Genomic DNA, 144,179 nt, shown 5'->3' on the forward strand with positions numbered 1-144,179 from the left:
CACAAAAACAATTGCTACCAACAAGTGTTGGCAACCACTCAAAGGCAAAATAAAGTGTTCCAACCAATAACCGAAGAGATGCGCGTTTAGGAGAGTTTCAATTGCACGGGAGGGAGGGGAAGGGAGTAGCAAGCTATAGCTGTCTGTTTTGTTTGAACATCAACAGATGTGACGTTTAGCCGTAATCGCTGATACAGCCTTTAAGCACCATCTGAAGTAAACATAGGCTACCATTTTGCATGGTCTGCGTAGAACTTGGTAATCGCATCAATGATGTTTTATGCAGGGCATCCTGAAAGCTGAATGATTCCAGAAAAAAACTGTCTTGTAACTGAAATCAGTTTGCTTCCGAAACGTAATGTAAAGCACAAGCATCGTGCCATATCGTGTATCCTGAACTGATAACATGGACATGTTGGTGTTAATTGCTACCATCACATTGTCGATTAATAATTTTATTTGTTCAGGGTCGGATCGTGCTCTCTGAATTCGTCTCTCTCGGGATTTATTCGTTTCGGGGAGAATTTGATCGATAGAGTTCCCATGTCTAAGTCTTAATGTTTTCAATGCGTCTACATGGACTTTCTATGTGTCAGATAACGCTTTAGGTAATCAAGCTTCCACTCAGACCAAGTTTTCCCACGAGCGAACTCTCCTTTCGCTTTTGCCTCCGAGCAGAATTTGCAGATCACGCCACTCCTTTCGTAAATATGTCAACGTAATATATGACAACGTAAAATAAGTTTTTTCCTACCTGGACCATCTTTTGTGTCAGATTGGAGTATTTCATCTAGCCACTCATGGTGTTTAAACGTTAGGCAGACCTTTTCTGGGGCATCTGCTCTGCCTTTCTTTTCGCCATGGTAGCCTACTACATAACTGGAGCAGGGCCCGCCTAGAGTAGCCTAAAGGATACTGTAATGATCTGAGCCTAGCTGTTATGACTGTGCTCCCATGATGCTGTGCAGTGTGTGTAATGTTCATGTTCTAAACTGTCTAAACCATGTGGGTTGACAACGTTGTATGTCCTGTCTGTTGTGTTTATGTTTGCAGCTGGTTACAGTGTTCATAACTATGGTTGAGTGGTGTGTGTTTTAGATACAGCCTCATATAGATGTTTAGTGCTGGAGCATAAGGGCCAGGTCTGGCCCGGAATTATAGTGTTCGTGTGTTTTGGTGCGTAACCAATAAAAGCCATTCTGAGACAACTTTGCAAGATTGTTACATTGGTGTCAGAAGTGGGATGTCGACCCCTACTGGACAGGAGGAGAAAGCTGCAACCGATATCCCGGCGATGATGAGTTTCCTGCCAAGGCGACTCTTCGACAGCGCGCTCACCCATGGCCACCTACTGGGCCCAGCAGATGGAGCCAGCCTGCAGCGTGACCGTAACGAAGAAACCTGCCCCAGGCCACAGGAGGAGACGAACCGGGCTGATGGCAGCATCCCGCCACTGGAACCCGCTCCACACGGGAGCGAGGGAAATCAGCCGGTCCCCGGTGCGACGGCGGCAGAAGGGCGCTCCAACGCCAAGTTGCCCCGCTACAATGGTGAGAGGCCGCTGGCGACATACCTGGTGCAGGTCCGTCTGGCAGCCGAGCTGAATGGCTGGTCGGCGGGGAGAACGGGCGTACAGGTGGCGTTGGCTCTGGAGGGGGAAGCGCTACAAGTATTAGAAGACCTGCCACCGGCAGAGCAAGCAAGCTGGACCGTAATCGAAGCCGCTCTGCAACGACGATTCGGCCAGAGAATCTTCACCAGCGATGCTCGAGAACAACTCGCTTCCAGACGGCGACACAAGGGTGAGATACTGGGCAAGTTCGCGGCTGACCTGCAGCTGTATGCCCGGTGGGGCTACCCAACGTACAGCCAGAGTCTACATGAAGAGATGGCACTGGAACCGTTTGTGCGAGGCATCCACCCGGAGGCCTGCGAGGCGGAGGACGAAAGGGTGGAAAACATCTTCCACACAACGGAGTCGAGGCATTGCGTACACCAGACATCAACGCCGCCCACGCGAATGGAAGAGGCCGGCCAGCGGAGACGGATGCTACCGGTGTGGCGAGCCGGGGCACATTGCGAGGTACTGTCCCGCCCCAGCACCCCTCACGCGCGCACCCCAGTCAAACTAGAGGGAGGTGGCACGGCGGGAGGGATGCCACCTTCAAGTTTCACTACCTCCTTGGCTATGGACTGCATATGGCTGGGCCGGCTCGCCAAACAAGAGGACTCTATGTGGACTGTACGCTAGACGGGACTCGGAGCCTTGATCGATACTGGCTCCACCATCTCGCTGGTGGCTTTGGTTGGCTAGCATTCAGGATGATTGCATTCTCGGCCTGGACGTGCTAGAGAAATGGGGGGCTGTGGTGGACATTTCCCGGTTCACACTACACTTAGGGACGAGCAGCGTAGTGTTGCACACGGCGGGGAAGACAGAGCACAAAGTGCGGAGAGCTGGCGTGACGAAGAACCCTCCAACTCGCTCCACACAAGCCCGCAGAAAGCAAACTCGCAAAGAGTGCTCGCCATCCAAGACTCCGCCCCTCCCTACACAAGCCTGCGAAACTCAAGCCCGCGAAAACAACAGGTCTCATCCAGGTCCGCTTGCTGAGTCTCCGCCCCTCCCCACACAAGCCCGCGAAACTCAAGCCCGCGAAAACAACAGGTCTCATCCAGGTCCGCTTGCTGAGTCCGCCACTGCTCAGCTCACGCCCACTAGAGAGGATCCAGGAGTGCGGGTTGAGCAATCACCTCTCTCCCCACTCTCACTCGGCCCTCTGTAGAGACAAAGCAAGCCGTAAATGAACTCTGCACTCGTAGCTGTGAGGGGCTGAGTGAAGCACAGGGTAGCCAGGTGCGGAGGCTACTAGCAGCATACACCGACATCTTCGCCGCAAGAGATGAGGACTGCACCCGAACAAGCCTGGTCCAACACGATATCGAACACGAGTACTAACCCACTCTACATCTCTCTTTTTTTCCCCTTACTGTACCTCACTTGTGAGGTATATCATCACCAGTCATCAACCATCCATGTGTTGGCCCTCCTCTCACCCATCTCACCTGAAGTCCCATCCTCGACTACCCTATTACTGTCCCCATTCCTGGCCCGTACAGCCTAGCGACCCATCACCTGCCTATGACAATTCTGCCCGGATTCCTGGCCTGTCTGCCGACCCACCACATGCCCCATGACAACTCCTTTCCCCTGGACAAATCCAATGCTGGACTATTTGAACTTTGTCACTAAATCAGGATTAATGAATTATCAAACCAGATACGTAATCACCCCACCTCTTGTAACTTTCTGCTCAAGTGCTTTGTAACACCATGTCTTATTCTCTACACCTGACTATCATATGCATTTGTCATGTATACAGACCTTACTGTCCTGTATTGACCCTAGGCAGATGGGTCAGGCCCTTGAGTCGTGGATCTGCTCGAGGTTTCTTCCTATATGTATCTCCAATTCTAGGGAGTTTTTCCTCGCCCCTGTTACCCATGGGCCTCTCTCTTTCTTTTCTTTTCTTCCTTTCTTTCCTTTTTCTCTGACTGCCTACATTCTGTAAAGCGCCATGATACATGTGTAATGTTTTGGCGCTCTATAAGCACAATAAATTGAAATTGAATCGAAATTGAAATTGATATCGACACCGGAAATGCCTGGCCCATCCGACTTCAACCTCATCGCTTACTGTTTGCCAAACGACAAGCGGCTGAAGAAAAGATCAAGGAAATGGCCGCGGCAGGAGTAATAGAACCAAACAGTAGTCCCTGGGCTGCGCCAGCTGTACTCGTCCAGAAGAAGGACGGCTCGTGGTGGTTCTGTGTTGACTACAGGCGCCTCAACCAGGTAACCCGGAAAGACTCCTACCCGCTCCCCCGCATTGACGATGCGCTGGACAGCATTGCCGGCTCCTGCTGGTTTAGCTCGCTGGACTTGCGCAGTGGCTACTGGCAGATTGAGCTAGCCCCGGAAGCTCGGCCGAAGACAGTGTTCACCATCGGGCAAGGGCTGTGGCAGTTCCGGGTACTTCCGCTCGGCCTATGCAACGGGTCAGCGAACTTCGAGCGGCTGATGGAGTGTGTCCTGGCGGGCATTCCACGAACATGCTGCGTGGTTTACCTGGACAACATCCTGTGTCATGCAACGGACTTCACCGGTGCCATAGGACATCTGGAGAAGATGGTCGACGCCATACGAGGTGCTGGGCTCAAACTGCACCCGAAAAAGTGCCACCTGTTCCGGAGGCAAACCGGGTTCCTGGGCCATGTCGTGGGGGCTGCCGGAGTGGCCACCGACCCAGCTAGGGTGGAGACGGTGAGACGTTGGCCTGTTCCACGCGACGGTGCTGAGCTGCGGAGCTTCCTGGGCCTGGCGTCATATTACCGGCGCTTCATTCGGGACTTTGCTACAGTCGCCAGCCCACTGCATCGATTGACGCACAAAGGCCAGCTCTTCGAGTGGACACGGGAGTGCGACGCGGCATTCCGGCGGCTGCGGAGGGCGCTATGTGAGGCCCCAGTGCTCGCTTTCCCTGACCCTCGACTGCCGTTTATCCTGGACACCGACGCCAGCGACGTGGGCGTCGGCGCCATCCTCTCACAAGCAGGCGAGCAGGGCGAGCAAGTGGTCGCATACTTCAGCCGCTCACTGGACCGAGCGGAGAAGAATTACTGCGTGACCCGCAGAGAACTGTTGGCTGTGGTGGTGGCAGTGCGCCATTTCCGAACCTACCTCTACGGCAAACGGTTCCTGCTGAGAACGGACCACGCGTCGCTCACCTGGCTGCTGAACTTCAAAGAACCAGAGGGCCAGCTGGCTTGCTGGTTGGAGGCGCTCCAGGACTACGACATGGAGATGCGACACCGGGCGGGTTGCCTTCACGGCAACGCGGACGCCCTGTCCAGGCGTCCGTGTGCAGCAGACCAGTGCCAACGCTGCCACCGGAGGGAGGAGAGGAGCCTGGCCGCGGCTCAACCGGAGCCCGCTCGTCGGCTACAGGCTGCATCACCGCTGGCAGAGAGAGAGAGAGTGGCTGTGTTCAACGCTCGCCAGCGCCACGGCAACGAGAGGGTCAATGCTCGCCAACAGCACGCCAGTGAGGGAGCCAACGCTCGTCAGCAGCACGCCAACGAGAGACTCAACGCTCGCCAGCGCCGCGCCATCAAGAGAGCCACTGCTCGCCAGCTTCACGCCAGCGAGAGAGTCAACGCTCGCCAGCAGCACCCCGAGGTCGTCTCGCCGCCTTCCGCTACCAGCTACAGTGATCGTGAGACCGGAGACAGCGCACCGCAGCCCAACGCCACAGCGCATCACTGCAGAGCGGCAGCTGGGGCCATGGACGCGCAGTCGCCGGTGGACGTGATGTCAAGGGAGGAGATCCGGAAGGCGCAATTGGAGGATGCCACGCTCGGCCGAGTGTGGTCATGGATCGAAGCCGGTCAGCGACCGCCATGGACTGACGTATCAGCACTCGATCCAGAGACCAAAGCGATTTATTCACAGTGGCCAGGATTAGTAGCACGTCAAGGACTGTTGTATAGACACTGGCGAGCTCCCGATAGACAATCTGACATTTTCCAGTTGCTGGTTCCTGCTGGATTACGAGCCTGTGTACTGGAACATGTGCATGGGGCAGTGGGGGCGGCTCATTTCGGCATTGCAAAGACTCTTCGTCGGCTGAGAGGCCACTTCTATTGGCCGGGTTGCAGGCTGGACGTTGAACTGCATGTTCACTGCTGTGATGCCTGCACAGCGAAGAAGGGCCCCATGCGACGCTCGCACGCTCTGCTGCAGCAATACGCAGTCGGGGCTCCCATGGAGCAGGTAGTCGTCGATGTCATGGGCCCACTGCCAGTCACAGAGCGGGGAAATCGCTACATGCTCGTGGCCATGGACTATTTCACTAAGTGGCCGGAGGCCCATGCAGTGCCAGATCAGAGCGCCCAGACGACAGCGGACAGACTGGTCACTGAGAAAACCCAGGCTAGGGGAACTCACAGACAGAGATAGACTTGGCCACAGGCAACACAGAAGACTCAGACACAGGCAACTCTCTCTTCAACCTGGCGGTGGTGTTTCTAGGCCTTCTGTGTGCTTTCCTCCTTGTTGTCATCACAGGACTCAGCATCATGATCACTGAAGGGGCCAACAGTTACAGGACTGTTGATATGGTCAGTTGATATGATCAGTGTTAGCTATACTAGTTGATGGAATAGGATATATTTTTGATAAATGTGGAAGTTGTGTGTAGTTAGAGTGCTCTAAACTCAAGCAAAGAGCCTGCATCTATTTGTGTGTCCGTGGGATACAGAGAGTGAAACAGTTCCCGTAGCTGCTGAGTGTGGTTAGAGCTAGCTAACCACAACACCACAGGTTGCTGTGAGACATAGTCTCAAAAGAATTTACAAGTTGTTGATCAGAAAAGAAGAATGTTGAGGGTACACAGTAAAAACAATCCATTCATTCTGTATAGGGATACCTCAAAGGCCGTAATCCATCTTATATCACACAGACATGGATGTATAGCACACAAAGGAAAACATGTGGTTCAGTTTCATAAGAAGCCAATATGTTCAGTTTGTTGTATTACTTTCTTTAGTATGACCAAAGATAACGATGGGTAGTGTGACACTAAAGCTGCGACCAAAGCATCACATTTATGTTTTACGAATGACCAGACCAACAGTATAAAGAGGTCATCATACTGTACACGCCTACTACCTTCCCCTTGCTCTCTGGGGCTGAAGCACATGGGTGGATAGGACCCAAGCGCAAGACTCCACCAGGAAGAATTACGGACAAACACACTTTATTATTACCTACAAAACTTAACATTTACAGACGTACTTACATAAAGGACTGAATAGACAAAACAGAGAGACGCTCCGACAAAAGACAGAGAAACAGGGGGGGTAGAAATACACAGACCAATTAACAGAAAGACAGAGGACTGGACGAAACGAGACAATAACAGGGAACAGGTGGAAGCAGAAATGGAGGGAAAACTAACAAGACAGGAATCACAGACCAAATAAGGGAAAAGGGGTGGAGACAGTCACATGACAGCAGACAGGTAAACACAGAGGACATGACAGAAAACAATACACAGAATGGCCACCACGGTGGCACAAAGTCAACAGTCCAGGTCAGATCCTTACAGATGAGGAATATCTCAGTACATTAATTTTTTTTTAAGACCAAAATTAACCTTTGTCATGTTCCTGTCGATGTTAAAAAGTGATTTCTGCCTCATTGCACCCTGTGATGTGTCGATTAATATTGGAATAACTGCATGTTTTCATGCGTGGCATGGTGGCTTTAGTGTGCACTGTGGTTTGCATGTCATAAAAAATAGAGCCCATAGTTTTAATTCACATTTAAGACATATGTAGCAAAGTGCTTGGTTGCCATATATAAACTACCAGAGCAGGCTATTCAAGTAAATGAACATAGAGGCTGTCTCAGTCAATAAATAGTTTATTTGTTTGTAGTCCTTGTCTTATCATTTTCTTAGAAAGTTTCTTGGTTTTTTTCTTTAAAAAGAGAGAGAGTACAGAATACACATAACAATAACAAAGGAAAATACACACAGCCAACATAAAGACAAAAATACCATAAACAGACACAAATGCCCCCAACTCTTAAGTAATATGGGCCCACACCCACCCACTACATCTCAGGTCAGACCGCAACCTCTATAGAATCAAGCTGGGAAGTGATGGACTAAGCTATAAGTCACACAAGGTTACTTCGAACTACACACCCTTCTATCTAAGGAAGTAATTTCATCACACGAGGATACACAGCAATTGTCAACCCACACTAACAGGTGCTCACACAAAGCAGGCTACTACACAGGTTTGGCTGATTAGATGAAGTTCAGTAGGCCGCAGGCCGTAGATGGACAAAGAGAGAAGCACGGGGCAAAATATATAAGACATTAAGAAAACCCAAAACAAACCAAAAAAGAACAGACAAAGCGCCTGCCCGTACGAAGACGCACGCGCACACACCCACACACAGACACGATATCAACAACCCCAAACTAAAAGAAAAACATGACTGGCTACGATACTAGAACTCAAACAAAACACGGAGAAAACAGTGGTCAGAACCCCTTGCCCACAATTCGAAGGCCTGTAGGGGGAAAACGTTTAGTTTAAAAGGCTTCAATAAACCATCACGCTATAATAAGTCACCGTGACACTTGCACATCACGGACAACATATATACATAGGCCTACCTTAAAAAGTCAATGACCGGTCATCACAAGAGGTGAGCCGAGGTAGGAGGGGGGACAGGCTTTCGGCATACTCTAGTGAAACAAACTAATGTTAACAAACAGTCAGGATCTTTACTATGTCGGAGCTCGCTACAGCATTAAGTTATTATAAACAAGGGAGACACCATTACCTTGCACAGCTGGCGATGAATGCTAACGCTACTGGCTGCCACCCAGAGTTTGTCTGAAGCGATTCACTAAAAAAAACAACAAGCACGCATGACTTAAGAACACTAGCCGAGGGCAACATGGTTCCTTCGTAGTTGATAACCACATGCAGCATAACAAAAGCCTTTACATACCGCTCAACGACCGATGTACCGCTAGCAATTCCAGCCTTCCGACGCCGGCAACACGTTACAAACAAATGACGCCGGAAGACCGTGTTTTAAACAGGAAGACATTTGTTGCTCATTGTCAGTCCCACCCCCAGATGCACACAATCCGCCTGGCAGCTGTGAAAAGTTCACCCGACTACACATATAGCAGAAGATGTGACAGAGGATTCTGTAGGCCACATTACATTTTCAGAAAATCATTTCAGAATGAAAGCAATGTCAGGGCAGCCGTGGCCTACTGGTTAGCACTTCGGACCTGTAACTGGAGGGTTGCCGTATGCTGTATGTTATCTAAAATTAAATTTGCCAAATCAAACATTGTTTTTACTCATCATGAGACATGGTGTAAAAAGGCTGCACAGTTATTTTAGCTTTTCCTTTACTGTACACCACACTTGTGACTTCCTCTTTAGATATTTGACATGCACTGTAGCACAGTTAAACACTCACTCTTTACTGGTCCAGACCAGCAGGTTCACACTCCACACACTGACCAGATAGCAGAGAGAACCAAACATGTCTGATGACATTTATGAAGATCCAGATTTGTCCAATATTAATACAAGACCCAGTGACAATACAGAAAATATATATATGAATGCATTTCCGAAAAGGTCTCAACAAAGACTGAAGCACAGCGAGATCCAGGATCGTTCTGCGTGTCGTAATCATGGTAATTATACATTACATTATTCTGCAAGTCCCTTTACTGTATATTCTATTGTTCTACGCAAAGTATTCTCATATGTGATGTTCTCCTCAGGTCCCTACAAGCTGGCTGTGGTGTTTCTTGGGCTGCTGTGTGTTCTCCTTTTGGCTGTCATCATCATAGGGCTGTTCATCAAAACTGAGGAGACAAGACAGCTACAGCTTAGGTACAACAACCTGACTGAAGAGAAGGAACAGTTACAGCTTAGGTACAACAACCTGACTGAAGAGAAAGACCAGTTAGATATCCTTAATAACCTGAATAGAGAAAATGAACAGCTACAACTTAGGTACAACAACCTGGCTGAAGAGAAATACCAGTTAGAGACCCTTAATAACAACTTGATTAGAGAGAAGGAACAGTCACAGTCAAGAAACACCATGTTGAACACTGAGAAATCTCTGCTAGAAACCAACATCAGTGCCATTGTTGGTGAGCGAGACGAACTACAGTCACGTCTTTGCAAACTCGGTAAGTGCAATTTCCATGTTAAAGCTTAAAGCCAGCCAAGCGGACCGTCGTCTGACCCCAAGCCACACACTGCATGCATGAAAACATACACTGACATGGGACTTGGGCATCACAATAGGTGAGGGTACCCATAAATAAATCTACTTTGATAACAGAGAATATTTTTTGCAAGGTTTTCTCCGACAGAAATTCATTTTGTGTGGATTATCCAGAAATGACAGCCTTTTGTAGAGACAACTTTCTAAGCTCAGCCCATTGTTTTTCATTCCATCATCAGTGCATATGGCTCTGATAGAGACTAGCTAGCCAGTGGAGCTCAAGCTAATGTACTGGGTCTGCTTTGTGGTAGGGTTAGTGAGTGGTGGCACTTTCACGTCCTGTCTCATCTGCTCACTAGTTGCCATTGAGTCAATGTTGACTAAAATGCTGCAAATTCCCAAGATGAACGCACTAGTGTTTCTCAAACTGTGGTCCGCAAGCTATCCCAAGTGGTCCGCCAGCAGACGTGGTAAAATATAATACAGATGAGATGGTTGCAATATTGAACCAATTTGTAAGTAAATTTAAACAGTTCTGCAACACTGCAGATGTAAGCTACGCCAGTTTAAATCACATGAATCCTCTGACACAATAAGCAAGGTGCAAAGACAATAACAACAAGTTTGTTCAGTGAGATCTATTGTGTAATATACTGTTGAAGTAGGTCTACTGTTGTTTTCTTTTTAACTAGGTGGTCCGTTATTTTTTACTGGTTAAGTGGTCCTTGGTCTGAAAAAGTTTGAGAAACACTGCACTAGAGCGTAAGAACCTACAACTGTAACTGCGCTGCGCTGCACTTGGGCAACCGCCCTCAACCTACTTCCCTAAGGAGCATACTACACCCGACAATAAGGTTCAGAGGCCCACGATACAACTTTAACAGAATTTATTCAAGTTGAACGGTTAAAAGAGTCTCTAAAAACAAGGCCGTCGTCTTTGGCCACGGTCGTCTCTGAGCCTGGCTTAGTCGAAGTTCTCCCCACTCTCCCCTACTCAATGGATGCCACGACCTGGCCGGCAAGGTCCCCTCGACTGGTGAGCAGGTGATGGGATGTTCTAGGCTCGCTTCCCCATACTTCAGTTGGCCGCTCGGTCTGTCACAGCCCTGTCAACAGGGCCTGGGGATTCCACTGCAGACGTGGGGCACACAGAAAAAACAACACACAAAAGCACAAGTGAGGTCACACAGCGATCGTTACAAAAAGTGTTAGCAGGCAGTTGACTCAGCAGTAGCAGGCAGGCGCAGCAGGAGGGTGCGATGCCCGGTAGGGTGCACGCCAGGGGAAAGGCATGCTGGACGGTGGGGCTACACTGGTTTCAGACTGCAGTTCTAACATTTTCAGACTTTTCAATTCATCATGGTCCATTGTGTTGCTTCGTTCAATGGCTAATGTCATGTTGGTCAAAATGCACTAACTGGTTCCCTGCCCCATAAAACAAATTGCCTTTATTTCATTGCTTGTGTCATTACATGCAAATGTGTTGAACTAGCCGTCATAGATGTCTTGTCATAGTCTGTCTAACATATATGAATATGTGACCTGACAGACAGGAAAATCAGAATGTATAAAAAGATGTACAGTGGTGCACAGCTCTGACCGAGGGGTGTTTTACTATTTGTAATTTTTCATTTGCACAATGCTGTAAAAGCCTTTGTTTACTTTATACTGTCACAATGTCTTTTAAACATATCCACTATCTTGCAATCAACCCCCTCCACTCAATAATGTGTAACTGTAGTTTTGAAATAGAAAATAGTGCTGCCTTGCGCATTGTTCATTAAAAAATACTTACAGAGTAAACTGTCATATTGAGAAAACAGTTTGACTATCTTGACATAAACTATGGCATCATGACTTGTCATTTGGATTGTACTGACTATTTCAATGACATAAATATCTGCTTTTGAGCCATAAACTAAGCATTTTGAGCAAGATAAGCACTTTTGTGGTGCAGTTTGCACTAATTGTTTTGAGAAATGCACTAACTGTTGTGCAAATGTTCAGTTGAGTGGCACCCGAGATTGCAATCACCCGAGATTGCAATCACTAATCACTATTATTAAGGCCTGGCGAGTTCTTCACTCTTGTGGAGATTCATCTGCAGATTCCTGTCTCTCAGTGGAAGTGTCAGTCATATACAGCCAACAATCTATACGGAGACTGTGAAGTCTGCATATGGGAAGGCCAGGTTGTGTGACGTTAGAAGAAGCCATGTGAGTCCGTAGCAGGACCCAAGGATAAGACAGTTGAGAGCTTAACTGATTCCACTGTATTGGATGTCTAAGGACCGTCAAAATGTTGGCAACTATGGAAAACATCTGACGGGAAAGTGCAGAACTTTATGGGATAGTAAGATGCATTAGATTTATAAATATTGCAGAAAATACAAGTAATACAATATTATAAATATATATATATATAAATATTCATGACTCATACCAGAAGGTACAGTATATGAACGGTAAATGAAGGGACAGTACAGTATGTGAGATAAAACCAAAAGGTTTAAGTACGGTATACTGTAAGCAATAAATGAAAGAACCGAGAAGGGAAATGGGAAGGAGAGAGAGAGCCAAAGAGAGTGAAAGAATAGAGGAGCAGGAGACCCAAGGATCTCCATGCTCAGAAGAGCAGTAGCAGGAGAAGTAGAGACCAAACAGATCTTTGGTTTTATACCCTGGAACCCATTTCTGCATTTGCATCCCTTGAGGCCCTAAAATAACACTCCACCGCCATTAATCCAGCAGAGATTACATGGGACTAGTTGGGCTGTGCATGTATGGAATTTATTTCAGATTGTAATGAAACCATCAGACTGTTAACCCAAATGAGAATCAATTAAAGACCAAACATGAATATGTTACGTTAATACACAGTATAACTGCATAAACTAGAAATACCACTCATCTTGAATGTCTCTGTGACGCTGGTGAGGGGCTGAGCCAGATGATGAAAGGACGCAGGAGATGCAATTAGCAGCACTGTGACCAGGCCTTGGATGCCTGATATAATCAGTCCATAGAGGCAAACAGCTCAGGTTGGGAGGTTGTGGTGTGACTTGCCTTTTGGCCACTCAGGCAAATGATGACATTGTCCATTTATTTGGATGTCATAATTCTTAGAGTGAATGTTGCCTTACAGATGTAATTTATGATGCCACCCCTTCCAGACAGAAGCAGAGACAATAATTTGAAAACAAAGAGTCTACTGACATAGACTGTTGTCAGAAAATGTCCTTGACGTGATATGAAGAAAGAAAAAGAGGCTTTTAATTCAGAAAAAAAACACATAGCAAATAAGCAGAATAAGGAAAATGTAAATAAAGGATCACAGATGTTATGCTCAAAACAGGGTCAAGTTATGTATTGTACCGTTTTTGATTATATTGTAAAGACTTTTAGTTCAGTGAAGCTCTCCAGTGACAGTGTTTCAATATTGATGGACCCTGATTCTGTTTAGTCCTTTTCAATGTCATTGTTTTGGGTCAGTGCCAAATGTCCACTCCTTGGGCGTAATGGACATGGGGACTCAGGAACATGTCTCATTTCTGATTACTTAAATCTGTCCCCACCACTTTGTTGATATTAATTACGTATACATTTTAAATTGCGACCTGATCAAGGCACACATACTATAGATTCACAGCTTGTTTGCATTGCTCAGAGTTCTTCTGACACAGACATCATGTGACACGTGCACAACCCGCGCTATCCAACGGTGCTCGTTGCTGTGATTAACAGTTTGCAAAATCTAATGGACATATTTACATTCTGATTCTTTCCTCTTTGCCTTCGCGTGTGTGAAAGTGGAAGTGGATCACTGAAGTTAAAGCTCTGAATCAGTCTCCAATTTTTTGCAAGCTCTGTATTCCCTCATTTTTTTTATTAATGTGTTATCTGAAATATGTCTCTATTTTGAGAAGTTGCCAGTTTGAGCACTAGCTTCACACCTCCATGCCAGAGATACCAGTGGGTGTCTGTAGGGTTGAGAGACTCTGACAAAAGAATATGACAGCACAGGTCTGCTTTAAAACAGTTGTTGCCTACAACATGCGTTAACCAGGACTTGAGGCCACAACTAAAAAATAGCGACAGAAAAAGCCAACACGCAGACTCTCAGTATGTGTTACCATTTCAGGTCACAAAAGTGATGATTCCAGTTACTGATACAATATTGATACAGCCACACAATATATTACAGTAAACATAGAAAAGTAGCTCATATATAAAACATTTTAAGTATATGTATATATTAACACACTGCTACTGCATGTACTATAAAAGTGGACTGTCACGGCCTTGCCTGGCTCCTCCACCTGTGTCTGTATGCTGGGTCTGGGCGCAGGTGTATGAAGTCGCACTAATTACTTCCTGGTCTGGGCCTTTAAAAACTCTTCAGAGAAGACCGGGTTGTCGGCTGCCGCCGCTCCGTCTCTCCCGCACCATTTAGGTGTTTTGTTTTGCTTATTCACCGCAACGCATTATGATTGCCCAGATAGCAAAATCAGATTGGCAGATAGCGGACCGCTGGTGGTATGCCGCCGTTGGCGTGCCACTTGTGGTTCACCGTTGGACCACCATCTCTTTAAATTTAACTTGTCATGAATATTAAGAAAAGTTAATAAAATTATATATGGAGTGTAACTGAACAAATGAAAAAAGATTTTAGACCAATAGTGTAATGACCAATAGCAAAATATTGGGCAATTTGTCTGCAACCCACCAGCGGACCGCCAGAGAACCGATGAGCAAAATGCGCCAGCTATGCCCCCAATAGACCGACAGTGGTCCGCCAGCCTCTTGCTATCTGGGTGCTTACACTTTTATTTCTAAATCCATCTCCGCTACTGACTTTACTTAACCCATTCTGTTAAGTACGATTCATTTAATAAATCTAACACATATATCGTTACTCTGCGTGTGGCCTTCCCTACTCTACTTTGCTCTGAGCCAGGATTGTAACAGGACATAGGCTATACTGTAAACATGTACAGTGAATATTCAATTTACTTCAACAGACTTTTTCCAAATGGGCACACAAAAACAATTCTATTTAAAGGAGAAATCCAGCAGATTTTCACATAAAATTTCACATAAAATAAGGCACAGTGACCCAAAATTCAAAATTTAGATTTTGGTATCAATGGACAGAGGACACCATGAATAACATCCTGGTCAAAGTCATATTTTGAATTGTTGTTAAGATACGGCATTTTGAATTATGGCCTTCAGCCATCTTTTTCCAATTGAAGAGAAAATCGTATTGGAAGTTACAGGTTACAGGCAGGTACAGGTAGGATTTACCCACTTAATAATTTTTATTAATTTAAACATAATAAAACATAATAATTTTTCACACCCGGCAATATAGGCCTAGATTCTCCCACAAACCTCCCTGAAAACACTAACTGTGCCAAATAGTGTGAAAGGCTCCAGCTGCAAATGCAGATGCAACAGCCCTCCAGCCACTGGGTGTCCAGAAGGAAGAGGAGGGGCTCAAACATGTGGCCTGTGTGGCTGATGACATCTTTCTCTACGTTATCAGTTACAAGTGAACACTTTTTTAAAAAGTTACGTCTTTGGGTATTTTAGCCTTTATCAGATAAGACTGTGGAGAAAAAAATATTTTCAACAAAAGTAACTTTGACTTGTTGATTTCTGAATGTGTAAAAAGTCTTGCCAAAAACCACTTGCCAAAAGGCACATTGCTTTGCATTAAATAAAAAAAAAGCCTTTAATTTTGGGCTTACGTTATATGACAATGTGTCTTCTTCAAAGTGCAAAGTTAAACATTAGCTCACAGGTGCTATTAAGGTTGGCATTCTCTATCTAGCAACCAAAAGAACCAAATAATGGTTTGATATAAATAAAGGCTTTTTCAAATTTAAAGGAGAAATCCAGCGATTTTTCACATAGATCTCTGATTCTCAAAGTCACTGAGTTCTGTCCTCACCACTTTCTAAATCAAACCTATGCCCCTGGTCCACTGCACTTGAAAAACACTCTTTCAGCATCTTTTTATTTGCTTTGCACTTTGTCCTCTCTCTAATCCAACTATCTCAATCAAATACAAGATATGTCTTTGACTTCATGAATTTATTCTTATTTATTCACAGAATCACATGACATGAAGAGGATTAAAAGTCATGCAGGTATTTTTTTAAATCTCATTTTGTGTTGTTGACTCATGAAACATACTTTGTTCTCTTCTGTTAAGAAACTAAATATGTTGCATGTATTAGATTCTTCAAAATAGCCTCCATTTACCTACATGACTGCTTTGTGTACTATTGGCATCATCATAACCAGCTTCATGAAACAGTCACCTGGAATGCTTCTCGATTAACACGAGTGAACGAAAAGCAGTTAACAAGTACTCAACATGTATGGGAACTTCATCAGGACTGAGGGAAAACCAATCCCAGTGTCTAACTAAGGTGGTTGAGAGAATGCCAAGAGTGTGCAATGCCGTCATCATAAGGTTGGCTGCTTTGAAGAGCCTAAAATATAAAAGATGTTGTTTTGTTTCCTCTTTTTTGTTTAATACATAACTCCACACGTGCCAATTCATAGTTTCAGTTTTGTTCTACAATGTTAAAATAATCAGAAAAAGAAAGACCCATAAAAGTGTAGGTGTTTACAAACTTTTGACAGGTAGTGTACCGGTATATGCTGTGGGTGAATTGTCCTTGTGATTGGGCTATTTTCTATGAGCAGAGTCCACCTGTGCTATCACTCTGTTCTGAACAGAAGACACAGACAGACACATCCGTCTTTGTGAATGACAGATAACTTGTCTTGGCACTAGAGATCACTGAAGGTATTAAACCATCAGGTACCAAACTAACTGTGTCTACCTAGTGACCTTGGGTTTATCAAACTAAGAGGCTCACAGCAACAGAATGTGTCTTTAATAGCACACATCAGGACTGATTATGGTAATGAGGAACCTGTAAAGGCTACAGGATTAGTCACCATATTACACCTGTCACAGACATTTTCTATAAAACATTTCTCATAGCATATATCATTGTGTTTCAGACAAAATACATTTCTTCAGCTGTCATATCTTTTTTCTGTTTTAGTGGATGTGACTCTGGATACTGACACAGCACATGCCTCTCTCATCCTGTCTGCTGATAGGAAACAAGTGGCAAATGGCGACACTCAACAATCTGTCCCTGACAGCCACAAAAGGTTCGGTCCTGTTATATGTGTCTTGGGAAAACAGGGCTTTTCCTCTGGTAAATTCTACTATGAGGTTCAGGTCGAGGGGAAGCCTGATTGGACGTTAGGAGTGGCCAGAGAGTCCATTACCAGGAAGGGAAATATAACTCTGAGCCCTGAGAATGGATACTGGACAATATGGCTGCGTAATGGGACTGAGTATGAGGCACTAGCTGATCCCTCTGTTCCCCTCTCCCTGAAAGAGAAGCCCCAGAGGGTGGGGGTGTTTGTGGATTATGAGGCAGGTCTGGTCTCCTTTTATGATGCAGACTGTTGGTACCATCTCTACTCTTATGCTAATGTTAAGTTCACTGAGAAACTTTACCCATTCTTCTATCCTGGTCTTAATGATGGAGGTAAGAACTCCTCTCCTCTTATCATCTCCTCAGTTTCTATTTGCCCCATCAGTTAATGTATAATGATGGTGGATGCTTTATTAAAGTCAGACTCCATATTTTTTTTACATGCCTAAAACTCTTCACTGCTTGTATTTGCTTATTTACATGATTGTACAATGATTATTTGACACAACTCATTCCCAGTGACCTGGGTACTAAGGGTTGTACAGAGTAGCCTACTCAAGTGCTTGGGTATTCGAGTATCAACATCAGTGCTTGAGATCTTGTTAACCACACAATGTTAGACAATTATAGAGTGTGTGTCTGTGTTTTCTTTTAGACCATGATTGATAATCAGTAGTCTTTTTACAGTAATATATAGACTGCAACAGTTTTGCTTGCTTGTATACTCAAATCATAGACTGTATAAATATAAATGATTCTTGATCTTTTAGCACAACCTCTGCATTTTGTGCAATGTTATTTCCAAATTATGTTCAACATACAGGTGTGTGATACAATGAAAGTCTTTCTTTTTAAGTTTCCCACTTCAGAAAATGCAGCAATTTATGAAGTGTCCAGCACCAAGGCCATTTATGTGAGTTTAAAATGAACCTCAGAGTGTTGTTTGACACTAAAGCCATGACCCAAAGCATCAGATTCAGACAGTCCTTAAGTTTTATGAATAGCCACACCAACCGTGCAAAGAATACATTGTAATAGTTCACTTGTTAAGTGGTTGGGTGGCACGATCTGCGTTTGTGTCTTGTGCATTGACAGCATTTCGATCGTCTGCCAGTGAGGCATCCACGCTTGTTACAGCGCCCACTGCTCCATCATTCAGATCAAACATAACATACTGCTTGATTGAATTTCATATTGATGCACTCTTTAAAACGTCAATGAACTTTCAGATAAATTAGCAATTCCATTTTTTTTGTGGAAAAAGAGTTTTAAAGGTGCCATGTGTAAGAATTGAGGTAAAAATATCCAAAAAATGAGCTACACGCATCAAAAGAGTGAGAAGAAATAAGGGTGATGTCATTAAAAAAATGACAATGGTATAGTGCTGAAGAGATATCAAACTGAATTAGCATGCTAAATCACTAGCCACAGCCCGACAAGTGTCATAATACCAGTTTCAGCCATGGGAGGCAGTATGCGGGTAACATAACCGCCAGCCAAACTGCAATACACATGTCTCGGTTGTTACTCTAGGGTAGACCAACTCACTTTCTGAAAGTATACTGCCCCATCTTTTATGGAATGTGGAGAATGAATTGATTTTTTGGCAGACATTACACACGTCACCTTTAAATCAGAGAGAAATAACGTCAGAGACAGAGGATGTTACATTTTCAGAAAATAATTTAAAAATAAAAGCAACGTCATTACTGTACAGTCCCAGACAGTGGCGTAACAATCCAATGGTGAGCCCAGGCGCAAGTGCGCTCCGCGGGCCCCATATCTACATCCTTTAGCCCAGGATGAATTAGCTCTGATACATGCAATACACATTAAGGGTGACTTCAATTGTTTATGCAAAGGGCCTGAGGCACCGAAGTAGTTTAGTAGTTACAGATTACAATTCCAAATAAAAAAACACGACTACATAGGATCCATTACATGTGAAAACATTAAAAAATAATTTTATTAACAGCCTGCAGGCCAGGGTAATCTAATATTACTGCATTAACATCAACTCGCATGGAATTATGGGAACACTCAATGCGCCTTTTCAACCCTCTGCTGAAACTGCAAGCGTAGATTGCTTGCTTATAAACTCGCACTGCGCAGAAACAAAACTTAATGTAGCCTAACTTATTTAACCGTCCAGAAACCAAATAAAATCATTCATATGCATACAATCCTCAATATGCGTGAATTAGGCCATTAGAAAAAGGCCATCTTACGAGCCTATCGTTGTGCAAAATCGTCAACGATGTGAAAGATGAGAAAGAAAGATACTCTGGCGAAACAGTATGACGACAAGATGGTAATTTGATTTAGCCGTTTTTATTTGATAGTTTGATTCTTAATGGTGAAGTTCTAAAAAAAAAAAAAGGAGGCAGGGCGGGGGTAGCGACAGGCCCCGGGAGGTCACGGGCCCTGGTGCGACTGCACTTGCTGCACCTAGTTACGCCACTGGTCCCAGGGGCCGGTTCCCCGATAACGCTCACTCTTAGCGCGCTAAGAAGACTCAAAAGATATATTTTTCCAAAGTTGTTTATGTTCCTAAGTGTATTCCCCGATGTGTCCCTTAGGAACACGCTGCCTCTTACGTTCGACGTTACAAAGGCACTGTCCCAAGTGAAGGTGCTGAATTAGTTGGCATCGATTGCTCAGGAATCGATTTTCTACTTCACGCGAAGGTGCATGACGGCGTTAAGAAAGACAACACGTTCTATGCAAATAAAACATTCCTCAAATGATTCGAGTAACATTTATTTTAACATAGTTTAAGTTATCCGTAAAATATAAACTATTAACTAAATTATCAAATTGGCAGTAATATGTTGACACGATATGTTATGACGGGTAGACTAACCGGGTATCCCTCGGTAATCATCCACCCTCCTTATCCCGTTGTGCCACTTGTGCCGCTTCTTGATGGGTTTAACGACTTCTAAAAATTATGTAATACACTTTTATATTAATGGTAAGGTACCTTACAATTAGAATTGATTGGCAAGCAGCTGCAGTTAGGCCTACTTCTGTTTAATGCGGTATTGATTGCCATTGGTTAATGTTTTCAATAAAAAGCAACCTATCGACAATGAACAGAGAGAGAGTTAGATAGCCTACAGTAGGCTATGGTGGGGAAGCAACGTAAAAAAAGGGCACCAAGCTTCTCGTCAGAGGAACTTGACATTTTGCTGGACGTGGTGAGCTTGCACAAGGTGACACTGTTTTCCAGCTTTCGGAATAACTTGTGCAACAGCAACAAAAAAAGAGCTATGGAGCAACATGGACTACACGGCTCCGCGGCCGGCGCCGTTTTTGATTCAATACAAGGACACGTTGGATCGCTGCCATAGGCAGTGTTTATACCGGATCTGTGTTTGCATATTTAATACGTTTCCTACACGTGTCGTTGCTTTTACCTTACGCATGTTATGTATCCGCCAGCTGCCTGCCTGCAGTTTACTTCCAAAACTCCAAAGCTGCTTGCTGTCAGATTTGGTTCCGAGGGCACAAGTTCAGTGTATCAACAACACTCAATAACAGTTTATGTGATGTGTTAATCAATTAAATTCCCAACAATTTCACAACAGCTAGTTCTGGAGTAGGCCATTCAACTAGCCCGCTTGCTTACGACGAGACTCAGGCTGCGCAGTCGGCACCCGCTTCCTTATTTGGGTTTTGGGTTGCCAGGTTTTAGCCTATGACAAAATGGTTGAAATTGAAACTAAGTGATCGTGTATGTGTAGGGTGTATTTCATACACAATCTGGCAACCTGAATGGATCAATGATTTTAAAATGAAGTTTGATGGCCATGCAAATTACGGGAGTTTTCCGGGAGAAATAACAAAACGAGAGGGTGCTGGGAGATGACCTTGAAATACGGGAGAAACCCAGGAAAACCGGGAGTGTTGACAGGTATGTTCTAAAGACTGCTGCACAGTGGCAGCGACTAGCGCCTTGAGAGCTCAAACAACGCTAAGGGCTTCTACATACTCGACGCACCCGACCGGTAGCGCGCATGGACTGTATATATAGAACTGGACAGTGTGCCGTCTGTTAAGAGTGATGCGAGCGTTAGTCCAGAGCCCCCTGGTGGCTGGCTGCAGTACAATGTGTAACTCCGCCCATCCCCATGTATTTCAATGGCCAAGTAGCCAACTTTCCGTGTCACTTTTCTCATCTAAAACTATTTTTGTATCAACAACTTTTTATTCGATAATTTGTTATGTTATATTAACAAATCTAAAAAGGGCGTGTTTACACATATGATTGACAGCTGGCTGGCTGCAGACAAGACGCTTTGTCTATTATGTTTTACCGTCTAGGCTGCAGACACTACCACGTCATCGCTCACTTATTTTAACGACACCTGATTTCGACACATAATCTAACCTAAATAAGTGTTGCTGTTATTATCATCAGGCTATATCTTATCACAGTTTGACTAAATACATATTGATAGTCATACATTGTGTAGTTGTTTGTAAGAGACATCGTTGTTAGTTGTGACAGATTCTTTGTGAAAAAAGATATGCTGTTCTTTCGTAGATGCTAAGTATATTAGCTCATAGCATGCTACATCATGCTAGTATTAGCTAGTTGATAGGTAATGTAAAAGGGCTCTGCTATATTGATCCGAAGTGACATTAGCCATAGTCACCATCATTTACAGTCCTACTTGTTTCAAATGGTTTAACGTAACCAGTGATTTCCGCCATCATCGTTGCAACTTCATTTGAATACACTTTGTCACTGGAGAAGGCGATGTTAAGTTCCATTAACGTTAACTCTTGCTTAGTTTTGCGAATGGCAATAAACGCCACCTAGCCTGCTAGGTCGTCAACCTCGGTATGCCCATTTATGAATCAGCCCGACAAATAACGTTACTTGTGTTTTAGTGAACACATTATTGGACCATAGCTTAACGTGAGGAGGGATTCAAAGTTACAAATGGCCAATTTGCTTAGTATGCTCAGAACAGCGGTATCTGAAAATGCGTTAAGGTATCGTTGTTACCTGCGATTGCACTGCTGGAGAAGCATTTTGCATTGGTATGATTTGATCAGGTCTTGCCAGTGATGTGTAAATCCTCCCGTAGACGTACATCATTTCAAAATAATACGTCTAAATTGAAAACTGTGACAACTCATTGATAGGCTCTCTCAATATGTCTGTAATCGTATGCCTCTACCACAGGCTTGCTAGTCTTTCACCAGAGAGGGTGCTCCATTATAAATCAAAAATGTAATATTGCAGCCTTCATGTCAGCTGTAAAAATATGAGAACATGGACCTACTATCAGGATACTCTGTAAAATTTTTACACATAATCAGGAAGCTACTTTGCTGTTCAGTGTGTGATGTGTTTAAAGTGGTACTACGTTTAAAGAAACATTTTTATTCTTTGTTTCAAGTGCATAAGAAAATACCACATTATGATGATGATGGTTATGGTTACCCTTAACAAATACAAAACAATATAATACTTAAAACAGTCAATCAATAGCCTAATGAAATAAACAATGAAAATGAAGGGGGAAAGCAATAATAAATAATAATGCCCATTCAATCAATAATATAATAACAATAACATGGTAAGACTACATTAAGGAGAATATCAATAATAAACAATGTCAAATTAATCAACAGCCTATAATGAAAATAAAACAGTACTACTGCATACAAACCATAATGTATAAGAAGTTCTTAAAAGACCAAAAACTATCACAAGAACGAAGAGCACTGGGCAACTCATTCCACCAACATGGAACCACTGAGGAAAAGTCTTGAATTTGACCTAGCGTTTAAGACTGGTTGACACAACAGACACTCATCAGAAGACCGCAGTGGGCGGTTGGGGATGTATATCTTGATCATTGAATTAAAATAACAAGGAGCAGATCCAGTCAGTGTCCTATAGGCCAAAGTGAGAGATTTAAATTTAATTCTGGCTACTGTAGGGAGCCAATGGAGAGTAACTAGGAGAGGAGTTACGATGTGTCCTCTTTGGCTGATAGAAGACCAGTCATGTTGCAGCATTCTGAATGATATATCACACAAAAGAAATTAAAAAAAAAAACATTCAATATTGATTCAGTATCAACCAATAATTATTCTGATATTAATATTCTTGTAACGTCTACATCTTTGTGTAGGCTACAGTTAAATACTAAGCAATGGCCTCTGACTTAAATACCAAGGCAGTTAAATGACCGCGGTATGGTATAGTCTACGTGATACACAGGACTACACAGTAAACCCATTTAAAAAGCATCATTATCTCCCATTTAAAATAGGCAAGGATACGTATTTAATAACATTTGGGGTTGCCACTACAACTAACTAACTAGACTACACCACTGGTTAAATGGCGCATTGCAATTTACAATTTGTGTGAGTTCAGGGGCATACAGAAAGTTGAAGTTTGGGTGACATCAATAAAGAAAATAGAAAAAAAGGGATGTGTACAGCCTCAAGTATGAATGATGTCACATTAACAGAAGGTTCAGAGCAGCGGCAGACCTTTCTTGGTGCCATGCAAGTTATTGAAAGTCATGTGTTTTCAGAACGTAGTGGTGCTGTGCCATGTCCCATGTATAAGGGGCTTCAGGTTGATCCAGTGACGGTGGGTGATGATGTCAGGGAGATGGATGTCAGGACTTGGAGAAAGGGGGAGGACATGCCACCTCAGACCACCCCAGCCAAACCACTTCACGTAGGCATTCCCTTGCTTGCAGACTAATGTAGACCATCTTGCCGCCACCTCCAGTAAATTCAGCCATCACCCATATCTTACCTGCAAAAAGGAAAGTTACAATAAAGTTAGTCAGACAATTTTACAACATTACAAAGCATCTAATCAGGCACTCAACACCACTAGTAATACTAATTACATATGTGTGCAATAAACTTCACAGCCTACCTAATGTTAACTACACATTTAAATATGCGGTGTGAATGTTATTAACTTGCGTCAGCTTGAAAAATAACGTTATCAGTATGACTGATCATGGACGTTAGATGACAAACTAAGGTCTTTCTCAAATGTTCACCGATATCCCTGGGAAGTGACTGGTTCTTGGCGTAGTGTTTAATGCAGGCGTTTCATTTATCGATCATTCACTTATGCGGTCTACAACTACTGACCTACCGACCTATTTTTTACAGTCTATGCTACCGACCTACCATCACAGAAGTAGCTCTATGTCTGTCGTTAAAGGAGAATTCCGGTGTGATATTGACCTAAAGTGTATTGAAACATGATACCGAGTGTGAACGTATGTCTCATAGCCCATCTCGGCTTGTCCCCTGCACTCCAAAATTTGGCGCTAGTTAGCCGATGCTACCAACAGCTTTTTCAATAGTGGTGCTTCGGCATCGGGCTAGCCATGCAAATAAATCACTGTTTTACACCCATTTACGAGGCTCAATGTATCTCCACACTTCATTGGTAGACTTCCGAGGGCCCTGACATTTAAAACGAGACATTGAGAACTTTGAAAAAGCACTGGTAGTTTACTTACAAGACGATTTATACAGACAGTATCTTCACGAAGTTTAGCGTTTGCAGCCATCTTGAATTTAGTCACGATAAGTCAAGCAACGAGTAAGAATGAACAGGTATGATAAGGGATCAGATTCCAAAAATAATTCAGTGGAAATGCATGGATTCCAGTTGCTGCTACTGGAAGAAACTGGAATCCATGCATTTCCACTGAATTATTTAGCGAGCTGGGGTAGGTAGGGGCGGTGGTGGTGGGACAGGGTGTGTAGGCCCACAATGCTTCCAGTTACTAAGGGATAAGGGCTACTACCTTGGACAAGGCCAGGAATCAAGCGCCCAAGGGCACAACATTGACTGATCCCAGATAGCAAACATACACTGGGACGGAACTGGGCCACACCTACCACAACGTCCGGCACGGATCTAATGGACCTGATCCGGCGTCCAAGCGCACATCGGTCCAAAACTGGTCTGGATCCGTTTGACGGATCTGGTTCCAATAAGGGCTAAGACTGGCCCAGTTCCGTATGATAGTCTGTGTTACTGACGTGTTCCAGATCTGCTTATCATATGCAATACGGGTCGGCTTATTGTGTGTGGTACGGACCCGTTTATCAGATATCAGCTGGCTTTATTTGACATGTGAAATGTGATTGGTAATTAATTATCCTGAAAAAGACATTTGCTAACAGGTTCGTTATAGGTTCACCCAGGCTAAAGTTCGTAACGTTTTCCCAACAGCTCAACTAATAAACATAAGCTAGGCTACAAACACAATAGGGGGGTAAAAATTTTTTTTTACAAATAAGTGTCTTATTATTTTTTTTATTCAACAACCTGGCTGTAGTGCAATCCCAGACAAAGTTTAAGTCGTGTTAATTCCACTGTTCCCATCGATATTCAGTCTTCCTCAGTCATCTCCATGGTCAATCTAAAACAACACAAAATAAACATTAGCCATTTATTCCTTTTTGAAAATAGGCTAAGTCACTTTTTTTTTTTTTTATCATCAGTGATCCTGTTAGCGTTATCACTGTTTTTTCCAAAATAGGCTAGTTATTGTGATGGCTGTTTTGCTCAAGTTAAAGCCTGTGGTGCTGGGGTTTTTTTTGTCTTTCCTGGCAATTTTCTAGTTGGTAATAAACATTTAAACAATTATCCATTGTATTTGATGTTGTAAAGTATCACAAAAAAGAAATATAATAAGGAAAAGTAGGTGATATTTTAGCGGTTAGCAACAGGTTTGCGATCATTCTTATTTCTCCCACAATGCATTCCATGACGTCACATGAGGTACTCATTGTGGGACGAAAGAGGAAAGGCCGCCTTGATACCATTGAGAGAGACGACGATTAACTTAGTGAGAGTAGCAGCTAGTGAGAGAGTAACAGTGTCAGATATATAAGTAAATATAAAGATAGAGATAGCCTAGATAGATAGATAGATAGAGGTAGATAGAGATAGAGATAGATAGTGAGAGAGAGAGAGATAGCATAGATAGATAGTAGTGAGAGATAGCATAGCATCATAACATAGATAGCTGAGGGAGAGAGTAGATATATAAATAAATAGATAACATGGTTTACTACTGTGTTTGTGCCAGGTGCAAGAACTCCAGCAAAACTGGACTTAGGGTCCATTGCTTCCCCAAGGACAAAGGGATCTTCCGAAGCTAGGTGCAATTTGTCAAGGTTAGGTGGGCAGATTTTTCAGCTAGCTCTGTCACCGCCTTCTCGAGAATATGCAGCGCGCATTTCAAGGAGGAGGATTACCACTCAGGGGATGCCAAGATGGTCTCACTTGGTTTAAAGAGTGAGAGGATGGCGAAGTCAAGGATTAAAGTTCTCCGTCATAGGACGGATTTCCGTCATTTTGATTTTAGAAATGTCATATTTGAGATCGATGCAGATCCGATGAGAAAAAAAATAGGAGGGGGGGGGCTATCACCTTTGCTTTTCCAAAGAACACATATGGAGGACTATAACGGTCTAAAAGTTGGATTATAGTGACACATTAGAGACAGCTGATGAGGTTGGCCAATCCGTTTAACTTTTTTGGATATGATATTGTGAGCTCTATGTGCGAATTCGGAGAAGAAGCGTAGGCTGTGTTCTTTCCGTGCATCAATGTAGACAATTTCTTACTATCGCGAACTCTTGTCAGGGGAGGTCATTCATTTTGGGTGTCACCTATGACTTGAACAGATAGCCTTCTATGCCACCCGATGTAGGCTACTATTATTGTTACAGTTTTTAATCAATGCAACTAACATTATGTGTAAAGCGACGCAATATAAACCGTAGCCTATGCAATTTATTATCCCGTCTGTTATGACATGTACAACAATGTTTTTCACAATTTGCGACGGAAGGTTTTGACTGAGCGTGTTAGCATAAAAAAAATAATAATATCACTGTCATCATCACGAACTGTTGAGTAAGGGGGTCAGTCTGTTTGTGACGCACAGACAGCCTTGTAGCCTATTTTGCTTAGGCCTCACTTTTAACGACAGTAGGTTGTGAGTGTATGTTGACAAAAAATAACCATACAATTAAAATAATCAACTTAAAACTTTGCTATAAAATATTATTCATTTATAGCACAAAACCATAACCAGTAGGCCTACCAGAACCTCGCATATTAGCGTCATGATTTGTGTGCGTCTATTTGGCAAGGCCACTAGCTGTCATGGATGCGTTGTTGCTAAAGGAAGGCAGGTGTCAAAAGTTAAAAAATAAATGGAGATGGGCAGCTGTTGGAAACGGGGGAGAACTAACAAGCCATGGTGTAAAGAAATTAAAGCGCCGGGGGTTTGCTTTTGCGCGGTTCGCTGCAAGAAAATTGTTTATGGATGCAATATGAAAACGTTTTAGCATGCCACCAATCAGAAGACCGCCATAAGGTTAACGTTCGTGCACTTCAGGACATCTTCCCTACCTGGTGCAACTACTGTAGCCACCACGACAGAGGTAGGCTACGTCTATGGCTGACCGTTTTTACGTTTAGAAAGTAGGCTACGCATGTTCTTTCATAGCGCAACACGACCTGTCCCTCACCATATCGCAACCCTTTTGTCAACCTTATACAATCTGTTGCTGAAGACAAAAGCACCGTCTCCAGATTGTCGTTATCAAATGCGCAGACCTCCTGCATGAGCACACACAGTATTGCTGCTCATTGGAAAACTGAGTTGTCTGTAAAACTCAAAATTACCATGTTTTCATTAAATGCGGATGAGGCAACAAATGGAAATATGAACAATATCTAGAATGTTCTGATTCGTTACTTTGATGAGGAAATGGGAAGTCTTGCAAACTTGATTTTATAGATTTTACTTGGTGTAGAATTGCATATTAACAAGAAAAAAATCTCCCCTTTAAACACTTTTGGCCTGAAGTAATTAAATAAGAGTGTGTTAAAGCCTTTCTACAATATTGCTGCAGTAGAAAAGAACAGCAATGGCTAATCAGCAATGGCCAGCAATGGGATGGTACTAAAATATATTTTTGTTCATCAGGAAAACTCAATCTCAATCAAAAACACTCTCAATTCGCCTTATTCACATGGTGGCCATTGGCGGCTAAAACGAGGCTACAGGGTACACAAACCATAGGATTGTTATGTTCTATGCATTCACCTGTAGGTGGCATTAATTTTATAGTAAGTGTACCCTGTAGCCTCGTTTTGGTTTAAACAATGGCCGCCGTGTGAATAAGGCGAATACTCCCTTTACTTTGCTGTTTGCATCTTTTTGTACATTAAAAACCAATAGGTCGCGACCGCAAAAGGGGTGCTATCTCTATAGGTAGATAAGAACAACGTATGACTTATGGCCTGAAAAAAGTTCAGTCAAACGATTTTTTTTCACTTTAATCCCTGTGCATATGATAAGCAGATCTGGAACACGTCAGTAACACAGACTATCATACGGAACTGGGCCAGTCTTAGCCCTTATTGGAACCAGATCCGTCAAACGGATCCAGACCAGTTTTGGACCGATGTGCGTTTGGACGCCGGATCAGGTCCATTATGCAGATCCGTGCTGGACGTTGTGGTAGTTGTGGCCCAGTTCCGTCCCAGTGTATGTTTGCTATCTGGGCAGGCTGGCAAATCATGTCAAAAGATTGATAGTGCGCAAACCAAAGATCCTTGATTAACGTAGTTGCTTGGACTTCTGCATGCGTGGCAAGAATATGGGGTTGTCTCATAGCACTGTTTGATCTGACACAAACAACAATTGACTACTTTTACCACTGTTAGGTAATAATAAAAATAATGAAACGAGCATATGATCAATATTGAGCCAACTATATCTTCTTTTCCAGCCTTACTGTAGAAATGAAGTGGCCATGGGAACATAGTGCACCCCCATGGTTTCTAAGTTTGTGCCATTCCAAAATAGCCTACCTTTTTTTTTCTTTAGCAGGCAGTTGACAATGAAGTAGGGAAAGGACAGTCAATTTAGCAGAATCAGCACCTTAATTAATATCATTACCACCTGGGTCTGCTGTGAAAAAAATGGTCCTTCGGCTCATATCCGTATCACAGGTTTGGGCCAAATCAGTGTTTTGTATTTTAAACGTAAATTTCCTGACTTCCAGTTGAGTTGCCGAAATCGGACCTGGGACAAATCTGTAAACCGGTGATAAAACAGCATTACTAGCAGATCTTAGGAGCAGATCTGGCCCACAGCCAGATACCGTATGTCCGCTACAGGCGGATCTAAAGGCTTTTATGCGGATCCGGCCCAAAGGAAATTGCTATCTGGGTATGCACCTTACTCTACTAGTGCTACAGGGATAGATTTATATAGAATATCAAATGATGAATGATTCTCTCTCTCTCTCTCTCTCTCTGTCCAAGTGTGTTATTTTTCTGTAAAATAGGTTAGGTTATATAAAAAACTATCATAAATCATATACTCTATTATTTCTCTTTGTTTACTTTAGTTGTTCTTTAGCTTAGGACATCACATTATCACCATTCTTGTGTATTTTCAAATAAAATGATACATTTCAGCCCACTTGATGCTACCGGAACAGAAGTAGGGTGATGTGTGTTACCTTCAGAAACTCTTCTTGTTATAGACTCTCTGTACACTTTCAACGTTTGCAATACGTTGGTTTATCTGTAGGAACCCTAACACCAAAGTGTAAGGCTGAATAGCTGAAATCTTTGTTGTCACAAGACCAATTTATTTGCATAAGTTATCTAAGAGTTGTTGGTTACAGAATAAGTAAAACACTTTAGTTTAGTGTGAACAGTGTTTACAGGTTGTGTGGTCCCATCTGTCTATGCCCAGTTATCCAGTGATTACATGTTTGTCCATGAAGGCTGCCCCACTGCAAATTTTGACATGCTCGCTGACTTTCCAAATCCTTTCCGTGGGTCGACATTTATGGGACTTACGTTTATGGAATTTATGAGCAGGAATCAACCTAAACCACCCCCATATGACCCACAGTTGAAAAGCGACATATTCAACTTTTGCTTTAAACTGTGTGTTGTTTTCTTTAAGAAAAAAAAAAAGAATGTTTGTTTTGTCCACTTTTGGTCTTACACAAAATGGACCAATGAACTAATGCTCATACAAAGTCGGTATAGGGCTACTTATTAGCCTTCATATTACTATACAAAATATAGTTGCTGTTATATAGTCTCTGTTATATTTAGAATAATAAAAAATATAGATAATGTAGTTCAATATAGATAATTTCATCTGCGTTTGGATATATTTTGCCAAATTGGGGCGGTGGTAGTGCAGTGGCTAATGAGCTTGGCTAGCAAGCAGTAGCCTGAAAAGTTGTGGGTTCAGTACCTGGCTTCCACCGTTGTGCCCTTGAGCAAGGCACTGAGATGTTCTGGGAACAATGGCCCTTGTAATTTCAAATATACACAGGCTAGATGTTAAATTCATTGTGCTATAGGCAGAGACTTTCTAATGAGGAGACACAGCGCTCAAAAAATCCTCAATAGAAATGCATGGGGTTAGTTTGCAACGTTGTCTACACATATCCCACCCCTTCCTCGGCAAAACGTCGACATGTGAATACATTGAGCCAATCATGTGGTGTGATGTGAATACATTGAGCCAATCATATGTTGTGTTGTGAAGACATCTTCCCAATCATGTGTTGTGAACTCGTCGCTGGAGCAAGATTGGTGTAGTGAAGCCTTGCGCACGCGCATTTCTGCTGAATAGGATGCCCGATAAGCGTTGCTATATGGCCGCCGAGTGGAGGGACTTGCCTAAAAGGACTTTGGGTCCTATAGGGTAGGGGTATTTCACACAGCGGCCCATCTACAACCAAGCCTATTTACCGTCAAAACCAAAATCACTTACAAATCACAAAACCAAAAACACCTATAGAAAAGCCTTCAAGAGCATTTCTCTGGGGTTATCAAGCAGGCACCTTCCTTCATAGGCGATTCATTGAAATAGGCCCACGATACCTCCAGAAGGCTCAACAGTGGTATCTAGCGCCCCATCCTCTCCACACTCATGATGGGTCCTCTGCCAACAAATGGACTGACAACGAACCAAACCAGACAACACAAAATCACCAACGAGGCAGCCTCTGTGCGCAACAAATAGGCTTCACTAAAGTGTTTATGCCCCGTTGATGCGGGCTCTAAGGAAAGCTAGAAGCATAATAATCAAACCAGGAACAAACATCACCACCAGAACAGCCATCAAGAGCATTTCACTCAACTCATTCAACAAATACCGACCATGAACCATACCAGCTGACACACAATCACCAACAAAGCAGCCTCTGTGCTCAACAAGGCTTCACTAGCAAGTTCTTGTAATATAACTGACATAGGTAAGTCGCTTTGGATAAAAGCGTCTGATAAATGTAAAGGTAAATTAAATTCAGTACTAGTTACCAATTGTAATTCTATAAGCCTTAAATAGAATTGCACGTTGTTGTGTGCCCATTTGGAAAAAAGTCTGTAGAATCTATATTCACTGCATATGTTTATACTGTATGTCCACTTGTATAGCACATATGATAACAGCGTGTTAACTCCTTCTAAACTAAAAAAAAGTTTTATATACTGTATGAGCTACCTTTCTATGTTTACTTTAATATGTTGTGTGGCTGTATCAATCACTATTTTGTGACCTATAAAAGACATTTTATCCGTCTGCATTGCGTGTCACTATTTTCAGTTGTGGTGTCATGTCCTGGTTAATGCATGCTGTATGACTCTTCTAAAGCCGACCTGTGCTGTCATATCAGAGCCTCAACCCCACAGACCACCATGTCTGGCATGCATGGTGTGAATCTAGAACACAAATAGAGCAACCTCTCTAAATAGAGACATAACACATTTGAAAAACGGGGCAGTACGCAAACATAGTAGAGTAACTAACTCAGAGCAGTGGTCCATTCCTCACACACACACAAAGGCAAAGATGACGTATGACAAATGTGACATATGACAAATGTGATGTTATTTATCATGCAAACCATTTATCAACCAGCACCATTGGATAGTGCAGGTCCTGCAGTTTCATGTGATATGCACATGCTACAGTATCTTTGTGATGAGAATCAGTCCCATGACCCATATGGTATCCCCGGACGCGTACTCAGGGCCTGTGCTGTGCAGCTAACTGAGGTTTAGACTGACATATTAAATCTGTCACTAGCCCAGGCAGCTGTCCCCGTGTGCATTAAAACCACCTCCATTGTGCCGGTGCCAAAACACCACACTGCAACAAGCCTTAGTGACTTCCGTCCAGTTGCACTCACCCCCATCATCATGACGTGCTTCGAAAGGCTGCCATTTGAAGTGTAAGATCATTTTGACACCCTCTGAATGCATGCCACGTTTCGTGGAATTCAGTTCATGGGGAGCCATATGAGCTCACACACACGCACTCACACACACACACACAAATGCACAAACACGCACGGAAGCACACATGCACACACACAGACACACATACAGACAGACACACACACACACACACACAGAGTACACATGTATGCACAGGCATGCACGCACAAGCACACACACATGCACACACACGCACACACACACACACAAGCATACACACAAACATAGACACACAGAATACACATGCACTCACAGGCATGTACGCACATGCACACACACAGGCACACACACACTCACACGCATGCACACACACACAGACACATAAACACACACACACACACGCACACACTGTAAAACCACTACAGTGGATGTTCACTCAGGAGATCCAGAGTTCATGGAACACCCCTCTGCATGCACGCCAGTCCAGGTATAATCAGGCATTCTACCTTCCCCTTGCTCTACTGGGCTGAAGCACATGGGTTCACCACCATGCTGTGTGTGGAGCAGGGGCGCAGGAGATATTTTGAAAGTGAGGGGGACCAAATTGTGAACACAAACCCATAGTGAGATCAGATTTCCAGATATCGGATCGCCACCTCTGGCCCACTTTCGACCATAAACTTGCCAGAATATTAAGATAATACCATTGATTGTTTTCAAAATATTTTTTGATAAAAATGGTCAAAACTGTGAGATGAGCACAACGCCAGATCTGCCCTCAGACCAGCTTCTTGCTATGTGCAATTCTACTTTTATTTATTTATTTTAGATTTATTTCACACTATTTGGGCAAGTGGTAGAATACTCTAAAAGCAACATGGGATGTTGATATTTCATGAGGCCATGAATGAATCATCATGCCTATGATCCAAACATAGACTACATTATCAAATAGCCTAGTTAGGCCTATACTTAAATTGTCTGGTATAAACCAGATCAACTCTCCACTATGTGTTTGCAGTTAATATTTATGCAACGTTAGAACATGTTGGCTTAACAAGTTACCAGTCCAGACACAGAAAATTGCAACAGAAAGTTGACTTTATAATCAACTACTATAACTAAAACGTTGGGTATAGACTTGTATTTTATAGTTAGGCTAGTGAAAACGAGTTGATCAGTAGGCTAGTTGAGTTTGTTATCAATAAACATAACAGCTAACGTCACGTTGAGCAGGAGACTAGGCTAGGCCTACCATAAATCCTTAAATTATGCCCGGGATTGATTCTATTTATAGCCGGACAAATAATGGCAGGTTCCCATACAAGATGGGGTAACAATTGCCTATACCAACAATTGCCATCAGTCCACCAGTACTAGAAGACATTGTTTCAATTTAAGTCAATGAAATAACACCTCTTCTTAATATTTTATTATATTGTTGGTTGGATTAATAGCCTACAGTTGGCAAAGAAAAGTCGTTTTCCTGTCTCCAACACACGTTCTCAAGCTCACTCTCTTGCCGTCCCTTTCGAGGTAATTGCCAAGCTGAAGCCTAGGCTACTACATTTAAACACAATTGTTGCGCGCCTACGAATTTAATAAAGTAAGTACTAAATCATGCATAATTAAACAATAACTCAATTTAGGCTACTTGGCTACGCAAAAAGGTTTCTATTAGGCTACAGCACAACCCCTATTCAATGAATGTCTGCCTTGTCTCGCAATAAACAGCGGCACTTGTTTCACTTCAATGTTACAATCCTGACACTTTTTCAACTGCATGAAACATAACAGTGAACCATCAAATATCTCCCAGATTTCAGTGCCCATCAGTCTCAACATTCCGCAATATAATCAAACAGTCAAAAAGTAAATTAAATCCCAAACCAAACCGAAAATGTTATGCTTTTGATAGCCTACCGGTATGCCGCTCCAAACGAAACACATGTCAAAATGCAGGTTAGAAATGTAAAAAGCCTGCCTCGAATAGCCTACCAGCTTGCCTCAAATAAAGATGCTGTGCTTTGCAAAAGACCCCAGCAATAATTTGAGGATTTACGCTAAGCAAGTAGCCTGGATTATTTTATGATGGTTGTTAGTAGACAAACTGGCTTCAGATATCCAAGAGTGAATATGAGATTGTGCAGTCTTACACTGTAGATGGCTGTGGTTAGTGATGTGATGCTGTTAATGGGGAGTTTTACATAGTTAGCGCAAACCCTATAGGCCTAGGTTATTATTTATTTAGCGTAGGGCCTACCTATAAGGCTTTTTTTCCTTATCAAAAGTGAGGGGGACGACGGCCGTCTCTTCAGCACTGTGGGGGACATATCCCCCACGTCCCCCGTGCCTCCTGCGCCTTTGCTTACGCCACACAGGCAGTGTGGAGGAGCCCTTACGGCTGATTCAGACTGCCTGTGTGGCCTGAACGTGGCGCTTCTGTTGCATGTCAGTTGTGTGGTGGCTGCGTGGCGTTTTCTATGTCTTTGCACACCAGAAATGTGTCTGACGCTGTGGTGGCCCCTCTGCCTACAGTATTAAAACATCTCTTCACTTTTTCTTTTGAATGGAAACGCTCCCAACATGTTTGCGTGCCGCATGAAAAATAGGCATTGGTCCTATTTCTAAAGCGGCGCCTGAGACGTGTGTGTCACACAGGCAGTGTGCAAGCTCTAACCTGTTAACATGGGAGCCGAAATAAAAATGGACACGTCATGCAACTAACATGCTCACGCAATGCAGGCAGTCTGAATCAGCCCTTAGAGGGACCAGAGGTAGAAATAAGGTAGAAGCCTTAGCACTTTAGTGTTTTACAGCCGATGATGGAGACTCTGGAAACCAATTTACAGGTTCTCTTGATCCAGCTCCACCTGCTTCAAGGCACTCAACCTCGTTTTTGCACCCAACATCCTTCCCTCTGTAGATTCCAAGACCAGTACGCATGTGTTCCGTAGCAGCAGTGGCCAAAGATTTTAGAGCATAGCGCTTTAGAACCTTTTGGTAGTGGCCAAGTCCAAAGCCAAGAGTTGAAACTCAGATCTGTTTTAAAACATCAGATGGGAGACCACACTGAGGCAGGGGCGGTTCTAGGGGCGGGGCCACAGGGGCCCGGGCCCTATCTGAAATCTCATTGGCCCCTGACTGGACCCTGTACCATCAATCATCAATAAGTGTCAAACTTGTTGAGAACGACGATCAGAGATGTAATTCCATTCCCAAACAACTGGTGGCAGTAATGCACCTATGAAGCTTGAAAGCTAAAGCAAACAGTGAACTGTAAAAGAAACAATACATTTGGCTAACCAGAAATGTCTCTGCTAATGTGAAGAAACGATACATTTGGCTCACGGAAGTATCCGCTAACGTGAAGAACCGATACATTTGGCTAACGAAAGTATCAGCAGAGAATGTCTAATAAGGGGAGAACTGCCACTCTCGGAAAACTTCCGGTTTCTGAACTGGTTGCAGTTCCTGCTGTGGTTCCACATGAGGGCGCTCGTCCACGAGTGCAGAATACATGGAGGTCTATGGAGCTGTACCCCTCAAAATCCACTTTTCTCGGGATATAATTTTTCAAGTAATTTGAATATTGTATTCGAAAGGGAAGTCTAAATAATAATAACTGGTCTTACAGTTGCCAGACGACATGCTGAATTTTGTAAAACACGCATTTGTGTTTCACCTACAGACTGGGATGGCGCAGGAGCTGGTGACTTCAACCCACAGACTTCAGAACCACCAGTCACCAAGCATAGCTGCTCCTAATGGTATGATGCTATTTCCTATTGCCACTACAGTGAGCATATTTTGTCATTCATTTTAGAAACGCCAGGTTGACAGTGGGTTATGAAAGTTAATAACAATTAATTTACTCAAACTTGTTTCATTTTCTTCTCTCCAGACATTTCCCATTCTAGAGCAGATGGTTCTGTGCAACCTCTCCTAAACTGGTATTCCGCAAAATGCAGCACGGAAATAGGAAGAGGCCACTCAATGACTTCTGATACAAAGACTTCAAATGGTAGGAATATTCCATCTTTAGTGTTTTGCTATACCCCTTCCGTAATTTTCGCTTTCAAATGACCCATCGTCAGTCTTCAAATCAGAATCAGGCTTTTCTAACTGGAAGCAAGACGGTGGTTTCAAAGACCATTCCAAATAAGACCATTGTAAAAATAGTTGTTGAAAAAATTGTGTAAATATGATGTGTGTGTGTGTGTGTTTGTTTTAATGTATGCAAACTGGCAGTGAAAGTGGTTTCTCTTATCAACAAAAGGGGAAACAGTTATAGTAAAACTTTGAACGAAAAATGTGTGTATGATGATGTATGATTTCTGTTTAAAATAGCAATGTATTTCCACTGAAGTGTCTATTATATTTTAGTTTTATATTGTGTTTTCAATGCACATTATAAATAAATGGGAAAATTGTTAAGAATTGTACTGGCTTTTTTGTTTTTTAGCATTTAGCATTCAAGTATTTGAACAAGGTAAGACTGGTGAAATGTATGCACCTTACTGCTGTGGTGTAGTCTAGTTAGCTGTAGTGGGTATACTGTGATGAACCCCAAATAATAATACCTATCCTTGTCTGTTTTAAGTGGGTATACTGAGATGGTGATGCTTTTTAAGTGGGTATACCAGAGACTTTCTAATGAGGAGACACAGCACTCAAAAAATCCTCCATAGAAATGCATGGGGCTAGTTTGTAACGCCAATAAGGCCGTTGTCTACACATATCCCACCCCTTCCTCGGCAAAACGTCAACATGTGAATACATTGAGCCAATCATGTGGTGTGATGTGAATACATTGAGCCAATCATATGGTGTGTTGTGAAGACATCGTGCCAATCATGTGTTGTGAACTCGCCGCTGGAGCAAGATTGGTGTCGTGAAGCCTTGCGCATGCACATTTCTGCCGAATAGGAAGCCCGATGAGTGACCAAAAAGCGTTGCAATATGGCCGTCGAGTGGAGGGACTTGCCTAAAAGGACTTTGGGTATACCGCGTATAGTCCTGCATATCACGTAGACAACGTGCCTCTGCCTTACGGAACAAGGTATTTTCTGTGTATGGATGTTGACCGGTTCTTGGCCCCTCAGTGTATGATGTGGCCCCCTTATGGCCCCTGTCTCAGAAAAATCCTAGAACCGCCACTGCACTGAGATAATGAATCTTGGGTCTGACTCGAGAAATCATATATTTGACATGAGCGTCCCAGGACAAATCTGATTAAAACTGAACTCCAAGAAGTTTCAAGGTATGGTCTCTTTGTCCAGCAATCAAAGGTAAGGGAGGACAGGGGATGTTAGCGGCTCTTCCTGCCCTAATAACCATGTCTTGGGTCTTAGCTCCATTTACGTATAGCCAGTGCAAACTCCTGCCCCCAGTCTGCCAAGTCCAAAGCCTTCTGTGTCAGGCCAGGCAAGGATCCCATGTTGTTATTGTTGAGAAAATGGTAGGCCTATTAATGGTATAAAGTATTCTAACACTATGTCAAAACACTATACAATCCTGATGACTTCTCACAAGATTGAATAAAGATAAGGCCTATTCTCATACTCATACTGAGCATAACAGTGCACACAATCTTTCATTGTCAGCAAAGCCAAGAGTCTTGTCTCTCAGCATTTTAACATAGCAGGCGTCAGCATTTGAAATCACTCAGAACAGACAGAAAACAGTAGAGTCATTGAACTCTACAGCCTGTGCATGGCCATCAATACAAACTGTCCAATAATTTGGGAAATATATATTTTTTCTCTCATGTTAGCAAATATGTGTTACCAAAGAGTGTTCATTGACTATAATTCTACATGTCCCCCACACCTGCAAAATTGTCCAACAGGGACTGGAAATAGTTTGTTTTAACATTTCATGTACATAGCCTCACTATTCCCATAATGCATTCTCTCTAACACTCTATCTACATCTTTTTATGTTAGTAATGGGGTAAGGCAGGGGGGGATTTTATCTCCAGCCTTATTTAATGCCTACATGGATGACCTGTCCAGGCAGTTGGGGACTTGCCAAACCGGCTGTATGGTTGGAGAAATGTTGATTAATCATTTCTTATATGCAGACGACCTAACCATTCTATCACCAAGCAGCAGTGGGTTCCAACAGCTACTTAATATCTGTTCTGATTATGGGGTAGAATTTGATATTAAATATAATGCAAAGAAAAGTGTGGTTATGATATGTAGAACAAAAGATGATTTAAACATTAAATTCCCTTCTTTCTATCTATCTGGAGAAGAGCTGGGAGTAGCTAATACCACAAAATATCTGGGGCACATCCTAACAGATACACTGGAGGATGATGCTGACATGAGCAGACAAAGGAGAGTGCTATATGTCCAAGCCAACATGCTGGCTAGAAAATTCCATCACTGCACTACAGATGTTAAAATCAACCTGTTTCGAACTTACTGCTCCCCTCTTTACACAGCTCCTCTCTGGGTTAGATATAAGAAGGAGAGCCTGCTTAAGCTCAAAGTAGCCTATAATGACTGTCTCAGGATTCTCTTGAAGAAACCAAGAAGTACCAGGGCAAGCCAGCTGTTCTGTAGGCTGGGTTTAACTACTTTCATGGCTTTGGTGAGAAATCTCACTTTCAAGTTTATGAACAGGCTGGACCGATCCATGAATTAGCTTATTGTTCAGATAGTAGATCCAAGTCGTAGCTCTGTGAGGTACATGTCAAAAATATGGGAACACTGGTATCTGTGCCTTCATTAGCTCTATTCTTCTGTTGTTGCTGTATAGAATGTGTATATATGAATGTGTGATGTTTTATTGATCTGTGTACAGTATTGTCTTCTGTGGGCCTTGAGCCTGTAATAAAGTTTATATATTCACTGAAGAACACTAGCCTATATATTCGAGAGTGTGCAGAGCAGCATTTTGGAAATCTGTCATAAATGGCAGCCTTCTTCTTTGAATGAAGTATGTTAATGAATCATATTGGGCAATGATAGCGTAGTGGTTAAGGAGCTGGTTAGCATGCAGTTGCCTGAAAAGTTGTGGATTCAATTGCCGGCTTCATTCAATTAAATTCCACCGTTGTCCCCTTGAGCAAGGCACTTACTGTAATCCGAGTTGCTCTGGGGAGAATATAGCCTTGTAATTTAATTGACATGTAAGTCTCTTTGTACTCAAAAGCATCTGCTAAATTAATAAATTAAATGCAAATATTGGATTTGGAATGTGTTTTGTGGATTCTGACCTCATGAACAGAGTGTGGTGGAATATGCTGCTCTTTGTGCCATTTAATTGCCCCCTGGGGATGAATAAAGTGATTTGAATTGAATTGAATTGTAGACATTGGTCATTAGGATATAATCATAGATGCTATGGGAGAGTCATGGCTGTCAAAACACATTATACTGTTCTTTATACGAAAAATATTAAATGTATTATTAAATGATACATTTATGGTTAATTAAAACAAAAAGCTATAAAAAGCTAATATTATCCACCATCAAAAACAAATTACTCCACAACAGAAATTGACAACAAGCATCATTTGAGACAAATTGTGCTTTGGATTGAGTTTTTATTTGTTATTGTTATTTTTTATTACCAAGAAAAATCTATTTTTTACTGAGTCATTAGAGGAAGGACTTTTGAGGCAGGCTGCACTTCTCAGGCTACAAGGGGTTAACGCATTTCCGTGTTTTCAGCATGAAGCTGCTTGCTCAGCAAAATGTGTACAATTGCTTTTTCAACTGAGAGGAAGCAGTTATGCAATATTAACCTCTCTCTTGGATATCTTTGTTATGATGGGATGGTAATGCACATGCATAACAAGATACATAAAAGAAGTCCAGCACACCAGTATTTGCTCCCAATTATCTTTTTACTCATTCAACACGTTTTGACATCAGACTTGTCTGATGAAACATCACAAACAAGTAAAAAGATACACACACACACACAAACACACACACACACATACACACACACATACATACACACACATACATACACACACAAACACACACACACACATACACACACAAACACTCATATCAGAGATGACCGTACTGCATACCATTATAGGCTACAATCAATAGTTAAATACCTAAATTAAGATGAATTTAAGGTACAATATTGTGATTTTTACTTGACCCACTGAAGTTGTATTGATAGCAAACTGCCTCACTTGAGTACTGGAAAGGTCACAGTTGCACATACTCTCATGTAACCCCTCAGACTTCCTTCTTACATGCCACGTCCGCATTTTGCCTGCGCAGGCCACTGATAAAAGGGCAAAACAGATTTGGGTCTATCACTTGTTATTGAGAGGTTAATAGAAAGTGGACATGGCAGAGGACATTCTTGTGGATGTGGACAATAGTGAAGAAGGCAGGTCTTACTGGGACCAAGGTGACAAAATATCTACCAGTAAGATATTCAACAAAATGGGCATAGGCAGACATAGCAAGAAAGGTAATTTGGTATCTATAAATACATCAACTAATTCATGTGGCTCATTAACAACCTTCACTGTCAATTGTAGCCTATATTGCATTCATAACACTAGATATAGTGTTTATGTATTCCATTAATGTACTGATTCTGAATGTTAATGAGTGTTATCAAAGCACTCATTAACATACACCTATTGCCATTTCTATCTATTCTTTTAATTGTATTTTTTTTAGGGCTGTCAATCGATTAAAATATTTAATTGAATTAATTACATACTCTGTGATTAATTAATCTAAATTAATCACATATATAATTTTTGCTACAGTGACGAACTCCGGTTATCAACACCATCAGGCCGTTTTTTAAAAGTAAATGTTTCAATCAATGATCTAGGCAGCACATTTTCTTCTCTCTCCTTCATTTTACAGTCTAATGGTTACTGACTAGAACGGCTCAGGGTCAAATAAAAGGTCATACGGAATCTGTGCTATTTTTTTTTTAATCAGTTATTTTTCCTCAAATTAATTAATCGAAATGAATCAGTTATTTTGACAGCCCAAATTTATACGTAGTACACTACCTCAAGACATGAGACTGAAAAGCCTTTAAAATCAGCGAGCTCATTTGGTTGGTTGATCTGGAATATCTACTGTAACACTGAAACTGATTTCCTCCCAGCCAAAAATTAGCCTGGCCAATCACAACCACCTATCCGAGGGTGGCCTTTATACAATGACAGACAGATAAGCACCATTGAGGCACTCTTATACGCAGCCAATGCCTGCACTAATCAGTCAGTCAGTCAGAATTGTATCTCTCTTGAGACCTGCAATTAATTCTGTCCTCTGTGGGGGACATGAGTCTAAAGTTGCCTTCACATTTGGTCGGTTTAACGGGCCCAAAACGGAGAGTGATTACTCCACCCTAGACTGCCCCAGCTGGTCTCCGTTCACATTGGCTCTAAGGCTTATTGAAATGAGAACCTTTCAGGTGAACTTTCATTCACATACAGCACAGTATGTTTACAGTACAAATGATGCCACTGCATGCTTCCCCCAGGATTCAAGCTGGCTACAGCGTGTTTGGGGGTGCTGTGTGTGATTCTACTTATTGTCATCATATCACACAAATCACACAATAACTGCAATAACGACAACAGTGATGGGACATTTCAACGACTAACAGCTGACAACAATGTGACCCACAACACAGTCCAGTCAGAGACGATTTACAGCAACCTGAATAAACAGATGAACCTCTTGCTGACCAGTCACAACATTTTGATTCAAGAGAAGTCCCAAGTACTGACCCGTTACAACAACTTGACTGATGACAGAAACCTCTTACAGATAAGTTACAACGATCTAATCTTACAGAAGTCACAATTAAATAGCAACTATACCAATCTGAGCAGAGAGAAGTCTGATTTGCAAACTAGCAACGCCATGCTGTCTGATGAGAAAGCCCAGCTACAGGCCAGTTACAACAACTTGACCAGAGAGAGAGATAATCTTCAGACGCTGCTTACCAAATTAGGTGAGGGAAAATGTAATGACTTACAGTCTGTGGAATATGTTTTACATTTCATTATGTACAATTAGGGAGCTGTGTTTATAGTCTGCTTCTGTGTTCCGTTGCATGTTTGAGCGTCTGTGGAGACATTGTTAAGATGATGGTAGTATAGAAGTAATACAGAAAATATACCTTACCTACTTACCACCCTAGCTTATTCCTTATTAAGCCTCTGGTCCAGGGGTGTCAATGATACTGGCCCGCAGGTTTCATATCCAGATTTTTTGGATACAAAAGGAAAATAAAATAATGAAAAAATATATTCACCTCCAGTTGTTTGTGACAATGTGTTATAAGCAATATCTCTATAATAAATTGATGAATCCTACCATTACATACCATCATCAGGAAGGAAGATGCAGACAAAAACTGACATGGAAGGTAGGGTATTTCAAGAAAGGAAGAACAGCACACGATTTGTACTTTTTGCCCATAGGTGTAGTGAAGGAGTATATCAGTATGACACCCGTGTTCTGGTCATAAAGTCTCAAATTCTTTCAAACTTGCTCAACAGATTCAAGACTTGCAGATGGATGGATTGCCAGAAAACCAAGTCTCTACAAAGTCAGCAGTGAGAAGAGATCCTGGCAGGAGAGCAGAGACAGCTGTTTAAACATGGGGGCAGACCTGATCGTTGTGAATGACATAGAGGAGCAGGTACAGTAAAATATGGTCATGTTGTAGTTTAGTTTTTATATTCTATTGTATATACTCCTGCTACATTGTAACAGGCGTTGGGAAACAAAACTTACTATCAGCTTTACCAAGCCATTTATTTGAATGGAGGACAAAAATAGGTAAACACTAGGATAGAAATGAAAACACATTATTAAGGGTAAACACATCTGTCAACAAGAGGCTCAGTAGTTACATTGACACAACATGATTTATAGATATGACTAAACATTACACAATAACATGAGAACACCTCACTCATTTAATTGCAAGACCAGTATACATTATTCCATTCACACTTGCAGATCATTATGGGAACACTCATTCAACTGTACAACGGTAACCAACTCACTGATGTTACAATATTATATAACTGTCTAAATAGACAGCAATTGATTGCAAATAGGACGACACAAACAGGCCAAGGTTTCTGATTTTGGACTAAACAGCATGAATAACAGATTGTCTTTTATGTTGTTGTAACTTCACAGAAATTCCTATTACCATATAAGAATGTCTGGATTGGACTTTCAGATACTGACAACGAGGGTGTCTGGAAATGGGTAGACGGCACACCACTGACCATAAAGTATTAGCATTGTTACCTCTACCATAGTTTGCAGCTATCTAAAAATGTCATAAAGCTGCGTAGATTTTCTTGGTCAAAGCATCTGTTTGAAAACATCACTGAATCAGCCAACTGACAGAGTGAATTTTTCATAGGTACTGGGCACCTGGTGAACCTAACAATGCAGGGAATGAAGACTGTGCAGAAATCTCCTCAAAAGCTGCCAACCCTATGAAAGCTTGGAATGATGTCCCATGTTATAGTTCATTTCAATACATTTGTGAGGACCATTTCTAAGAACTTCTATCAGTCTCCACTGATTGAGTCAATATATGTGTATGAGCATTACAGCAATATCAATTACCATAATAAAAAGCATAAATTAACTATTTGCAATCAGGAAATGCAATGCAAAAGGCAATGTTTGTGTTCCATCCTCTGTACCCACTGAAAGCTGTGTAGTTATAGTTCTGCTATGTGTCTGTGTAGAACTGTGCAACTTAGCTTAAAGGTCCAGTCAGCAACCGTTCGCGTACCATATTTTGTCACATTCAGCGAACATCTCCTTACGATCCGCTAGCTTCCCATCCCATGAGTAGTACTGTACAAAAAACCCGCAAAAAAAACTAGGCAGCCCAGGCTCCGAAAACTGTAATCAAACAAAGTGGGGGTAGCATGTCCCCCAAACAAAAATGTGCACTGTGTGGAGTTTCTCTGGGAATAGGGGGTGAGCTACCTCTCTGGTGTTTGTTCCTTGATTTTTATATAATGTACGTTGCTTTGGACAAAATGTCTGCTAAGAAATAAACTTGTGATGTAAGCACAATTGCTGACTGCACCTTTAAATTAATTCTTCTTATCGCATACACAAGATGATAACAAACATGTTTGTGTTACTAATTTTATTTGTCTGATATCCTAACCAAAGGTTTTCTCTGTATATATTCATATTGTCCTGAACATCATAGATAAAGACAGGTAGAAGTGGGAAACCCTGGTTGTTTGCGTATGGTATCATACAGTAAAATGCACCTTGAGCTACCAAAGCTTACAATTGCATAACAAAAGGGTGCTGATCACAAGATGTTTAGGATCAACTAAATGATTGAAATGTCATGTTTTGTGTCAACTGTGTTCTCTTTCACCCAGCAAATGTATTCATTCTGACTTGAATACCATGGACACCATGGAAACTCAACTGATGGGACTGGATATTTAGTCAGGAATATTCATCACTTTACACCACTAGATGGAGCACTAATTCAAGAGCACAGTCTGACAGATTATTGACATCGAAACACAACAACCAATCCAATATAATCCTTCCTTCAATATAGAGCATGGATACATGTAAATTACATTTATTTTCCATTTACAGAACCAAGACTGTTTAAAAACTTCATTATAAGTTAAATGACTGAATTCAATATCAAAAATCTTTAAATCTGTGATATGAATTAAAGTGAAACACCTAGTTTGAAACACCAGTATAATCCAAAATGTTATCATCTTTTTTTAGGGGCAACAACAAATCAGTCCGGGCTATTATCTTTGTAAAAAAAAAAAAAACACACTCACACTCACTTCTAATGCCATCACTTTTCAGGAGGAATGAAGCATTCCTTTAATGAGCTGTTAAGGTGTCAACAAATTGGGCCATGACTATGTGTCAAGAAAAGTAATGCCATGCATCTCATACCATTTTATATATGTTCATGTACTTAAGCTATTTTAGTCTTTTCTGTTTGATTTTGGTTATTTAGTCAACAACAAATGATTTTGGAGAGAACTGGAAAGCAATACTGTAAGATGTAACAATATATGAGGGCGTACTTAGTATCATCTTCAGCAAAGTCTGGACACTTCCTCATTTAAAATTGAGGGCGTCAGCATTTCAGTAGTCGCCCTCATAGGGGATGTACTGAGTTTCTGGGAAATACTTTCCTTTCGATTACCAAACATTGTGTTGTTCGGTGACTGGATCTGGTTAGAAACCTTCCTATTTTCTCTTTTTTGAAGATCAAAGGCATATCCTTACACAGAAACTATAAAGACTACAGCATCCTGTGCTCATTTTGGTTCTAGCATGTGAGAGAAAATGGCATCAAATCTTTTGGTTGTGCTCATATATACATGTTATTTTTGTGAGTTGTTGATTCCTGACACTTGGTTTATCCAATTATGTAAAAGGAAAGTACAGTAAATGCTTTTCTTTAGCCTGGAAGCAAGCCTGAATTAAACCCCGCCCACAAAATTTGTGGTTGGGAAATTCGGTCTGGACTTGTTCCATTGAGAAGCCTCTATGAGAACTTGTACGGACCAATCAAATCGTCTGGGCAGGCGTTATATGATGATGGATAGATGAGCAACCATAGGCACATGTGAGCAACGGTGCCTAGTCATTCATGTCACCTGAGGACGCTTCGGTTGATTTTGTTTACAACAAAAAGGCTGTCGTTAGAAAAGCTAGATGTTTATGTCGCTACCGCGCTCCCAAGCACAATGAGCATAGCGATGTACAAGATATTGACAGCACAAACTTTAAAAAACTAACAGAAACAGACTAACAGAGGTATTATGATAAATGTGACATCTGCATTAAGCAAATTAATAATAATAACACTAACTGGCATCCAGTACCTTGATGGTCAGTAGAGATGTGTGTGTGGGTGTGTAAAGAAATATACTATTATACACAGTGTCTTCATTGTTGATGATAATGATAAGGAAAAATCCTGAAATAAGTAGAAACTAGTAGTCTTACTTCCTCTTTAACCATCATGTTCCTGAAAGTACAGGAAGTGCTCAACTTCCCAGCTCTGTGTGCTGTATATCAGACTATTCATTTCAGGGTAGAACAGATCTGTTCCCTCTCTCTGCAGTCAGTCAATCAAAGGGATACAAAATGGAGATGACTGAGGCAATTGTTGAGAAAATTGATGATGAAGAAAACAACAAAGATTTTAAAATACACACCAGTAAGACTTTCAACAAGATGAGCATATCCAGTATTAGTAAAGAAGGTAATCTTGTTGTAAATAATAAATAACTCAGCTTACATGATGTATTACATGATGTGGCTAATTGCTTTCTTGTTCATTGTATATTGGACCAACATTGTAGTTCTCTAGAGAATACATTTAAACTGTAATATGTAACTGTAACATGATTGAATCACACTTGTTTAATTAATATATATATATAAATGTTGTATAAAATATGTATACAACATTTTTCAAAAACCTTAGTTTTCTTCTGCTGCAATTCTTCTTGGTTATCAAATCATGTACACAGACATAAAAGGCATGATTTTATTTGATCGGCAGCAGACATACAGAAGTTTATCTTATTACCGCAACTGCTGTGCAACAACAGCTATGACCCTAGACCACACTGTGTAGTTACACGTGCCTGTCTAGTAGTTGCAGCTAGTAAAGGTAGAGCCTGTATTATCAGTGAAAGAAAAACGATTTGACTGCGCGAAATAGAAATAAAATCTCAATTTAATGTAGAAAGGGACAGCAGCAAGCAAAGGAGTCCAGGGCAAGTGGGAGTATGTCTGCATCAGGACATGTATAGATATGAGACAATAGTGTCAACATTGTATATATGGTACAGTATATTTATGGTTTATCCCCTAGCCCAGGCAGAGAGACATATTAATCACGACATCACTGTTCTGTTTCTTTTTAGAGGGGATGCATCCCCTGTATTGAAATCCAGAGACTTCTTATTAGAGGGGATGCATCCCCTGTATTGAAATCCAGAGACTTCTTATTACAGTGCATGAAAATGCACTGTACTGTTCTTCCTAGTACAGTGTCAACAACAAATGTTATTTAGTCAACAACAAATGATTTTGGAGAGAACTGGAAAGCAATACTGTAAGATGTAACAATATATGAGGGCGTACTTAGTATCATCTTCAGCAAAGTCTGGACACTTCCTCATTTAAAATTGAGGGCGTCAGCATTTCAGTAGTCGCCCTCATAGGGGATGTACTGAGTTTCTGGGAAATACTTTCCTTTCGATTACCAAACATTGTGTTGTTCAGTGACTGGATCTGGTTAGAAACCTTCCTATTTTCTCTTTTTTGAAGATCAAAGGCATATCCTTACACAGAAACTATAAAGACTACAGCATCCTGTGCTCATTTTGGTTCTAGCATGTGAGAGAAAATGGCATCAAATCTTTTGGTTGTGCTCATATATACATGTTATTTTTGTGAGTTGTTGATTCCTGACACTTGGTTTATCCAATTATGTAAAAGGAAAGTACAGTAAATGCTTTTCTTTAGCCTGGAAGCAAGCCTGAATTAAACCCCGCCCACAAAATTTGTGGTTGGGAAATTCGGTCTGGACTTGTTCCATTGAGAAGCCTCTATGAGAACTTGTACGGACCAATCAAATCGTCTGGGCAGGCGTTATATGATGATGGATAGATGAGCAACCATAGGCACATGTGAGCAACGGTGCCTAGTCATTCATGTCACCTGAGGACGCTTCGGTTGATTTTGTTTACAACAAAAAGGCTGTCGTTAGAAAAGCTAGATGTTTATGTCGCTACCGCGCTCCCAAGCACAATGAGCATAGCGATGTACAAGATATTGACAGCACAAATTTTAAAAAACTAACAGAAACAGACTAACAGAGGTATTATGATAAATGTGACATCTGCATTAAGCAAATTAATAATAATAACACTAACTGGCATCCAGTACCTTGATGGTCAGTAGAGATGTGTGTGTGGGTGTGCGTGTGTGTGTGTGTGTGTGTGTGTAAAGAAATATACTATTATACACAGTGTCTTCATTGTTGATGATAATGATAAGGAAAAATCCTGAAATAAGTAGAAACTAGTAGTCTTACTTCCTCTTTAACCATCATGTTCCTGAAAGTACAGGAAGTGCTCAACTTCCCAGCTCTGTGTGCTGTATATCAGACTATTCATTTCAGGGTAGAACAGATCTGTTCCCTCTCTCTGCAGTCAGTCAATCAAAGGGATACAAAATGGAGATGACTGAGGCAATTGTTGAGAAAATTGATGATGAAGAAAACAACAAAGATTTTGAAATACACACCAGTAAGACTTTCAACAAGATGAGCATATCCAGTATTAGTAAAGAAGGTAATCTTGTTGTAAATAATAAATAACTCAGCTTACATGATGTATTACATGATGTGGCTAATTGCTTTCTTGTTCATTGTATATTGGACCAACATTGTAGTTCTCTAGAGAATACGTTTAAACTGTAATATGTAACTGTAACATGATTGAATCACACTTGTTTAATTAATATATATATATACATGTTGTATAAAATATGTATACAACATTTTTCAAAAACCTTAGTTTTCTTCTGCTGCAATTCTTCTTGGTTATCAAATCATGTACACAGACATAAAAGGCATGATTTTATTTGATCGGCAGCAGACATACAGAAGTTTATCTTATTACCGCAACTGCTGTGCAACAACAGCTATGACCCTAGACCACACTGTGTAGTTACACGTGCCTGTCTAGTAGTTGCAGCTAGTAAAGGTAGAGCCTGTATTATCAGTGAAAGAAAAACGATTCGACTGCGCGAAATAGAAATAAAATCTCAATTTAATGTAGAAAGGGACAGCAGCAAGCAAAGGAGTCCAGGGCAAGTGGGAGTATGTCTGCATCAGGACATGTATAGATATGAGACAATAGTGTCAACATTGTATATATGGTACAGTATATTTATGGTTTATCCCCTAGCCCAGGCAGAGAGACATATTAATCACGACATCACTGTTCTGTTTCTTTTTAGAGGGGATGCATCCCCTGTATTGAAATCCGGAGACTTCTTATTAGAGGGGATGCATCCCCTGTATTGAAATCCAGAGACTTCTTATTACAGTGCATGAAAATGCACTGTACTGTTCTTCCTAGTACAGTGTCAACAACAAATGTTATTTAGTCAACAACAAATGATTTTGGAGAGAACTGGAAAGCAATACTGTAAGATGTAACAATATATGAGGGCGTACTTAGTATCATCTTCAGCAAAGTCTGGACACTTCCTCATTTAAAATTGAGGGCGTCAGCATTTCAGTAGTCGCCCTCATAGGGGATGTACTGAGTTTCGGGGAAATACTTTCCTTTCGATTACCAAACATTGTGTTGTTCAGTGACTGGATCTGGTTAGAAACCTTCCTATTTTCTCTTTTTTGAAGATCAAAGGCATATCCTTACACAGAAACTATAAAGACTACAGCATCCTGTGCTCATTTTGGTTCTAGCATGTGAGAGAAAATGGCATCAAATATTTTGGTTGTGCTCATATATACATGTTATTTTTGTGAGTTGTTGATTCCTGACACTTGGTTTATCCAATTATGTAAAAGGAAAGTACAGTAAATGCTTTTCTTTAGCCTGGAAGCAAGCCTGAATTAAACCCCGCCCACAAAATTTGTGGTTGGGAAATTCGGTCTGGACTTGTTCCATTGAGAAGCCTCTATGAGAACTTGTACGGACCAATCAAATCGTCTGGGCAGGCGTTATATGATGATGGATAGATGAGCAACCATAGGCACATGTGAGCAACGGTGCCTAGTCATTCATGTCACCTGAGGACGCTTCGGTTGATTTTGTTTACAACAAAAAGGCTGTCGTTAGAAAAGCTAGATGTTTATGTCGCTACCGTGCTCCCAAGCACAATGAGCATAGCGATGTACAAGATATTGACAGCACAAACTTTAAAAAACTAACAGAAACAGACTAACAGAGGTATTATGATAAATGTGACATCTGCATTAAGAGCATCTGTATTAGAGCCTGTATTATCAGTGAAAGAAAAACGATTCGACTGCGCGAAATAGAAATAAAATCTCAATTTAATGTAGAAAGGGACAGCAGCAAGCAAAGGAGTCCAGGGCAAGTGGGAGTATGTCTGCATCAGGACATGTATAGATATGAGACGATAGTGCAGGGCTGCCAACTTTTCAAAAAACCTTGGAGTGAGATTTGGTGGGGCCAACCAAAATTTTGCTGCGGAAATTTTTGTTTGGCTCATTCAGCATTATACCGTACAGTGAAAAAAAAAACGTACATCAGTGGTTCTCAGGTGTAGGGACCAGGCATGGACAGATTATGAACTTTCGGGCCCCTGGGCCCACATGTATTAAGGGCTCCCCACTAATTGTCGCACATGTGGAAGGAGGGTTTGGGGGTCCTCCCCCAGAATTTTCTTCATTTGTTTGATGTGATTTCCTGTATTCTGGTGCATTTTGGTAGCTTAGAAATCTAGACACACCCTAGCGGCAGCAAATTACATTTGCTTCCAGGGCTAGTCTAGCAACTCTCCATTGGCTTGTGAGCTCGAAAAATTAAACTTCTATCAGGCCAATCAAATCGTCTATAGAGTCGTTAGGGGGGCATAACATAATGATTGATGGCAGAGTTGCAACGGTTTGGCTTAAATTCCCTGCTACTTGAAAACAAAGAAGATGGATATTGCTGTTGGCCAACAGTGTGACACGAGTTACGCTTGTTTTGAGATGGCAAAAGTTTGAACTAGCCAACTAGCTCCGCTGGTGGGAAAACGCATGGGACTCAGCGCTGTCCTTTTGCGTGCAGAGGGAATTTGAAAGACAACCGATTATCCCACCCCTCGGACTGAGCACTGCGAACGGTGAGTGCCCAGACCCTACATTTTAATGTGGGTCTGGCTCGTCAGGCTATCATTTTGGGGATGGCCAATACTAAATTCAATCAGATTCATAGCCTACATCCTGATGTGTTGATATTGAGGCAATGATTCCATGCAAAGGCTTGGGCTTCAGGGCACCCTGACACCTTGGGCCCCTGGGTCTGGGCCCAGAATGCCCGTGCAGTAATCCATCCCTGGGACCAGGGTCCCAGAGTTAAATGAACATTGGTATCAAAGGGATCTAGCCTACTACTAGGACCATGGGCGTCGGAGGCATTGTGAAAGTGGGTGGGACATTTCAGAGGGGGGGTATGGGGGTCCTCCCCCAGAAAAAAATGTTTGGACTAGATGCGATTTCCTGAATTCTGGTACATTTTAACAGGTTATTTAGATACTTCTATATAACAAAATAAAGCCAGCCTACGAAATTAATAAAAAGTAAATCATGCATAATTTAAAAATAACTCAATAGGCTACTTGGCTACGCAATAAGGTTTCCATTACAGCACCGCAGACGTTCAATGAACGCATGAAAGCGGATGGTTTGTTTGAAATCCCGACACTCTTTCAACTACATGGAACGTAATAGTGATCATCAAATACCTCCCCAGATTTCAGTGCCCATCAGTCCGAACATTTAACAATATAATCAAACAGTCCAAAAGTAAATTAAATATCAAACTAAACCGAAAATGTCATGCTTTTGAAGGCCTACCAGTATGCCGCTCCAAGAAACGCATGTCTCAAAATAAAACTTGCATAAGAAATAAAGGGCTGTCTCGAATACAATCCTGCCCCTAAAGGCCTGTACTTTGTCTTAAGACCCCGGCCATAATTTGAGGATTTACAGTATCTAAGTAGACAAACTGGCTTCAGATATCCAACAGAGTGAATAGAGATTGTGCAGTCTTAGCTGTGGTTAGTGACGTGATGCTGTTAATGGGGAGTTTTACATAGCCTAGCGTAAACCTATAGGTTATTATTTGGCGTACCTATAAGGCTTTTTACCTTATCAAAAGTGAGGGGGATGACTGATCTCTTCAACACTGTGGGGGATTTGGCGCTTGTCACTGTGTGTGTGACAGAAGAGGAATGGGAGAATGCGTGTAACAAAAAAAAAAAGTTTATGAGTGATTTACGCGCAAATGGGAGAATCCAATGAAAATGACAATGAAGCACTAAACAGATGCTGAAAACAGCACTGGTATTTCGCACGGCAAAAGTGTGTGTGTGTGTGTGTGTGTGTGTGTGTGTGTGTGGGGTGGGGGGGGGGGGGGGGGGGTCCAAACTAACAATTTTAAAAAGTGGGTGGGTGTTTTGTAAGAATTTAAGAAATGTTTGTATATTTTAACTTTTAAATGCATCAATCAGGTGCACTTTCAAAATAAATTCAGAGGTCAAACTTGCTTATTTTTATGGAAATATTTGTGCTGTAGCCTAAGCTATTTTGCACTTCAGAATTATAACCATGCACACACAGGTGGAATAGTTATGGTGATATTGCAATAAGTTCACAACCACAAAAACATATGCTACATTTCACAGTTCAGAAATGTTCAAAAATGTGTGTACATTTCAATTATGCAGAAGTGGTCACCTGTGTTATTCAGCTGGTTTATTTAAGATAATATATTGGTCATTGTAATGGCCATAGCCTATAGCCTACATGCTATTCCTTTTTCAGGATGTACCCATATCTGCATGATGTGAATGTTTGCATATGGCTTATGTCAGGCTTTATATCAATATTTGTGTCTCGTTATTTGATTTTCTTCATATTTTTGCATTAATGTCACTAGGAAGCATGCCAATATAAATATATTCATTTATCTGTAATGGGATTGGCTGGAACCTGACAATATAAGAACCATGATGGTGGGATAATCTATGGCTGAGCAATTTACAAAAATGTATGTAGGCCTACTGACAAATAGTTTACATTAGAATACATTATAATTTCGCCCCAATGAGGCTATGTAGAAATGTGTTGCAATTTCAAAACCGGATTACTCAGGAACCACTTATTGCACAGAGGCATGCTTTATATCCTCGTATTCGGTACGGTTTGCTGTTTATTGTGATATTGGGTTTGCCACGTGTTGTGTGAAGGGTTAGTGAAATATTAAACCGAGAGTAATGGGTGTGCACTGTGTGCAAAATCCAAATATGATTAGCCTAAATTACACGTCGGTTCAATGTTAATTTTCTCGCAAACCATTTATCACAGGAAAGCTTAGATTCCGCACGTTCACCTGATGTGTGATATCATATGTATAGGTTTAGTTTAGTTGAACCTCATCTGCCAGGTATTTGACCTACCAGGTTGACACTTCAGCGTGAAAAATACTCAATAATACGCCTACTCAAAGCATACCTGAAGCCGGGGAAATGCGGGGGAAATGCGCCTGGGACGGCTTCTGAAGTATATCGCAAATGAGAGAAGGGGGTGCTCTTGAACCCTCTCACCGTCTCTGAAAGCATAACCGTGGCTCAACAGGTAGATCTATAGATAGGCTAAACTCATTTTTCAGGCATCTGACCGACCGGGTTGACACTTCAGCGTGAGAAATCAGGGGTGTGGCGTGTGAGTGTGTGAAACTAATCAAATGCGTGTGTTTCACGGCAAATGCGTGAGAGTTGGCACCTATGATAGTGTCAACATTGTATATATGGTACAGTATATTTATGGTTTATCCCCTAGCCCAGGCAGAGAGACATATTAATCACGACATCACTGTTCTGTTTCTTTTTAGAGGGGATGCATCCCCTGTATTGAAATCCGGAGACTTCTTATTAGAGGGGATGCATCCCCTGTATTGAAATCCAGAGACTTCTTATTACAGTGCATGAAAATGCACTGTACTGTTCTTCCTAGGCTTCTTATTATTATTACAGTGCATGAAAATTAAATGCACTGTACTGTTCTTCCTAGGCAACAACTTCTTATTATTATTATTCCGCTTACCACTTTTTCCGTACGCTATTTCTCTTGAACAGTTTAACTTAGAAACTTCATTTAAACTTTGTAACGTAGGTATACAAACGGACGAAGCTGCTATGTCTTTTCATCTTTGAAACTTTTATACTTTTTAAACTATTAAAGAAAAACTTTTTAAAAATCCCCATAGACTTAACATTGCCGATTGTGACATCATAATACGGCCGTTAATGAATGTTGATATTTAAATAGTTTAATGGCTGTGTATAGGTAGATATTTGACGATAACTGAAAGTTGGAATGGCTCTAATGTTTGCTAGCAGTTATGCTAAGATTTTTAACTATGCTAACCATGCTACTTAGCTAATGTTTTATAGTAGTGCTAGCAATGCTAACATGCTAACCATGCTACTTAGTTAACTTAGCTAACGTTTTCTAGCAGTTTTGCTAAACATGCTAGCAATGCTAACTATGCTAACCATGTTACTTAGCTAACTTAACTAACGTTTTCTAGCAGTTTTGCTAACCATGCTAACTATGCTAGCAATGCTAACATGCTAATTATGTTAACCATGTGACTTAACTAACCTAGCTAATCATTTTTAGTAGTTATGCTAACTAGCATGCTAAGTATGCTAACCATATGACTTAGCTAACCTAGCTAATCATTTTTATCAGTTTTGCTAAAAATGCTAACAATGCTAGCAATGCTAACATGCTAACTATGCTAACCATGCTAACTAGCTACAGTGGGTAGGAGTCATAGTTGATGACAAGTGTTGACATAGTTGATGACAAGTTAAAAGTTGTTGATAGACAGCTAGTTTAATAGATAGTTTAACCCTTAGAACCCAATTGACGCAAAGTGCGTCAAAAAACACACCCTTTCTTCTCTGTTACATTGCTCCGCGACTGTTCATCGCAACAAGATAAAACCTTTATTGCATGACAGAGAAGAAGTGGGGCTTTCCAAAGAGACTACACACTTGTCTGTGCGATCAAGTACGAAAATTTAAAAAAATCATGAAATTAAATTGCATCATATTTACAGTCTATACTTCTCTGCGTTCACCTGCGCACCCATTACTCTCGTTTGAATTACTCGCGAACCCGTGATCGCATAGATATGGCAAGCATATCAGATGAAAGAGGAGAAACAGGGCTATCCATTGGTATCATGGATATCGATCTTTCTGGCTTATAAAAACAGACGAAGTGACTGCAAAATATTAACGTCATGTACACAAACCAATGCTGCACACCCATTACTCTCGGAGTAATTACTCGCGGACCCGTAATCGGATATATATGCCACGCATGTTAGATTAAAGAGGAGACACAGAGCTATCATTTGATACCAAATACATCCTTCTGGGTTATAAAACAGACGAAGTGACAGCAAAATAATAACTTCATATAGCTGGACTTACCCCACGTTTTTGTCTGTTTTTGTGGCAAAGCATGTTTATAATCCAACGCTATCATCGTGTGTTTCTCTATGGCAAAACATGTTCATAATCCGGTTTTGAGATCCTAGCAAATTCCTGCATGGCATCCAATTCAAGGCTCACATTGCATCCCAATTTGTTCAACAAAGAAACACCTTTTTTGCCTTTACTTTGTTCATGGCAATGCAGTAAAAAGTTGAGAATCATCATGAGTGCATACACCATAGTCACACATGCTAACAGGCAAACTTGGGTCAAGTCAGGTCAGATCAGTTTGTGTCACAATATATGGAGCGCAGAATGGTCATTTTTCATCGCTAAATAAAAAATGGCATTTATTTCCGTAAATCACACACCACATATTTCTGTAAATTGCTCAGCCCCAGAGTATCCCTCCAACATGGCAATTATATTGCCCGTTTCAGGACAGTCAGCCCTACACACACATGAAATGCATGTAGAGCTATGAGCTTGCTGTGGTGAGATACAGGTCAAAATATAAGATTTTTTATAATATGATTTTTATATTTTAATTCTTTAAAAATCAAAATAAAATCAATGCCAGTACTAATACATGAAATGATGGCAGATCTGGATAGCCTAGACTCTGCTGAAAAAGACAATATATAATATGTGTGTGTGGCACTTACAATGACCAGAATAAATCCTTATGAATAAAGGTAGTGAAAATGCCCTAAAAACAGCTTAGGGTTCTAAGGGTTAATAATAGTTTAAAAGTAGACTGTTTAAAAGTTGAATGTATATAGTTTAAATGTTTAAAAGTTGAATGTAGATAGTTTAAACGTTGTTGATAGACAGCTAGTTTAATAGATAGATAGTTTAATGATAGTTTAAAAGTAGACCGTTTAAAAGTTGAATGTAAAAAGTTCAGTAGTTTAATGGGTTAAACTTCCAGTCTGTCAACAACTTTTAAACTATTTACCTTCAACTTTTAAACGGTCTACTTTTAAATTATCATTAAACTATCTATTAAACTAGCTGTCTATCAACAACTTTTAAACTATCTACTGTCTATCAACAACTTTTAAACTATCTACATTCAGCTTTTAAACAGTCTACTTTTAAACTATCAACTTTTATTAAGCTATGCAACCGCCATGTCTATCCTAGCATCACCGTAGTAACCGTCTCTGTATTATCTGTTTTAACTATTAAAGTTAAATTTAATTAATTCATTTTCATGCACTGGTAATTCCTTGGAATTGTATTTCTAGTTATTATTATTATTATTCTTTTTACCTTTTTGTGCACGCTATTCAGCCCAAACCGCTTAACGTACAAATTTGGTTCAAACACCGTTCCGTAGATCTTCCAAGGCTTTACCGTCCTATCTGTTTTTCATTTTTGAGAAGTTTATACTTAATAAAAAGTGTAAGTTTATACTTAATTAAAAGTGTATTTTTCCCCCCATAGACTTGAATGGGGGCTGTTCCCAGGCTAATCAGAACACTGGCACAGGTGTCACCTGTGAGAAATCCAACTGTCTCAGGTTCTAAGCATACAATCTAGCTCTACCTGAACTACACATCCTGTTAAAGTGTTTCCTGTGTGTCAAAATAAAAGTCCCAGCCATATCTCATGCATTCAGCATTATATCTCCAGAACGGCTTGACATACATGCTTCAAATTTGGTACGAGTGTTTTTATGGACTCAAAGGTGAAGTGAGTTGATGTTGGAGGTTGAAGGTCAAATGTCAAGGTCAAAAACACCTTGAATGTGATATCTCAAGAATGCCATGTCACACAAGATTCAAATTTGGTTACTCCAAAAGCACCTTTGCAGGTATCACAATTACCCTACCAACCAGCTAGCATCAAGCTCAACAGCCCCACCAACACCCTAACCAGCAGATTGCATCCCCTCGTGTAATTCCTCGGAATTGCATTTCTAGTTTGGTTTTAATTTTCACTAATCAAGCAAAGGCAAGGTACATGTTGCATGGAGAGTCTCTGGAGACCAATCTTGTCAGTGCTCAATATCTCATTACATGATGTAAGTGTATCTTTGCCTCAGTGTGTTTACAATATACCCTGTATGTCTCCCTCAGGATCCTACAAGCTGGCTACAGTGTGTTTGGCGGTGATGTGTGTGATTCTACTTGTTGCCATCATATTATTCAAATCACACAGCAGCAACAACACGAGCGATGGGACATTTCAACAACAGACTCTCGACAACTTGACCCATGAGATAGTCCAGTTACAGTCCCGTTACAATAATCTGACCAGAGACAGAGACCTCATACAGACACTTTACAACAACCTGACCCTTCAAAAGTCACAGTTAGAGGACACATTTAACAACATGACCAAAGAAAAAGAAATCTTACAGAACATTTACGGCCACTTGAACACTGAGAAATCTCAGTTACAGACCAGTTACAACAACTTGACTAGAGAAAGAGATGAGCTGCAGAGCCTACGTGACAAATTAGGTGAGTAAAAATGTAATGATTGTCAGACTCTTGCACAAAAAGCTCATGCAAGTGTCCTTAGAGGTTGCGCTGAAATAGAAGGTGTTCTAAAGTCTTCTTTATGCCTTCTAACATAAGGTATTATGCAATAAGTTGTTTCATTTTCATTAATGTTGGATGTCTCGTATGCATAATAAATGGATCTCTGCCATTTGTGAGACATGCAGCCAATGTGATGTGACTTTATTTATTATTAATCCTCTGGTCAGAAAGTCTCAAAGTGTGCCAATGTAAACATTCCTTAGTGTCACGGCGCATCATGGATAAATGGATTCGCAGAAAAACAAGCCTCTATAAAATCAGTGTTGCGAAGAAATCCTGGAGTGAAAGCAGACAAATTTGTTTAAAAATGGGGGCAGATCTAGTGATTGTGAACGATGAAGATGAGCAGGTGAGATCAAATGATATTACACTGATGTTCATTAAGGACATGATCTACACATACCTTGATTTTTTTTTTAACATTTTCATTCAAGAGTATGATTTAGTTGACATATCAACATATCAGCATTGTATTGCATACATGTCACTTCACAGCAATTCCTAGCATCTTACAAGAATCACTGGATTGGTCTTTCGGATACTGAAGAGGAGGGTGTATGGAAATGGGTGGATGGCACCGTGCTGACAAACCCGTAAGTAAAACCCAATATTAAGATATTGTTAAACTAGTGTTGTTTTTCTGGTGGAAGCATGTGTTGGAGTGCTCACTCACACAGCCTATTTAATCTAGCTACTGGGCACCTGGTGAACCTAATGATGTAGATGACGCGGATGAAGAGGATGGTGAAGACTGTGCAGAAATCTCCTCAGAAGCTACAGAGTTTTCAAAAGCTTGGAATGACATGCTGTGCTCAACTAGATTTCAATATATTTGTGAGGACCATATTTGAGCATTTCTATTAATATCCTCTGAATCAATTCTCTTCCTGCCTGTATGTGCATTATAGAAATGTCTATTGCAAAACACCATGGGAAATAGTCACCCGCATCCCTCTTGCAATGTTAAATTTAATCTTTACATTTTTAATCTGGGTCCGGGATCTCCAAAGACGTTGTTGATTTGTAGTCCATTGCCTTCTGTGGGTCCATAAAACGCTGCTCAGTCCCACCCAGTAGCGTGATTCTGAATGTGGCGGGATGTCTGAAGCCAAACCGGGCACCCGATATGTTCTGTTATTATGTTATTAATTACACATTGGTAATACTAGACTTACAGTTTCTAGCATAATTTCCACTGATTACATTTGTGTCTGGTGTAAATAGTCTAGGCCATATAACCTATTCACCATTACTAAAGCACAGTCACAGAATACAAAGTGTAAAGGTTGCTGCTAATAACACATTTTGTTTGTTTGTTTCTTTGTTTGCTTGCTTCACTGCAATAATCAAAATATTATAGTAGCCTATTTTTCATAATCAACGTGTGTTCATATAGCCAGCAAATGTACATCTCAATATTGTTTTAGATAATACCAAGATCATCATGTATAGGCCCATTTTATTTTGACATTGATAGTCGATAAACAGGGCATGGATAGATTTTCTGTTAGGAATACTCACAAGAAATGTTTTACACAAGAGTTTGGAGATTTGATGTGTCAAAGAGGAATAGTCCCACACTATGAGAGCAACAAGGTTTTGTATTTTCTCTTGAGGGAAGTGCAGTGTGTGCTGGGTCCATTCTATTGTAATGTCAACCAACCATGGATGAAAACAAAAACAAAAGTAATAATGTGTCATGTATTTATCATTATTTATAAAATGTCATAAACAACGTGTGTGTGTGTGTGTGTGTGTTTACTGTTTCTGTATAGTTGTGTTTGCATATAACATAGCCTCTGGCTGGTCTTTGATAGAGGGCATAGTGGCGACACCAAATATAGTGTAATGCCATTAACCATTAAACTATTAAAAGGACAAAAATAGCTGCCACTGGAATGCACACAGCTCTGCTACATGAAAACATCAGGGCTTCAATCCCAGCTGAGCTTGTGTATATTCTCTACGTGAACGTAGGCCGCCATATTTGATTGGCTCTCACCTGCCGACACTTTTGAAATTGAAAAATTTGACTTCTAACTTCTGTGAGGCTTGGTCTGAAGATCATGTGTGTCAAGTTTCGTGACTCTGCAAGTTTCAGCTTCATAGGTCCAAGTATTGCGGAGCTACTTGCATTAGGTCCAAGTATTGCGGAGCTACTTGCATTAATGTTGTTAAAAAATTGATGAGTTTTGACCTGTTCGTGGCGCTAGAGTTTTGGGGTCTGGGGTCTGTACATTGGTGAAAGTGATCAGTGCTATGAGTAGAATAAGTGTGCCAAATTTCACAACTTTTCACCAGACGGTTCTATGGGCTGCCATAGACTTCAATGGCAGAGGAAAGATGTTAAATAATAATAATAAATATAGCCGCAAGCGGCAATGGCGGGCCCGAGCACCTGCGGGCCGCAACCCGTGACATGTCGGAATCCAACAAAGCACCGACGTGGTGCGTTTGGGAAATGTACATATTTGATGCGTGTGCTATTTGCTTTTGTATTTTATTTTCTGCCACATTTACTCGCTTGGCCAGGTGGGGGCGTAATGCAAGGCAGGCCCATTTGGTGTCATCATAATCATAATATATTAACCTGAGAAATTTCAGATCATTCATTTTCAGCAAAGAACATTTCTGATACACTTTTTTGCCAGATGGTGGCGCTATATTAGGCATTTGAATTAGACATGTGAATATCATCTACTTTTTAGTTTACATATGTTTCGATTGTTTGGGCCCAATTGTTCAAAAAAACGTGATTGGATTTCGGTTATCGGATTTCAGTTACCGGATTTCGGCTATCGGATTTCAAATCTTGAAAATTGTAGTTCAAAGTTGTTCAAAGGGAAACAAGGATGCTGAAATTTGGATTAGATCACATAATCTATTCTTGGTTTTGATCAGGATAAAACCTTTGTGTTGTTCAAAACTTTTGAGTTGGATTGGAATAAATTTGATCCATAAAATTAGGATTACCCTGTGCTGTAACGTTATAGTGTGCTAACCTCCACAACCCAACAGTATTCTAACAGTATTCTATTCTAGTATGCTAACCTCCACAGCCCAACTGAAGGAACTGTAGGGGGCGATGTGGGTTGAGGTAGAGTGAGTGTGTGGCGAGCAGGCAGAGCCTCGGTCAGAAGGCTTAATGGTATGGAGTGATGACACGGAGATGGCAGGATTCGGTGCAACACAAGTGAACTTTATTTGAGTTTCAATTCATCTGTTCTTTTGTTCTTTATTTGTATGTGTGCTGCATCAAAGAGGAAGCAAACAGAAAATGGAGTAATCATTGAAATGGGGTAAATCAGTACAGATCCCAACTCACAACAATAAACTGAAATCATATGGCTATATAAGGTACAACTAAACAATACTTGACATCCCAAGTCAACCAACATCATCTAATCATCTCTCACATGGGACTCCAACACACCAAACCAACAAACAAAGACCTTAACTTTACACATGATGGCAGAGCTACTCTACAAACTGATAAACATAACAAAAGTCTTAGTGAGGGTCATTAAAGTGATGACTTACGTTAACTCAAAGACGCACACAAAGCAGGACACACTGGAGTGCTGGGTTGAGATGAACAAAAGAGTGAACTGAGGCGGAGCAAACAATTTATCCTGGTCTGAGCCCCTGCTCCGGAGCTACAGGGTTTCCCAGCAGGTAAACTGGGCGTGGTTAGGTGGCAGAGCCAAACAATCCTGCAATTTCTCCACAGCACTTTCACCTCAAGGACTTTGTGCAGATTTAAGTGTACATTCGAAAATGAGAAATGATAAACAATATAATAATAATAATAATATATATATAAACTTAGGGAGTCTTTTTACCAACAGTATTCTAACAATACTCTATTGTAGTATGCTAACCACCACAACCCAACAGTATTCTAACAGTACTCATCTCTACAACTCTGTGCTAATCTCTGTGTCTCTCTAACAATACTTGATTCTACAGGACTATTTATTTGTTGTGGATAAGATGAAGGGTTTGATAATGGAAGGCAGTGTTTCCCAGAGAATTTAATTGTATTTGTGGTGGTAGGTGAAGGGGGGGTGGGTTCTGTGTTGGAGTCAATAAGATAAACAGCCTATAATTATACAGTTATACTTGCCTTGCACTACTCCATAGTCCATATTGACAAGTAGCTGTAATGTTATAGTGTGCTAACCTCCACAACCCAAAAGCATACTATTCTAGTATGCTAACCTCCACAACCCAACAGCATTCGAACACTATTGCTTCAAGTGGGATTTGAACTCTCAACCTAGGGATCACCAGCACTAGGCATTATCCCACTGAGCCACTGACAATCCTACATATTTGGCAGTCACATTCACATGGTGAAAATGTGTGTTGGCAAACACACAACATCAAGAAAATTCCTAGCATACATTTGACAATAGAATTCAGGGCTTTATAAAAAAGAGTACAGATCTGAAAATGTGCACTGTTAATGGTATCCACATAATGATGATTGTATGGTTGTTCTCCAAGGGAAAAAAATGTACTCATATAGGAATATAGGTGATATAGGGGAAATGGGCTGAGTGGTCGAACTTTATTGGTCTATATCTCTGAAATGGAACAACATATCCAAATTCTTTTGATAACTTTTGTGAGGCTTTGTCTAAACATTGTCTGTGAGAATTTTGGTGAAGATTTGATCATTTTCAAAGCCTGTGAAACTTTTTATGATGTTTGGCTTTTTTGGCAAAAGTAAACATTTTTAGAGCATAAGACCAGGGTGAAAAAGATGCATCTGAATTTAGAGATTAATATGATGAAAGCATTTTGAGTCTAGGTCAATCTGGTAAGGAGATTTTGACAAGAGCGCCACCTTTGGGTGCAGTACCCCAAATTTTGGGTTATGGGTAGTGGGGGGTACTGGTAACAATACTTGAAAATGTCAAGTTTCTAGGACTTACGGTTTATAGGAATATAGGTGATCTAGGAAAAAAGGCCTAAGTGGTCTAAATTTATTGACCTATATCTCTGAAATGGAACAAAATATCAAAATTCTGAGCGATAACTTTTGTGAGGCTTGGTCTAAACATTGTCTGTGAAAATTTTGGTGAAGATGTCAAAAGCAAGCTCCCCTCAGCTGTGTTTTATGTGACTGTCGACTCCAATTGTGTGCTGTGTTTTCATCTTATTTATATGGTGTGCTTTTGTTTGCAGTGGATATTCCTTTGCTGTGTTTTCTGTGTTTTCACAATGATTTGCTGTGCATTGTTTGCTGTGACTATCATAATTAATGGGACACTGAACTTTAAGTTGTGGGTCTACAGTTGCGTGCAGCCAGCTGATTACCACCATCAGCTGATTATTATCGCCAGCTGACTCTCCCCTCTAATGAGCGACGCAGCGCTGAAACAACTGATTGACTGAATTAACAAATAGGTGCGGAGGTGCGGCGAAGCGGGGAACACCGGCAGATGAGGCAGCACGGTAGCAAGGTGCGGGTGGAAGGCACCGACTCCAGCAACGACAACGAAACCGAGGCGGTTGGCCGGAGATCGAGAAGGGCTGGACCGAAGTGGTTGGCGGAGTCAATTAACGCACCAACCCAAGTTGAGTGCAAACCCTTGCCTGCCTTAACACTATTGCTTGCGCGTGTGTCAGCTGTTGGTATGCCACTGATCAAGGGCTGTTTTCTGCCGTAGTGGAAGCCTCCCCTGCCAGAGACGCATGCTGCTGCGGAGCCGGCTCAACGCACACCAGTGGACCGCCTCCTGGGGAATTGAAGTCGGCTTGTGGGAGCGGTTGCCTATTAATGACCGGCTTCATCTGACGCTCAGCTAGGCGGCTGGGTTGGCGTTGGGTGGACTCTCTCTCCCTGGTTTACGCGCTCCCGCTGGTTCAAAGACAATAGATAGGAAAGCGTTGTTGCAGATCCGGACTATATTGACTCTCGTGCAATCTTTAGCCCTTTGAACTGCTGCTGCTCTTGCATGCTTTTCATGGACAAAGCTGACTGAACTTTTGGTGTGGCTCCGTGGGTTATCTGTCTAGTTGGGGGTATTTATTATTACTGTACGAGGGAAATAACTAGTGTTGTTTTTTTATTATATGTTTTTGCCGGGCATTTTTAATCTTCTTTTTTTGTAATAGTAATAAAATTTGTGAAAAGGGATTTTGTTTTGGCTCTTCCATTTCTCCAACAGTGGTAATTAATTAATTAATTTAGGCTGGTGTTCAAAACTCGCACTTCGTGTGACATAGATTTGATTATTTTTGAAGAGTGTGAAACTTTTTATAATGTTTGGCTTTTTCATGAAATTGTGGCAAAAGTAAACATTTGTAGACCATAAGACCAGGGCCAAAAAGATGCATCTGAGTTTAGAGATTAATATTATGAAAGAATTGAGTCTAGGTCAATCTGGTAAGGTGAAATAAGCATAATTAACTTTTTTTCCAATAGCGCCAATTTTGGGTTGTGGGTAGAGGGGGGTACTGGTAACCATACCTGAAAATTTCAAGAGTTTTGGAGTTACGGTTTAGGCTGCAGTATGACTTCTACAGAATTTTGGCAAAAAATGAACGGTACAGAAACAATAGGGGTCCTGCAGCTACGCTGCTCGGACCCCTAAATAATAGGAAAAGCTAGAATCACTATGGGTTGCCACGCAGCTTCGCTGTTTGGCCCCCCAAAACTCCTGTTTTGCACGTCAGTTCGCGCCCCACTCTGGGCCAATCCGAGAACCAAACTGTCTACTGTACAACGTGGACTTAGCACTACGGTAGACATCACGTCTGCGAATGTCTCCGCGACCCAGCGACCCACAGTTTGAGAAACGCTGATTTAAATGCACAATTTGACACAAACACAGTGGACACTACACTGTAGCCTAGTAGAGTTTGCGAGGTGGAAAACGAGAGGAAATAATAGCGTTTAAAATGTCCATTTAAATTGTAGCTTAATATAATGCACTGTTGAGCGAAATCCGAAATAATAAGGAATGTGAGGAGGTTGCTATTCACTTTAAGGAGTACATCTACTATCGAAACTATGTACAGCCTATGACTCAAATTGAATGTACTGTATACGGATGTCTGCATTAGTTGACTAGATTTTAATCGGTCAAGTTGAAGATCTGGTGTCCTTTAATGTTCGTGCAAATAGGCTGATTCGTGTCCCTTGCATTTTGCAACTGCAAAATGAAAAATTTCTGTGGGGCGCCTGCTATTGGACCTCGCAGTTTCAAAATGCAAGGGACATGAATCAGCATGAACATTAACGGACAGCTGCTTCCGTTGACCGATTAAAATCTAGTTACATGCTGTCAACTAAAGCAGACATTCCTACTGTATACCGGGCATGGCTATTCAATTTGCGTCATAGGCTGATAGTTTCGATTGTAGATGCACTCTTTAAGTTAATAGCAGCCTCCTCCCATTCCTTATTATTTCGGATTTAAAATGCACACCAATGCATTATATAAGGCTACAATTTAAATGGACATTTTAAAAGCTAATATTTCTTCTCGTTTTCCACCTCGCAAACTCTTATCTTTTGGCTATTGCGCAAAAGCCTCTTGTTCTGATATTTATTCATTTCACATTCTTACAACAACATAGCTTGTCACAACATCAATACACAACCTTAGTATAAGGCCTACAAACAAGCAAACGTTTAACTTGCGGATTCAACTTTCCAAAGAAACCTCCAGAAGGCTACAATTAGCCTGGCCATTTGCCATCCCCTTTGGTACGCGTCGTGGAGGGAGATGAAAATCGAGCGGGAGTACGTACGAAGGCAAGGCCAGGCTACAATATAACGACTTGAGTTATTTGCTATGTTTACATCGGAATTAACGCTGTTATGGATCCATTTGTCTGCAATGCAACGTAGCCTACAACATCTCTCTTTAGATATACAGGAACAGCTTACTATGTTGAAGAGTGACGATTGCGTAGAATGCAAGAATATCCCCAACCTCTCGGATGCGCATTAAAACGTTATCTTTTAGGTAACTTTCTACGCTGATGGTGCTCAAAATGCAACACAACTGTGTTCAAAGCAGGATGAGGAACACCTGAGGTTGTATGTTTGTAGAAAACTGAGCGAGAATTGTATAGCTTTGAAAATATTTAACATTGTTTCATGCGTAATTGAGATTGCAGAGTTGTGGCAAACTGAGTCAGTGCATCACCAATCCCTGTAATAGTAGTGGTAGTAGGCCAGACCTATACTACGTATACATATGGCAGTGTAGAATGGTTAGGGGGCATATAAAAGTTTGAGAACCTGTGGCCTAAAACAATATTGGTGGTTTCATGTTAGATCTGTAGTGAAATGGGTCGCGATGGTCTGTCATTTTTAAAAAGTGGGTCCCCAGAAAAAAAGTTTGGGAAACACTGTTCTATCCTGTCTCACACTGGTAACATTGAACTTGTAGCAAAACTATCTAGCTTTGAGGCCCAAGAAACAGGAATATGGTGTTTATGTCTCTAATATCATACAGGCTTACAATCCTGTGGAATACAAACCTTTGTAATACTGGTTAATAGTAATACATCATGTCTAGAGATGCACCAATTGCAATTTTCTGGGCCGATTTCGCCCAGACACACACAAAGATTTATTTTCTATCTTTTCTTTACTAAAACATTTTAACATAGAAATGTATTTCATATATAAAAACACGTTTTAATAATGGAATGGCTGTTAAAAAATGGAACAGGTGAACAGACAGATTCTTCTTCAAGTCTAACTTCAGCTGCAGTATCAAACTATAATGCTTCCCAGTGTGGGACATTCACACACTACTAAATGCACCGTGTTATGGAACAACCATTTTCTTGTTTTCACATTCAGTATCTAACTAAAATTACGAAAACAATTGTCATGATACATTTGAACATGCTGCCATTTGAACATATATTTTAATATGCATTGATGGATATGCATATGCAAACACAGGGGAGGAGCAGGGGCGATTCTAGGATAGGACCTTTAGGGATGCTCATCCACTAACAGGGGTGTCATTAGACTAGAGGACCCCCCCCCCCCCCCCTTTTCTCCCCCGTAAGAAAATGTTGTATATTTTAATGTTTAAATGCATCAATCTGGTGCAGTTTGAAATTAAATGAATGAAATTCAATTATTTTTATGTATGGATAGAATTTTTTTGTGTAGCCTAAACTATTTTGCACTTCAGAATTTTAACCATGCAAACACAGGTGGAATAGTTATGATGATACTGGACTAAGTTTACAACCACAAAACATAGACCTATTAGCCGAGTTTCACAGTTCACGCGTGTTCACTATTGAGTCCATGTTGGGTAAAATGCTAGAAAAGCTCAAGCTGAGCGCATGAGCTACAGAGTAAGAAGCTACAATTGTAATTGAAATTGCCTGATGAAAGTTGATTGTGTAATAAGAAGTGTACACGTAGGCTCTACATCTCACTTGTGACTTCCTCTTTAGATATTTGACATGCACAGCAGCACAGTTAAACACTCACTCTTTACTGGTCCAGACCAGCAGGTTCACACTCCACACACTGATCAGATAGCAGACAGAACCGAACATGTCTGACAACATTTATGAAGATCCAGATTCTCCCAGTATCTATACAAGACCATGCAACAAAACAAAAGATATATATTTGAGTGCAGTTCCGAAAAGGTCTCAGCAAAGAATGAACCAAAACCAAGTCCAGGATAGTTCAGGAGGTCATAATCATCGTAAGTATACAGTACATTGTTCTGCAAGTCCCTTTATATTCTATTGTTCTACGCAAAGTATTCTCATATGTGATGTTCTCCTCAGGTCCCTACAAGCTGGCTGTGGTTTTTCTTGGGCTGCTGTGTGTTCTCCTTTTGGCTGTCATCAGCATAGGGCTGTTCATCAGAACTGAGGAGGCAAGACAGTTACAGCTTAGGTACAACAACCTGACTGAAGAGAAGGACCAGTTAGAGATCCTTAATAACAACTTGACTAGAGAGAATAAACAGTTACAGGAAAGAAACATCATGCTGAGCTCTGAGAATTCTCTGCTAGAAACCATCAGTGCCATGGCTGGCGAGCAAGATGAACTACAGTGGCGTCTTTGCAAACTCGGTGAGTGCATTATTGAAGAACACATTTGTTTTCAAGAACTCAAGTCTGATTTCTTTGCAATATTTCCACCAGTAGATTATTGACCTTTTGCCTGTTCTTAAGGATTTTCAAACAATATGTTTCTGCTCCTTTGATTGTTTTCTTTTTAAGTGTTTGACTAAGATTGTCTATTTAGTTGGACCCTGTACCTCTGAATTCTTTGGATTGTCAGTAAGTTAATGTAATTTATATAGCACATTTATGTGCTTCACAGAAAAGACAGAGTTTAAAAGGTGATTCCAACACCAACTATAACTGATACCACCAGACAAAAAAATAGGTTGATGATTAGTGGAGTTGTGTGTGTCCTTTTGGGTTGATTGTAAACCAGATGCCCCACCTCATTCTGGACCACCTGGAAGGGTTTTGTTGCATAAGTTGTGTTTGGACTGTTTCTCTCACTACTAAAATGTGGTTGTTAACACTCCGGTGTGTCAGTCAAAACCCAAAGATGAGGAGACAGGATTTGGAGTTATCTATACCTTTGAATGCAGTATGCAAAGCCATAGCCTATATTACAACCATAAAATGATCAAATATGAATTCACTAATAAAAAAGCAATTTAACATAAATTGCACATCAGATATAAAAAAGACACCCAATGACTAAGAGCACCCTCTACTGGACAATGAATGACACAGTGTAATGGCTGTCATTGTTAATGGCAAATGCTATCACCAAGTTGTATTTTGAAAGGACAGTTGAACTACTTTGAGTAAAATGCCCAAATTACCCAATTAAGCTCTCCAAACAGGGAAGAGCAGAAATATTACCACACACAGCATAAGAAAAACACAGCTTTGTGCATTTTATCCTAATACCCGTGTACTAATCACTGTTTTCGCACATATTGGTCAGTGTGTATAATTATATATATATATATTATTTTTTTTTTATTTTTTTTTTCCGCATGCACAATTTTCCGTCAAGGATTTCCGGAACACTGAAAGACCGGGGTACACGAAACTTGGTGCAGATATAGCCCCACAATTGAAATTGAAAGCATAGGATCATTATGACACCCTCTGAATGCATGCCAAGTTTCGTGGACTTTCGTTCATGGGGGGCCATACAATAAATTAATTTATGTGTACATTTAGTGACTGTACACTAACAGAGTTTTCTGTGAATATCTGTGAACCGTAGGGCCTAGGATGACCAATTTGCATATGTTTGCCTCCAGGGGTCATGTTAACCCATTCCATATGCACACATGTGCATAAACAGATACACACGCGCACACATACATTCACAGTAATCATACGTATGACACATACACACACAGTAGACATATGTACGCATGCATGCACATGCACACACACACAGGCACACCCACAAGCACATGCACGTCCACACACACACACACACACACACACACACACATATAAACATAAACACGTACACGCACACATGCACACAATTCAAGAATTTCTCAGAATTATGAACAGGCAAGATGGGGGTGGGGTTGTATAAAATGTATTTTACATGTGAAATTTATGAACTAATCATGTTTTAGTACTTGTTGTCTAGCAGATACCAGTGAGAATTGCGTGTGCATAATGCAATTCAGTGAGACAGTTAGAATAATATATGCCTTTCACCTTTTGTTTTAGCCAGTAGCCAGACCAGCAGATACACTGACTTTGCTGAATTACTGAAGCTAAGCAGGCTTAGTTAGTACTTGGATAAGAAACCTCCTTGGGAGAGTATGTTCCTGCTGGAAGTGGGGTTTGTTTGCTGTCCAGTAGGTGGCACTCTTCCCTGTGGCCAAAAGCCACCAAACAAATATCAATCCCAATGTCCTATTGCAGTGACAGGGACACTGTACTGCAGGAGATGTTTTCCTTTGCATGAATGTTAAATGGAGTTCCTGACTCACCATGGTTGTTAAAGATCCCATGGCACTTATCGCAAAGAGTAGGTTGTATATACTTTACATTTGATGTTTGTTAACATTGTTAAATTATGGTGATTCAATAGTCCTCTACAGTATTTTGAAGGAAGGAACCAGTTCTGTATGCATTATTGTAACAGATGGGCTAGGTTATACATGCAGCTTGTAGCCTAAGTCTTAATAAGCAGCCTTTTAAGTTACTTACAAGCATATTTGTTTAGCAGCTTGTAAGTGTTAACATGCAGCTTGTAAGTTTTAATAAGCAGTCTTTTAAGTTACTACAAGCATATTTGTTAGCAGTTCACGTGCAGCTTATGAGTGTTAACAAGCAGCTTGTTAATGCTTGTTAATGGTGTACTGTATATGACAAAGAGGTGGATAACTAATACGCTTATAAGACCTTTCTTACTTATTTATTAGCCTACATTTTGCAGCCCCCCAATCTAAAGCGAGGAACATGTAGCCTATAGTTCAACAAGCCCAACCTTCTATCTCTAAATATCCTATTGGTTAAAGGACAAGTTTGGTATTTTACACTTTAAGCCCTGTTTTCAGATAGTTTATGATTAAATAGAACGTTTAAGATTGAAATTTGGACACATGCTGCTGTCCTGAGAATTTTCGGTTTCTGTGGTAGCGCCCCCCCTCCTCCACAACGCTGCATAGGTGCACTGGAACAATCCTTCCTAAAACGCATTAAACTTTCGTTTACAAAGACGTAAAACTCACCGAGTGGTCAGGGGTGTTCACTGATATGCTCACACAAAAATCGCTGATGAGAAATCGCATGAATATGTTACGTTAATACACAGTATAATTGCATAAACTAGAAATACCACTCATCTTGAATCTCTCTGTGACGCTGGTGAGGGGATAAGTAAGTATATATACTCTTTTGATCCCGTGAGGGAAATTTGGTCTCTGCATTTATCCCAATCCGTGAATTAGTGAAAAACACTCAGCACACAGTGAGGTGAAGCACAAACTAATCCCAGCGCAGTGAGCTGCCTGCAACAACAGTGGCGCTTGGGGAGCAGTGAGGGGTTAGGTGGGTTACTGATTGGGGTTCGAACCGGCAACCCTCCGGTTACAAGTCCGAAGTGCTAACCAGTAGGCCACGGCTGCCCCTTTGATGATGAAAAGACGCAGGAGATGCAGTTACCAGCACTGTGGCCAGGCCTTGGGTGGGAGGTTGTGGTGTGACTTGCCTTTTGGCCACCCAGGCAAATGATGACATTGTCCATTTATTTGGATGTAAGAATTCTCAGAGTGAATTTTGCCTTACAGATGTAATTTATGATGCCACCCCTACCAGACAGAAGCAGTGACAATAATTTGAAAACAAAAAGTGGTCTACTGACATAGACTGTTGTGTCTTTGACGTGACGTTTGCATTGCTCAGAGTTCTTCTGACACAGACATCATGTGACACGTGCACAACCGTTGCTGTGATTAACAGTTTGCAAAATCGAATTGAATTCACATCAAATGTATATATCTACATTCTGATTCTTTCCTCTTTGCCTTTGCGTGTGTGAAAGTGGAAGTGGATCACTGAAGTTAAAGCTCTGAATCTGAATTTTTTGCAAGCTCTGTATTCCCTCATTTTTTTTATTCATGTGTTATGTGAAATATGTCTCTATTTTGAGAGGTTGCTAGTTTGAGCACTAGCTTCACACCTCCATGCCAGAGATACCAGTGGGTGTCTGGGATTGAGAGACTGACAAAAGAATATGACAGCACAGGTCTGCTTTAAAACAGTTGTTGCCTACAACATGCGTTAACCAGGACTTGAGGCCACAACTGAAAATAGTGACACAAAAAGCCAACACGCAGACTCTCAGTATGTGTTACCATTTCAGGTCACAAAAGTGATGATTCCAGTTACTGATACAATATTGATACAGCCACACAATATATTACAGTAAACATAGAAAGATAGCTCATATATAAAACATTTTAAGTATATGAAAGGAATATGTGTGTGTTAACATACTGCTACTGCATGTACTATAAAAGTGGACTGTCACGGCCTTGCCTGGCTCCTCCTCCTGTGTCTGTGTGCTGCGTCTGGGCGCAGGTGTATGAAGTCGCACTAATTACTTCCTGGTCTGGGCCTTTAAAAACTCTTCAGAGAAGACCGGGTTGTCGGCTGCCGCCGCTCCGTCTCTTCCGCACCATTTAGGATTTTGTTTTGCTTATTCACTGCACCACATTATTATTGCCCAGATAGCAAAATCAGATAGCGGCCCGCTGGTGGTATGCCGTCGGTGGCATGCAACTTGTGGTCCGCCGTTGGACCACCATCTCTTTAAATTTAACTTGTCATAGAGTATTAAGAAAAGTGAATAAAATGATATATGGAGTGTAACTGAACAAATGAAAAAGATTTTAGACCAAAAGTGTAATGACCAATAGCAAAATATTGGGCAATTTGTCTGCAACCCACCAGCGGACCGCCAGAGAACTGATGAGCAAAATGCCAGCGGACCGCCAGCTATGCCCCCAATGGACCGACAGTGGTCCACCAGCCTCTTGCTATCTGGGTGCTTACACTTTTATTTTCTAAATCCATCTCCGCTACTGACTTTACTTAACCTATTCTGTTAAGTACGATTAATTTAATAAATCTAACACATATATCGTTACTCTGCGTGTGGCCTTCCCTACTCTACTTTGCTCTGAGCCAGGATTGTAACAGGACATAGGCTATACTGTAAACATGTACTGTGAATATTCAATTTACTTCAACAGAGTTTTTCCAAATGGGCACACAAAAACAATTCTATTTAATTCTTTGCACATAAAATTTCACACAAAATAAGGCACAGTGACCCAAAATTCAAAATTGATTCAAAAAGATTTTGGTATCAATGGACAGAGTCAAGTCAAGTCAAGTCAGTTTTATTTAGTATAGCGCATTTAACATGCACAAAGTGCAACCCAAAGCGCTCCACATACAAGACATTGACAAAAAACAAAAGACAATAAGACGGAGCGGCGTAGTCGCCAGCGTTGACACCACATGACAAAAACATTTAAAAAATAACAAACACAAAAGATGCCGGACGGAGCGGCGTAATAGCCAGCGTTCCCGTGACACTAAGACATACAACACAGACAACACAGCAAATTAAAAATAAATAAATAAAATAATAATAATCATGTTAATAATCAAAATTAATCCAATTTCCAACCGGCTGAAAAAGTCCAAGGGCAATGATGACCCGCGTGAAACTGCCAATGCAAAACCAACAAAGTTCTTTCACTGACCAACTCAGAGAGTACTGGCAGTCTGGAGAGCAGAGCACCGGAAGAACAACAGTCTGAAGTCATGATGGGCGATCTTCCTGCTGATCAGCAGCTTGGTGGCTTTAGCAAGGACCGTTTGTTGCTTCATGGCTCCCATTACGTCGCCATCAGAGCTCCCCACGTCAGCACTCAATCCAGACTGCAGACACCCAGTGTCAGGCTATAGGCCTACACGTTATGACAGCTCGCAGGTCAGCCGCAGCTCGGTGGTCGTGGCAGCTGCAGATCTCTCGCAGAGTAGGCCCATTGACCTGAGCAATCTTTCCGTCCAGACGAGTCCAGACAGAGGATGTGCAGCGTCAGATGGAAGAGGGATGGCTAGTCAAGGCAAGCTCATCAGCCCAGTCGAATAGAAACTAACGTTACTGTTAGTTATCAGCCAGAAAAAAAAGACCAAGAATAACACAAAAACTATCGAAAATAATGTAAATAAAGGGTGAAAAAATGTAACTTGACAAATAAATACAAAAAAAATCAGAGGACACCATGAACAACATCCTGGTCAAAGTCATATTTTGAATTGTTGTTAAGATACGGCATTTTGAATTATGGCCTTCTGCCATCTTTTTCCAATTGAAGAGAAAATCGTATTGGAAGTTACAGGTTACAGGCAGGTACAGGTAGGATTTACCTACTTAATACTTTTTAATAATTTAAACATAATAAAACATAATAATTTTTGTTATATTTTTAGAAAATTCTGAGAAATATTTTCACACCTGGCACAATAGGCCTAGATTCTCCCACAAACCTCCCTGACAACATTAACTGTGCAAAATAGTGTGAAAGGCTCCAGCTGCAAATGCAGATGCAACAGCCCTCCAGCCACTGGGTGTCCAGAAGGAAGAGGAGGGGCTCAAACATGTGGCCTGTGTGGCTGATGACATCTTTCTATGTTATCAGTTACAAGTGAACACTTTTTTAAAAGTTACGTCTTTGGGTATTTTAGCCTTTATCAGATAGGACGGTGGAGAAAAAAATCTTTTCAACAAAAGTAACTTTGACTTGTTGATTTCTGAATGTGTAAAAAGTCTTGCCAAAAACCACTTGCCAAAAGGCACATTGCTTTGCATTAAATAAAAAAAAGCCTTTAATTTTGGGCTTACGCAATTTGACAATGCGTCTTCTTCAAAGTGCAAAGTTAAACACTAGCTCACAGGTGCTATTAAGGTTGGCATTCTCTATCTAGCAACCAAAAGAACCAACTAATTAAAGGCTTTTTCAAATTTAAAGGAGAAATCTGACCATTTTTCACATAGATCTCTGATTCTCAAGGTCACCGAGTTCTGTCCTCACCACTTTCTAAATCAAACCTATGACCCTGGTCCATTGCACTGGAAAAACACTCAGCATCTTTTTATTTGCTCTGCACTTCAAACGAAAGATTTGTCTGACTTCATGAATTTATTCTTATTTATTCACAGAATCACATGACATGAAGAGGATTAAAAGTCATGCAGGTATTTTTTAAACTCTGACAATCACCACATTTTGTGTTGTTGACTCATGAAACATACTTTGTTCTCTTCTGTTAAGAAACTAAATATGTTGCATGTATTAGATTCTTCAAAATAGCCTCCATTTACCTTCATGACTGCTTTGTGCACTATTGGCATCATCATAACCAGCATCATGAAACAGTCACCTGTAATGCTTCTCGATTAACACGAGTGAACGAAAAGCAGTTAACAAGTACTCAACATGTATGGGAACTCCTTCAGGACTGAGGGAAAACCATTCCCAGTGTCTAACTAAGGTGGTTGAGAGAATGCCAAGAGTGTGAGGTGCTTTCACCATAAGGTTGGCTGCTTTGAAGAGCCTAAAATATAAAACATGTTGTTTTGTTTCCTCTTTTTTGTTTAATACATAACTCCCCACGTGCCAATTTATAGTTTCAGTTTTGTTCTACTATGTTAAAATAATCAGGAAAAGAAAGACCCATAAAAGAGGTGTTTACAGACTTTTGGCAGGGAGTGTATATGCTGTGGGGGAATTGTCCTTGTGATTGGGCTATTTTCTATGAGCAGAGTCCACCTGTGCTATCACTCTGTTCTGAACAGAAGACACAGATAGACACGTCCGTCTTTGTGAATGAGAGATAACTTGTCTTGGCACTAGAAATCACTGAAGGTATTAAACCATCAGGTACCAAATAAATGTGTCTACCTAGTGACCTTGGGTTTATCAAACTAAGAGGCTCACAGCAACAGAATGTGTCTTTAATAGCACACATCAGGACTGATGATGGTAATGAGGAACCTGTAAAGGCTACAGGGTTAGTCACCATATTACACCTGTCACAGACATTTTCTATAAAACATTTCTCACAGCATGTATCATTCTGTTTCAGTCAAAATACATTTCTATATCTTTTTTCTGTTTTAGTGGATGTGACTCTGGATCCTGACACAGCACATGCCTCTCTCATCCTGTCTGCTGATGGGAAACGAGTGAGACATGGTGACACAAAACAGAATGTCCCTGACAACCTAAAAAGGTTCAGTCCTGTTGTAAGTGTCTTGGGAAAACAGGGGTTTTCTGCAGGCAGATTCTACTATGAGGTTCAGGTCAAGGGGAAGACTGCGTGGACCTTAGGGGTGGCCAGAGAGTCCATTACCAGGAAGGGAAAGATAAGTCTGAGCCGTAAGAATGGATACTGGACAATACGTCTGCGTAATGGGACTGAGTATAAGGCACTAGCTGATCCCTCTGTTCCCCTCTCCTTGAAAGAGAAGCCCCATAGGGTGGGGGTGTTTGTGGATTATGAGGCAGGTCTGGTCTCCTTTTATGATGCAGACTGTTGGTATCATCTCTACTCTTATAATGTTAAGTTCACTGAGAAACTTTACCCATTCTTCTCTCCTGGTCTTAATGATGGAGGTAAGAACTCCTCTCCTTTTATCATCTCCTCTGTTTCTATCTGCCCTATCAATTAATGTATAATGATGGTGGATGTTTTATTAAATTCAGACTCCAGCACAGTTTATTATCCCCCTAAAACTCTTCTCTGCTCCTCAAAAGTATATGTTCAGAAGGTTCTTTAAAACCCCCTCATGGCCTTAAAATGGTTTATATATTGTGTCCAGCACCAAGGCCATTTCTGTGAGTTTAAAATTAACCTCAGAGTGTTGTTTGACACTAAAACCATGACCCAAAGCATCAAATTCAGACAGTCCTTAAGTTTTATAAATAACCACACCAACCGTGCAAAGAATACATTGTAATAGTTCACTTGTTAAGTGGTTGGGTGACACGATCTGCGTTTGTGTCTTGTGCATTACAGCATTTCGATCGTCTGCCAGTGAGGCATCCACGCTCGTTACAGCGCCCACTGCTCCATCATTCAGATCAAACATAACATACTGCTTGATTGAATTTCATATTGTGATGCGCTCTTTAAAACGTCAATGAACTTTCCGATAAATTTGCACACTTATGAAGTAATTACATTTTTTTTGTCCGCATTCCGCTTCTACATTAATTCACCAAACTCCATGTGTCACTGTGTGGTGCATGCTGCTCTTAGTTTTGTCAAACAAATTAGAGCCCAATTAGAGACAGAGGGTGCTGGATGTTACATTTTCAGAAAATAATTTCAAAATAAAAGCAACGTCACTACTGTACAGTCCTGAACATTTTGATTGCAAAATGCTGTGTTATCAATCAATCAATCAATGTATTGTTTATTGCAGTATCAACATGGAACATGCTCTTAATACACTTTACAAGCAAAATGTTAATAAGAATAAGAATAATCAAACAATGAATAATAAAACAATACAAGAAAATTATTGAAATAAAGCAAACATTTCCTACCATATAACAACTTCGCTACATTTGCTTCCCTACATTAAGTGGAAAGCCATTCCAAAGGTATGGCGCATGGAAGGTAATGCTCCTTGACTCCTTTTATTTATTAACAGATGGATGACCAACAGACCGGCATTAAGAGAGCGCAGAGTTTGTGCCGGTGTATAAGGGCCATGTTATCTAAGCACACACAGTAGCCTCCTGAGCTGAGGTCTCTTTGAAAGCCCTATCATGTGTGGGGCTCTAAATTTAGGCTGGGACCCAGTAGCGGAGCGAGCTGGGGTAGGTAGGGGCGGTGGTGGTGGGACAGGGTGTGTAGGCCCACAATGCTTCCAGTTACTAAGGGATAAGGACTAGGCCTACTACCTTGGACAGGGCCAGATTATGGAATCAAGCTCCAAGGGCACAACATTGTCTGATTGTTATGGGCAGAAATGGACACACACACACACACACACACACACCGTAGGTGTTTACAAACTTTTGACTGGTAGTGTGTGTATATGACCACATGAGGGAGCCAAAAGTGTTAAGCGCTCATAATGAGTTACACAACATTTCTGTTTCAAATCTTTAAGTTCCCATGCCCCCATGTGTTGGTTGTGGCTAGATGGGATACATAGATATATATATACTGACTAGATATCGCCTTGACGACTGCTGTTCATTGGAATGAATGCGTCAATCGAGACGCCATCTTGCCGCGGTGGCCCACTCATCTATAATGCATTAACGTCAATCTGAGCAAAGATCTAGCGAAAATAAAATCACCATAAATCGTCAAAATCTCAAGCAATTATCTCGTTTTTTGGGTTGTTCCAACTGACAGGTATGTATTTATGGTTGAGTCTAGAGAAAACTAAGCTTTTGACGATAATAAAGATACATTTTACCCGTCTAGCCCCATAGACTCATTCATTCTGCACTAGCTAGCGGCGGCCCCTAGAGGAACAATGAGTGAACTGCAACCAGGTTCGATACAATGAAAGTAAACAGACTCTCCGTAGACAGGCTCTGGTTGAGGCCACATACCTCTCGTCTCGTTTACTCGTGTAAGTTGTAATCTTACCAGAAGTTGCTGTAGATCTGTAGAACATTTACTTCCGTGGTCTGCTACTTTATACACCAGTCGTTATTTTTTTAATCATGGGCCAATGCTATGGGCAAACGAGATGTAGCGTAATTCACAAATGACAAAGCCATGAGAAAAGTGATTTTCTTACGTTTCAACAACAACGAAACCGAGTTTGCCATCATTGTGAGAAGTTCCCAAATTTGTCGCTAATCGCTAAAAAGGTTTTCTGTCGCTGGGGATGGCCAAACGTCGCTAAATAGGTAACACTGACAATACGGGAGAACTAGTTTAGAGCTTCAGATCCCCGCTACAAGATGGCGGCGGTGTTGACGCATGCTGAGAAGCCGAAGGTGACATCTAGTCAGTATATATATCTATGGATGGGATAGAGCTGGTAAGTCCCGCCCTTTCCGCTGGACCTCTAGATTGAAAAATCGTCAATGCAAGTGAATGTGAGAAAATAATTATTTTCTGGTCCCGTTTGATTTGTGCCATGAATGTGAACATATGTTGTCTGTGAATTTTCAATATAAATTTTTGTGTAAAGAATGCTACAATTGAGCGGGTAGAAGTTTGATGCGGTTAAACTTTGTGTGAGAGCACTTTGTGGACTACAACTTTCCGCTAGACGACAGATCACTAGTTTCCCATAACAACCATCAGTTGGTCGAGATGTAGAGGGTTATTAAGATCGACTTTGAACACAGTGAACCATACAACTTTACAATCACACTGTATCGCAGTGTTAATGTGTTGAGTGAAGCTAGACATGTTTCAAATATTTTTGTTACCATGTGTGTTTATTCCTGCCGTTACAAAAACTAGCATCTCAGTTAATGTTAGCGATTAGAGCTAGCTCACGTCACAGGCGACATGTAGTCTTTCTCGTTATGTCTTTTCCACAACTGATAGCCGAAGAATCATATAATATACTGTCAAACTCGTAACATGAAAAATTATATTAAAAATTCACAGACGACATATGTTCACATTCATGGCACAAATCAAACGGGACCAGAAAATAATTATTTTCTCACATTCACTTGCATTGACGATTTTTCAATCTAGAGGTCCAGCGGAAAGGGCGGGACTTACCAGCTCTATACAGCTAAGAACGGAAGTTACGTAACAGACAGTGAAATATCGCAAAATCTCGACGATACCAGAGCCCGTTTACGGACTGGCTCTGTTGTTACTATAACGATGGCAGCTTTCTTCTCGTCGTACAGGAGTTTTGAGAAGTACCTCAGTGATTACGAGGAAGAAACCATGACTAAGTTTACAGTCTTAAAGGAGAATTCCGGTGTGATATTGACCTAAAGTGTATCGAAACATGATACCGAGTGTGAACGTATGTCTCATAGCCCATCTCGGCTTGTCCCCTGCACTCCAAAATCTGGCGCTAGTTAGCCGATGCTACCAACATCTTTTTCAATAGTGGTGCTTCGGCATCGGGCTAGCCATGCAAATAAATCACTGTTTTACACCCATTTACGAGGCTCAATGTATCTCCACACTTCATTGGTAGACTTCCGAGGGCCCTGACATTTAAAACGAGACATTGAGAACTTTGAAAAAGCACTGGTAGTTTACTTACAAGACGATTTATACAGACAGTATCTTCACAAAGTTTAGCGTTTGCAGCCATCTTGAATTTAGTCACGATAAGTCGAGCAACGAGTAAGAATGAACAGCTATGATAAGGGATCAGATTCCAAAAATAATTCAGTGGAAATGCATGGATTCCAGTTGCTGCTACTGGAAGAAGAAGAAGGTTGCTCGACTTATCGTGACTAAATTCAAGATGGCTGCAAACGTTAAACTTTGTGAAGATACTGTCTGTATAAATCATCTTGTAAGTAAACTACCAGTGCTTTTTCAAAGTTCTCAATGTCTCGTTTTAAATGTCAGGGCCCTAGGAAGTCTACCAATGAAGTGTGGAGATACATTGAGCCTCGTAAATGGGTGTAAAACAGTGATTTATTTGCATGGCTAGCCCGATGCCGAAGCACCACTACTGAAAAAGTTGTTGGTAGCATCGGCTAACTAGCGCCAGATTTTGGAGTGCAGGGGACAAGTCGAGATGGGCTATGAGACATACGTTCACACTCGGTATCATGTTTCAATACACTTTAGGTCAATATCACACCGGAATTCTCCTTTAACTAAAGACCGCAGTTTTGGTCAGGACGGTGAGTTCAGCTAAAAAAAAATGTCTATAAATAGTCTAGCTGTTAGCTTAGCATTGTATGCGCGAGTTTGTTTGTGTGTGTGTGTGTGCGCGCGCGTCTCCCTCTCCCTCCTGTGTCATATAATGTGTCATATAAAGGCCAATGTTATTATGTAAGCAACTTAAAAACTTAAAATTCAGATTGACAGAATCTCCTGTTTTCCCGGGGAGTGCGCGAGTGTGTTTGTGTTTTTTTAGAAGTGGGGTTTGTTGGTTTGTAGTGGACACCTTTTGCTAACCAGTGCCTAAGGCTGCAGATTACCTGTAACTCTTTTCTGTGAGGATGGACACTGGTTTTCAGCGGCCCTCACAACCCCACACCACCACCCCACCCCTTCCTGTGAGGATGGACCACCCCACCCCTTTCAAGTGTGCATATTATATATAGTTCTCTGCAAACCTATGGTGGCATCATGCCTTCAGTGTGCATATTGTATATAGTTCTCTGCAAACCTATGGTGGCATCATGCCTTCAGTGTGTCTTAAACAACCACACATAAAATGTATTATATTATATTGATATTTTATTGTATTTCTCTAAATGCATACTTGACTGTAGATAGATTTATGAGTAAAGTTACCAACACAGGAAATGTTCTATTTTGTCTTTATTATTTTGTCAGAATGCACCAGAATGCTTTCTTTGTATGTGAAAATCACAAACCCCACTCCCCTAAAATTAAATGAAATCATATTGGACATATTGTGACTCTCTAACTCTTATCTTATGTAGCTGTAGAAGCAAGTCTCTCTGATGTTTCTGTTTCTGCACTACAATGGTACTGTTACCACACTGCACATAACTGTACTGTACATATCTGTCCATATGGTTCATACCATATTTATTCAGTTTCTATTATAATATATTCTGTTCACTGCATATATCTATATGATTCATAATGGTACTGCCAATACATTGCACATATATGTAAGCCTACATGTTGTGTTCTCTACAGATGGAGTCGAGTCTCCGTGCAGAAGTAGATATTGCATGCCAGGTTTCAAAAGTTACGATCTCAGTCCAATCGTTAGCAGCTCCATCACAGCAAGTTATGGTCCATCCCCAAAGGGAAATGACAGTGTTCGTTGTGCAATTGAAGCAACTCTTTCACAACGATCCATAAAAATAGTTTTAAAAATAGTTTTCATTTATGACACGGATATCCATGGCTGAGACGTCTTTAGATCGTCTTTAATTATAAGTTCTCGTAACGCAGGGTAAAGTTAAACTTACGTGTCCATATATATTATACTTCTTTGGGACACCCGTGATCATAACTAAACTATTTCTTTTGTAATAGTATTTCTAACATGAATTTATAACATAAAAGTGATGTTAATGTTCGCAAAATAGCTATTTTTCTTGTTTCCTTTGGAATATCCACGATCGCTTCCTACTTCCTGTCCTGAGCGGCGAGATAATACAGAGATGGTTACTACGGTGATGTTAGGATAGACATGGTAGTTGCATAGCTTAATAAAAGTTGATAGTTTAAAAGTAGACCATTTAAAAGTTGAATGTAGATAGTTTAAAAGTTGTTGATAGACAGCTAGTTTAATAGAGAGATAGTTTACAAGTAGACCGTTTAAAAGTTGAATGTAGATAGTTTAAAAGTTGTTGACAGACTGAAAGTTTAATCAATGTTGATATTCAAATAGTTTAATGGCTGTATAGGTAGATATTTAACAATAACTAAAAGTTGGAATGGCTCTAATGTTTGCTAGTAGTTATGCTAACAATGTTAACTATGCTAACCATGCTACTTAGCTAACTTAACTAATGTTTTCTAGCAGTTTTGTTAAAAATGTTAACTATGCTAACCATGTTACTTGGCTAACTTAGCTAATGTTTTCTAGCAGTTTTGCTAAAAATGCTAACTATGCTAACAATAGTAACATGCTAACCATGCTAACCATGTTAATTCGTTGCGATTAAAAACATTTTCGCAACGGTCTCATTTCATGCGAAATTTCGCATGCGAAAAAGAGCTGTTTGACCAATCAAATAATGATTTTGCAGGGTTCCATTGAAAAAAAGCTGATAGATTGGGTGATACTGTTCACGATGACTAGTCTCCTTAATATGCCTATATGCCAAAGTTACAAAGAGTTTACATTACAGTAGACTCTCTCAGGTGTTCAAGAGTAGGCTACTCCTGACGAACTTCTTACATAGTGCGAACTCCTTACAGACAGCTTTCCCCACTTCTTACCACCGTCCCATTTTACACTCAATCAAAAAGAATGAAATCTCACTACAGCAGTGAAAGGAGGGCTTCTCACTGCACATATTTGCAATGAAAAAATACAACATGCATTCATGGAAATGGAAGTTTTAAGAATAGGTCATGATAGGCTATGCTGCTGACAACAGCATTATGTCCAGGGTTAGGCTACCACTATCGTAATTTTGCCTCACATTTCCTGGTGCGTTAACTTTGCTTTATGCTTCATAACTGAAGTAACCCAATGTGAAACTCTAAAAAACGTTCTGTGGATCTTATAAAGGTAAGCTAATAACTGGTAGGCTATCATTATTAGCTTTTGCTGTGTGTTGGATCATCGTCATACAAGCTGATCAATTTTTACCACTTGTTGCAGCAATGCGATTTTATCCCATGCTCATTTCTACAGGCTGTCTCTGTGCCTCCGCTCCTTAGCAGATACATTTTGACGTAGCCTGCGTGTGAAATGGTTTCGTGAGATGTACATGATATAGGCTATGGCCGTTTTATAGCGTGTTGGCGTATAGCATTTTGGCATGTAACATTTTAAATGAGGCCTTGCCTACCCTACAACTTGTTAGGCTACACCAGTCCGCCCAAATGGCATACCTCGAGTCCAATATGCGACCCCAATTATTGGATATATTATATCCAGGGGTGGCTGCAGCTTGCAGATCGGGGCTGGGCTCAAATGTGGGGCAGAGCGCAACGTTGAGCTCAGCCCAAAATCAGCTCGTCATTCCCTGCTGACCTCTCTGTGTCCGTCTATTTACCCGGACTCGGAGTTCAAATTTTTCTCAAAAGCATATCCTCCTTAAACTACTGCCAACGTTAATAATATCCCTTCCCGCCTAGCGTTAGAATCTGGTTGCGTGTGTGTTGTGTAGTGGGTGGGTGTATGGGTGCACTAATGAGCCCAACCAACTTATGTGTTCCGTCAGTGGTTCGACTGCACATTTATCACAATAGCACAAGTAGAATAGACAAGGGATGGGAAGGATGGCCGTAAGCTTTAATTTCCCCAGCCAATGGCTCAAGCCAATGCACAGTTCCATGAATGATCAAGGCTATAATCTGTTTCAAATCTTGATGATTTTATTAGTTCTCCCTGCTTACTGAAAGTCGCTGTGTGAACCTGCGTGACGTTAGTGCGAAATAGAATGCGAAATTGTCATGATCTTAGCAGACATAAACGTCAAGCTTACTGTTTTCTATGTTTCTCAGCAATTGTTGTGTTAGAGTGCCATCTACTGGGCGAAATGGTCATTTTCCCCATAGACATAATATACATAGACGCCGCATTGGCTGCTGGAAACAAGAAATGCGGCCGCCATCTTGGACCGGTCATACTCCTCATTGCGTTGCAGCAGAAAACACAAGATGACAGCACTGTGCAGCATGTTCCTGCTCAAATCGGCGGACCATACTCGGGGGATTTACTTTTCACAAGTAAGATTTAACATTACCGTACTATTGGTTGTATTTTGTATTTTCGAACAATGTGGCCTGTATCATAGCTACATGTATGACCTTTGCAGCAAAAAAAACCGCGTGAAAATCTGTTCGGTATTCAGTGAGATATGATTAATTAAGTGTGCTGACAGCTCATTGCACCGGCCAAACAGATTACACTGAGTGGAGTGGATGACCGGTCCAAGATGGCGGCTCCAAATCTCGTCAGCGCTAGTAGGGAGCAGCGGTCGATGCGGCGTCTATGTATATTATGTCTATGATTTTCCCGGTATGCAGAAATGTGTTCCGCCTACTTCCTGTTCTCTCACGCACGGAAAAGAAGTAAGAGTTGCACGGATGTTTTAGTGTCTCGTGAATATTCAGCTACCAGTTTACAGCAATAAGTCGCTTTAATTATAATTTGGTTCCCTATGAGGGCAATGCCTGTAAGTATTATTTCGTTTGCTACATGTGTTTTAGGTAACTGTGTGACATGCAATATAAGCCATTTTAGTTCATTGATATGGTTTCTTATATCGTAATGGCGGCTAGCGTGGTTGAAACGTGGTAGCGATGAAGTGTGTTATTTACGGTTGCAGTCAGTCATATTCTATGTGATTTATATTCATAAATGTATATTCCTAAAAAGGCATAAATGAGCTGAAAGAAATGTATTTCTGTGTTACAGTTTTACAAAATTAATAAAGGAATGGGAGAAACTGAACAAAGGATCGAGCTGCATCTACGTTCTTTGTATCCTATAGCCTAATGTTTAACTTGCTGGATAACTAATGAGCTAAAATTAGTGAGGCCAGTACAGTAAAAAGGCAGACCCTTGCCTGTCAAGACGACTAAATCTTCGCAAACAACCACCTGCAAGTAGTTCACCCCGATCCCTTGCTCCATACGACATGGAATCTCAGACAGAAGCTCAGCTACCCGCCGACTCCACCGAAGCAGAATTGCAAGAACTCGAGGTCAGATCTCAAGCAATGGCATCCATCTCCTCCCGTGCATCGTCTGCTCGTGCATCAACCTGCAGTTCAAGAAAGAGCGCCATGTTAGCATCAGCAAAAGCCAAAGCACAAGCAGCCAGAACCAGAGCAGCCTATTCTCAAAGAGAAATAGAGATGAAACTTCAGAAAGCAAAATTAGAAGCTGAATTAAAAGCTCTCCAATGCAATAAAGAAATGGAAGCTGCAATTGCAGAAGCAGCAGCTCTGCAAGCAGAACTAAATGAAGATCAGAGTTTCGGATATCCAGGATCAGAGGTAAATCAAAGATACTTCACAGCTCATGATTCTCTGTCAAGACAACAGACAAAGCTAGAAAGGGAAACAGACCTGCTAGGCCCATTTAGCAATTCTTCACCAGAGCCACGGTGGCATAGGCAACCAATGCCACCAGCAACAATGCACCACAAACCGTCCCCAATCAGCAATAAAGCATGGCAGGGAGCAAATGGCCATACACTCCCCAGTCCAAATCCACTTTTCAGTCCTCCCTCTGACCACACCCCTAATCAAAACAATCATGGTTCTGCAACCGCAGATCTGGCTAAATTCATTGCAAGAAGTCAGCTGGTGTCCACCGGGTTGACGAAGTTCGACGATAGAGTAGAGAATTACTGGGCATGGAAGTTCTCGTTCTGCAACACCATAGACAACATTGGTGTGACTGTAGCAGAGGAAACTGACCTCCTGATAAAATGGCTTGACAAAGAGTCGTCAGAGCAAGCACGCAGGTTAAAAGCAGCCTACATAAGAGATCCCGAGGGTGGGCTCAAGACCATCTGGCAGCGCCTTGAAGAGTGCTATGGCACACCTGAAGCTATAGAAGGGGCGCTATTTGCAAGATTGGAGAGCTTCCCGAAAATATCCAACAAAGAACCTGCAAAGTTGCGTGAGTTAGCAGACCTCCTCCAAGAGCTGTTGGCTGCAAAACAAGATGGGTATCTAACAGGACTGGCATATCTAGACACAGCCAGAGGAGTAGCTCCAATTGTTGAAAAGCTCCCATACAGCCTGCAGGAGAAATGGATGTTTTACGGTTCTCATATTAAACGAGAGCGCCAGATTCCTTTCCCCCCATTTGGCGTATTTGTGAACTTCATTCACAACCAAGCTAAAGCGAGAAACGATCCTAGTTTCACCATATCTCCTTCCACAGCTCCTGCCACCAGGAGAGACAAGCTCAGAAGCCCCACTAGTAATACCAATCAGTCAGTGTTAGTTCACAAAACCCAAGTTGGTGACTTTAGCCACAACAGTGAGCCAAAAGTGGACTCTCCAGATTTAACCAAACACTGCCCAATTCACAAAATGCCTCACCCGCTAGGAAAATGTAGGAATTTTAGAGAAAAACTACTAACAGACCGCAAACAGTACATCAAAGAGAACTCCATCTGCTTCCGATGTTGTGCATCAACAGCTCACGTTGCCAAGAACTGCAACACAGCCATAACATGTGCGGAGTGCAAGAGTGACAAGCATGTCCAAGCCCTTCACCCTGGTCCATCACCATGGAAAGCCAAACAATCCCCACCCATCTCAGACAACGGCAGGGAGGGCAGAGAAAAAGTACAGCCTCCAGAAGCTGTAACATCCAAGTGCACTGACGTATGCGGTGAAGGGGTGAGTGCAAGAGCTTGCTCAAAAATCTGTCTAGTCAGCGTGTATCCCCAAGGTCGCAGAGAGACAGCTACAAAAGTGTATGCGATCATTGATGAACAAAGCAACAAGTCTCTTGCCAGAACAGACTTTTTTGAAATGTTCCATGACAAAAGCTCCCCATCTCCTTACACATTAAAGACGTGTGCCGGCAGTGTAGAAACATCCGGAAGGAGGGCATGTGGCTACATGATTGAATCATTAGATGAGAAGACGTGCATCCCTCTTCCTGTTCTCATTGAATGCAACGAACTCCCCAACAACAGATCGGAAATTCCAACCCCTAATGCTGCTCTCCATCACCCACACCTGAAAAGCATAGCAAGAGAGATTCCCCCCTTAGATCCCAATGCAGAAATACTTCTGTTGCTAGGCAGGGACATTCTAAGAATACACAAAATCCGACAGCAGATAAATGGACCCAATAACGCCCCATTCGCTCAGAAATTAGATCTAGGCTGGGTGGTGATCGGAGACGTGTGCCTTGGCACAGCACATAGGCCTTCATCCGTCACCGTCCATAAAACATGTGTTTTAGAAAATGGTCGCCCTAGCTACCTCACACCCTGCTACAGCCACATGCATGTGAAAGATCCCACACAAGGGCATTCCTTGCTGCAGTTTCCTCCACCTCAGCACTCTGCCGATCATACAGCTCCTCTCTACAGCGACAACTCGAGCGCCTCAGTCTTCACCTGCACCGACCAAGATCATCAGCCTGCTCCATCCATCGAAGACCTCAAGTTCATACAAATAATGGACAATGAAGTTTTTCAAGACGACACAAAAAGCTGGGTAGCACCCCTTCCCTTTCGGTCTCCTAGGAGACGTCTGCCAAACAACAGAGACTACGCGCTGAAAAGACTCAGGTCAGTGTGTCACACTTTAGGAAAGAAACCTGAAATGAAAGAACATTACACACAGTTCATGCAAAAAATGATAGACAACAAACATGCTGAACTTGCCCCAGCCCTTCAAGAAGGAAAAGAATGTTGGTATTTGCCATCCTTTGACATCTACCATCCCAAAAAGCCAGAGCAGATCCGCATAGTGTTCGATTCAAGTGCACAGTATGATGGGACTTCGCTCAACAACGTCCTCCTCAAAGGGCCAGATCTAAACAACAACCTGCTAGGCGTTCTGATAAGGTTCAGAAAAGAGAAAGTTGCTGTAACTGCAGACATCCAGCAAATGTACTACTGCTTTGTCGTCAAAGAGGAAGATAGAGACTACTTGAGATTTCTGTGGTTTCGCAACAACGATTGGAAGAGTGACACAAGACATTGTGGACTACAGAATGCGCGTCCATGTGTTTGGGAACACACCTTCCCCTGCTGTGGCAATATACTGCCTCAGACGAGCTGCAAGAGAAGGAGAAGCAGAATTTGGTGCTGATGTGACGGCATTCATCGAAAGAGACTTCTATGTTGATGATGCACTGAAATCCTTTGCAACTGAGTCTGAAGCTGTCAGTGTCATCAAGCGAGCACAAGAAATGCTCTCCCGCTACTGTCTCAGACTGCACAAGATCACGACAAACAGTGCAGCTGTGATGAACGCATTCTCCCCTGAAGACCGTGCGAGTAGCATCAAAGACTTGGATTTTTCTGCAGGTGATGCTCCCATGCAGCGCAGTCTGGGCGTCAGCTGGAATATACTCACCGACACATTCACCTTTCATGTGCAGAAAGACGGCAAGCCTTTTACACGCAGAGGCGTACTCTTCACCATAAACAGCATCTTCGATCCTCTTGGATTTCTTTCACCCGTCACAATACAAGGCAGGTCACTCCTTAGAGTGCTGTCCATGGAAAATGGAGACTGGGACTCACCGCTCCCTGAAAATCACAAAGTAGAGTGGACAAAGTGGAAAAGTTCGCTCCAATGCCAGGCAAGCAACAAAAGGTGGGCTGTGCTGTTTACATGTCTATGTGTACGAGCAGTACACATAGAAGTGATAGAGACTTTGAGTGCGTCCAGTTTCATCAATGCTCTTAGGAGATTTTTCTCTATCAGAGGGACAGCAAAGCAAATTAGGTCTGATAGAGGCACAAACTTCACCGGTGCTTCAAAAGAACTGGATCTTGAAGATGCAAGCATTCAGCGATACCTGCAAGACCAACAGTGCACATGGATTTTCAACCCCCCCACATGCTTCCCATATGGGGGGTGCATGGGAACGTCTTATTGGTGTAGCACGCCGCATCCTAGACTCCATGCTTCTGTAGCAGCGCTTTTCCTCTCTGACTCACGAAGTCCTCGTCACACTAATGGCAGAGATTTGCGCTATCATCAATGCAAGGCCTCTTCTGCCAGTTTCCACCGACCCAGAAAGCCCGCTCATCCTTACTCCATCAATGCTGTTGACGCAGAAGACTGGAACACCGTCGTCACCTCCATCAGACTTCGGCAAAGCAGAAATCCTCCGTCAGCAGTGGAAGCAAGTCCAACATCTGGCAGAAACCTTCTGGCACAAATGGCAGCGAGAGTACCTGAACACTCTGCAAAGCAGAACCAAGTGGCAGGACAAAAGGCCCAACTTAAACGAAGGAGACATCGTCCTGATGAGAGACAATGCAGTGAAAAGAAATCACTGGCCAATGGCAATGGTCACTAAAGCACTTCTCAGTAGGGACGGGTTTGTAAGAGCTGTGGAAGTCAGAGCGATTAAGCAGGGAATTCCTAAAGTGTACACCAGGCCCATTCCTGAACTTGTGGTACTGATTTCTTCCAAGCAAAATGTTGAAGGTGTTTAGGTAATGTAAGTTAGCAGATATGGTATCCTTAAGATACCAGGCAGGGAGTGTCATGATCTTAGCAGACATAAACGTCAAGCTTACTGTTTTCTATGTTTCTCAGCAATTGTTGTGTTAGAGTGCCATCTACTGGGCGAAATGGTCATTTTCCCGGTATGCAGAAATGTGTTCCGCCTACTTCCTGTTCTCTCACGCACGGAAAAGAAGTAAGAGTTGCACGGATGTTTTAGTGTCTCGTGAATATTCAGCTACCAGTTTACAGCAATAAGTCGCTTTAATTATAATTTGGTTCCCTATGAGGGCAATGCCTGTAAGTATTATTTCGTTTGCTACATGTGTGTTAGGTAACTGTGTGACATGCAATATAAGCCATTTTAGTTCATTGATATGGTTTCTTATATCGTAATGGCGGCTAGCGTGGTTGAAACGTGGTAGCGATGAAGTGTGTTATTTACGGTTGCAGTCAGTCATATTCTATGTGATTTATATTCATAAATGTATATTCCTAAAAAGGCATAAATGAGCTGAAAGAAATGTATTTCTGTGTTACAGTTTTACAAAATTAATAAAGGAATGGGAGAAACTGAACAAAGGATCGAGCTGCATCGACGTTCTTTGTATCCTATAGCCTAATGTTTAACTTGCTGGATAACTAATGAGCTAAAATTAGTGAGGCCAGTACAGAAATATTAAAATAATCCACACAATAAGACCACTGTCATATTCGTAGACCAGTGTTTCTCAAAGTGTGGTCCGGGGATCACTGGTGGTCCGCAAGCTATCCCAAGTGGTCCATGTTTGGTAATGGTCTCTTCCATTCAGCAGATGAAATACTGTAAGAGTCGTTGTGTATGAGGTTGAGGCCATTTCCGGTCTCTAGAGCTCCAAATGACCCTCAGTGCTGCATGTAGTTTGACACTTCTACAGCTGCCACACTGTCTTCAGACAGCAGAGCACGTTCAGCCCTTTCAAGTTGGAAATGTGGGGTCCTAGTTGTGTACCTGCTTGTTTTGGTAAGGTACAGAGGTTGTAACTGCAACTGCTCAGGAAAATAAAGTGATAAATTGTATAAAAGTTTAGTTAAAGAAAAATCACAAGTACAGGTCCGCTACAATCAACTCCAGTTAGAGGCCGCTTGCAGTGCTACAGCAGAAGAAAGAGATGAGCTACGCATACAATTAACTAAACTGGGTGAGTGAAGAATTCACATCAGTCATCAAGTCTTTCAGAGTCGATGAAGAACGTAAAACCCTATATAGGTATGTGTGGTGTAATCCCACAATTATTATTTCATTTAGCCAACAATTACTATAGAGCAATACGTACTAACACATCATTGTTGAATAAATGCAGGATGATTGCTTCAAATGATTTTCATCATTGCATGATGAAATTATCTAAAACATATTGCACACCACCTGTCTCACAGTGAGGGTCACCCTGGATCCTGACACGGCACACCCCAACCTCATCCTCTCTGCTGATGAAAAACAAGTCAGACTTGGAGATTGACATACTGTTGTTCATCACAACCCAAAGAGATTTACTGCTGTGCCATGCGTCCCTGAAAAATAGGGTTTCTCTACAGGGCAGTTTTATTATGAGGTTCAAGTCAGTCAGAAGATGTGTTGGGACATAGGGGTGGCAAGAGAATCCATTAACAGAAGGGGCCACCAGAACTGCTGTTCCCCTCTACCTGAGGAACGAGCCCCAGAGGGTGGGGGTGTTTGTGAATTATGAGGCAGGTCTGGTCTCCTTTTATGATGCAAACAGTTGGGACCATTTTCACTCCTTCACTGGTTCCTCCTTCATTGAGAAGCTTTATCCATTTCTAAGTACTTGTGCTATTGTAAACCAAATTCCAATGACCATCTGTCAGGGAATGACCAGGCCGGACGCAAATGCAGGACTTGACTTTTAATCAAGTAACAAAACTTGCACGAGGGCAATAACAAACACACAGAAGATAATCCAAAAAGTTGAAAACGTAACGAGTTCGAAGAGAGCAGCAAACAGAGCAGTGACAAACAGTCCTTCGGCGTTTGAACTAAGGCAACACAAAGGGAGGCAGAACAGGAGGGTTTAAATAGGGGTGTGTTCAGGTGCAGGGGGTTAACTGAAACGAGACACTGAATTAGTAGACAGGGGATAATGAACTGGTGGGGGGAGTCAGGGAATTGCTGTTGGAACGAGGCAGGGCTGTTACACCATCTCCTCACCAGTTAAGAGTTACTGCTGACAAACTCTCCATATCATTCTGTAATAATGCAATTTACATGTTCATAAACCGTATGCTTTTAGGCAAACTGACGTACATTGCAGTTACTTTCATCAGCATGTGTTCTGCCTGGGGATCAGGCTCATGGTCCTGGTACTATATGAAGAGTTTGGTTGTAAAATGCCTTATCCTCCATTTAATTGAATTTTCATAAATCATTTCTTTACAAGGTAATTTTAGTGCAACTGTAATTGGGGGCCAAGCAGCGAAGCTGCGAGGACCTCATTGTGTTTCTACGTTTTCCTATTATTATTATTATTATTATATGCAATGGGAGTCTATGGCAGCCCATAGAACCGTATGGTAAAAAGTTGGGAAATTTGGCACACTGATTGGGGACGGTCCCATGATTCATGTCACCAAGTTTCATGTCGGCAACTCGAACCCTCTAGTGCCACCAACAGGCCAAAGTTTTGACCTGGTCCGATTTTCAAAAGTCAGGTATTGTTGGAATCCTTGGACCAAGCCGAGTTCAACGCACCCTATGACGTCATTTTCCGCCATTTTGGATTTCATCAAAAACACTTAAAATGTATTAGGGGTCACATACTTTCTCTGATTCCCACTAAATTTGACACAGATCATCTTCAGACCAAGCCTCACAAAAGTTATCACTTTTTGTCTTCGAAAGTATTACCGTTCGCCCGTAAAAGCCAATCAAAATTTGCGGCGAAGCCGCCAAACAGGAAGTGAGCTCATATCTCAGCAACCCTTGCATGTATCAAAACCAAACTTGGTACATTGACTCATGACTCCATCAGGAGGACCCTCAAGAAATTTGGTGACCTTTGACCTCTAGGGGGCGCTGTAATTCACAAACATGCCTTTTGGCCTGTAGCTGCTGCTGTGCTTAGAATTAAATTGTACTAGTGGTGTCTGGTAATACTGTGAAAGGTCCTTAGGTCAACTGAGGGCAACTTGTCACATCAATATAATTTATTCGGCCGCCATATTTGATTTGATCAAAAACACCAACAATTTCGCACAGGTCACAAATTTCATCTGATCTTCACCAAAATTGGCACAGACCATCTTCAGACCATGCCTTGTCACTTCATTTATTTCTGTAACAATTGATTGAAGCGTTCGCCCGTCACATCCAATCGAAATTTGTGGCGAAGCCGCCAAACAGGAAGTGAGCTCATATCTCAGCAATCGTTGCATGTATCAAAACCAAACTTGGTACATGGACTCATGACCCCATCAGGTGAATGCCAAAGAAATTTGTGACCTTTGACCTCTAGGGTCACTGCAATTAGCAAAAATGCATTTTGCCTTGTAACTTTTGACGTGCTAGACGTAAAACTTGCTTTGACAGCTTATGGCCATACGTCTGATTGCAGCATTGAGCTAACAGCATTTCATTGCCATGGTTACTCGGGCCTATCTGCTTGGCCCCCTCATTGCTGCTTGCAGCTATATTTGGGTTATTGTTATTTGATTTATCTGTATTCAATTAAAAACAGCAAAACTGCAATTGTATTAATATTACCTGAAATACACAATTAAATATCATGATTTATTAATGTTTTTAAAAATGGAGATATAGCATATTTTTAAATTCTCTCTCTCTCTCTCTCTCTCTCATTTTTCTGTAAAATAGGTTAGGTTACATAAAAACTATCATAAATCATATACTCTATTATTTATCTTTGTTTACTTTAGTTGTTCTTTAGCTTAGGACATCACATTATTACCATTCTTGTGTATTTTCAAATAAAATTATACATTTCAGCCCACTTCACGCTATCGGAACAGAAGTAGAGTGATGTGTGTTACCTTCAGAAACTCTCCTTGTTATAGACTCTGTACACTTTCAACGTTTGCAATACGTTGGTTTATCTGTAGGAACCCTAACACCAAAGTGTAAGGCTGAATAGCTGAAATCTTTGTTGTCAGAAGACCAATTTATTTGCATAAGTTAGAGTTGTTGGTTACAGAATAAGTAAAACACTTTAGTTAAGTGTGAACAGTGTGAACAGTGTGTGAACAGTGACAGGTTGTGTGGTCCCATCTGTCTATGCCCAGTTATCCAGTGATTACATGTTTGTCCATGAAGGCTGCCCCACTGCAAATTTTGACATGCTCGCTGACTCCAAATCCTTTCCGTAGGTCGACATTTATGGGACTTACGTTTATGGAATTTATGAGCAGGAATCAACCTAAACCACCCCCATATGACCCAGTTGAAAAGCGACATATTCAACTTTTGCTCGGCTACTATTTAAACTGTGTGTTGTTTCATTAAGAAAAAAAAAAGAATGTTTGTTTTGTCAACAAAATGGACCAATGAACTAATGCTCATACAAAGTCGGTATAGGGCTACTTATTAGTTTATATAGCCTTCATATTACTATACTAAATATAGTTGCTGTTATATAGTCTCTGTTATATTTAGAATAATAAAAAATATAGATAATGTAGTTCAATATAGTTAATTTCATCTGCGTTTGGATATATTTTGCCAAATTGGGGCGGTGGTAGTGCAGTGGCTAATGAGCTTGGCTAGCAAGCAGTAGCCTGAAAAGTTGTGGGTTCAGTACCTGGCTTCCACCGTTGTGCCCTTGAGAAAGGCACTGAGATGTTCTGGGAACAATGGCCCTTGTAATTTCAAATATACACAGGCTAGATGTTAAATTCATTGTGCTATAGGCAGAGACACAGCACTCAAAAAATCCTCAATAGAAATGCATGGGGTTAGTTTGTAACGTTGTCTACACATATCCCACCCCTTCCTCGGCAAAACGTCGACATGTGAATACATTGAGCCAATCATATGTTGTGTTGTGAAGACATCTTCCCAATCATGTGTTGTGAACTCGCTGCTGGAGCAAGATTGGTGTCGTGAAGCCTTGCGCACGCGCATTTCTGCTGAATAGGATGCCCGATGAGTGCCCAAAAAGCGTTGCTATATGGCCGCCGAGTGGAGGGACTTGCCTAAAAGGACTTTGGGTCCTATAGGGTAGGGGATTTCACACAGCGGCCCATCTACAACCAAGCCTATTTACCGTCAAAACCAAAATCACTTACAAATCACAAAACCAAAAACACCAATAGAAAAGCCTTCAAGAGCATTTCTCTGGGGTTATCAAGCAGGCACCTTCCTTCATAGGCGATTCATTGAAATAGGCCCACGATACCTCCAGAAGGCTCAACAGTGGTATCTAGCGCCCCATCCTCTCCACACTCATGATGGGTCCTCTGCCAACAAATGGACTGACAACGAACCAAACCAGACAACACAAAATCACCAACGAAGCAGCCTCTGTGCTCAATAAATAGACTTCACTAAAGTGCTTATGCCCCGTTGATGCGGGCTCTAAGGAAAGCTAGAAGCATAATAATCAAACCAGGAACAAACATCACCACCAGAACAGCCATCAAGAGCATTTTACTCAACTCATTCAACAAATACCGACCATGAACCATTCCAGCCAACACACAATCACCAACAAAGCAGCCTCGGTGCGCAACAAGGCTTCACTAGCAAGTTCTTGTAATAACTGACATAGGTAAGTCGCTTTGGATAAAAGCGTCTGATAAATGTAAAGGTAAATTAAATTCAGTGCTAGTTACCAATTGTAATCCTATGAAGCCTTAAATAGAACTGCACGTTGTTGTGTGCCCATTTGGAAAAAAAAATCTGTAGAATCTATATTCACTGCATATGTTTATACTGTATGTCCACTTGTATAGCACATATGATAACAGTGTGTTAACTCCTTCTAAACTAAAACAAAGTTTTATATATGAGCTACCTTTCTATGTTTACTTTAATATGTTGTGTGGATGTATCAATCACTATTTTGTGACCTATAAAAGACATTTCTATCCGTCTGCGTTGCGTGTCACTATTTTCATTTGTGGTGTCATGTCCTGGTTTATGCCTGCTGTATGACTCTTCTAAAGGCTGTGCAAAACCTGTGCTGTCATATCAGAGCCTCAACCCCAGAGACCACCATCTCTGGCATGCATGGCGTGAATCTAGAACACGAACTAGCAACCTCTCTAAATAGAGACATAACAGATTTGAAAAACGGGGCAGTACGCAAACATAGTAGAGTAACTAACTCACACACACACAAAGGCAAAGATGAATGTAAATGTGACAAATGTGATGTTTTTTATCATGCAAACCATTTATCAACCAGCACCATTGGATAGTGCAGGCCCTGCAGTTTCATGTGATATGCACATGCTACAGTATCTTTGTGATGAGAATCAGTCCCATGACCCATATGGTATCCCCGGACGCGTACTCAGGGCCTGTGCAGTGCAGCTAACTGAGGTTTAGACTGACATATTAAATCTGTCACTAGCCCAGGCAGCTGTCCCCGTGTGCATTAAAACCACCTCCATTGTGCCGGTGCCAAAACACCACACTGCAACAAGCCTTAGTGACTTCCGTCCAGTTGCACTCACCCCCATCATCATGAAGTGCTTCGAGAGGCTGCCATTTGAAGATCATTTTGACACCCTCTGAATGCATGCCACGTTTCGTGGAATTCGGTTCATGGGGAGCCATATGAGCTCACACACACGCACTCACACACGCACACACATAAACACACACACAAATGACAAACACGCACGGAAGCACACATGCACACACACACACAGAGTACACATGTACGCACAGACATGCACGCACATGCACACAAACAAGCACGCACACACTCACACGCATTGCGCACACACAAAGACACACACACAGACACACACAGAGTACACATGTACGCACAAGCACACACACATGCACACACACACAAGCATACACGCAAACATAGACACACAGAATACACATGCACTCACAGGCACGTATGCACATGCACACACACAGGCACGCGCACACACTCACACGCATGCACACACACACAGACGCACACACTGTAAAACCACTACAGTGGATGTTAACTCCAGAGTTCATGGAACACCCCTCTACATGCACGCCAGTCCAGGTATAATCAGGCATTCTACCTTCCCCTTGCTCTCTGGGCTGAAGCACATGGGTTCACCACCATGCTGCGTGTGGAGGAGGCAGTAGCCCCACAAGTTCTGTGGACCAGCAGGAAGCCTGCCCTGACTGACCGCCTCTCCAGCAGACCTACCTCTGTGCATTGATGGGTCAGCACACTGATGAGGAATATCTCAGTACATTATTTTTTTTCAAGACCAAAATTAACCTATGTCATGTTCCTGTCGATGTTAAAAAGTGATTTCTGCCGATTAATATTTGTATAACTGGATGTTTTCACTGTGTGGCATGGTGGCTTTAGTGTGCACTGTGGTTTGCATGTCATAAAAAATAGAGCCCGTAGTTTTAATTCATATTTAAGACATATCGCAGAAGATGTGACAGATGATTCTGTAGGCCACATTACATTTTTAGAAAATCATTTCAGAATGAAAGCAATGTCATTGCGGCCTAACCTTTTCTTCGCAAAGTGCTGTACGTTATCTAAAATTAAATTTGCCAAATTAAACATTATTTTTACTCATCATGAGACATGGTGTGAAAAGGCTGCACAGTGCACAGTTATTTTTGCTTTTCCTTTGCTGTACATCACACTTGTGACTTCCTCTTTAGATATTTGACATGCTCTGCAGCACAGTTAAACACTCACTCTTTACTAATCCAGACCAGCAAGTTCACACTCCACACACTGACCAGATAGCAGAGAGAACAGAACATGTCTGACGACATTTATGAAGATAAAGATTCTTCCAATATTAATATAAGACCTAGCAACAAAACAGAAAATATATATATGAATGCAGTTCCGAAAAGGTCTCAGCAAAGACCGTTGGACAGCGAGATCCAGAATCGTTCTGGGGGTCGTAATCATGGTAATTATACATTATTTATTAATTATTCTGCAAGTCCCTTTATATTCTATTGTTCTACGCAAAGTATTCTCATATGTGATGTTCTCCTCAGGTCCCTACAAGCTGGCTGTGGTGTTTCTTGGGCTGCTGTGTGTTCTCCTTTTGGCTGTCATCATCATAGGGCTGTTCATCAGAACTGAGGAGGCAAGACAGTTACAGCTTAGGTACAACAACCTGACGACTGAAGAGAAAGACCAGTTGACCCTTAATAACAACTTGACTAGAGAGAAATCTCAGCTGGAAACCAACATCAGTGCCATGGCCAGTGAGCGAGATGAACTACAGTCGCGTCTTTCGGTAAGTGCAATTTCCATGCAATTTTGGACAGAAACTATAAACTTAAAGCCAGGCAAGTGGACCGTCGTCTGTCTCCTAGCCACACACTGCATGTATGAAAACAAACACTGACATGGGACTTGGGCATCACAATAAGTGAGGGTATACCCATAAAAAAAAACTGCTTTGATAACAGAGAGAATATTTTTGCAAGGTTTTCTCCGACAGAAATTAATTTTGTGTGGATTATCCAGAAATGACAGCCTTTTGTAGAGAGACAACTTTCTAAGCTCAGCCCATTGTTTTTAATTCCATCATCAGTGCATACGGCTCTGATAGAGACTAGCTAGCCAGTGGAGCTCAAAGCTAATGTACTGGGTCTGCTTTGTGGTAGGGTTAGTGAGTGGTGGCACTTTCACGTCCTGTCTCATCTGCTCACTAGTTGCGATTGAGTCAATGTTGACTAAAATGCTGCAAATTCCCAAGATGAGCGCACTAGAGCGTAAGGTGCTCTTAACCTACTCCCCTAAGGAGCATAGGCTACTACACCCGACAATAAGGTTCAGAGGCCCACGATACAACTTTAACAGAATTTATTCAAGTTGAACGGTTAAAAGAGTCTCTAAAAACAAGGCCGTCGTCTTTGGCCACGGTCGTCTCTGAGCCTGGCTTAGTCGAAGTTCTCCCCACTCTCCCCTACTCAATGGATGCCACGACCTGGCCGGCAAGGTCCCCTCGACCGGTGAGCAGGTGATGGGATGTTCTAGGCTCGCTTCCCCATACTTCAGTTGGCCGCTCGGTCTGTCACAGCCCTGTCAACAGGGCCTGGGGATTCCACTGCAGACGTGGGGCACACAGAAAAAACAACACACAAAAGCACAAGTGAGGTCACACAGCGATCGTTACAAAAAGTGTTAGCAGGCAGTTGACTCAGCAGTAGCAGGCAGGCGCAGCAGGAGGGTGCGATGCCCGGTAGGGTGCACGCCAGGGGAAAGGCATGCTGGACGGTGGGGCTACACTGGTACGCTGGAAAGCGGAGAGCTGTGGGTCTGCAGGCTGTATGCAGACTAGTGGGGGCAGGACACAGTTATACAGAGACCAATAACTGATTTTGTACAAATGTCTGCTGTTTGTCTTTCTTAAATTTTCAATGGTGCCGCGTTTTGTGATTAGATATGATGTCTGCAAGTCACTCTCTTTGACACAGCTGAGTTCGCTATGAGGATTTAAAATAATGCCTTCTTTGTTTAAAGAAGATAAATACATGCCCATAACAGGAATTTCTATTTGTATGTTAAAAGAATTAAGGAGAGTGCTCATAAGAGGGAATTCTATATGTTAAAAACTAATAATGCCTTCTTTCTTTTTTTTATTTTTTTATTTTTTTATTTGCAAACATCATTGACATTACAGAAAATGCAACACTACGACATGCACAAGAATACTACATACGACAAACAGATGTACATTACATAAACACATACTGTAACTTCACATTGACTTGGCTTCCATAAACATAACACAACATAACATTAATAACAGATAGGCTAAGGATGATTTGCGTCCAGGATGATTACAGATATGATTATCAGGGATGAAATTGATGACCGGAATGAAAAGAAGGGGGGATGGGGGGGGTGCGGATGGTAGCTCTGAGAGTGTGAATGAGGTGGTGTTGGGATGGGGGTGGGGATGGGGGGTGAGGGGTAGTGAGTATGTGAGGATGTGTGTGTGTGTGTGTGTGTGTGTGTGTGTGCATATGTATAAGGCTGGCTTGCTGTTGGGCCAAGAGGAGAGAAGCTGGAACATAGAGAGGGAGGGTTTCAGAGGAGAGGAGTTGTAATTATTCTATTAAAGATAAGTATAATAATAGGACATCCATTAATGGCCACAGTTCCACCCAGCCCCCGCTGTTATACTGCGATGAGCTGACAGAGGGGAGGACCTGCGTGCCACCCACCCCCCCAGGATATGCACACATCCCCCACTACCACGACCAACCACACCTCGCCCCCAGACCTTCACCCAACACGCCACTCTTGACCTAAATATGTACAGTATGTGAATGGCTAGGTTGAGGAATCTATCTAGTGTGTAGCATTAAAAGAAGTGGGCATGCATGGTGAATATCTGTCAGGATTTCCCCATGCACACCACACTTACCCTGTGTAAGATGTATGCCTCCTCAATGTGTGCATTAAAATAAGTGAGGCATGCAGATAGACACCTGATGAGGCATCTACCTGCACTCCACTCTTACCCTAGCCTGTTTTATAGTTTTTGTTTATGTTTGGTGTATGTCACCTAACATGTAGTGCAATTAAAAGAGAGTGAAGCGTGCTGTGTGCTTCCAGGACAAGGCGTGTGCATGAGCGTATGAGGAGGGTGCACACCGGGGGCCCAGGGCCAATAGATAACCCACAGGACCCAACCAATGCCAAAACCACACCGCGACCCGCTAGGACCGAGTCTCCCAAGCCATCCAATGGGGCCCCGTCAGAATAGCGATGGGAGAGGCAGAGAGAAAGAGTGAAATTAGTAAAGTTTATCAGAGAATGTAAATAAAAGGGGGAGGGAAAGAAGGGGATGCTATTTATATTACTACTAATAATAATAATAATAACAATAATAGTTCCAGCTACCCTCCCCTGCCCAGTGTTTGATGATATGTGTATCTGTTGATGAAGTTTGTTATGATGGTGTGGAGATGGAACTCAGGCAAAGAGGGTCAGGACTGTAAGTAGGTGATAAAGGGGTACCAAGGAGAGGTTGTATCCTGAGTATTGATTAAGTTTGTAGTTGATAGGTTTTCTAATGATATATAGTCTGTTAACAAGTTTTTCCAATGAGTGATGTGAGCTTTGTTCTTAGATTTCCAGTTCATGAGGATTGTTTTCTTGGCGATAGTCAGCGCTACCAGCAGTGTTTTATTGCAGGAGTTGCTTAAATTTACTGTGGATGTATCACCAAGTATGCATAAGGAAGGGGATGCTGGGATGTGACAGCCAAAGATGGAAGAGAGAGATTTTGTGACACTCACCCAGAAGTGGTTGATTGGAGTGCAATGCCAAACCGCATGAATGTATGTATCTGGGTTATTTTGTGTGCAGTGAGTGCAAATATCCGAGCCAAACCCCATTTTAGCCCATTTATGTGCAGTGAAGTGGAATCTGTGAAGAACCTTGTATTGTATTAGTTGTAGATTACTATTCTTTGTCATGAAGTAGATGTTTTTGCACATTTTGGTCCAGAAGTCGGCACCGGGAGTAATTGATAAGTCTGATTCCCATTTGTGATATGGCAGGCCAATTGTTTTTACTGAACGAGATATAATTTTGTAAATTTGGGAGAGTATTTTTTTGGGAGAGGGAATATTAAGCAGCTCTGAGATTGGTGGGGGAATGTCAAGGTTAGCTGTCTGGATGTTAATTTTTCCTAGGATAGATGATTTAATTTGCAGGTATTGTAAGAAGTGTTTATTCTCGATGCCGTGCTTCTGGACCAAACAGGAAAATGAGGCCAGATTATTGTCTTGAAGAATGTGTTGAAGGTGAGTGATGCCCTTTCCCATCCATGTGTGAAAGTTAAGTGTTTTTTTATTGACGGTGAAATCTGGGTTATTCCAAATCGGGGTGCGAATTGATGGTGCTATAGGTGAATCAGTGATGTGGTAGAATCTCCACCAGGCTGTCAGAGTAGCTGAAATTGTTGGGGCTTTGAAGGATGGGTGTTTTTTGACCGACTGACTGCAGAAAGGGAGATCTGAGATTTTAATTTCTTTACAGATTGTTTGTTCTAGGTCTAACCAGGTGTTGTCTGAGGGGGTGGGGTGTAGCCATTTGTGGATGAAGTGGAGCTGGTTGGCCAGGGCATAGTGCTGGAAGTGTGGGGCCTCTAGTCCTCCCATTGCTTTTGGTTTTTGGAGAGTGGTGAGTTTGATCCTTGGGGTCTTATCTTTCCAGTAGAATTTAGTGATTAATGAATCGAGAGACTTAAACCAGAGTGGGGTGGGCTGGGTTGGAATCATAGAGAATAGATAGTTTATTTTGGGCAGTATTGTCATTTTGATTACTGAGATTCTGCCCATGATGGATAATGGGAGGTTCTTCCAGCGTTGAAGGTCATCATCTATTGAAGTGAGTAGAGGGGAATAATTTAGGCTAAATAAGTCTGACAGCCTGGGGGAGACTTTTATCCCTAAGTAAGTGATGTAGTTAGTGCAGAGTGGGATAGGTGAAGAGTTGGCTGTCACATCCCAGCTGTTGGGATGTAATGGGAGAAGTGCAGATTTATTCCAATTGATTGAGTATTCAGAAATTTTAGAGAATGTGTCAATGAGTTTGATGGTTTCTTCTACTGATGTTGTGGGGTCTTGAAGAAAGAGAAGAATGTCGTCAGCATAAAGGCTGATTTTGTGATGCATATATGGAGTCTGGACACCTTTGATGAGGGGGTTCTGACGGATGGCAGCTGCTAGGGGTTCAATGAAGATTGTAAATAGTGAGGGGGAGAGTGGGCACCCCTGTCTAGTTCCCCGGTGAAGAGTGAAACTTTGTGATGTTAGTCCATTGGTGATTACTGTGGCTGAAGGAGAAGTGTATAGAAGTTTAATCCAGTTAATGAACGACTCCCCGAAGCCAAACCTCCCTAATGTGGAAAACAGGAAATTCCAGTTCACCCTATCAAAAGCTTTTTCTGCGTCCAGAGTTGCTATGATGGTATTATCTTGAAAATTTGTGGAGTGATACATTATATTTAACAGTCTGCAGGTGTTGGTGGATGAAATTCTACCTTTAATGAAGCCTGTTTGGTCTGGGTGGATAATGGATGGGTGACCTCTGCTAATCTGTGTGCTAGCATTTTTGCGATTATCTTATTGTCCACATTGAGGAGAGAGATTGGTCAGTAGCTGGATGGCAATGTTGGGTCCTTATTGGGCTTGAGGAGCAGTGAAATTGAGGCTGTGGTGGAACTAGTTGGAAGACGTCCTTTCTGTTTTGATTCATTAATCATTCTGATGAAAAGTGGAGCTAAGATGGTCCAAAATTGTTTGTAGAACTCAGCAGGAAAGCCATCTGGACCTGGTGCTTTATTATCGGGCATCTGTTTCAGGGCATCAAACAGTTCTTGTTGAGTTATAGGTGATTCCAGGTTGTTTAGGCTGTATAGGTATGTAATGTGGTGTGCGAATGAGATGTAAAGGGTAGGGGCTGAGAAGAATATAGAGCATAAAGAGGTAGGAATTTGGTTCTGGAGTGGTGACAGCATGAAAATTTCCTGTTTAGCATTGAAAACATACAGATCATAATTTGACTTTAGCCTATAGACATAATAAACAAAAACAGACAGGACACACAAGCAAACATGTATAGACAAAACACCATGCCATGCATAATGCCTTCTTTCTAAGGAGAGTGCTCATAAGAGGGATTTCTATCTGTCTCAAAGCAAGCAAAAACTAAAGCCTGCGCTAAAGTCTAACATTTGGCCTGTACTCTTGTGGTTAGTTTCAGACTGGAGTTCTAACATTCTGTTTTTGCAGACGGACAATGTTTTTACATCCTGCTTTTTGGCAAAATAGTCTATGTCAACACACAACTTCAAACAGTATCATGCACATTTGTATTCCTCAAGCATTTTCAAGCTTATACCCTGGAACCCATTCTTGCATTTGCATCCCTTGAGGCCCACACTCCATCGCCATTAATCCAGGCTCAGCAGAGATTACAGGGGACTAGTTGGGCTATAAATCTATGGAATTTATTTCAGATTGTAATGAAACCATCAGACTGTTGCCCAAATTAGAAATATCAATTAAAGACCAAACACGAATATGTTAAGGTTAGGTTAGGTTAATACACATTATAATTGCATAAACTAGAAATACCACTCATGTTGAATCTCTCTGTGACACTGGTGAGGGGCTGAGCCAGATGATGAAAGGACACAGGAGATAGGAGCAGTTAGCAGCACTGTGGCCAGGCCTTGGATGCCTGATATAATCAGTCCATAGAGGCAAACAGCTCAGGTTGGGAGGTTGTGGTGTGACTTGCCTTTTGGCCACCCAGGCAAATGATGACATTGTCCATTTATTTGGATGTAAGAATTCTCAGAGTGAATTTTGCCTTACAGATGTAATTTATGATGCCACCCCTTCCAGACAGAAGCAGAGACAATAATTTGAAAACAAAGAGTCTACTGACATAGACTGTTGTCAGAAAATGTCCTTGTGAAAATGACGTGATATGAAGAAAGAAAGAGAGGCTTTTCATTTGGAAAAAACACATAGCAAATAAGCAGAATAAGGAAAATGTAAATAAAGGATCATAGATGTTATGCTCAAAACAGGGTCAAGTTATGTATTGTATCGTTTTTGATTATATTGTAAAGACTTTTAGTTCAGTGAAACTCTCCAGTGACAGTGTTTCAATATTGATGGACCCTGATTCTGTTTAGTCCTTTTCAATGTCATTGTTTAGTCCTTTTCAATGTCATTGTTTTTGAAAGTGGAAGTGGATCACTGAAGTTAAAGCTCTGAATCAGTCTCCAATTTTTTGCAAGCTCTGTATTCCCTCATTTTTTTTATTAATGTGTTATCTGAAATATGTCTCTATTTTGAGAAGTTGCCAGTTTGAGCACTAGCTTCACACCTCCATGCCATACCTGTCAACACTCCCGTTTTTCCCGGGTTTCTCCCGTATTTCAAGGTCATCTCCCAGCACCCTCCCGTTTTGTTATTTCTCCCAGAAAAGTCCCGTAATTTGCATGGCCATCAAACTTAATTTTAAAATCATTGATCCATTCAGGTTGCCAGATTTTGTATGAAATACACCCTACACATACACGATCACTTAGTTTCAATTTCAACCGTTTTGTCATAGGCTAAAACCTGGCAACCCAAAACCGAAATAAGGAAGCGGGTGCCAACTGCGCAGCCTGAGTCTCGTCGTAAGCAAGTGGGCTAGTTGAATGGCCTACTCCAGAACTAGCTGTTGTGAAATTGTTGGGAATTTAATTGATTAACACATCACATAAACTGTTATTGAGTGTTGTTGATACACTGAACTTCTGACAGCAAGCAGCTTTGCCGTTTTGGAAGTAGGCTGCAGGCAGGCAGCTGGTGGATACATAACTGACATGCGTAAGGTAATGGTAAGGTAAAAGCAACGACCGAAATGCATTGTTGAAACACGTGTATGAAACGTATTAAATATGCAAACACAGATCCGGTATAAACACTGAACCCCCCCCCCCCCCGAAAAACCTTTTGGAAAGCTAAATGTTGACAGGTATGCTCCATGCCAGAGATACCAGTGGGTGTCTGTAGGGTTGAGAGACTGACAAAAGAATATGACAGCACAGGTCTGCTTTAAAACAGTTGTTGCCTACAACATGCGTTAACCAGGACTTGAGGCCACAACTCAAAATAGTGACACAAAAAGCCAACACGCAGACTCTCAGTATGTGTTACCATTTCAGGTCACAAAAGTGATGATTCCAGTTACTGATACAATATTAATACAGCCACACAATATATTACAGTAAACATAGAAAAGTAGCTCATATATAAAACATTTTAAGTATATGAAAGGAATATGTATGTGTTAACCCATGCATGTACTATAAAATGTCACAGCCTTGCCTGGCTCCTCTTCCTGTGTCTGTGTGCTGCGTCTGGGCACAGGTGTATGGAGTCGCACTAATTATGACCGCCGCCCCCCCGCTTGGACTGCACCCCCCGAAAGGAGGGTAGGGCAGACACAGTTTTCTGTAGCCTGGTAAACCAGACCCTGGAATCTTTCAGATTAAGGGTCTGGCCACGAGTAATGAAAATGGACCAATTCGAGGGGCGGCACCAAGCATGCATTTGAAAATATCACTGCACGCAGTTGGATAACGCTACGACCAATCACAACAATTCATCAGTGTCAGTCATCAGTGTAGCTCGCCTTTGTCCCGCCTACACCGATTTGATTGGTCCCTCTCGCTCGAGAGATAGAAGAAATTTGGATCATTGCTCGTGGCCAGAGTATCTTGCGGGCACAATTCAAATTGTGCTCTCGCGAGAACTCTGGATTTCCAGGGTAAGTTTTCTGTGAATATCTCGAGAACCGTAAGGTTTAGGAGGACCATTTTTTTGTATGTTGATCTCAAGGGGCCATGTCAAATGAGGTGTTGTAATCGCAGGTATCTGTGACCTAACATAGTCAAAACTGCACGAAATTGGAAGGTGTAGGATCATTATGACACCCTCTGAATGCACGCCAAGTTTCGTGGAATTCCGTTCATGGGGGGCCACACAATAAATTAATTTATGTTACTATACACCAACTGGCCTGTAGGTGACCGGAGACAGTTTTCTGTGAATATCTCGAGAACTGTAGGGCCTAGGAGGTCCACCTTTTTTTTGTATGTTGGTCTTAAGGGGGCATGTCAACCCATCCCATTACCACTTATTTCATGTATAGCGCCACCTAGTTAAAAATTAAAAAGCAAAAAATTAGGTGTTTTCATCACAATATCTCTGGCTGACATGGTCAAAACTGCATGAAATTGAAAGTGTAGGATCATTATGACACCCTCCGAATGCATGCCAAGTTTTGTGAACTTTCGTTCATGGGGGGCCTTACAATAAAATAATTTATGTGTACATTTAGTGACCGTACACCAACAAGGATTCCTGGGACACTGAAAGACCGGAGTACACGAAACTTGGTGGGCATGTAACCCCACATGGATAGCATGGAACCATCGTTTTTCGTTTTGATCTGTAGCCCCCCCCGCTGTACTGGACCCCCAAAAGGAGGGTAGGGCAGACAGTTTTCTGTGAATATCTTGAGAACCGTAGGGCCTAGGATGACCAATTTTTTCCGTATGTTTGCCTCCAGGGGTCATGTTAACCCATTCCATGTGCACACATGTGCATAAATAGATACACACGCACACACATACATTCACAGTAATCATACGTATGACACATATTCACACAGTAGACATATGTACGCATGCATGCACATGCACAAACACACATACGCAGGCAAACGCACAAGCACGCACACACACACACACACACACACACACACACACACATAAACATAAACTTGTACATGCACACATGCACACAATTCAAGAATTTCTCAGAATTATGAACAGGCAGGATGGGGGTGGGGTTGTATAAAATGAATTTTACATATGAAATCTATGAATTAATCATGTTTTGGTACTTGTTGTCTAGCCCAGCGCTCCCCAACCACCGGGCCGCAGGACATTCCTAACCGGGCCGTAGCCTACGACATGAGTCGTAGGCTACGCATGAAAAAATGCATGCAAACTAAACTAATTCGCAATAATGTCACGTTTTTACATGGCATAGGCCTATATGCAGTTGTTTGATTGCACGCATGTTTGCATTTTGCAAGGTCTATTTTCTTACGTCTGTCTGTCCCGCCTTCAACACTTTTACATATTGCCTTCAGCGCTGCGCAGCCTCAGGTCAGCTCACTTCACTTGATCAGTTCTTGGCGAACGGTAGTGTCACACGAAGTTAGCTAAACTGCTAGAATGAGCAACAAAAAACAAGCATCTTTAGCAGGTCACTGGCCAGAGTGTTTGAGTTGCGAGAGCAGAAAAAAAGTCACCGTTAGCTGCACATTTTAGTGATGAGGACTGGGTGTCAAAACTCGCTTACCTGTGTGACATATTCGGGTTGCTTAATGACCTCAACCTGTCACTCCAGGGGAGAATGACGACTGTCTTTAAACTGGCAGATAAAGTCGCTGCATTTAAAGCCAAGCTTGATTTGTAGGGACGACGAGTGGACCGGGGTGTATTTGATATGTTCCAAAAAGTAGTGGGGGTTTTGGGAGAGACTGAGGCAGGGCCCTTTCTCTCGCAGCTGGTGCGCGACCACCTTGTTGCGCTCTCAAATGAGTTTGAGCGTTACTTCCCATCCTCCAAAGATCCACGGCAAACCAATGAGTGGGTCCGCAACCCATTTGTCAATATCCCGAATAGTCCTAACTTGTCAGCGCAGGAGGAAGAGCAGTTGATCGAAATTGCAAATGACGGTGGTCTTAAGAGTGTGTATAAGGAAACCTCTCTGGCGGGTTTTTGGATCAAAACCAAAGCAGAATATCCCGAGATAGCCGTAAGGGTGCTGAAAACGTTTCCCACCACGTATCTATGCGAGGCCGGGTTTTCGGCAATGACTGCAACTAGACAAATTGCGCAATCGACTGGACATTTCAAACACACTGAGGGTGTCACTGTCTTACATCACCCCCAGGTGGAAGCTTTTTGTTGCAGGGAAACAAGCAGGGCTCCGACTGATTATATTCGTAATGCACGTTTAGTTCCCATGTTTTGTTCCCATATTTTGTTAAGCATGTTCACACTTATAGACGTAGCTTCAAGTTGTTCAATATTCATAGTTCATATTGTTCAATTTTCACTTCTTCAAGTTCACGTTTTTCACAAGAGATCGTTACCTTCACTGTTCATACATAACTGGAGCTAGTTCTTTTCAAGTAATGCATGCACAACACATATGGAACATGGAACCCCCAAACTCCCTCCCCCCCACCCACCCCCGGTCCGTGAAAAAAAAATAGGTATCAAACCGGTCCATGGTACATAAAAGGTTGGGACCCTACCAGTGAGAATTGAGTGTGGATAATGCAATTTAGTGAGACAGTTAGAATCATATAGGCCTTTCAGCGTGATTTATTTTTGTGGAAAAAATGTGCTGGACTGGGCGGCGGTCAAATTTTGTACCGCTCTAGTTACTTCCTGGTCTGGGCCTTTGAAAACTCTTCAGCGAAGACCGGGTTGTCGGCCGCCGCCGCTCCGTCTCTCCCGCACCATTTAGGATTTTGTTTTGCTTATTCACTGCACCGCATTATGATTGCCCAAATAGCAAAATCAGATTGGCAGATAGCGGCCCGCTGGTGGTATGCTGCCGGTGGCGTGCCACTTGTGGTTCACCGTTGGACCACCATCTCTTTAAATTTAACTTAGAGTTAGAGATTAAGAAATAGAGTATAGAGTATTAAGAAAAGTTAATAAAATGATATATGGAGTGTAACTGAACAAATGAAAAAGATTTTAGACCAAAAGTGTAATGACCAATAGCAAAATATTGGGCAATTTGTCTGCAACCCGCCAGCGGACCGCCAGAGAACCGATGAGCAAAATGCCAGCGGACCGCGCCAGCTATGCCCCCAATGGACCGACAGTGGTCCACCAGCCTCTTGCTATCTGGGTGCTTACAGTTTTATTTCTAAATCCATCTCCGCTACTGACTTTACTTAACCCATTCTGTTAAGTACGATTAATTTAATAAATCTAACATATATATCGCTACTGTGCGTGTGGCCTTCCCTATTCTGTTACTTTGCTCTGAGCCAGGCTTGTAACAGGACATACTGTAAACATGTACTGTGAATATTCAATTTACTTCAACAGACTTTTTCCAAATGGGCACACAAAAACAATTCTATTTAAAGGAGAAATCCGGCAGGTTTTCATATAAAATTCCACATAAAATGAGGCACAGTGACCCAAAATTCAAAATTGAGATTTTGGTATCAATAGACAGAGGACACCATGAACAACATCCTGGTCAAAGTCATATCTTGAATTGTTGTTAAGATACGGCATTTTGAATTATGGCCTTCCTGGTTGCAGGGGAGTATTGTTGCGCTCAGATGATCAAGAGTTTTAGCCAGGTGCGTTTAAACCAAGAGTTGAAGAGAGAGAGAGAGGAGTAGTTTGCACACTGAAAGAATTGACTTAAACAAAGTCTACAGCAAGAGTTTGTCCATTTAATTTTGGGAGCACGAGCAGACGTTTCAGCCGTCCGGCTATTCTCAATGCTCACAGTGAATCAACTGCAGACATGCAATTAACAAGTACCTAGTTGGGTTAAGGGCAATCAAGAGACAGGTGTAGTGGGAGGGGCTTTAGGCCAAACCCAGACAACAAGTATAAATGCATTTGTTTTTGTTACAACACTTGTAGACATTCATTTTAAAGAGTTAATGAGATAAAAGTTTTACAAAAAGCATGATAGATTTAAGTCCTCGTTCATCCCTTTTGGACAGAGGCTACCAAGTTCAGAAATCCAGAAACATTCTCTCTCATATGTGAGATTGCTGTTTATAGACTTCAGTTCTGCATTCAACACCATAATACCACAACAACTCATCTGCAAACTTGACAAACTGGGACTCAGTACCTACCTCTGCAACTGGCTACTGGACTTCCTCTGTCAGAGGCCCCAAGTAGTACGTGTTGGCAACAATACCTCAAGCAGCATCACACTGAGCACAGGGGCCCCCCAAGGCTGCGTGCTCAGTCCGCTGCTCTTCACCCTGCTGACGCATGACTGCACTGCAACCTACAGCAACAATCACATAGTGAAATTTGCTGACGACACAACTCTGGTGGGTCTCATCACCAAGGGCGACGAGACTCAATACAGGTTGGAGGTCGACCACCTGACCACGTGGTGCAGGGACAACAACCTCCTGCTGAACGTCAGCAAGACCAAAGAGATTGTTGTTGACTTCCGGAGAGGTCACACCCAACACCTGCCACTGACCATCGACGGTGCTGTGGTGGAGAGAGCGAGCAGCACCAAATTCCTGGGGGTGCACATCAGTGAAGACCTCTCCTGGACCACCAACACTGCATCACTGGCGAAGAGAGCTCAGCGCCGCCTGTACTTCCTGCGGAAACTCAGGCGAGCAAGTGCTCCACCAGCCATCATGACCACATTCTACCGAGGCACCATCGAGAGCATCCTCTCCAGCTGTATCGCTGTGTGGGGCGGAAGCTGCACTGAATACAACAGGAAAGCCCTGCAGCGCATAGTGAACACAGCTGGAAGGATTATTGGTGCTTCACTCCCCTCCCTGAAGGACATTTACACCACCCACCTCACCCGCAAAGCGACCAAAATTGTGAGTGATGCAAGTCACCCCGCTCACAATCTGTTTGATCTACTGCCCTCTGGGAAGAGGTACAGAAGCCTGCGCTCCCGCACTACCAGACTCACCAACAGCTTCATACACCAAGCCGTAAGGATGCTGAACTCTCTCCCTCCTCTCCCCCCTCCACCCTCAGCTACATAACATCCTGGACATTGGACCCAAAATGGCCGCCTGCACTACTCCACTTGCACACTTGCACACTTGTACACTTTACAACTGGTGTTGTTGTCCTGAAAACACAACACTTCTGCTGCTCTTACATAACTGCACCACTATGCCACTTTCTTCTTACTTAGGTCAAACAGAACTACCCAAGCCTTTTATTGGCCTGAATTTGCACTAGTATTTTTATTGACTGTCTATGCACAATTTCAACCACATTTTGCTGCTCTTATTTTTTCATTATTATATGTGCCCTCTTATTTACTTATTTACTTACTTTTTTGTTTACTTGAATGTTATGTTTGTCTGTGGACCTAAACAGACCTTGGTAAAATATGTCTTGTCTTCACCGTGGGATAGTGAGAAACGTAATTTCGATCTCTTTGTATGTCTGGAACATGTGAAGAAATTGACAATAAAGCTGACTTTGACTTTGACTTTGACTCTGCAGCAGTGTTTTATCCAAGTCCCCGCCTCTCCTTTTAGGCAAGATCCTTTCCACACCCAGAAATCTCAGGTCAGCAATGGAGTGTCCTGCAGACTGAAAATGTCGGGCAACAGATGACATTTCATCAGCTCTCCTAATTGCACTCATATGTTCAATTACTCTTGTTCGTAAGGCCCTGGTGGTTTTACCTACATACAGCAATGGGCAAGGACAGATTAAAATATACACAACATGGGTGGATTTGCATGTGATGAACTGTTTTATATTTTATATGTCTTATGTGTGTGTGGATGTGTGAAAGACTGAAGTTTCAGGTAGTGTGAACATGAAGTGCAACTTTTGCAGGGGAAATTACCCTTGGCATTAGAGAGAGTGCTAGCAGGAGGTGGCGTGGCAGTGTCAGCATGGACCAGCCTATCTCTGAGATTAGGGTTTCTAGAAAAGACACAGAGAGGTAAATTCTGAAAGAGACAATTCAGTTGATCATCGCTTTTAATTATATGCCAATGGGAATTAACAATGTTTCTGATGTCACTGCTCAAAGGACTATATGTCAACTTTAGAATAGAGCGGTTCTCATTTTGTTTAGAGGTCAAATTGGGTGGTTGTGTATCAGATGCACGTACTTTGTCTAGTGCTCCATCAAGCCAGCTGTTGGGATATCCTCTAGAGCTAAAATTTCTGTATAGAATTCTGGCTTGGGCCTCAAAGTCATTTTTGTCGGAGCAAATCCGGTGCAGTCTGGTGAACTGACTGAAGGGCAGACCTCGTTTCAGAGATGTAGGGTGGGCACTTGTGGCATGAAGTAAACTATTTTTCTCTGTGTCTTTCCTGTACAAAGAGGAGACAATGTTTCCATCAGTAAGTGAAATACAAGTGTCTAAAAAGTTCACACAGGTGGTGCTCGCTGAATGAGTACACTTGATGGATGGTCTTAGGCAGTTCATGTACAAGACAAACAATTCAAATTCAGGTAAGGAGCCATGGAAAATCACAAAACAGTCATCAATGTATCTTTTGAACAACATGATCTCTAAAAAAGGATTGTTATTGAACACATACTGTTCTTCCAAGAAACCAAGATATATATTGGCATAGTCAGGGGCCATAGTGGCACCCATGGCTGTGCCACTGATCTGAAGGTAATATTGATGTTCAAACAGGAAGTCATTTTTAGTAAGCACTAGTTCAGCCATTTTTACAATGAATTCAGTTGTTAGTCCATCATCATCAGTCCGAAGATCGAGAAAATATTTAAGAGCAGTCAAACCGTCAATGTGAGGGATATTAGTGTATAAAGAGGTTACATCCATAGTAGCAAGCAGAACATTCTGACCTAAATGACCAATCTGTGATAAACATTTTAGGAAGTCAGACGTGTTCCTGAGGTAGCTAGGGAGCGTGGTGACCAAAGGCCTTAGAATGAAGTCTACAAAGTTAGAGAGTGGTTCAGTAAGGCTATTGTTGCCTGCAACAATTGGGCGACCTGGTGGATTGGAGAGACTTTTGTGGACTTTTGGCAAAATGTAAAAAGCTGGTCTAGTAGGGGTACGATTGAACAGGTATTTAAACTCTCGTTCAGAGATTATGGAGGAAGAGTGAGCTTGCTGGAGAAAAAGCTCTATCTCCTTTTTAAATTTACTAGTAGGGTCAGAGGGTAAAGTTCTGTAATAGGTCTGATCTTGTAATTGTCTTAGAGCCTCTTGGTCATAGTGGGTTTTGGGCATAATCACTAGACCACCACCCTTGTCTGCTGGCTTCACAACAATATGTTTGTCTTTACAAAGCTTGTCCAGGGCCTGTCTTTCAGATAGTGTCATGTTATTCGTACTGTTTGTGGGAAGAGGATTGCTGAAAAGCTGCTCAACATCACGTTCTACAAGTCGACAGAAAGTATCTAATGAGGAGTTAAAGACAGGGGGGCAAAAAGTGCTTGTAGGTTTAAATTTACCTCGCTCTTGTTTGTTGGATGCCTGAAAAGAATTAAGAATTATGGCCTTTCGCCATCTTTTTCTAATTGAAGAGAAAATCGCATTGGAAGTTACAGGTTACAGGCAGGTACAGGTAGGCTTTACCCACTTGAATAATAATTTTTGTTATAATGTTTGAATATTTTTAGAAAATTCTGAGAAATATTGTCATACTCGGCACAGCAGATTCTCCCACAAACCTCCCTGAAAACACTAACTGTGCCAAATAGTGTGAAAGGCTCCAGCTGCAAATGCAGATGCAACAGCCCTCCAGCCACTGGGTGTCCAGAAGGAAGAGGAGGGGCTCAAACATGTGGCCTGTGTGGCTGATGACATCTTTCTCTACGTTATCAGTTACAAGTGAACACTTTTTTAAAAAGTTACGTCTTTGGGTATTTTAGCCTTTATCAGATAGGACGGTGGAGAAAAAAATCCTTTCAACAAAAGTAACTTTGACTTGTTGATTTCTGAATGTGTAAAAAGTCTTGCCAAAAAGCACTTGCCAAAAGGCACATTGCTTTGCATTAAATAAAAAAAGCCTTTAATTTTGGGCTTACGCAATTTGACAATGTGTCTGCTTTATAGTGCAAAGTTAAACACTAACTCACAGGTGCTATTGAGGTTCTCTATCTAGCAACCAAAAGAACCAACTAATTAAAGGCTTTTTCAAATTTAAAGGAGAAATCCGACCATTTTTCACATAGATCTTCTCAAGGTCACCGAGTTCTGTCCTCGCCACTTTCTAAATCAAACCTATGACCCTGGTCCATTGCACTGGAAAAACACTCAGCATCTTTTTATTTGCTCTGCACTTTGTCCTCTCTCTAATCCAACTATCTCAATCAAACAAAAGATTTGTCTTTGACTTCATGGATGTATTCTTTTTTATTCACAGAATCACATGACATGAAGAGGATTAAAAGTCATGCAGGTATTTTTTAAACTCTGACAATCACCACATTTTGTGTTGTTGACTCATGAAACATACTTTGTTCTCTTCTGTTAAGAAACTAAATATGTTGCATGTATTAGATTCTTCAAAATAGCCTCCATTTACCTTCATGACTGCTTTGTGTACTATTGGCATCATCATAACCAGCTTCATGAAACAGTCACCTGGAATGCTTCTCGGTTAACAGGAGTGAACGAAAAGCAGTTAACAAGTACTCAACATGCATGGGAACTCCATCAGGACTGAGGGAAAACCAATCCCAGTGTCTAACTAAGGTGGTTGAGAGAATGCCAAGAGTGTGCAATGCCGTCATCATAAGGCTGGCTGCTTTGAAGAGCCTAAAATATAAAACATGTTGTTTTGTTTCCTCTTTTTTGTTTAATACCTAACTCCCCACGTGCCAATTTATAGTTTCAGTTTTGTTCTACTATGTTAAAATAATCAGGAAAAGAAAGACCCATAAAAGAGGTGTTTACAGACTTTTGGCAGGGAGTGTATATGCTGTGGGTGAATTGTCCTTGTGCGTCGGCTATTTTTTATGAGCAGAGTCCACCTGTGCTATCACTCTGTTCTGAACAGAAGACACAGACAGGCACGTCCGTCTTTGTCAATGACAGATAACTTGTCTTGGCACTAGAAATCACTGAAGGTATTAAACCATCAGGTACCAAACTAACTGTGTCTACCTAGTGACCTTGGGTTTATCAAACTAAGAGGCTCACAGCAACAGAATGTGTCTTTAATAGCACACATCAGGACTGATGATGGTAATGAGGAACCTGTAAAGGCTACAGGGTTAGTCACCATATTACACCTGTCACAGACATTTTCTATAAAACATTTCTCATAGCATGTATCATTCTGTTTCAGTCAAGATACATTTCTATATCTTTTTTCTGTTTTAGTGGATGTGACTCTGGATCCTGACACAGCACATGCCTCTCTCATCCTGTCTGCTGATGGGAAACGAGTGAGATATGGTGACACAAAACAGAATGTCCCTGACAACCTAAAAAGGTTCAGTCCTGTTGTAAGTGTCTTGGGAAAACAGGGGTTTTCTGCAGGCAGATTCTACTATGAGGTTCAGGTCAAGGGGAAGACTGCGTGGACCTTAGGGGTGGCCAGAGAGTCCATTACCAGGAAGGGAAAGAGCCCTAAGAATGGATACTGGACAATACGTCTGCGTAATGGGACTGAGTATAAGGCACTAGCTGATCCCTCTGTTCCCCTCTCCCTGAAAGAGAAGCCCCATAGGGTGGGGGTGTTTGTGGATTATGAGGCAGGTCTGGTCTCCTTTTATGATGCAGACTGTTGGTATCATCTCTACTCTTATAATGTTAAGTTCACTGAGAAACTTTACCCATTCTTCTATCCTGGTCTTAATGATGGAGGTAAGAACTCCTCTCCTCTCATCATCTGCTCAGTTTCTATCTGCCCCATCAATTAATGTATAATGATGGTGGATGTTTTATTAAATTCAGACTCCAGATGTTTATTACCCCCCTAAAACTCTTCTCTGCTCCTGAAAAGTGTATGTTCAGAAGGTTATTTTTTCATGGAAAATCCCCTCATGGCCTTAAAATGGTTTATATGCATATCTGTCGCATACTGAGGCTGTGATCGGTCGACCAGAAATCCAAAGCAGAAAACCTCGTCATGACATTGACTACACATTTTGCTTGTGATAAAGTATGTCTTGTAAAATATAGCAGATATCATGCAGAAAGTTACAAACTTGATTTTCACTGGAGGGGATCTTAAACTAGTTATTTTTTCATAATAATATTTTGATCTTATGCAAATGAATCTCACCGCTTTCATAAACCCATTTGTATTTGCTTATTTACATGATTGTACACTGATTATTTAAGTTGTGACACAACTCATTCCCAGTGTACTGGGTACTAAGGGTTGCACAGAGTAAGTGCTCGGGTAATCGAGTAGCAACATCAATGCTTGAGCCTCTTAAGCTCGAGATCTTGTTAACCACACAATGTTAGACAATTATAGAGAGTGTGTCTGTGTTTTCTTTTAGACCATGATTGATAATCAGTATCTTTTTTACAGTAATATATAGAATGCAACAGATTTTGCTTGCTTGTATACTCAAATCATAGACTAAATAAGAATCCAAGTACATTGTTTTATAGATCTTTTAGGACATCTTGGTCAATAAATGTACTATTTACAATGAATCCTCTGCACTTTGTGTAATGTTACTTCCAAATTATGTTCAATAAACAGGTATACAATGAAATTAGTATTTTTTTTTTAAGTTTCCCACTTCAGAAAATGTGTCCAGCACTATGGCCATTTCTGTGAGTTTAAAATTAACCTCAGAGTGTTGTTTGACACCTTGAGTTGCCTAAGCCAGGGGTTCCCAAACTTTTCCACGACAAGGCCCCCCAAATACTACTAGGTTCTGGCCAAGGACCCCCTTGATGTGTTATTAAACCCATCGACAATACTACGGCAAATGTAAAAATACATTAAGCTAATCCTAATAATTATTTTAGCCACAAGCACTTCGCGATGGAGCAGTGTGTAAAAATTGCATTTGGGGCTTTCTGCTAGAGAGCTATCACTTTACTATTACTCCCAGTCATTATCATGGAAAATATAATGTTCAGATATGCAACAAATTATTATAATGCCATTGTATAACAACCCTCATAGTAATAGGTATATTTTACATTTTTCAAATGTATTTATTTGTTGCTTTTATTTTTCCTTCCAACTTGCTGAGGCCCCCCTGGCACCCCCTCATGGCCCCCGGCCCCCACTTTGAAAACCACTGGCCTAAGCAATGCTCGGTAACGTCACTTCTGTTGACATTCAAACAAAACAGAAAGCTAGCTCGCTACTTCATCCCCCTCCCTCCCGTGCAATTAAAACTTTCCTCATCGGTGATGTGCTGGAACAGTTTGTTATGTTTTTATGGGCAAGGTTTGCCCAAGTTTTTTTGTGGCTGTTTTTGGAGCCAGGGTTGTCAACAGAGATTGCGTTTTTTTTACAGTGTATTCAGGACACAGGCAGCTAGCGGATGGTAAGGTGATGTTTGCTGTAAGTGACAAAAAAATGTTTTGGCTTAAAACTGTATGACCTCGCTTAGAGCACCTTTAAGTTTTATGAATAACCACACCAACCATGCAAAATATACATTGTTACACAGTAGTTCACTTGTTAACATGGGAGCCGAAATAACAATGGACACGCCACAAAGCTGACATGCTCACGCCACACAGGCAGTGTGGAGGAGCCCTTAGGGCTGATTCAGACTGCCTGTGTGGCCTGAACGTGGCGCTTCTGTTGCATGTCAGTTGTGTGGCGGCTGCGTGGCGTTTTCTATGTCTTTTTTTATTTTTTTTTATCGTTTTCTATGTCTTTGCACACCAGAAATGTGTCTGACGCTGCGACGCCCATCTGCCTATTAAAACATCTCTTCACTTTTTCTTTTAAATGGAAACGCTCCCAACACGTTTGCGTGCCGCATGAAAAATAGGCATTGGTCCTATTTCTAAAGCGGCGCCTGAGATGTGCGTGTCACACAGGCAGTGTGCAAGCTCTAACCTGTTAACATGGGAGCCAAAATAAAAATGGACACGCCATGCAACTGACATGCTCAGGCAATGCAGGCAGTCTTAATCAGCCCTTAGAGGGACCAGAGGTACAGTAGAAATAAGGTAGAAGCCGTAAAGTGCAGCGCAGCACTTTAGTGTTTTACAGCCGATGATGGAGACTCTGGAAACCAATTTACAGGTTCTCTTGATCCAGCTCTACCTGCTTCAAGGCCCTCCACCTCATCTTTGCACCCAACATCCTTCCCTCTGTAGATTCCAAGACCAGTACGCATGTGTTCCGTAGCAGCAGTGGCCAAAGATTTTAGAGCTTAGCGCTTTAGAACCTTTTGGTAGTGGCCAAGTCCAAAGCCACGGAATTCTATAGCCATAGTCACTTCATCTATACAAATGTAGGCCCACATACAAATAACATGGCAGAACGTTTTTGTTTGTTTGTTTTGTTTGTTTTACAAAACAACTTGTGAAGTGTGATAGAAGTAGCCAAATAGAAGTAAACTGTATCCTGATTGCTGTGTGATCTTCATGATCCTGCAACACCACCACATGGCAATATGAGAGAACCTACAAGGTTTCTAAGAGCTCATACGAAAGAATGAAAAGTCTGAAAAGAAAAAATATTCTTTTTACAGCAACAAATAAAAAATATTTTTCTTTTCACCATGTTTTGTCAAGCTTTGTGCTCAGATGATATTTTTGCAGTCCTGAATTTTTGCAGTCCCCCCCCCCCCCCCCCAGACTGGGCTGGCATGCTGGCATAATGAAACTCAGATAGATCTGTTTTAAAGCATCAGATGGGAGATCACACTGATCACACACTGATCTCACTTCTTGCCCGAATAACCAGGTCTTAGCTCCATTTATAGCCAGTGCAAACTCCTGCCCCCAGTCAGCCAAGTCCAAAGCCTTCTGTGTCAGGCCAGGCAAGGATCCCATATTATTGTTGAGAAAATGGTAGACCTATTAATGGTATAAATTATTATAACACTAAGTCAAAACACTATACAATCCTGTTGGCCTATGACTTCTCACAATGCTGAATAAAGATAAGGCCTATTCTGTTTAGCATGTAGTTGCCTGAAAAGTTGTGGATTCAATTGCCGGCTTCCACCGTTGTCCCCTTGAGCAAGGGACTTAATCCAAGTAGCCCATGTAATTTAATTGACATACTGTATGCAAGTCGCTTTGTACTCAAAAGCATCTTCTAAATTAATAAATTCAATGCAAATATTGGATTTGGAATGGGATCGGAATGTGTTTTGTGGATCCTGACCTCATGAACGTAGTGTGGTGGAATACGTTGGAATAAAGTGACTTGAATTGAATTGTAGACATTGGTCATTAGGATATAATCATAGATGCTAGTCATGGCTGTCTACATCTACCATTACCCACTACAAAACACATTATACTGTTCTTTATACGAAAAATATAAAATGTATTATTAAATGATACATTTATGATTAATTAAAACAAAAAGCTATAAAAAGCTAATATTATCCACCATCAAAAACAGATCTCCTTTTCAGACTCCACAACAAAAATTGACAACAAGCATCATTTGAGACAAATTGTGCTTTGGATTGAGTTATTTGTTATTGTTATTTTTTATTACCAAGACAAATCTATTTTTTACTGAGTCATTAGAGGAAGGACTTTTGAGGCAGGCTGCACTTCTCAGGCTACAAGGGGTTAACGCATTTCCGTGTTTTCAACATGAAGCTAATTGCTCAGTAAAATGTGTACAATTGCTTTTTTAACTGAGAGGAAGAAGTTACACAATATTAACCTCTCTCTTGGATATCTTTCTTATGGGATGGTAATGCACATGCATAACAAGATACGTAAAAGAAGTCCAGCACACCAGTATTTGCTCCCAATTATCTTTTTACTCATTCAACACGTTTTGACATCAGACTTGTCTGTTGAAACGTCACAAACAAGTAAAAAGATACACACACACACATACACATACATACACACACAAACACTCATATCAGAGATGATCATACTGCATAACATTATATAGGCTACAATCAATAGTTAAATACCTAAATTAAGATGATTTTAAGGTACGATATTGTGATTTTGACACGACCCACTGAAGTTGTATTGATAGCAAACTGCCTCACTTGAGTACTGGAGAGGTCAGTTGCACATACTCTCATGTAACCCCTCATAACGGTCTGTCTTTCTTAGCTCAAATATAAGGGAAAGGAAAGTAGGGACATTACACAGGACTTAGAAATGCATACATGCTCATTTACTAAACCCTTTGAATTAGTAAGGTGACATTTCATTAATGAGCATAATCAGTGAAATTACAAGGGTTCGTTTCACATTGGTTCACAAACATACATTGTTCACAAAATATCCAGGGTGCAGATAGGATGTAAATGGTCCAGTATGGAAATGTGCGGTGTGTGTAAATGTGCGGTATGTGTAACGACAGTCCACGGTCCAGATAGACACGTTCTCCAGTGTGTATTGTAATGCAAGAGAGTTCGGGCTTCTCACGGCACAATAGCCTAGGCCGATAGAGTTCAATAGTAGCTCAATCCACAACGCACGTGAATTAAACAATAACACAAATTCTTCGGCCAATCAACGTAAAAACAAAACAATTCATAGCTTATGCAGCTCTGGCACGTGTAAAACGAACAACTCAAACAGGTACATGCAAAGCAAATAATTCAGACAGACACGTGCGAAACAAACAATTCAACCAAGGCTCATTTCCTCCTTTCCGTAGCCTATTTCAAACAACGTTGGCCGTATGCACCAATTCACATTGTACATCAAAAATAAACTCCTTTGGTAACTCTAGTAGGTTATAAAGCAGTGAAGCCGACAATTTAGTGTATTAAACACTCCAGTATGAAAACTCTTAAACAGACACGTTAACGTAATTTAGTGTAGACGATGTTAGTCACACTCCAGTATGGAAACTCTTAAACAGTTTAACGTTAAACACCAGTATGGAAACTATTAAACAGACAATTTAGTATCGAACGTATGGAAACTCTTCGACAGACAGTTTACATATGGGCTCTCAGCGGATACCCCACAACGGCAAACAAGGAATTTCGATTTCGATTTTCGTTACCACCGTGTAGTCAAGCCTTAAGCCATACCCAAGTAGCCTAAATCGAGGTACCAGTAAATCAAGCTTTTTCAGAAGGGGCGGCAGGCAGAGCGATGTACAGTGGCAGAGCGAAGCACAGTGGCTGAAAGTGGTACTAAAGCTTCACGCAGCTTCACACCTCGTAATGTGCGACTGAAGTGGCCATTTGAAAGCGATGCCCACTGTATACAGGCCTAATACATTCTCATCCATGGCTAAATGATACCCTCCGATCGCAGCGCACCAAACTCAGAGCCGCGGAGAGGAAATGGCACAAATCCAAACTAGCTGACGACCTCAAAAACTACCAGACACTCCTGACCTCCTTCTCAGCCAGCATCACTGCTGCTAAGACTGCTTTCTACAATGACAAAATCAACAGTGCTACAGACACTCGAAAACTTTTCTCAACCTTCAAATCGCTACTCAACCCTCAGCTGCCTCCTCCTCCATCCAGCCTTACTGCAGATGACCTCGCCTCATTTTTTACAAACAAAGTGGCGGCAATCAGCAGTCAATTCTCTACATGCCCACTCAACGCATCTGACTCAGATACCGCACTCCTACAACCTCTAGGGACTGCTGGAACATCTTTTTCAGCATTCACGCCTCTCTCCGAGAGTGAAGTGTCCAGACTCCTGACATGCAGCCGTCCTACCACATGCTCGCTGGACCCTATACCTACGAGCCTACTTCAGTCCATCAGCCCGACCATCGCTCCAGCTATCACACATGTGATCAATGCCTCGCTAACCTCCGGCACATTTCCAACAGCGTTCAAAATGGCCCGGGTAACACCGTTACTTAAGAAAGCTTCTCTCAACCCTGCTCAAGTCGAGAACTACCGCCCTGTCTCACTACTGCCTTTCCTATCCAAAGGCATTGAACGAGCAGTCTCCAAACAGGTCTCTGACTTCCTTTCACAGAACAACCTTCTGGATCCAAATCAGTCTGGGTTCAAAAGCGGCCACTCTACCGAAACGGCTCTGCTGTCTGTAACAGAAGCCTTAAAAGAAGCCAGGGCGACCGCTCGATCATCAGTACTCATTCTGCTTGACTTATCGGCTGCCTTTGACACGGTTAATCACCGTATCCTTCTCTCTATACTCGCTGACATGGGAATCTCCGGAGCTGCTCTCTCCTGGTTTGAATCCTACCTCACAGGACGCTCGTTTAATGTATCATGGCTTGGTCAGCTATCTGCACCTCACCATCTCACCACAGGGGTCCCCCAGGGCTCAGTGCTGGGCCCCCTCCTCTTTGCTATCTACACCACCTCCTTGGGACAGATTATCCGTTCGCACGGCTTCTCATACCACTGCTATGCAGACGACACACAGCTCTATCTGTCCTTTCCACCTGACGACCCCCTGGTTTCAGCACGGATCTCAGATTGCCTTTCAGACATAGCTACATGGATGAAGGCACACCACCTCCAGCTGAACCTCTCAAAGACTGAACTGCTGGTCATCCCAGCTAAACCTACCATACACCACGACATCAACATCAAATTTGACTCCCTGTCTGTTTCACCGACCAGGACTGCAAGAAATCTTGGAGTTGTTCTCGACAACCAACTAAACTTCTCAGATCATGTTGCCTCAGTCGCCCGGTCATGCCGTTTCACACTCTACAACATACGGAAAATCAGGACTTACTTGACTCAAGATGCTACCCAACTTCTGGTTCAGGCAATAGTCATCTCACGACTCGACTACTGCAATGCCCTCCTGACAGGTCTCCCAGCCTGCGCAGTGAAACCACTTCAGATGATCCAGAACGCGGCGGCGCGCCTGGTCTACAACCAACCCAAAAGGGCACATGTTACCCCGCTGCTCATCCAGCTACACTGGCTACCTAAGGCGGCCCGTATCAAATTCAAGTCTCTAACGCTTGCCTACAAAGTAGTCTCCGGTTCTGCTCCCACCTACTTGAATGCCCTCATACAGACTTACACTACCTCCAGACCGCTGCGCTCCTCTGACGAACGACGTCTAGCTCTACCACCGGTACGCTCAAGCCAATCCAAACTTTTCTCATCTGTTGTTCCTCGTTGGTGGAACACACTGCCAGTTCCTATAAGGGCAGGGACATCCTTTTCCACTTTCAAAAAACTCCTGAAGACCCAGCTCTTTAGAGAACATCTACTCTCATAGCAACACTTACAACAAGTCTTACTGATCCTGGCACTCACCAGCCGTTAAACTGACAAGTAACTGTTAAAATACAGCACTCACCGACGCACTTATTCTTACTGTACTCTAATGTGTTTTTTTTAAACTGTCCTAAAAATTGTGAGAATTGTTCTAAAACTTACTGTTTACCATGTTGTTAGTCGCTTTGGTTAAAAAAGCGTCAGCCAAATGTAATGTAATGTAATGTAATGTAATACCAACGCATCCAGTTTCAATTCCCGTTGACTCTCCAGGTTTTATTTCTTTCTCTCAACTCATGATATAGAAATCAAGAAAGTAAAGCAATAAGATCAATCAAATCCGTCTAGAACAACTTGTTTGAATGTCTGACAACTAGGCTATAACCTTTGCTGACAACTCATGCTGTTGTAGGTTATGAGCACAGCACGTGCACGCGCAAAGAACTGGAAACCAGGTGGAGAAACCAGAAGGCACACAACACCGGCTACCATATTCCTGTCTGTTTGTAGACATCTATTTATCAGACATCGTGAATTGCGCTTTCAAGGGACACACATGACACGAGGTGTCTTCAATACAAGCTGGTGCAGGACAGGTAAAATCTTAAGAACCTTCTCATAGTAACGTTTTTGCTCCTACTGCGTCCTAAGCCTGAGCTCCCGCTCAGCGCCAAAAATCCAAAATCCTCAGAGGGATCTTTATACAACAGTAAGATTTTTTTTAATTACGAGATTTGTACCGTAGAAATGTTTGAAATAACATACATTGTGTGTTATGTTAATGTTATATTAGCTAGTTCGTGTATGAACCGGTATGGACCTGGCAAGGTTATAGCAAACTTAGCTAACAACACAATTAACGTTAGCTCCTACTTTAGCTGAAGTTGGCTAACCATGCAGACCAGTTCCCATAACTAACGTTATCTAAGTTAAGGTCATGCATTGCGGATGTTTGTTCTCTTGTCAGCGAATTTTCTTGATTCGGTTTTAACATTTAAATTTACTGAGGTTAAGGGAAGCAGGTTGTGCGTACATCAAATATGTTAACTAACCTTAACGTTGAGATGGTCATTCATCGGTTGAATCGCTACTGGTAATAACGTTAACAATGAGACAAGATGTGCTTGCACAACTATGTTAACTTGAAGAAAGGTAGGCTATGCTTTCAGTGACTCCAGAGATTGGGTGGCACTTTTGCTTATTGATAGGTTTTTACTGTGAATAATTTACAACAGGGATCCATCACAAAACGAAAAGGTAACGTAACATCAGTGTTCAGAAATGGCCTCTGGTTTTGGAGCGACTTGCAGCCCAGGGACACCTTATAGGAGCCACGACATACAGCCAGATGAAGATGCTTGTGGTAAGATTGTTGAGTAGCCTATACACTTCCCATTATTTGATACATTTTTGATTGTGTTGTATTCAACCACTGATTATATCAATGTACACATGTGAATTAAAAAGTTAATATGTTTATATGTTCACTGTAGAGGATGATGCCTGGGACCCAGATAGGCTGGTGAAGTGCCCTTACGACCCTAACCACTTGATAAGTCAGAGTCGATTTCCATATCACGTTCTCAAATGCAAAAAGGTTGGATTGATGGTCATTTCCTCGTGAATTTACCATCTGTATACATTTTCCATGTTGACATTATTTGCAAATGATCACAATCAGCTTTATTAGCCAAGTTGTGTATACAACAAGGAATTGGACTCCGATTAACCTTTGCTCTGAGTACATACATAAAGAATTTAAGAGTAAAAAATAGACTAAAAGAGAATATCAAATTTTAAAAATAAAAGGAATTTGACTTTTAAATATACAGGGCTGTCACAGGAAGTTTAACCTCTGCTGGGCCTTCTTCTGGACAGTGGCCATATGGAAAGTTCTCTTTAGGTCCTGAGAAATGGTGGATCCCAGGAACCTACCTAGTCCACAGCAGACACTGTTGTTTGATGATTGGGGATTTAGGTCCTGGTGGTAAATACAGAAACTGAGGGGTGAAAAATAACCTCGTGCTTAATAAAACTTATCACAACTGTAATAATTTATATTGAGAGCACAGAAATGACGTTGGCATCAGGCCGCTCAACGGCTCTGTCTTCTGCTTGCTCTCACTTTCAAACTTTCTACGCTCTCGTTGTATTTTTTCCAACCTGAAACACATCATGGATTAAGGCTCTATGCTCTCAATTATAATTGTTACAGTTGTGATAACAGTTTTATTCACCACAAGATTATTTTCCACCCCTCCGTTTCTGTATTTACGCTCTCGGTTCCAGAATCTGTATTCGATTTCATTCTTTATGTGCTCTCATAATTAAGGCACAGCTAACTGACACCATACATATGGCTACTAATGATTAAAACCGTTTTATGTGTTGATGATTGTTCATGAATGTCAAATCAACTGTGTGCTACACAGATTAAATATTAAATGAGAAATTGGAAGCCATTGCATTTCAGATAATTATATTTCACAAATAATTTGGTAGAACTATGAGACTTATGGGAGAAAACCGGCTATATTACATTGATACCAATTTATTTTATGACTACACCTGGACAATAATTTGGAGTGAACCCTTTTACAGTTTTTCTCAGTCGCTTTGCTACATTTCTCAGATCAGAATTGAAATTCTCAAAACTACCTGTTCAATCTTCACATCATTGTGTAACTTGTGAACATCAGAAAAGCAGTTTCTCATTTCTTTGAAGAAGTTGCGAATGCTTTGGTAAATCTATGCAAATGATTATGTACAATTCTCTGCGTTTCGTACATTATCAATTGCTTATGTCATGTTGATCAAAATGCATTATAATAGGTTTCTCACCCCCACAACATTTAGGCAAGTTGTCAAAATATGTCAAGCAAGATGATATTTGTTGTGATGTGGATGAGAATTTGTGGCCCAACAGATAGGAACATCAGGAGGTCTAGGAAGACTGCACTGTAATTAAGGGTGCTTGCACCATTCCAACTTTAAAACGTCCGGTCAGTACCGGTGTAAGTTGGTTGCGAAGATGACGTCAGGTGGGCGTGCCGTTTGTCCGCCATATTAGATTGAACAGAAAGCGAAACTAAATTTTCACAGGTCACAAATTTGATCCGAACGCCACGAAACTTGACGTACATTATCCTTGGACCAAGCCTCACAAAAGTTACCGGAAGGATTTTTGATTTTCGAAAGCGTTTGCCCGTCACAGCCAAACGAAATCGGCGGCGAAGCTCCGAAACAGGAAGTCGTCCATATCTCAGGAACACTGTCACATATCGATACCAAATTTTGTATATGAACTGGGGACTCCAATGTGAGGGTGCATAAGCTAAAAATAAAAATAAATATTCCAAAAGTTTCCATCATTTTGCAAACCACCCACAGGTATTTGGTAACTCTCACCATTCACTTTCTATCACAATGCCTTCCAGGTATGCTCAATGCCTCTGGGCAGCCACAATGTCTCCAGTCAACCTTGCCCACTTACATGTATGAAATCCTTGCTCTGCCATGGGATAGTATGGACTTACGATCTGAAATAGCAAGGAGAACAGTAGCTATATATAGCTTACATAATAGAGTTGTTTTCACATTGACGGTATTCAAATTAAATTTTTCATTATTGTTAAATATCATGATGGGAGAGTATTATTAAAAATGTTACAAGTATGCAAATTCATATGTTTACGGGAAATTAGGTTTTACTGGGTTGTTTTGTTGTAAAGACATGCAAGGCATTCTGGGCCGTAATGAACAGTGGTCGGCAGCACTCCATAGGCTACATATTAATATGAAAAGGTGTTTTTGTAAACCTAGGGACAATAAACAGCTATCTCTGTTACAAAAACGAGCTGGTAATCGCTCATTGAAGAGGGAACTATGATAAAAAGATTGTTTTCCTAAAAGCATGGTGTTGACAAAAGAATAAGCAGGAAATGCCACGTTAATCTTAAATAGCCTACTGAACGCTAGATGGCAACGTTGTATTACATTTCACTAAATGCGGTGGAATTAGTGTGAGCTTCACAAGGAAGGAAGGTGCAAATATTATGTAATTTATCATGGGAAATTATTGGAAATGTTATTTCTTGTTTATTCTAATTGCAAACCACACACATCCATTCGTAATCACACGTATACATTTAATACTGGAAGACTGTCATTTCGTTTATTTGATGTTGTTTAGCAACGGGGACAGACTTCAGAGCAAAGATTCTAGAACAGAGCTTCAGAGAGACACGTTTTGAGTTCGTGGCCAAGTACCTAAAATATCGGTTTCCATGTGTATGTGCTGGATGGTGTGCTTCCTTTATGAAAGTAAGTGTTTTATACAGTTAACGTTACAGACATAATGAGTCATGTTAGTGGTCCACATAAATGTGCCCTTTCTGTTATTAGAATGCTAAGCGGACATTTTAACATCATTCATTTCTTGTGTGGCTAGAAGCTAGCTAGCTAGCTAGGTCATAGGGAGGAGATGTTGCTGTAACGTTATGAGATTTATGTTGCTTAGCGTAATGCCATGGTCATTTGATATGAGATGCTTGTACTCGTAACTTCGTCACTCGTAACTTTAGGACTCCTATTTTTTTTTTACTAAGAGTAATTCAGGAAGCATTTTAGCCCTAAAAGTAGCGCCTGAGTCTGTGACAGCTTAAGCGAGGACTCCTAATAAGACCGATTCACAAACAATGTTTTGTGGTGGCATTTCACGTCGCGATGTTTTTAAATGCGTCTAACAATCACGAGGGAACAATTTTTGCATTGTAGGCCTACTCATTGTTTACATGTACATTAAATGTAACGTTTCATTGTGAATCAAATTAAAAGATTCTCTTTGCAAACGTTGGCATAGGCGTATGGTGACAGATTAATTTAATAATGTTGCTGCGTGAATCACGGTAAGCGTGAATGAAGTGGCCACTTCTTAATGGGACTCACTGTATGGAAGTAGGCTAAGTAAAATAGAGATGTTTAAAATAAGATAAAGTTAGGATATGCCCGCTTGACAACGGAAGAGATAACTGGCCTTTGGCCATAGCAACCATCCATTTAGAACGACTGGCCTTCATAGCAACCAAGGATCTTAGCTGTGATTCATGTAGCTACAGTATGCATGCAATGTGATGCAAAGTATAGAAAGGTGATGAAATATACAGAGACAGGTCAAGAAATATAGTGCAATGTAGACCGTAGTATACAGTTGATTTACAGAAGGTGGTTTAGAGTAATATGAATTAAACATAAATATGTGCAGTGTATTAGCAGTTATCTCATACAATAAGTAGAATAATGTATGTAGATGTAGCAGTAACATTATAATAGTATAAATAATAATATAGATATATGCAGTGTAGTAACAGAATATAATAAAACAGATATGTACATAACATACAGCTATGTGCAGTGTGGAAACAGTGTCATTGTAGTGCAGAAACAACATTATAAGAGTAGTAAGAATAAGTCTATGTGCAGGATGAATAGTATAAAGATCAGTAGAATAACTATGTATAAATGTAATTACAGTAGGCTTTAATGTCACGCAAAAAGTACAACCAAAGCTGAGCTTGATCAACTAGAACGTCTAAAGAACCAGAACTTGAGTGTAGTTTTTTGCTGGGTCCCAGGCCATGTTGGTCTGAGGGGAAATGAGAAAGCGGACAGTGCTGCTAAGCAAGCCCTCAATGAAGAAGTCACAGAATCTCAAATCCCTGCCCCAGACCTTAAACCTATACTGAACTCTTACATCTCAGATAAGTGGCAATCTGAATGGGATTAATGTACCAACCGTAATGTGCTAACCGTGGCCCACTGGTTAGCACTCTGGACTTGTAACCGGAGGGTTGCCGGTTCGAGCCCTGACCAGTGGGCCGTGGCTGAAGTTCCCTTGAGCAAGGCACCTAACCCCTCACTGCTCCCCGAGCGCCGCCGTTGTAGCAGGCAGCTCACTGCGCCGGGATTAGTGTGTGCTTCACCTCACTGTGTGTACACTGTGTGCTGTTTGTGTTTCACTAATTCACCGATTGGGTTAAATGCAGAGACCAAATTTCCCTCACGGGATCAAAAAAGTATATATACTTATACTTATACAACAAGCAAGGAATGTGAATTTTGGCACATTTTCATGATCCACTGGGTCGTTATGGGCCACACAAAATACGGTGTTGCTAAAATTACTCCTATTGTGGCTATTAGAGACATGCGCACACACTAAAACATCACTAATGTTGTGGACATTCCATTATTCTGAGATACATCAATAGGCTCTCAAAACAATCCCAAACAGACATAAGGTCTTTATAGAGCAAATCTATATAGATTATTTGTCAAATAAACCAGTAAAACAGAATTAGGGGATGGAATATATAACATTCACACTCATAGCTCATATTTTTTAAATAAATCAGTGAAAAAGTATCCTGACAAACAAGCAGCATTTTAATGCCTTAGTCATTATTTCATAATTTCAAATTTTTCTCTAGGTTACCTGATAGCCCAGTTTGAGAGGTGCAAGACGCGTGACATTATTTATTTTTGCAGCCAATCACTGCTGTTGTTTTATTTTATTGATTTGATTTTAGTCATAGAAGCTAAATTCGAAGGCAGGCCACAGGTAAAATCCAACGAACTGCATTCACCCCACAAGGCAATAGTTGAATAGAGCTTTTGAGGTATTGCCACTGCTCCAACACTGAAAGGCACTGTTAGAATGCTTGGATCAAGCCAGGTTCAGCATAGCGTATGTCACTGTCTGCTCACGTTGGTGACCGGACCAGGGCAAGCACACTTTCGCAGTTCCCGCCGGAAATGCAGTCTAGTTTCTACAGCACTGCATAGGACAATCTCCTTAGGGAAACTATGTTCACATTTCTGCTTTTGTTTTCTGTTTGTTTTTCTTTGTGCTATGCAGTGCTGTCTTTTCCTTTCTGTATCGCAATGACATGGTCTGTCAACAAATGACAGTAAATGTGAATCTTGTCCAGTCTCTTGCAATCAAACTCCCATATACACTAATGTGTAAACTACAATTTACAATGATTACAAAAAGTTGTTTTGAGTTTATACTATTTATTCATTCACTTGTTTTGTTCGAGTGAAGACAATCAAACTCGCAATTGATTTCAAACCATGATCATTGTCATTTAAATGTATGCTTTCGTTATCCTCCATTTTATGAAGGCAACTGTAATTTTTCTCTCTCAATGGTCAATTTAATGACTCCTGAAATCCTGTAGATGGTGCTTGTAAATTGAACAGAATTCCTCTAGTATTGCCTTAATTTTACGACATATCATCTTTTTGTCAATCTAGCCTACTGTTTTGGTCTAGTTTTCTACCTTGTGCACAAGCAGACATGAAGCTGACTTATGCTTCACTTGAATAAACGAAGGCTTCCAGTAGCAACACAGTGTTTCCCACAGAATTGAATTCCATTTGTGGTGGTTGGTTTGCAGAATACAACAGTTTTTAACAAATTAGCACAGCGTGGTTATGATGCCAACCAGATTTAAGCACAATTTAGAATAACCTGGAAAATCATTGTGTGGTGGTCAATGTTGATATTGTGGTGGGCCGCCACAAATAAGTCAATGTATGGGAAACACTGCAACAACTGGAATCCATGCATTTCCACAGAATTATTTTTGGAATCTGATCCCTTATCATACCTGTTCATTCGTACTCGTTGCTCGACTTATTGTGACTAAATTCAAGATGGCGGCAAACGGTAAACTTCCTGAAGGTACTGTCTGTATAAATCGTCTTGTAAATAAACTACCAGTGCTTTTTCAAGTTCTCAACGTCTCGTTTTAAATGTCAGGGTCCTCGGAAGTCTACCAATGAAGTGTGGAGCTACTTTGAGCCTCGTAAATGGTGTAAAACAGTGATTTATTTGCATGGCTAGGCCGATGCCCGAGGCACCCCTTTTGAAAACATGTTGGTAGCATCGGCTAACTAGCGCCAGATTTCTGAGTGCAGGGGACAAGCCGAGATGAGCTATGAGACATACGTTCACACTCAGTATCATGTTTCAATACACTTTAGGTCAATATCTCACCGGAATTCTCCTTTAAGCCCTGATTTTTGCCACCTACTGGTGAATGCATAGAACACAACAATCCTATGATTTGTGTCATAGATATTGGAAAGCTAGCTATTGCATTGGGCTCCAGAACGTATGTAAATAGCACCGCCAACATGGTGGGGGCGACAGTCACTGGAAATCAGACATGTCTCTGATTGCCGGCAAGTGTTGCCCATTGACAGTAAGGTGTTTGCCCCCAGAAACATGGCAGGCGTGTTCACGTATGTCACCTAATTCAGGTTCACTGGCCTGTTTTTCTTCAGTGAGTTTTTAGCAGTTTGCGAACTGAGTGCATTACCACCACCATCTGCTGGATTTCGGTACATTGGCAAGTGTACCCTTTAGCCTCGTTCTGGCCACCGGGTGAATAGAAGTCAACGGACAATGCGGTATCTATCTTTCTAATGTCTATGGTTTGTGTACCCTGTAGCTTTGTTTTGGTTTACAATGGCCGCTGCTTGAATATGAAGCCCCCAAATGGCTGGGGTGACTATTGTTATTGAGGTAGGATTTTTTTGTTAACTCTTTTCTGAGCTCAGCTATGGTATTAATGGGCAATTATTTCTTGTTGATCCACTTGTGTGTTGAATGCAGAACCATCCAGAATTGACAAGTGAACTGAAAAGCTGTCCCTACAACGCACGACATATGGTGCTGAAGGACAAGCTGGCTGGACATTTGACCACCTGTGCTGATCGGCAAGCAGTGGAAAAGGGTAAGGTCTCCCTTCATTTGCTTTGTGAGGTCACTGTAAACACTTTTTTTTTTTTTTTTTTGTTTGTTTCTTGAATGAAATTCTAAAAATTGTGAGGTTAATTGAGGTTTGTTTTCTTTTCCCCTCCGTTAGAAAGGGCTGGAAAATCAGATATGTTAAAAAAATATGCTGTACCAGTCAACACTATGACTTTCCCCACCAGCGAGGACTGGGATAAAGGTGAGTTGAATTCAGAACTGGGATTGAAACATAATTTGACATTATTTTTACGTTAGTTTTTGTCACACTTAATTTTGCTTTCCACTACTAATCAACAGAGGAAGAGACTAGCGCAACTCTGTTTGTGTGGGAGGTGACTTCTCAGATCCGCCCCATGTAAGTTTGTTGGATAACCACGGCTGGGGTCTTTCTGGCTGTTGTGGGTGTTTTATTTCAGAGATGGATGATGTTTCAAAGTTTTCATTAGCATCTAGAAAGGTGTCTACATATGCACTGTTTGTGTTTGAAGACAAATTTAGTAGAAATGTTATGACTTGTATGTTTGATATTCTACTCAGTCCCCACTCTTAGTTACATCTGTTGAAGTTGGTGTCTTCAGTTCCTTGGGTATGATGGTACAGAAATGTATATTTCAGATTGAAGTAATAATGCTGTGCTCATATTCTCTTCTGCAGTCCACAAGTCACAAACAACCTGATTCCAGGACTCAGAACTCCACATGTTCTCCCATGGAAATAGATGGATGGACACATTGTTACTAGAAGTTGTTACTGTTGGTCAAAATAATTGCAGCTGAGGGCTGGCTTGAGTAAAGATGTTTTTAAAATGAATCAATATTGCAAGTTGATTTTTATATTATGGTTTATATCTGGTTTAAGTTAAAGGCCCGCTAAAGAGTTGGGATCTTAGCCATATGAAGTTGCTATTCGGGTAGGAACACTACCCCCCTCCCCCCCCCCCCCCCTCTCTTTCTACAGGCTAATGTCGGTGCATTCCCTCTTTATTCTCTATATTGGGTCGGGAGTATGTTTAGACACAAAAGACGCATATTTAGCTTAGTATATTGCGCTTTTCAACTGTAAGGGATCCTTATTTAGTGCTGCATTTAAATGTATATTTTATACAGTGGATAGTACAGAACATTTTCAGAAAAGAGGAATATATGAAATCATTTGTCTCTGGATTATTTTTTATTCCAAATACACACAAAGTGGAATATAGTATATTTATTTATATAGCACTTTTTTTAGCACAGAGTGCTTCCCAAAGTAGTAATAGTAGAACTGAAGTTTAGAATTGCTTTTGGCATGTACTAAGCTTTAAAATGACTTCTCTGATGCCTAGATTCTCTGAGAACTAAATTTCCCATGAAAGCAAAAGCTACAGTACCATTTCATAGTTAGTGATGCTTGTTGCAAGGATGCATATTGTTAGAGATAATAGAGACTACATTATATAACGTTTGGGATACGCAACGGGAAAGCATGAACGCTGAGGTATTTGTCCTTCGATATTTTCCGTACATGCTTCAAAGACTTCCTTTCAAGACCTGCAACGCTGAGGAAAGGTATATAGGATCGGTGTCGTTGACCATTTTATTAATTAGGTGAGTAAATTTTAATCTTCTCCGAAGAATTACAGAATTGCATTTTGCATGGCATAAACTAGTGGACTCGCATAGACAATTAAGATGGTTTATGCGTGTGCAAGGCAAGGTAACGGCTAATGTTAGCCAACTTACTCCAGCCTAAGCATGTGGATTTCGCTTCTCCTAGTGCTGATATATTTGTTAGTTTCGTGTCTTAGGTAAAATAAATATTCTGTTGAGGTGACTGAAAGGTGTGTATTAAGCTAACCAACTAACTGTAGGTCATGATATACAAGTTACTTCTACTAACTTAATAGTAAATATGAGGAGTCTCTTCTATGACACGTGAAAGTCTCAGCTTGGTTAAGTTAACGCACTGCTAACATTGAAGGTGCTGTTAACTGTGGAGACAGGCGAGGCTGTATTGGTTAGTTATTACTAGATACAACTTTACAGTGGACTATCTACCACAGTATTCGGACATTAAAAAGATTATAACTTTACTTTTGTTTGATGTTGGCGAATTTAAGGTAGAATGGCCAGTTTTGGAGCAACTTGCAGCCCAGCGCCACCCCACATTAGCTTTAGTAGCACTCAGTCGGAGGAGGCGGCTAATGGTAAGTCTTTACAGTTTTAGTTTGGATTATTCCCACACTTGATGTATTGTTGATTGTGTTTTTTCTAACCATTAGTCCACTATTAGGGAGCCGGGGATATGTCCTTTATGGATAATATTTATTTTCATGTTCATTCCAGGGGATGACATCTGGAACCCAGATAGGCTAGTAAAGTGCCCCTATGACCCCAACCACATGATACGCCAGTGTCGCTTTCCCTACCACATTCTTAAGTGCAAAAAGGTTGGACAGTTGTATTCACGAGTTGTATTCACAGTTGTATTTATGCCAAACATTCAATTATTTTAATGTGGAAGCTTCAAATGGCTGTATTGTGTGTCTAAGTACTGATAGGATATGCCAGTCTGCTTTTTGTGATTGTCATTAGAATGTAAACCTAAAGCAAACTTGCAAAGAGCACACATTTTATCTGCTTGAATGTGAAGAGTTTAATTATAAAGTTCATTAAATCCTGTAATCCACTTCTTAACCATGTTAATATAGAACCATCCCGAAATGGAGAGCGAGTTAAGGACATGCCCTTACAATGCGCGGCACATCATTTTGAAGGATGAGCTATCCGCCCACATGGCTGTCTGTGTTGATAGGCAATCGGTGATTGACGGTAAAGTCTCCTTCAGCTGTGTGATGATACTCTGTGTGTGTGTGGGGGGGGGGTTGGATTTGTCAGATGTTTATTTGCCAGAGAGTATATTTTTTGCTTCAACAGAACTGGGAGGTAATTCCGAGGTGCAAAAGAAATACTCAATACCGGTCAATACAACTGCTTTTCCCACCAGTGAAGACTGGGACAAAGGTGAGACGGATTCTGTAGTGGGAGTTCAGACTTTTAACATTGTTATTCTGTCTTGGAAGAAAATATCTCTCAAGTCTCTTCGTTTGGCTAATTTGTTGATGTCTGACCAACAGAGGTGGAGACGGCCATTGCGTCTCCGTTTGTGTGGGGAGTGACATCTCAGATCAGCCACAGGTCAGTTTGCCACATGAGCTTGCTGGGGTCTTCCTGGCTTTTGTGGGTGTGTGAGGTTCATGGGGACATACATTTTTTTCAGGCTAGGATGAAATGTTGATATTTTAATTTGGTTCTTAGTGGAGCGCCTCTATGTGCAAGCTTAATGGAAGAAACTGAAGGCACAATTTTCTTTTGTAAAGGCAGGTTTAGACTTGGGTAACACCAAGCATTGCTATACTATGTAGTATCAAAACCATTAACGGTAACACTTGTCACCTAGCTGCTGCTTTATTTTTATTTTAAAAGGCATGTCACTTGATGTTAGCAACTTTTATATCTCTAATGGTCTAATTCTTAACCCATTAGTCTTTTTTTCCTTCAAAGATGGGAGGGTGACGTAGAGGTGTCCAAATGCAGTAGCCAGCAGCTAGTCAGGCTTCCATATAACTACTTCCTATATTCTCTTCTGCAGCCCGGAAGTCACAAACAATCTGGCTCCTGGACTTCGCACCCCACACGTGCTCCCATGGAAATAATCAACATATGTTGTCTTGTGATTGAGACCTGCAGGTGTGGTCTGGAGTAACAGGTGCATGATCATCCACTTTTTCTTTTATTATAGCTTTCTGACTCTAGAGTATAAAAAAGGCCACAAGGTGACAGATGTATCTACTCTGGATCTTATCAGCCTTCTTTTTCAAGGGGAGTTTCAAGATATTCAGGCACAATTTGTTTATTCTGAATGGTTAATACACTGGTTTTCCTAAGTAACTTGGAGACTTGTGAAATTTGGTTTAGGAAGTAAAGTTCATGTCAACTTTGTTTTAATTTTAATAGGTGTCTTGATATTTAGTGTTTTTTCCTTGAAGTAACGATTAAAATGACACATGGGCCTAGTTAAAACATGGAGAGACTTCTGTGGGCTTTTAAGGAGAATTGTTGATTGTTGGCACCATGTATAAATGTTCAATACCAGGCCCACATGGTTAAAACCCATGTATTCACCATCACCACCCCTTCCCTAAACGAATAAATCAATAATGGATAAGATTTGTCTTATTGTATATTTTATGGATGAATGCAAATCATAAACTCAGTGGTCCTCAGTAGTATCAATAAATAAGACCTCTGAATTTGGTCGCCAGACATCATGGTGATTAAATTATTTCGTTAAATTGTAGTTAGCTGTAGATGTGCTTAGAGACCAGTGGATTGGTGCATACAAATGGAGGCTACAGATTAATGTCGTACAAAACTTTTCTGCACAACTATGGTATAAAGGTGAAATGCTGTTTGAGTACTGAAATGGTGTATTTTATTAAGTAAATCTCCCAGCCCAAATATGGTTAATTTTACATCTCAATTTGTAACCTCGTAGAAATAAAATTACTTAATTTGCATTCGGGAAAACAATCACGTCAGGCAAAGTTATACTTGTACAGTCCCCATTTTACATGTTTCACCAATACTGCCTTGCAGTAATGGGGCGCGTTTCCCAAACCCATAGTTGCTTACTAAGTTAGCAACTTTGTTGGCAATGGGAAATTGCATTGCAAACAACTAAGTTACTAACAGGTTAGCAACTATGGTTTTGGGAAACGTGCCCCTGGTCAGTCTGCTCTCATCCCCACAAAAGTATTTAGTGTGGTAAATGTACAAACATGACAACTCTTCCATAGGAAACCACTTCTGATGAGAACAATTTAAATAATAATCATTTCCACCCAGTTTGGTTCAATCTTTGACCCAACTTTTGATTCACCACCTTGACGATAATAGAAAAAGATATAGCAAGTTATGCATATTTCCAGATTGAGTTTAATTAAACTGTATAACGCAACAAAGTACCAAAGCCTTTTCTGCCAGAAATGTGAATCCTGTCATTTACACACCTGTATGGGACTCACAATGGGAGGTACATTTTAAAAAACAACTTTAAAGCCCAATGTGAGATCTGGGTCTCTGACTGTGAACTGGCCCAACTATTGGCACGATTATCCTGTAGCGGCAACCAAGCTTAAGCGCTGGGGCTCTGTTCGGTACTGAGCTGTGCTCTGAAAGTTCTGATCGGGTGCCAGGTTGATGCGGCGTACGTTGAGGTCTGAAGCAAATGTCCGGGCCCGCTGGTAGAAGAAAAGCGACAGCTCGCGGTCCATGAGGAAGTTATGGTAGATGGTGGCCAGACGGGTGCACAGGTTCAGCTGGGCCTTCTTATTGCCCAGATCCATGGCGGCCGCCAAGGCCAGGTGGTAGTATCCAGCAGCATCAAAGGGGTCCTGGGGAAAGAATTGGGCTGGTAAGTGGAATGTGTTGTGTGTTTGTTTTATTCCTACATGAACATGCAAATAAATAAATACACACAGAAATAATACATTTACACACTAATGTGGCTGTGTGGCACGCACATGTTCTCCTCACTTGACTCACCATGACTAGGTACAGTGTAACCGTTTGAAAACATCTGTGTATTCAACAAAATAGGATTTTGTGCATTTGCTTTAAAAACAATGGAGAATAATACAGTGGAACCTTGATCACAATTGTTGCTCATGCAGCCTCTCACCTTGAGATCATAAAAGATGATGTCCCCTAAGGTCTGGTAGACTCTGACATAGTACAAGGTCTCCTCATCATACTGTAGTGGAGTGGGACAGAGGGACAGCGCCTTCAGGTAGTTGTGCTCAGCCATCTCAAACTGACCCAGGCAGTGGTACAGTGTGGCCAGACGATGGAACGCAACCCTCTCATTCAGATGATCTCCTGCAGCCAACATGTTTCTCATGTGATTATTAATGCATGAAATAAATCGCTACCCCCAGTCGAGAAATATTCCTTAATACTCAGAATAGAGAAAGCATAGTTAATCAAAACTGTCAATATAAAGATCTTGAATTTCCCCTGGGGATCAATAAAGTATCTCTCTATCTCTCTTGTTCTTGTTGTATATTACAGTTTTTCTCAGTCGCTTTGGTGCTTTTTTCAGATCAGAATGAAAATTCTCATAACTATTAGTTCAACCTCCACAACATTTAGTCATTTGTGCACATCATAGTAGCAATTTCTCCTTCCTCTGAACAAATTGCAAATACTTTTGGACATGTATCAGTTGCTTTCATACAATTCTCTGCTGTTTTTTAACATTATCATTTGCTTATGTCATGTCAGTCAAAATTAACTATACTTATGAATGCTGAATAGTCGTTCCCAATAAAACTAATAGTCTTCATTTCATTGCTTGAGTCATTACATACAAAATTGTTGAACTAGTTATCAAATTCTGTCACAGTGCTGTAGAATTGCAAAGAGCATACAGTAAAAATGTATGCATTCAGTGTCTTGTACTCACTTACTCACCTAACTACAGCAATGTGTAACTTTACTGTAGTTTTCAAATGGCTGTACAAGTACTGTATAGTGCTGTCTTGAGCATGTTCAGGTAGTGTCACCGAGTTCTGACCTTTTTTTGCATTGGAAAACACTGAGAGAACTGTCATAATGAAAACATGACAAAGCCATTTGACTATCTTGTTCATAAACGATGGTGTCAAGACTTCTCATTTTGATGACACTGACAGTTTCATTGACATGAATACCTGCTTTTGAGGAATGGACTATCCATTTTGAGCAAGTGACGTGCTTTTGCAGGTCATCCACTAGGTTTTGCAGTTTGCACTAATTGTTTTGAGAATTGCCCTAACTTCTGTGCAAATGTTAATAGTGATGTGAGAAAAGCACCAAAGCGACTGAGAAAAACTGTAAATAGCTCTAAACTCAATCCAGTATAGTAATACCATGTGACATCTAGTGGTCAATAGGGGTTAGCTTCATAATTCTGGCCATAGAACATGTCAGATGAGTGTGTGTGTGCGCCAGCCATCATACCGAGTGAAATACTGAGATCCAGTGCAGTCTGGGCGAACTCCACAGCCTCCTCGCACACTCGCATCTTTAGTAAGAGCTCGGCCAGTTTATTACACAACCTCAGCTGGGAGTACACACTGCCTGTCTTCACAGCGATGGGGAGGGCACGATCCTGATTACGCACACGCACAAGCGCACAGACACATAGAGATAAGTGGGCCATTAGTTTCAAGTTACTGTTCACATTGTACATAAAAACTCTCATGGTGCTGTAAAGAAATAAACATTTACAAGGCAACTGCAATAAGTGTTAAAATCTTGAACGGTGAGGTCACAGCAAATACAAATCACATGAAATCACATGACCATTTGTAAAGGCTATGAGACTGAAGATAGACAATTTGTCCGCTCTTTTGTATCTTTCAATAGAAAATTGGTCAGCCACACTTCTCTCCATATCATATTATATTATTATTACCATATACAGCTCAGGAAAAAATTAAGAGACCACTGCATATTTTTCTGATGTCATCCTACGGTTGATGACCGTCAACTCATTCGATTGTCACTCAGTAACTATAGGATGACATCAGGAAAATATACAGTGGTCTCTTAATTTTTTTCCAGAGCTGTATAGGCTTATGTGAGGTGTGCGAGGGAGCGGTGCTTTAGTGCGCCCACTATCAACTTTTCTAGCGTGAATGAATGAATAATAATCCTGAAACCTAGACGCACCCTAGTGGCAGCAAATGTAACTTGCAGCCAGGGTAATAATCCTGTACAAAGAATGGGCTGTACTAGTGTGGCTTATGAGTGAAATGGAAAGCGTTCCCTACCCTGTAGAAGCAGACGGCCTTGTCTCTCTCCGCTGTGCTGTTGAAGAAGATGTCGCCCGCAGCCTCCAGCAGCTCCAGGATGAACTGAGTGTCTCCCGTGCTCAGTCCCACGTCCTGTGCCACCTGTGAGTCACAATCGGGTCATTTGAACCCCCTCTTATTTATCCTCCGAAATGCAACGTATTGTGTCTTTCGTAAAAAATTCAAAGGAATATCCAAGGTATAAGGTACATCTTAAGCTCTTCATCAGACTTCAGCAGTCTTTGACACAACTTTAACCAAACTGACACAAATATGTCGATTTGACTGGGTTTGTTTGCCATGGCGGTTTTCTCAGGGTACCTGCACGTGGAGCTCCACTAGTTCTGTCTGCCTCAGGATGTGATAGATCTTCCCAGCCTGCAGCCAGGCTCTGGCCTCCTTCCTCCTCATGCCCAGGTCTATGAAGATGCCCAGGCTCTGCTTGGTGTGCTCCAGTGCTGACCTGTTGGCCCTACAGCACAAACAAATTCTAAGACTGAGGCACTTATAATACATTCAGTAATAACTCAATGGGAAGAAGATAAATGTGCTTGCTAACTAATGTTGTGTTAGTATAGTATAGAGTCTTTTATTGTCCTATAAGGATATTCTTTTTCACACATCATTACATTCCAAACAAAGACAGCAGCATCTGATATTAATGTACATGCAGGATATAAACATTTTATAAGACATCATACATCCTTATAGCATATGAAAGTCTACACATGTCAGAATAGAGTTTGCTGTAGATTAGAATCATCATATACTGTATTGTATTATGTAGAAAAGGATGGTAAACAGGCTTTAGTAATTGTTAGAAACTATAATACAAATCAGTTGGATGCTATATTGCTAAAATTGTAGTGTAATGTAACGTTGACAAAAGCTCACTTTTCTGTGCCCAGCCCTAGGTACAGTTGACTGATGGTCTCCAAAATGTCTGCCTCCACGCTGCGATCCCCCATGTGGTGCACTAGAGCCAGTTGGTGTTCATTGTAGATGATGCACTGGGCCTCATTTGGACATACCTGACCGTACAGGTGACACAAGTGACGAGTGGCCTTGAGCTGACCTGAAAGAGGTGAGGAAGACAATAAGGCATTCCAAATGGTGTAGTATTCTACTCTGGTCAGTTGAATTAGTCCCTTTGATGAACTGTAGCATTCTGTGAATTCCTGAGTGGCATTCAAGAACTTATATATTTTTTTACATTGAATTTATTTAATTGAATTTAATTACTGAAGGTAGTTAGTAAATAGGTAGAGAAAAAAAAGCTAAATATTTCTAGTTAATGTAACTTTTAATTGAGTTAATTTCTCATTCATTAATAATTGAATGTTGAAGATTATGCTAGATCTGAGATTAGTCATTAGGCGCACACTATATAGAGATTGATAGAGCTAAATACATAGATACCTTTATCCTGAGGAATTTAAAGTTCTAGTGGACAAACAGAACATGATTTCAGAACCCTGCACCACTTACTCTCTGATTGTCCTGAGTGGATGGCGAGCAGCAGGCTCCACTCGTAGTAGATCTTCCCTCTCTCGTGGTAACCCTGGGAGACGTAATGCTGGCCCAGCTCCAGCAGCACGGTGATGAAGCTCAGCTCGTGGCCATCCAGCTCGTCCTCCTCCAGCTCCGAGAAGAGCTCTACCGCCTGGACCAGGTGCTCCTCGGCCAGGCCCCTGGCTTTGGCCCTCAGGCAGAGGAGGCCCAGGTTGGCCAGCGCCACGGCCCAGTTGTGCCGGTCCTCGAACTCCTCGCACACCTCCACCGCCGCCCGGTAGCTCTCGGCGGCGTGCCGGAGGTTGCCGGTGCGCCGCAGGGCGATGGCCCGCATGTTGTACACCACGCCCTCCTGCTGCGTGGTGCAGTGCTCGGGCAGAGAGGCCAGCACCGCGTCCAGCACGTCCAGGGCCACGTGGGGCCGCCCGCTGCACACGTACAGCCAGGCCAGCCAGACCAGCGCGTCCGCGGCGTCGCCCTGGCTCATCCCGGACGACGCGCCCAAGCCCAGGAGGAACGCCCGCATGTAGCCCACGGCGCGGTCGGGCAGGCCGTGCTGGTGGAACAGCTGCGAGAGGCAGAGTGCATGGACGTGAGCCAAGGGAAGCTCTGAGCCTTCGTGAGCCAGGTGAACTGCTCTGGTCAGGTAGGGGACAACCTGTGCGGGGACAGTGACGCCATAGAGCTGGGGCGTGTTCTCCAGCAGCAGGGAGATGCTGCACAGGCAGTCCGAGAGCGTGGTGGACGTCTGCAGCGAGGCTTGGTGCGCCGAGCTGACCGCCAGGTGGGGCAAGCTTAAGTCGCTGTACAGTCTCCCTAGCAGCAGGTAGCCGTGGCTACGGATCCCCTGGCGGACTCCCGAGAGCTGACCGGAGAGGATCTGAAACCTCTCCAGGAAGGCCACGGCGCTCGCGGCCTCTCCGAGCTTCAGGTGGAGCTTGGCCATCAGGAAACAGCTCCGTGCCTCGGCAGGCTTGTTGCCGGACAAGATGGCCTTTTTCAGGAGGAACTTGAGCACCTCGGGATCCTCTGTGCCCGAGATGGCGTCGGGCACGCCCATCAACAGCGCGGCCAGGCGCTCCGACAGGGCAAAGTACTTCTCCGTGTTCTTCTGCGTCAGGTAAATGAGCGCCAGGTTGGTGTAGAGCGCAGACAACATGGGCATGTCCGAGAAGGAGTCCATGGGGACGCTCAGGGCCTCCTCGTAGTAGACCCGAGCCTGGGAGAACTTGGAGCGGCTGGCGCACATCTGGCCCAGCAGGAAGCAGATCCGGCTCTGAGCCCACGACTGCCGCTTCTTCCTGGCCGTTTCCCTGGCAACGCCCAGGTAAGCCACCAGCTCCTCCTCGTCGGCGTGACCGTGGAAGCACAACATGAGGAATTCTGGGTAAGAGGTGTACAGGGACCGTAGCTCCTCACGGAAATCGCGGCCGCCCAGGAAAGACAGGAGGGAGTGGTACCCGTCGGTACTGGCGCCCTCTGCTTCAGAGCAGACAGTGAAGGTTGGCATGTCCTTGCTGTCCACCACCTTGTCTGAGGACACGTCAGTTCCTTCAGGCTTGTTTGAAGACGACACCATTCCATCAGACTTTGCCAGATTGTGCAGATAATCCACAATTTTATTTTTCAGTTCCACTTCTGTGTTGGCGTTCACATCTCCATCTTCTGATCGGTGAACTGCTAAAACATAACATTCAGGTATTTTTCTGACTGTTTATCTGCTTTCCATCAGTTGTATATGAATCTATACATACATACTATATAGCTCAAGAGGTTACTTACAAAATTACTTACTTTTGCTTGAAATAGGAAGGGAGTCACTGATCAAATCTGGTATAAATAAAACATGTAACATTATCAATTATAATAGGGCAAAATTCAATGTTGTAATGTGTCAGACACAAGCAGTAGATTAGATTTCAGCTGAATGGGCCACAGGCCTAGCCTGACGAGCCAGACCCACATTAAAATGTAGGGTCTGGGCACTCACCGTTCGCAGTGCTCAGTCCGAGGGGCGGGATAATCAGTTGTCTTTCAAATTCCCTCTGCACGCAATAGGACAGCGGCAGCGCTATGAGTCCCATACGTTTCCCACCAGCGGAGCTAGTTGGCTAGTTCAAACGTTTGCCAACTTAATAAAAGCTTAACTCGTGTCACACTGTTCGCCAGCAGCAACATCCATCTTATTTGTTTTCAAGTAGCAGGGAATTCAAGCCAAACCGTTGCCATCAATCATTATGTTAAGCCCACCTAACGACTCTATACACGATTTCATTGGCCTGATTAAGTTTCGATTTCTGGAGCCCACAAGCAAACAGAGAGTTGCTAGACTAGCCCTGGCAGCAAATGTA

The 144,179-nt window shown here is 41.7% G+C and overlaps 8 protein-coding genes and 2 long non-coding RNA genes across 22 annotated transcripts in view; 8 read left to right on the top strand and 2 right to left on the bottom strand.

Annotated features, from left to right (window-relative positions):
* Positions 1 to 7,412: 7,412 nt before the first annotated feature.
* Positions 7,413 to 8,750, bottom strand: LOC121689755. 2 transcript variants are annotated; one of them, XR_006024860.1, is made up of 4 exons: positions 8,594 to 8,750; positions 8,423 to 8,488; positions 8,253 to 8,324; positions 7,413 to 8,146 (listed from the first exon to the last, which is right to left on the bottom strand). It is a non-coding gene; the product is annotated as an uncharacterized LOC121689755 (long non-coding RNA). The 2 variants fall into 2 exon arrangements; XR_006024859.1 differs by having other exon boundaries at positions 7,413 to 8,324.
* A 433-nt stretch (positions 8,751 to 9,183) lies between these two features.
* Positions 9,184 to 17,511, top strand: LOC121689749 (E3 ubiquitin-protein ligase TRIM21-like). The gene is made up of 4 exons (XM_042069843.1): positions 9,184 to 9,302; positions 9,393 to 9,809; positions 15,966 to 16,001; positions 16,935 to 17,511. The coding sequence occupies exons 1-4, from the start codon at positions 9,224 to 9,226 to the stop codon at positions 17,486 to 17,488; spliced, it is 1,086 nt and encodes a 361-aa protein (XP_041925777.1). The 5' UTR covers positions 9,184 to 9,223; the 3' UTR covers positions 17,489 to 17,511.
* A 23,201-nt stretch (positions 17,512 to 40,712) lies between these two features.
* Positions 40,713 to 44,474, top strand: LOC121689751 (CD209 antigen-like protein A). 2 transcript variants are annotated; one of them, XM_042069846.1, is made up of 5 exons: positions 40,713 to 40,851; positions 41,893 to 42,369; positions 42,920 to 43,062; positions 43,572 to 43,669; positions 43,804 to 44,474. In XM_042069846.1, exons 1-5 carry the CDS (start codon positions 40,725 to 40,727, stop codon positions 43,943 to 43,945), a joined length of 987 nt encoding a protein of 328 aa, XP_041925780.1. In that variant the 5' UTR covers positions 40,713 to 40,724; the 3' UTR covers positions 43,946 to 44,474. The 2 variants fall into 2 exon arrangements, with proteins under 2 accessions (XP_041925780.1, XP_041925781.1); XM_042069847.1 differs by lacking the exon at positions 41,893 to 42,369.
* Positions 44,475 to 46,390: 1,916 nt separating this feature from the next.
* LOC121689752 (C-type lectin domain family 4 member M-like) lies at positions 46,391 to 59,966 on the top strand. Of its 2 annotated transcripts, none has more exons than XM_042069850.1 (5): positions 46,391 to 46,671; positions 57,782 to 58,168; positions 58,453 to 58,598; positions 58,745 to 58,842; positions 58,941 to 59,966. In XM_042069850.1, the coding sequence occupies exons 1-5, from the start codon at positions 46,554 to 46,556 to the stop codon at positions 59,098 to 59,100; spliced, it is 909 nt and encodes a 302-aa protein (XP_041925784.1). In that variant the 5' UTR covers positions 46,391 to 46,553; the 3' UTR covers positions 59,101 to 59,966. The 2 variants fall into 2 exon arrangements, with proteins under 2 accessions (XP_041925784.1, XP_041925783.1); XM_042069849.1 differs by lacking the exon at positions 46,391 to 46,671 and adding an exon at positions 48,486 to 48,775.
* Positions 59,967 to 67,772: 7,806 nt separating this feature from the next.
* Positions 67,773 to 76,565, top strand: LOC121689750 (nuclear factor 7, ovary-like). 2 transcript variants are annotated; one of them, XM_042069844.1, is made up of 4 exons: positions 67,773 to 67,956; positions 68,042 to 68,332; positions 75,003 to 75,038; positions 75,964 to 76,565. In XM_042069844.1, the coding sequence occupies exons 1-4, from the start codon at positions 67,800 to 67,802 to the stop codon at positions 76,512 to 76,514; spliced, it is 1,035 nt and encodes a 344-aa protein (XP_041925778.1). In that variant the 5' UTR covers positions 67,773 to 67,799; the 3' UTR covers positions 76,515 to 76,565. The 2 variants fall into 2 exon arrangements, with proteins under 2 accessions (XP_041925778.1, XP_041925779.1); XM_042069845.1 differs by lacking the exon at positions 75,003 to 75,038.
* A 14,342-nt stretch (positions 76,566 to 90,907) lies between these two features.
* On the top strand, positions 90,908 to 91,279 carry LOC121689756. Its single transcript, XR_006024861.1, has 3 exons — positions 90,908 to 90,986; positions 91,025 to 91,054; positions 91,225 to 91,279. It is a non-coding gene; the product is annotated as an uncharacterized LOC121689756 (long non-coding RNA).
* Positions 91,280 to 114,707: 23,428 nt separating this feature from the next.
* On the top strand, positions 114,708 to 116,954 carry LOC121689754 (erythroid membrane-associated protein-like). Its single transcript, XM_042069852.1, has 2 exons — positions 114,708 to 114,738; positions 115,665 to 116,954. The coding sequence occupies exons 1-2, from the start codon at positions 114,714 to 114,716 to the stop codon at positions 116,204 to 116,206; spliced, it is 567 nt and encodes a 188-aa protein (XP_041925786.1). The 5' UTR covers positions 114,708 to 114,713; the 3' UTR covers positions 116,207 to 116,954.
* A 7,071-nt stretch (positions 116,955 to 124,025) lies between these two features.
* LOC121690016 (gametocyte-specific factor 1-like) lies at positions 124,026 to 133,250 on the top strand. 4 transcript variants are annotated; one of them, XM_042070320.1, is made up of 7 exons: positions 124,026 to 124,325; positions 124,852 to 124,979; positions 125,110 to 125,213; positions 132,300 to 132,420; positions 132,553 to 132,639; positions 132,738 to 132,795; positions 133,095 to 133,250. In XM_042070320.1, exons 2-7 carry the CDS (start codon positions 124,898 to 124,900, stop codon positions 133,156 to 133,158), a joined length of 516 nt encoding a protein of 171 aa, XP_041926254.1. In that variant the 5' UTR covers positions 124,026 to 124,325; positions 124,852 to 124,897; the 3' UTR covers positions 133,159 to 133,250. The 4 variants fall into 4 exon arrangements, with proteins under 4 accessions (XP_041926254.1, XP_041926255.1, XP_041926253.1 ...); XM_042070319.1 differs by having other exon boundaries at positions 124,027 to 124,212; XM_042070322.1 differs by lacking the exon at positions 124,026 to 124,325 and adding an exon at positions 132,136 to 132,209 and having other exon boundaries at positions 124,961 to 124,979.
* A 407-nt stretch (positions 133,251 to 133,657) lies between these two features.
* Positions 133,658 to 136,646, top strand: LOC121690015 (gametocyte-specific factor 1-like). 4 transcript variants are annotated; one of them, XM_042070317.1, is made up of 7 exons: positions 133,658 to 134,026; positions 134,539 to 134,631; positions 134,765 to 134,868; positions 135,130 to 135,250; positions 135,356 to 135,442; positions 135,556 to 135,616; positions 136,071 to 136,646. In XM_042070317.1, exons 2-7 carry the CDS (start codon positions 134,544 to 134,546, stop codon positions 136,132 to 136,134), a joined length of 525 nt encoding a protein of 174 aa, XP_041926251.1. In that variant the 5' UTR covers positions 133,658 to 134,026; positions 134,539 to 134,543; the 3' UTR covers positions 136,135 to 136,646. The 4 variants fall into 4 exon arrangements, with proteins under 4 accessions (XP_041926251.1, XP_041926252.1, XP_041926249.1 ...); XM_042070318.1 differs by having other exon boundaries at positions 133,665 to 134,026; positions 134,539 to 134,625; XM_042070315.1 differs by lacking the exon at positions 133,658 to 134,026 and adding an exon at positions 134,096 to 134,135.
* Positions 136,647 to 136,896: 250 nt separating this feature from the next.
* Positions 136,897 to 144,179, bottom strand: part of LOC121690007 (SH3 domain and tetratricopeptide repeat-containing protein 1) — a 12,796-nt gene continuing 5,513 nt past the window's right edge. For 2 of the 3 annotated variants that reach the window (XM_042070289.1, XM_042070292.1), the window contains 8 exons: positions 143,623 to 143,658; positions 141,805 to 143,508; positions 141,211 to 141,391; positions 140,638 to 140,788; positions 140,296 to 140,418; positions 139,481 to 139,631; positions 138,162 to 138,358; positions 136,897 to 137,874 (listed from right to left, as the gene is read on the bottom strand). In XM_042070289.1, the coding sequence (XP_041926223.1) occupies positions 137,593 to 137,874; positions 138,162 to 138,358; positions 139,481 to 139,631; positions 140,296 to 140,418; positions 140,638 to 140,788; positions 141,211 to 141,391; positions 141,805 to 143,508; positions 143,623 to 143,658 (2,825 nt within the window). In that variant the 3' untranslated portion in view covers positions 136,897 to 137,592. The remainder of the gene's footprint in view (positions 137,875 to 138,161; positions 138,359 to 139,480; positions 139,632 to 140,295; positions 140,419 to 140,637; positions 140,789 to 141,210; positions 141,392 to 141,804; positions 143,509 to 143,622; positions 143,659 to 144,179) is intronic. The other variant, XM_042070291.1, reaches the window with a different exon arrangement.

The sequence above is a fragment of the Alosa sapidissima genome, chromosome 18 (assembly GCF_018492685.1).
Source record: "Alosa sapidissima isolate fAloSap1 chromosome 18, fAloSap1.pri, whole genome shotgun sequence".
NCBI classification, from domain to species: domain Eukaryota; kingdom Metazoa; phylum Chordata; class Actinopteri; order Clupeiformes; family Clupeidae; genus Alosa; species Alosa sapidissima.

Coding starts and splice junctions, on each gene's coding strand:
- LOC121690015 (XM_042070315.1), top strand. CDS start 134,111: ATGGTTTATGCGTGTGCAAGGCAAG. Junction 134,136..134,538: donor TTATGCGTGTGCAAGGCAAG/GTAACGGCTAAT, acceptor GGCGAATTTAAG/GTAGAATGGCCAGTTTTGGA. Junction 134,632..134,764: donor GGAGGCGGCTAATGGTAAGT/CTTTACAGTTTT, acceptor TGTTCATTCCAG/GGGATGACATCTGGAACCCA.
- LOC121690016 (XM_042070320.1), top strand. CDS start 124,898: ATGGCCTCTGGTTTTGGAGCGACTTGCAGCCCAGGGACACCTTATAGG. Junction 124,980..125,109: donor GCCAGATGAAGATGCTTGTG/GTAAGATTGTTG, acceptor TGTTCACTGTAG/AGGATGATGCCTGGGACCCA. Junction 132,796..133,094: donor ACTTCTCAGATCCGCCCCAT/GTAAGTTTGTTG, acceptor TCTCTTCTGCAG/TCCACAAGTCACAAACAACC.
- LOC121689750 (XM_042069844.1), top strand. CDS start 67,800: ATGTCTGACAACATTTATGAAGATCCAGATTCTCCCAGTATCTATACA. Junction 67,957..68,041: donor TTCAGGAGGTCATAATCATC/GTAAGTATACAG, acceptor TGTTCTCCTCAG/GTCCCTACAAGCTGGCTGTG. Junction 68,333..75,002: donor GTGGCGTCTTTGCAAACTCG/GTGAGTGCATTA, acceptor ATTTATTCACAG/AATCACATGACATGAAGAGG.
- LOC121689751 (XM_042069846.1), top strand. CDS start 40,725: ATGGCAGAGGACATTCTTGTGGATGTGGACAATAGTGAAGAAGGCAGG. Junction 40,852..41,892: donor AGGCAGACATAGCAAGAAAG/GTAATTTGGTAT, acceptor TGCTTCCCCCAG/GATTCAAGCTGGCTACAGCG. Junction 43,670..43,803: donor GGCACACCACTGACCATAAA/GTATTAGCATTG, acceptor AATTTTTCATAG/GTACTGGGCACCTGGTGAAC.
- LOC121689752 (XM_042069850.1), top strand. CDS start 46,554: ATGGAGATGACTGAGGCAATTGTTGAGAAAATTGATGATGAAGAAAAC. Junction 58,169..58,452: donor GAGCCTACGTGACAAATTAG/GTGAGTAAAAAT, acceptor AACATTCCTTAG/TGTCACGGCGCATCATGGAT. Junction 58,843..58,940: donor GGCACCGTGCTGACAAACCC/GTAAGTAAAACC, acceptor TATTTAATCTAG/CTACTGGGCACCTGGTGAAC.
- LOC121689749 (XM_042069843.1), top strand. CDS start 9,224: ATGAATGCATTTCCGAAAAGGTCTCAACAAAGACTGAAGCACAGCGAG. Junction 9,303..9,392: donor TTCTGCGTGTCGTAATCATG/GTAATTATACAT, acceptor TGTTCTCCTCAG/GTCCCTACAAGCTGGCTGTG. Junction 16,002..16,934: donor GAGGATTAAAAGTCATGCAG/GTATTTTTTTAA, acceptor TTTCTGTTTTAG/TGGATGTGACTCTGGATACT.
- LOC121689754 (XM_042069852.1), top strand. CDS start 114,714: ATGAAGAGGATTAAAAGTCATGCAG. Junction 114,739..115,664: donor GAGGATTAAAAGTCATGCAG/GTATTTTTTAAA, acceptor TTTCTGTTTTAG/TGGATGTGACTCTGGATCCT.